General features: G+C 38.2%; 5 protein-coding genes and 1 long non-coding RNA gene across 21 annotated transcripts in view; 4 read left to right on the forward strand and 2 right to left on the reverse strand.

Annotated features, from left to right (window-relative positions):
- The window catches only part of LOC107823393 (potassium transporter 6), a 12,613-nt gene extending 5,796 nt beyond the window's left edge, over window positions 1-6,817 (forward strand). The window contains 10 exon segments of the mRNA XM_075240199.1: window positions 3,320-3,545; window positions 3,633-3,875; window positions 4,004-4,027; window positions 4,030-4,056; window positions 4,164-4,214; window positions 4,356-4,613; window positions 4,741-4,793; window positions 4,870-4,993; window positions 5,086-5,340; window positions 5,524-6,817. Coding sequence (XP_075096300.1) covers window positions 3,320-3,545; window positions 3,633-3,875; window positions 4,004-4,027; window positions 4,030-4,056; window positions 4,164-4,214; window positions 4,356-4,613; window positions 4,741-4,793; window positions 4,870-4,993; window positions 5,086-5,340; window positions 5,524-6,593 — 2,331 coding nt within the window. The 3' untranslated portion in view covers window positions 6,594-6,817.
- Window positions 6,818-26,279: 19,462 nt separating this feature from the next.
- On the forward strand, window positions 26,280-39,416 carry LOC107794937 (uncharacterized). Of its 5 annotated transcripts, none has more exons than XM_075240539.1 (8): window positions 26,280-27,068; window positions 28,154-28,192; window positions 28,286-28,356; window positions 30,017-31,423; window positions 37,926-37,999; window positions 38,089-38,178; window positions 38,267-38,359; window positions 38,531-38,776. In XM_075240539.1, exons 1-8 carry the CDS (start codon window positions 26,653-26,655, stop codon window positions 38,561-38,563), a joined length of 2,223 nt encoding a protein of 740 aa, XP_075096640.1. In that variant the 5' UTR covers window positions 26,280-26,652; the 3' UTR covers window positions 38,564-38,776. The 5 variants fall into 5 exon arrangements, 4 of the variants coding, with proteins under 4 accessions (XP_075096640.1, XP_075096638.1, XP_075096639.1 ...); XM_075240537.1 differs by having other exon boundaries at window positions 26,286-27,068; window positions 38,484-39,416; XM_075240538.1 differs by having other exon boundaries at window positions 26,286-27,068; window positions 37,935-37,999; window positions 38,484-39,416.
- Window positions 39,417-50,046: 10,630 nt separating this feature from the next.
- LOC142174411 (CASP-like protein 1F1) lies at window positions 50,047-53,195 on the reverse strand. Its single transcript, XM_075240200.1, has 4 exons — window positions 52,986-53,195; window positions 50,765-50,816; window positions 50,585-50,643; window positions 50,047-50,268 (listed from the first exon to the last, which is right to left on the reverse strand). Exons 1-4 carry the CDS (start codon window positions 53,193-53,195, stop codon window positions 50,047-50,049), a joined length of 543 nt encoding a protein of 180 aa, XP_075096301.1.
- Window positions 53,196-86,837: 33,642 nt separating this feature from the next.
- Window positions 86,838-92,307, reverse strand: LOC107794935 (transcription factor GTE10). Of its 11 annotated transcripts, none has more exons than XM_075239917.1 (11): window positions 92,082-92,277; window positions 90,021-91,982; window positions 89,862-89,910; window positions 89,587-89,742; window positions 88,685-88,758; window positions 88,520-88,580; window positions 88,299-88,373; window positions 88,102-88,217; window positions 87,943-88,009; window positions 87,733-87,863; window positions 86,838-87,650 (listed from the first exon to the last, which is right to left on the reverse strand). In XM_075239917.1, the coding sequence occupies exons 2-11, from the start codon at window positions 91,278-91,280 to the stop codon at window positions 87,354-87,356; spliced, it is 2,286 nt and encodes a 761-aa protein (XP_075096018.1). In that variant the 5' UTR covers window positions 91,281-91,982; window positions 92,082-92,277; the 3' UTR covers window positions 86,838-87,353. The 11 variants fall into 11 exon arrangements, with proteins under 11 accessions (XP_075096018.1, XP_016472979.2, XP_075096024.1 ...); XM_016617493.2 differs by having other exon boundaries at window positions 88,520-88,583; XM_075239923.1 differs by having other exon boundaries at window positions 89,587-89,727; window positions 92,082-92,261.
- A 16,609-nt stretch (window positions 92,308-108,916) lies between these two features.
- Window positions 108,917-120,397, forward strand: LOC142174820 (uncharacterized). Of its 2 annotated transcripts, none has more exons than XR_012703896.1 (2): window positions 108,917-109,675; window positions 109,913-112,670. XR_012703896.1 is itself a non-coding variant. In XM_075241120.1 (2 exons), exon 2 carries the CDS (start codon window positions 113,991-113,993, stop codon window positions 114,762-114,764), a length of 774 nt encoding a protein of 257 aa, XP_075097221.1. In that variant the 5' UTR covers window positions 108,930-109,675; window positions 113,871-113,990; the 3' UTR covers window positions 114,765-120,397. The 2 variants fall into 2 exon arrangements, 1 of the variants encoding a protein (XP_075097221.1); XM_075241120.1 differs by lacking the exon at window positions 109,913-112,670 and adding an exon at window positions 113,871-120,397 and having other exon boundaries at window positions 108,930-109,675.
- Window positions 120,398-120,667: 270 nt separating this feature from the next.
- Window positions 120,668-140,241, forward strand: LOC142174741 (uncharacterized). Its single transcript, XR_012703788.1, has 3 exons — window positions 120,668-121,750; window positions 132,062-132,138; window positions 140,140-140,241. It is a non-coding gene; the product is annotated as an uncharacterized LOC142174741 (long non-coding RNA).
- The last annotated feature ends 3,938 nt before the right edge of the window (window positions 140,242-144,179 follow it).

A 144,179-nucleotide genomic window follows, 5' to 3' on the forward strand; every position in this document is an offset into this window, starting at 1 on the left:
TTGTTCAAGTCATGGGATCAGACATGAAAAGACAGTTCCTGGAACCCCACAGCACAATGGCGTAGCCGAGAGGATGAACCGCACCATTGTGGAGAAGGTGAGAAGCATGCTCAGAATGGCTAAACTGCCTAAGTCATTCTGGGGTGAAGCAGTTCAGACATCCTGTTACCTGATCAATAGGAGTCCATCAGTTCCGTTGGCGTTTGAAATCCCAGAGAGAGTCTGGACCAACAAGGAGGTGTCCTACTCGCATCTGAAGGTGTTCGGTTGCAGAGCTTTTGCACATGTACCAAAAGAGCAGAGAACAAAGCTGGATGATAAATCTATTCCCTGCATATTTATCGGATATGGAGATGAAGAGTTCGGGTACAGACTGTGGGATCTTGTAAAGAAGAAGGTCATCAGAAGTAGAGATGTAGTCTTCCGAGAAAGTGAAGTTGGAACTGCTGCTGATATGTCAGAAAAGGCGAAGAATGGTATAATTCCTAACTTTGTTACTATTCCTTCTACTTCTAACAATCCCACAAGTGCAGAAAGTACGACCGACGAGGTTGCCGAGCAGGGGGAGCAACCTGGTGAGGTTATTGAGCAGGGGGAGCAACTTGATGAAGGTGTCGAGGAAGTGGAGCACCCCACTCAGGGAGAAGAACAACCTCAACCTCTGAGGAGATCAGAGAGGCCAAGGGTAGAGTCACGCAGGTACCCTTCCACAGAGTATGTCCTCATCAGTGATGAGGGGGAGCCAGAAAGTCTTAAGGAGGTGTTGTCCCATCCAGAAAAGAACCAGTGGATGAAAGCTATGCAAGAAGAGATGGAATCTCTCCAGAAAAATGGCACATACAAGCTGGTTGAACTTCCAAAGGGTAAAAGACCACTCAAATGCAAATGGGTCTTTAAACTCAAGAAAGATGGAGATGGCAAGCTGGTCAGATACAAAGCTCGATTGGTGGTTAAAGGCTTCGAACAGAAGAAAGGTATTGATTTTGACGAAATTTTCTCCCCCGTTGTTAAAATGACTTCTATTCGAACAATTTTGAGCTTAGCAGCTAGCCTAGATCTTGAAGTGGAGCAGTTGGATGTGAAAACTGCATTTCTTTATGGAGATTTGGAAGAGGAGATTTATATGGAGCAACCAGAAGGATTTGAAGTAGCTGGAAAGAAACACATGGTGTGCAAATTGAATAAGAGTCTTTATGGATTGAAGCAGGCACCAAGGCAGTGGTACATGAAGTTTGATTCATTCATGAAAAGTCAAACATACCTAAAGACCTATTCTGATCCATGTGTATACTTCAAAAGATTTTCTGAGAATAACTTTATTATATTGTTGTTGTATGTGGATGACATGTTAATTGTAGGAAAAGACAAGGGGTTGATAGCAAAGTTGAAAGGAGATCTGTCCAAGTCATTTGATATGAAGGACTTGGGCCCAGCACAACAAATTCTAGGGATGAAGATAGTTCGAGAGAGAACAAGTAGAAAGTTGTGGCTATCTTAGGAGAAGTACATTGAACGTGTACTAGAACGCTTCAACATGAAGAATGCTAAGCCAGTCAGCACACCTCTTGCTGGTCATCTAAAGTTGAGTAAGAAGATGTGTCCTACAACAGTGGAGGAGAAAGGGAACATGGCTAAAGTTCCTTATGCTTCAGCAGTCGGAAGCTTGATGTATGCAATGGTATGTACTAGACCTGATATTGCTCACGCAGTTGGTGTTGTCAGCAGGTTTCTTGAAAATCCTGGAAAGGAACATTGGGAAGCAGTCAAGTGGATACTCAGGTACCTGAGAGGTACCACGGGAGATTGTTTGTGCTTTGGAGGATCTGATCCAATCTTGAAGGGCTATACAGATGCTGATATGGCAGGTGATATTGACAACAGAAAATCTACTACTGGATATTTATTTACATTTTCAGGGGGAGCTATATCATGGCAGTCTAAGTTGCAGAAGTGCGTTGCACTTTCAACAACTGAAGCAGAGTACATTGCCGCTACAGAAACTGGCAAGGAGATGATATGGCTCAAGCGATTCCTTCAAGAGCTTGGATTGCATCAGAAGGAGTATGTCGTCTATTGTGACAGTCAAAGTGCAATAGACCTTAGCAAGAACTCTATGTACCATGCAAGGACCAAACACATTGATGTGAGATATCATTGGATTCGAGAAATGGTAGATGATGAATCTCTAAAAGTCTTGAAGATTTCTACAAGTGAGAATCCCGCAGATATGCTGACCAAGGTGGTACCAAGGAACAAGTTCGAGCTATGCAAAGAACTTGTCGGCATGCACTCAAACTAGAAGACAGTGCTACCTCCTCTAGATGAATGAGACTGGAGGGGAGATTGATGATGTCCATCTCATTGAAGAAGTATTAGGCATGTGCCTAATAAGAGTTTTCTTTGGTTTGGTAGCCAACCTTGTTGACTTGGTTTGGTTGGTAGCCAACCTTGTTGAATTAGTTTGGTTTGGTAGCCAACCTTGTTGAATTTCTTTGGTTTGGTAGCCAACTTTGTTGAATTGTGAAAAGTGTGTGTAAATTGTCAAATATTGTAGGCTTTAGAGGGTGAAGCTTTGGCTATAAAAGGAGAGCTTCAACTCTCATTTCTACACACCAACAAAGAGAGAAAGAAAGAGTAAGGTTTCACAGACAAGGTATAAGAAAATAGTCTGTGAGGAAAATAGAGAGTGAGCGATATTGTAGTGAGGTGGGAATATCAAAAGAGGGTTATTTCTTTTGAGTGTTGTAGTGGTCTTTGGAGTATTTACCTCCGACCTACAAAGTTGTAAAATTCCTTACTATAGTGATATTAGTTGCTCCTCTCGGGGTCGTGGTTTTTTTCCCTTATTCAGAAGGGTTTTCCACGTAAAAATTTTGGTGTCATTGTTACTCTTTTATTCTTGTTAATTACCGTATCTCGGTGCTACATTATTATTCCGCTTTATTACCGTGAATATTATTTTGGTAAGGGGTTTATTCCCAACAGCTTTTAACAAGTAAGAAAAATGATTGAGGTGTTCTGTGACTTTTCATTTGATCTGTAAAATTCTTGAGACCCATCAACAACTGAAGTTTTGAATAAGAACAAGGGAAGATCGAGTAGTTCTTCCTTTAGTAGACAGGAGGGGCACAAAAAGATTCAAAAAAAAAACGAGAAGGGAGTTTGGTTTTAGGTGATTATGGTTAATTGCACCATTTTGCAGGTTCAGTTGTTGAAATTCATTATTGAATGTTAAATTCACCATATATTAAGAGTTGATATGGGTTCAGCAGCACTATGCTAATTGAAGAACTCATTAATGTGATTGTTGAATTTGTAGAAAGAGACATGGAGGCATACGATTCTGCTATCATTTCAAACCCTCGGAGTAGTGTATGGTCGCTTAAGTACCACCCCCTTGTATGCATTTGGATCTATTCATCCTCACAACGTCAAATCTGATCAGCAGATATATGAACTCTTCTCCTTTGCTTTTTGGACTTTAACAATCATTCCCTTGTTGAAATATGCCTTTATAGTATTGAAGGCTGATGATGGTGGAGAAGGTAATGCAAAATCTTCGGCTGCGATTAATTCGCTCAACTCAAATCGAATAGTTAGTTATATCTCTGAAAGCTAATTGATACTTGCAGGTGGTACATTCGCGTTGTATTCCCTACTTTGTAGGCATGCCAAGGTAGGGCTGCTTCCAAGTGATAAAAGTGCTACTGAGATTATGCATCACGAGGAAGGAACTGCTTCTAAGATGAAAGTGGACTCAAGGGCTAGAAGGGTAATTGAAAAACACAAAAGCAGCCATTACTTGCTGTTGTTTTTGGCTTTGCTTGGTTCTTGTATGATAATCTGTGATGGAGTTTTTACGCCTGCTATTTCAGGTTAGGTATAACACTATCGTCTTCATTTACTTGAGAGTGGTTGGGTTGGTTTGCAGATGACCTCCTAATTTAACATGATGAGACACAAGCTTGCCTAACTGTGTTTTTCTTTTCTGTTGTTATTTTAGTTTTATCGGCAACATCAACTCTCAGAGTTCATTATCAAAATTGGTATATCAGTGTAAGAATTGGATTATAGTCAGCATAAAGACTTTATGTTTGCTTTTATGATTTTTAATCAATATTCAGGGCTTAGGACTGAAAACTTTTTTATGGCAATCTAATCAGTTAACTCTTCAGAGAACACAAGAGACTCGGTTGACAAGTATTTAATGAAATGTAAGTGTGGTTACTTTTAAGCTTCCATGTTAAATAGGAAGTTCCAAGTGTTAAATGTTGAATATTGTCTATTTTGTTTTATACTAAGGCTGGTATGTCCTTTTATGACACTGCATCCAATATCTTGAAATGTCATTTCAGATTTACCAGTTCCTGCAGCATGTGCCATCTTGGTTTCCCTTTTCATGTTGCAACGGTATGGGACCAACAGAATCAGCTTCATCTTTGCTCCAATTGTCATTATATGGCTCATGTTTATCAGTGGCATGGGTCTGTACAATATCATCTGCTGTCCCAAAATCCTTAGTGCGATATCTCCAACATACATGTTTAGGTTTGTTAAGAAAATAGACATCACAAGTTGGAAACTTCTAAGCAGCATTGTCTTATGCATAGCGGGTTAGTTATATCCACAGACTACTGTATTTCGCTTGCATTGGATGTCCAAGCTTTTCCAATCATTTCCGTGGTTACCTAACTCCAAGAAATAAAAGTCTATTGATATATAAGTCCTGCTATTCTTCAGGTTCAGAGGCAATGTTTGCCGATTTAGGTCATTTTTCAAAGAGATCCATCAAGGTAAGTATGAAATTCTTACATCACAGTTGTTGCATGACAGAGGAGATAAAGTTTTCACACGATGCCTTGTTCGCAGGTCACTTTTGTCTTTTTGATATATCCAGCCCTTGTTTTGTGTTATGCTGGTCAAGCAGCTTTCGTTTCCCACCACTTAGGAACTTCAGATGATGTTGCTCATCTTAGTGAATCTCTGCCTTCTAGTAAGTTTGATTAACTGTTTTCTAGCTGTCATGGCAATGCCTTTATGCTGTTACAAATGTCTAATCCTCAATTTTATGCATGGAAATCTCAGTTGGCCTTCAGCATATCTTCACCGTTCTGTCCCTTTTTGCTTCCCTCGTGGGTAGCCAAGCAACCATTACGGCAAGTTTTTCCATCATAAACCAGTGCCAAGCACTTGGTTGTTTCCCCAGAGTAAAAGTCATCCACACATCAGATAAGATACATGGACAGGTTTATATTCCTGATTCAAACTGGATACTCATGGTCCTTAGCCTGGCAATCTTGATTGGTTTCCGTGACATATCCGCTCTAGGCAATGCTACAGGTATGCCTTCATACAATGATCTCAATTCTATTCTCATTTCTGAAGTAAACATGTAGCAAAGGTAATTAATTACATGACTGCTACAGCAATTTCGCTTTGTTAAGAATGGGGGCTTCTGTGCAAAGTAGAGATTTATGCACTCGTCATAATCTTTCATGATATTTTTTATTAATTTTCTCTCAGGTCTAGCCATTATTTGTGGAATGCTAGTGACAACTTGCCTTATGTCACTTGTAATAGCACTACAGTGGGAGAAGACTCTGTTTCTGTCTGCATTCTTTTTGTTATTCTTCGGTTCCATTGAGGCCGTATACCTTTCCTCATGTTTCTTGAACTTTTTCAAGGGAGCTTGGTGCCTTCTTGTTTTATCATCAATTTTCATGATAATCATGATCTCTTGGCACTATGGTACTGTAAAAAAGTATAAATTTGACGTAGAGAACAAGGTGGCGGTCGATTGGCTGACAGACCTTAGCCCTGGCCTTGGAGTTTCTAGAGTGCCAGGCATTGGGTTCATTTATACCGATATTGTAGCAGGAATCCCTGCTTTCTTCTCCCACTTCATTACCAACCTTCCTGCATTTCATGAGGTGCTGATCTTTGTGTCCTTCAAGTCTGTGCCAGTGCCACATGTTTCCCAAAATGGACGATATCTCATTGGCAGGATCGGCCATAAGGAATATAAAATCTATCGTTGCATTGTTCGATATGGATATTGTGACAATGTAAGGGATACTGATGATTTCGAGGATCAGATTATTAGCTCAATAGGCGAATTCATTGCCCGAGAGGATGGAGATCATGAAACATTCACTTCACCAGAGGGCAGGATGATCCTTTTGGGAAGCCAAGTAACTGAAGGGAATGTACTGATTGCAGTGCCTGCAGGATCTGAACACTGTGAAACTGCTGTATCTGTGGCAGATATTGAAACTCAAAGAAGCCCATTGCTCGATCCATCACCAGCAGCCAGTGCGAAAAAGAAGAAAGTTCGATTCATGTTGCCTCCAAGTAGTCCTAAAATGAATCCATCGCTAAGGAAAGAACTCCAAGAACTTGTTGATGCCAGGGAAAGTGGCACTGCTTATTTCATTGGCCAATCACATTTAACAGTTCGCAAGGGCTCGAATTATATGAAACAATTTCTTGTCATGGCGTATGTATTTCTGGACAAGAACTGCCGAGAGCATCCAGTTGCATTGAATATCCCTCATGCTGCTCTTTTGGAGGTTGGCATGGTGTATACAATATGATTTGCAATTCATAAAATACCCAATTGTATAACAAGAAAGTTCAACTTGATGATTGAATCTCATATGAAATTAGGCGAAAAATATCATTTGGTAGGCAACTAAACGTTAATAACGATAGGTAAACAAACGTTGCAGGTACAGGTATTGCTGAGGGGCTTGTTACTGATCTTCCAACTTTTGAGGTGGCTTCTAATATTATCACCTTAAACAACTTATCATTACTCCATTTTTATTTTGTTTTAGGCTTATGTAAGACCAACTTGGCAGCCTACTGTGGGGATCCTTATGTAGTAATATAACCTATACTGGGCATCAAACACTGTGGGATATTTTCCAATTTTCCTATGTTTAGTTGGCTTAAATGTTTTGGAAAACATTGTTCTTATGAACTCATTTTTCTCATTTCCTCCTTATCAAAAGAAGAGAAATTTTTCCAAAACTCTTTCTCAACCTTCCCCACCCTCACCAATCCACCACACCCCCTCTCTTCAAAAAAGGCTTTTTTTTTTTTTATAAATTTCAGTTTTTCCGTTACCACCCACCCTACTACCCATCCACCCCACCCCCACGCCCAACCCCCTCGCGCAAAAAAAAAAATTATTTACCTTTTTTTTGTAATTTCAAATTTCTGTTTTTTCGTTTTTCTGCATCACTCACCCCCCTCACCTCCCCCCCACACTCCACACAATACCTTAATTTTTTTTTTTTGCAATTTCAAATTTCTATTTTTTCGTTTTTCTGCATCACTCACCCCCTCACCTCCCCCCCACACTCCACACCAAAAAAAAACTTTTTTTTTGCAATTTCAAATTTTTTTTTTTGCACCCCCCCCCCCGACCCTCCCCTCCCCGCCTCCAGAAAAAATATTATTTAATTATATTTTTCAGTTTTTATTTTTTTATTTATCGGTTTAAAGGTTCAAAAATTTACAAGTTCCAAAGTTATGAGTTCGGAGGTTTATGTGTTTGGAAGTTTACGGGTTCAAAATTTCAAGGTTTCGAAAGTTTATGAAATTTGTGGGTTCAGAAGGTTGTTGGTTTGAAAGTTTATAGCCTCATATTTGTTATATCTAAATTATTTATGAATACTCTTGAGAAGTCATTTTCCTTAATTTGCATACCAAACATCGGAAAATGAATAAGATTACTACTTGTTTTCCAAGAAAACATTTTCTTGGAAAACATTTTCCGTTATACCAAACGCACCTTGTATTCCTTACTTCATAGTATGTTCATGTGCCGTTTATTCCTTCCCTTAATTTCTTAACTAATTTATTTATTTATTTATTGGTTTCCTACTAATTCAAATGAAGAAGGATTTAATAAACTGAATTCTTAACCAATTTTATAATCCTAAATTTTATTAACTTCTACATAATTCAAACAAACAAAGTAGAATTTCGTTCATAATTGGCTTTATAGGATTAACTTTCCTTATAGTTTGCGATTATGCTTCCCTATCCGCTTGTTTTATTAATTTATAATAATTATTTTAAACTATTTATCACTAATGCAAAAGAATTACAGTTTGACCAATTTGACCTCTCTAATATTACCCTCTTTTTCTTAATTAATATTAGCAATTTTGTTTTTTTAAGAAAATCCTTACAAAAAAGTTATTCTTAATGCCATAGGCTAAAATGTAACATAAGAAGAAAACATAAAACTAAAACCAATTTTCATCCAATGGCTTAACACAACGGATTGTATCCTTGATAACCAGAATTATTTCTATCTTTTGAAGCATGTATTAGGGAAACAGTTACTGAGGGAGAAACTGAGGTTGTTGGAGCTTAGACTTGTTCTTTCTGGATATCCCTAATGTTGTTCGAATATGGTGTTGCTCTTCTAGATTTAGCATTATTTTAGTTGAGGTGTCCACACATATCAAGATGTGACCTAGGACAATATTTGATGAGTTTCTTTGGTTACTCGTGTTGTCATAAACTATACTATGTCTTTTCATCAAGCAGTTAAAATCTCTCCGCTAATTTTTCCCTTTTCCACATTTAACTTGATGACTGGTACCACCATTATTTCTATCTTTTGAAGCATGTATTAGACCCTGGGCGTAATACTCGGGTTATATTTGCAACGTCCGCAGTGTCCTTGTTTATAAGGCATAGTTGGGCGTGATCAGTGGCCAATGCATCGGACTATCTAATCAAGCTTTCTATTTTCCCGAGTGGGCGTCACGACTATGGACCCTGATACTGGGTATCTAAAGTGGGAACTGAGAGGTGCAGGCTATGGTTCTCCAAGTTCTGTACCTGAGAGCCAATTGGGAATGAACCAGCTAACTATTTTATTTCAACAATTGAATGAGTAACTCAAATAATGTATTTGATCAGCAAAATTCTTCTATAACAGTAATAGTTCAGCTACAAAGATACAAGGTAAAAGAAGAAAAATAATAAAGTATATTACATTTCTATTTCAATTTAGTGAAGACTAACATTTCGCTAATTAACCATTCTTCAAAACAAAAATAGAACACATAAGCTACAAGGATAATAAAAATACATACCTTAGTACCCTGTGTTCTAGTGACAAGAGTTTTGCCAACATTTTTTATGTCAAATACTGAAGGTGCTTTAACGTCATACCAATCCTTCTTAGCGAACGGATCCGCCCTACCAAAAAAAAATTAAAAAAACCCACATTACTATAAAGAAATTAGCAGAATGCAAATAACAAAAGAAAATAATAATAATAATAATACGTACGCCTTCTTTTTTCCTCCCTTCTTTCCCTTGGAAATCCTCTTGTTTTTGCTGCAAAAAAAATGGGACAATATTTAAATTATAAATAAATAAAAAACTTCAATCAGAACGAAGCCATGCTCGTTAGAAAGAGTTCGGTGAGTGACAAATACCCGACAGCCATGTTAGAGGCTACTTTGTTGTGCCGCAGAGTAACCCTTAAAATTTTATTTTGTGTCTTATACACCTAACATTAATTGTATGAGGCAACCCAAAAGTGTGAGATTGAGTCCACAAATTTGTGAGATAAAATGGAGCAAGTTGTATGAAACATAAAATACTACTTCTAACCTAGTTTAAAAAGAATTAACGAATCCCTGAGGGTTACTTAGGGCATCTCCAACTTTTACCCCATTTTTGGTCGACAACTTACTCCAACCATTCCCCTATTTTTTTCCCAAACTTTTTTATATTCTTCTCTCTCTTCTATATTATATTATTATCTTTCATTTCAATATCATTTGTTAATTTCCATTAAACAAATTCCATCTTTTATTTTTATTAATTTATAATTTCCATAATTAAAACAATTCTACAATAAAATTAACTTATAATTAATAAATGCACGAAAATTTATTTATCAAAATTATACATCAAAGTTAAGATATAATATTAATATTATAAAGATATTACATAAATATAATTAGGTATATATAAAGAGATAAATTAAAAGATTAAATAATAAAATAAAAAAAAATTGATGAATAGTAACGGGGGAGATGAATAGTGTACCCCATATTTGAGGGAACACTATTCATCCCCCATTTTGGGAACAAAAATGGGGGAGGGTTGGAGCTAAATTCCCCAAAAAATTTCCCCCATTATGGGGGAGGGGGCAAGGTTGGAGATGCCTTATAACCATGATAAGAGAACATAATCTGCCACTGTTTTTCTACGTAATTACCAAAAATGCCTTTGGTCCTAACTTTTCTCTTCTTTTTCTTTGGTTCTGTTTTCGATTTGAGAAATTGGAAGCTCTTAATTGTTTTTATAGCACTAAGGAGTCATTTGGTTTCAAGTTTAAAAGGGTGTTTGGATTGGCTTAAAGTCAAATCAGTTTAAAAGCATTTTTGAGCTTGTTTCAGCTTTGGCTAATATCAAAACAGCTTTTAATCCAAGTATTTTTAAGCCAAAACAACTTAAAACAAACCATAAGTATTTGGCTTAAAAAGCACTTGAAATTTTACATTTACCTTATTACCCTTATAATTTTATTATTATCTCTAAACTGTCCTTCCCTCCCGATTTTCTTTCTTCCTCCTGTCAAATGTCAACTATGTAGATTCCATTCTTTTGCTTTTTCTTCTTCCAGTCAAGAGAGAAGAGAGTTTATATATACAGTATTAAAAGTATTTTCATTACCATCGAGCTATAATCGATGGGCAGGCCCCTATTGGGCAACCTCTGATCAGATGGTAAGTTATATACCGAGCCTACTGTGGCCGAGCGCCTATGAGCGAGCCCAGTTGGTCGAGATACAGAGCCTAGTATGGCCGAGCGCCTATGAGCGAGCCCAGTTGGTTGAGCGGTTTTATATATATATATATACCGAGCCTTATAAAGTCGGACAGCTATTGTACTTATTATATTAAGAGAATAGAGTCAGTATCAGCAAGTAAGCATATCTTCAGATTATCTTTGACCCCCGAGCTGTTTTCAGTTATTATATCATCAATTTAGTTTCAGCTTTCAATAAATTGTCTTACATACTCGGTACATTATTTCGTACTGACGTCCCTTTTGGGGGCGCTGCATTTCATGCGTGCAAGTTCAGACAAATAGACAGGTAGACTTCCTCAGTAGGCGTTTGCCCGAGTTCATATTTATCGGTAAGCTCCCCATCCTTCGGAGTTGTTGGGTCTAGAAGTTTTGTGTACATATGTAGATATGATATGGGTAGGTCGGGACCCTGTTTCGATCATAGTATATCCATCAGTAGAGGCTTGTAGACATATCCTATCGGTTAGTGCAGTATGTTGGGCTTGTAGGCCCTGTACATATATTTTGTTGGCTTGTCAGTTGTAGTACTTATGACAGCCTTGTCGACCCAGCTTTATGTTGATGCATAAGTCTCTATTCAGTTTTATATTTTGCATCGTACATTATCTTGTAATGTGGCCAGTGGCCAAAGTTTGACAATACATGTTTAGAGTCTTGTAGTCGCAAGTGGTACGCAAGGGTAGGTAGGCACTGGGTTCCGATCTCGCCCCCAGGCTCGGGGTGTGACAAAAGTGGTATTAGAGCAGTTCTGTCCTAGGGAGTCTACAAACCGTGTCTAGTAGGGTCTTGTTTATAGATGTGTGGTGCACCACATTATATAAGCAAGGGACTACAGAACATTTAGAAGTTGGTTACCCTTTTTTCAAATCTAAATCGTGTTGTAGCACTAAGTTATAAGAAATTTTAGTTAAACTTACGTGTTGACGTTTGCATGCATAGATGACGGTAACTAGGAAGACTACGGCTAGCCTGAGGAGAGAAACAGTAGTAGGTGAGGGGACTAGCAAGGTACCCCCAGCAGATAGGGCCCAATCGGAGTCGTAGGGAGAGACCCCTACCAGCAATTATTGACTTCGCCACCACCTGAGGAGATTCCTAGGGAGACCGCACATCTAGTTTCCCCCTTCCATCAGATCAGGACTTGAGGAGTACGGTGCATTTGTTGGCGCAGTTGGTAGCTACCTAGAAGCAAGCTAGGGCATCCGCTAGAGCATGACCTTCTGAGGGATCTGGGAGTTCAAGGGTCCGAGAGTTTATTGCTTTGAATCCCCCAAAGTTCACGGGGACAGATCAAAGGGATGACCCGCAGGATTTCATAGATCAGCTTCATAGGATCTTTCGGGTTATGCATGCCATGGAGAAAGAGGCAGTTGAGTTAGTTATTTTTCGACTCCGAGATATAGCCATCCTTTGGTATGAGGGATAGGAAAGGTCAAGGGGACGTAATCCACCTCTTGCTATTTAGGAGATTTTTCAGATGTCTTCCTTGACCAGTACTTACCGTGAGAGATCCAACAGGCCCGACTCGATCAGTTTCTAGCCCTCAAGCAGGGCAATATAAGTGTTCGAGAATATAGTCTCCGTTTTGAATCATTGGCCAGATATGCACCATCCATAGTTGCTACTATACGGGATAGAATCCATAGGTTTATATTAGGTTTGGCCCCAGAGTTGACCGAGACATGTGCTACCACTGCATTGCAGGATAGTATGGATATCTCCCGGATTCAAGCATTTTCCCAGAATATAGAAAGGGCTAGGCGTCAGCAGTAGGGTGCGAAGAGGACTAAGTCAGGGGTAGCGTAAGAGGATGAGATTTATCAGGTCTCACAAGCAGTCTCAGGGTAGTTACAGGCCCAATACTTCGAACGGCCACCTAGACCTCCGCCACCTCAGCTACAGGGTTACAGGTATGACCGCTATACTCAGTTAGGACCAGGTGAAAGCTCCCAAGCATCAGGTTTGCAACGACAGAGAGGTTCGGGGCAGACATGGCCATTCCCACCGCGGTGCACCATCTATGGTAGAGGACACTTGGGCCAATGCCGAGCCGGTTCCAATGCTTGTTATACATGTGGACGTCCAAGGCATATGATGCGAGATTTCCCAAATAGAGATTTTGGGGCTATGGCGCAACCAGCGAATTTAGCAACAAGATCAGCTATGTACGTGCATCCTTTAGGGTGCGAGTCTCAATCTTAGGATGGTAGAGGTCGAGGCAGAGGTAAAGGGTCCAGTTTAAGTGGTAACCAGAATCGTATTTATACACTAGCAAGTCGACAGGACCAAGAGTTCTCACCAGACGTTGTGATAGGTATGTTGACCATTTGTTCTCACGATGTTTATTCCTTGATAGACCCAGGATCTACTTTATCATGTATTACCCCATTTGTCGCGAGGAAATTTGGTATAGTACCTGAAATACTAAGTGATCCTTTTGCGGTATCTATACCGATCGAAGAATCGATTATTGCTAAATGCGTTTAACGAGGTTGTACAGTATCAGCTTGTGGTCGTCAGACCTCAGCCAACCTAGTTGAGCTAGAGATGTTGGATTTTGATGCTATCATGGGCATGGACTGGTTGGCAGCTTGCTATGCCACAGTTGATTGTCGAGCAAAGATAGCCAGATTTCATTTTCCGGGTGAGCCAGTCCTTGAATGGGTAGGTAATACAGTGACACCCAGAGGTAGGTTTATTTCCTATCTAAAAGCTAGAAAAATGATCGCAAAAGGGTGCATTTATCATATTTGTGAGTTAAAGATACAGATGCTGAGATACTGACACTTTAGTCTATTCCAGTAGTAAGGGAGTACGCAGATATATTTCTAGATTAACTTCCAGGTATTCCTCTAGAGCGAGAGATTGATTTCGGCATCGATTTACTTCCAGGAATGCAACCAATATCCATTCCCCCGTATAGAATGGCACCCGCCGAATTGAAGGAGTTGAAGGAGCAGTTAAAAGATTTACTGGAGAAAGGTTTCATCAGACCCATTGCCTCACCTTGGGGTGCACCGGTACTGTTTGTACAGAAGAAAGATGGCTCGCTGAGGATGTGTATCGATTATAGGCAACTGAACAAGGCAACTATTAAGAATAAGTATCCACTTCCAAGGATAGACGACTTGTTTGATCAGTTGCAGGGAGCTAGATGCTTTTCAAAAATAGATTTGAGGTCGAGGTACCACCAGGTCAGAGTTCGGGAGGAAGATATTCCCAAGACAATCTTTAGAACCCGATATGACCACTTCGAGTTCCTTGTCATTTCCTTAGGGTTGACGAATGCACCTGCCATATTTATAGACTTGATGAATAACCTATTCCGGCCATATTTAGATCTGTTCGTGATAGTCTTTATTGATGATATTCTGGTTTATTCACGTTCAGAGGATGAGCGTGTGGACCATCTGCGAGCGGTACTCCAAACCCTCTATGATAACAAATTATATGCTAAGTTTTCTAAGTGTGAGTTTTGATTAAAGTCTGTAGCATTCTTGGGGCATATTGTATCCGAAGGAGGTATAAAGGTAGACACTCAGAAGATTGAGGCTGTGAAATCCTGGCCTAGACCTACCACTCCGATAGAGATTCGTAGCTTTCTAGGCTTAGCAGGATATATCGGAGGTTCGTAGAGGGTTTTTCTTCTCTTTCAGCACCATTAACAAAGCTGACGCAGAAAACGACTAAGTTTTTGTGGACAGAGGCCTGTGACCAGAGTTTCCAAGAGCTTAAGAATAGGTTGACCTCAGCACCAGTTCTAGCACTTCTAGAGGGTCCAGAGGGTTATGCCATGTATTGTGATACCTCAGGTGTCGGGTTAGGATGTGTCCTGATACAACACGGGAAAGTATATGCGTATGCTTCAAGGCAGTTAAGGAAGCATGAGCGGAATTATCCGACACACGACCTCAAATTGGCTGCGGTTGTCCATGAACTTAAGATATGGTGGCATTATTTATATGGTGTTCATGTGGATATATTCACAGATCATAAAAGTCTGCAATATATCTTCAAGCAAAAAAAGTTGAATTTGCGACAGAGGCGATGTCTTGAGTTATTGAAAGATTACGATGTTAACATTCTCTACTATCCAGGGAAAGCTAATATTGTAGCAGATGCCTTAAGTCACTGATCTATGGGTAGCTTAGCATATGTAGAAGCAAAAAAAAAGACAATTAACCAGAGAGATTCATCAATTGGCTTGTTTGGGGGTTCGTATAGTAGACTCGGGCAATGGAGGAGTCGTACTCCAAAATACCGCAAAATCATCTTTCATAACTGAAGTAAAGGAGATGTAGTACGAGGACCCAGAGTTGGTCGAGTTGAGAGAGCGAGTTACGCAAAAGAAAGTCATTGTTAGAACTCAAATGAGATGGTGTTCTCAGATACAAGGGTCGTTTGTGTGTTCCAGATGTAGCAGGGCTACGAGACAGGATTATGTCAGAGGCACATTATTCGTGGTACTCCGTTCACCCTGGGTCGATGAAGATATATCATAACATTAAGGAGGTGTATTGGTGGAACGATATGAAGGAGAACATTTCTGAGTATGTCGCTCAGTGTCCTAGTTGCAGCAGGTGAAGATAGAGCACCAGAAGCTCGGAGGCCTAATGCAGACTATGAAGATCCCGACATAGAAATGGGAGGTGATAAACATGGACTTTATCACGGGTTTAGCTCATTCCTATCTTAAGTTTGATTCCATATAGGTGATAGTCGATAGGCTCACAAAACCAGCTCATTTCCTACCGGTCAGATCTACATATACATCAGAAGATTATACAAAGTTATATATTAAAGAGATAATGCGACTATACGGAGTGCAAATATCTATTATATATGACCGTGAGGCCCAGTTTATAGCACATTTTTGGAGGTCATTTCAGAAAGGTCTAGGGACTCAGGTGAATCTCAGCACAACTTTTCATCCACAAATTGATGGACAAGCCGAGTGCACAATTCAGACGCTCGAGGATATGTTACAATCATATGTACTGGATTTTAAAAGAAGTTGGGATGAACATCTACCTCTTATCGAGTTTGCATACAGTTACCACTCCAGTATCCAGATAGCTCTATACGAGGCTTTGTATGGGCGTAAGTGCAGATCTCCTATAGGGCGGTTTGAGGTTGGAGAATCTGGGTTACATGGGCCAGACCTGGTTCAATAGGCCATAGAAAAAGTAAAGCTCATCCGGGAGCGATTGTTGATAGCTCAGAGTCGTCAGAAGTTATATTCTGATGTGCGGAAACGAGATTTAGAGTTCAGGGTTAATGACTGGGTATTCTTAAAGGTGCCACATATGAAAGGTGTGATGTGGTTTGGCAAGAAAGGCAAGCTTAGCCCACTGTATATTGGGCCTTATAGGATCATTCGTAGAGTGGGCCAATAGCTTATGAGTTAGAATTGCCCTCGAAATTAGAGTCTGTTCATTCGGGTTTTCACGTATCTATGTTACAAAAGTGTATTGGTGATCCTACCAGAGTGGTGCCCACGAATGATGTACAGATTACAGAGGACTTGTCATACGAGAAAATTCCGGTTGTCATCCTAGACGGACAAATCCGCAAGCTACGTAATAAGGAGATAGCATCCGTGAAGGTTTTATGGAGAAGTAAGAAGGTGGAAGAGATGTCGTGGGAAGCAAAGGAAGAAATGAAGTCTAAATACCCCCACCTATTTCAAACTAGAGATATGGCTCGAGATTTAGTAGATACCTCAACACAACTCTATTCAGGCCAGTAGATCATCAGGTAAGCTCTCATTTTGACTCTTAGAATTTATGATAAACAGTTGTGTGAAATTGTTGCTATTTATAGACAGTGGCCATGTGTGGTATGTATAGTACGTTTTCTGGATGCGTACATGTTGGTTTTAGTCTAGTGTTCAAAAGAGACCCCGGCAAAAATTATTCCAAAAGTATCTAAAAGTAAACAGTCGAGGAAGAATGTTTCTGGGGGGAGAGAGGATGTTACAGCTCGCATTTTTCGTACGATAAGATTTCATTTTTAGTTAATTAATGTAGACTCAGGGATGAGATTACCTTGATGTTAGCATATTTATGCTATTATTACCAAGCAATAAGTAAGTGCTGTGAAGGAAAGGGTACACGAATTAAAGAAAATGAGTTTTATTGAAGGTTGTCAAATTGGGATAAACTACGGGTCGAGTAATAATACCCAACACTTATAGACTAGTACCACGCAAGGTACCATATGACCACGGTAGTATGATGTATAAAGTATATTTAAAATAAGTAGAATTTTAAGTAATTTGGGATAATTTTTAATTATGCGGGTAATTATTTAATTACCGGATAACCGAACATTACCTAATAAGCGGATAAAGATTAAATATCTCACCCCCATCCCCACGTGGTAGCTAGCCATGTTATAAAGGAATGACTAAGTCATTCCTTGCTAAGTTGTCATCAAATTACAAATCTTTCATTTCCAAGAAAGCCTAACCAAAAGTCTTTCAACCAAACTAGACCAAAACGTTAATTCCTTCAACCCCTCATTCTCAAAACACCACTCCAAACATCAGATGTTACCTCATTCTCAAAACATCACTCCAATATCAGATGTTATGCATCATGTAGCGTGATTATCATAAATCAGCATTAATCTTCAACAGTCGAACAAAGATTTTTAGTATTTTAGCAACGGAGAAATTTTGCAGTTCTAAAGAAGTACGGTGTAACTTTTTTCAAGAACAGCATACGAATCTTTCTTTACTCCAGGTATGTTAAGGCTAAGTTCTTCCTTCATTTTGCATGATCTTATCATTACACAAGTTTGATAACGAGGCATAATGAAAAATTCATATCCCGAAAATTACGTATATTTTGCTAGTCTCGCAAATTGCGTATATTTTCCTAGTTTTGTAAGTTACAATATTCTCCTTACCGGAACTTCATATTTAATTATGTATTTTCTTCTTCCAGTCAAGAGAGAAGAGAGTCTATATATACAATATTAAATTATTTTCATTACTATCAAGCTATAATCGTTGGGCAGGTCCCTATTGGGCAACCTCTGATCATATGGTAAATTATACACCGAGCCTATTGTGGCCGAGCGCCTATGAGCGAGCCCAGTTAGTCGAGATATAGAGCCTAGTATGGCCGAGCGCCTATGAGCAAGCCTACTACGGCAGAGCAGTTATATATATATATATATATATATATATATATATATATATATATATATATATATATATATACCGAGCCTTATAAGGCCGGACAACTATTGTACTTATTATATTGAGAGAATAGAGTCAGTATCAGCAGGTGAGCATATCTTCAAATTAGACCCCCCAATTGTTTTCACTTATTATATTATCAGTTCAATTTCAGCTTTCAGTAAATTGCCTTACATACTCGGTATATTATTTCGTACTAATGTCCTTTTTTGGGGGCGTTGCATTTCATGCGTGCAGGTTCAGACAAACAGACAGGTAGACTTCCTCAGTAGGCGTTTGCCCGAGTTCATCTTTATCAGTAAGCTCCCCGTCCTTCGGAGTTGCCGGGTCTAGATGTTTTGTGTACATATGTAGATATGATATGGGTAGGTCGGGGCCATGTTCCGATCACAGTACATCCATCAGTAGAGGCTTGTAGACATATCCTGTCGGTTAGTGCAGTATGTTGGGCTTGTAGGCCTTATACGTATATTTTGGCTTGTCAGTTGTAGTACTTATGACAGCCTTGCCGACCTAGCTTTATGTTGACATTTAGTCAGTATTAGTCTCTATTCAGTTTTATATTTTGCATCGCACATTATCTTGTAATGTGGCTCGTGACCAAAGTATGACAATACATGTTCAGAGTCTCGTAGTCACAAGTGGTACACAAGTGTAGGTAGGCACTGGGTGCCGGTCTCACCCCCAGGCTCGGGGTGTGACAAATACACACTAAATAGGCATAGTCGATTGAGAGCTCTTCAATCAACCACTATAATAACATAGTTGAACAAATAGAGAAAATACTACAGCAAATCTATATTAACGTAACAGGAAAATCATCCTTCAATAGGTTCCATCAAAACCCAAGATAACAATTGAGATATTCATAACAGTATGCATAACTACAATACTAGAATTCATAACCAACAATGAAAATAGGAAGAAGGAAGTGAAAAACTCGTAGAAGAATTCTCCGTCTTGCTATTGTGTTCTTGCCTCCTAAGGCCGAATCTCCGGTCTCCACGACGGCTCTGTGCTCTTCCTAGGTCTAAAGTTCTCCCAAAAGTGACGTTTTAGGTCTATTTATATGTGTAGGAAAATACCTAAACGTGTAGGCCAAGTCCTAGTCATACAAGGAGACGAAATAAGTCTTCAAAATTCAGAATGTGCACGCCCCAGGCATGGCGTCGCCAACCTAAAACCAGCCTCAGCCTGGCCTCGCCAGGCTAAAGCCTGGTTCAGCCTAGCCTTTGGCTCGCATCACCAGGCTAATGCTTGGTTGAGCTGGTCTTTGTCTGGCCTCTCTTTTTTACTGTTCTCGAGCACACTTTTAACGTTTAAGTATTCCTTTTCTCTACTTTCATATCTAATTCACCTACACATAAAATAGACTCCATTACGTGCAAATAAAGTGTAATTTATCATTAAAGCATGTAAAATGTAAAGCACATAATGCACGAAACTATGGAATTATAGCCACACATCACAACCCCTCACACTTCCGCTTCTACGGAAGAACCTCGTGCATACGGATGCGCATCTGTGCCCAGGCTTCCGCACTGGAGAACCCAGGCATGTGCTTGCCACTTCCGCTTCTGCGATGAGCCATGTGCACTTGCTCGTCCGCACCTGCGGCCTAACCCACTGCAGGTGCGAAGACACCAGAACAACAACAACTTCAGCCAAAACAACCAAGTCCAAAAATGATCTAATTCTCACTGAGACCCCATCCGAACATGCCAACAAGTTTCAAAACACATAGCAAACCTACTCGAGGCCACAAATCACATCAAACAACATCGATTCTACGAATCACAACCCAAATCAAACCTATCGAAACTATGAACATCCGACTTTCAAAACTAACACCGAGTCATACCAAAACAACTCCGATTGTCCTCAAAAGTTTGCACACAAGTCATAAATGACACAACGGACCTACTTCCAATCTAGGAATCCCAAACTGACCTCGATTACACCAAAGTCTACTCCAAACAAAAATTAAAGAACACGAAAACCTTCAATGAACTAACTTTCAACATTAAACGCTGAAATGCTCCAGGTCATCTGAAACTCGATCCGAACATACACCCAAGTCCAAAATCATTATACGAACCTATTGGAACCGTCAAATCCCAGTTCCGAGGCCGTTTACTAAAAATATTGACTTAAGTCAAACTTGGCCATCTTAGGCCACTATTAAGGAAACAAGTGTTCCGATTTCAACCCGAACTCTTTCAAACCCAAGTCAACCATCCCCTCAAGTCATAAAACAATAAAGGCACATACGAGGAGTTTTAATTAGGGGAATGAAGATCTAGAAGTCAAAATGATCGATCAGGTCGTTACATACAATTAGATAAGCAAGAAACAAAATAGAAATAAACTATTAATTTGTGGGATAATATAAAAATATAAGACTTATAATTATAATTATGATGAGAAAAGTCTTGTATATACACATCAATAATATCACAATAAAAAATAATTTTAAAGGAAGAAATATAAATAAATAAAAGAATTTCAAGCAATAGCGTAAAAATATTTACTAATTAAATTTCTCAGGTAGGAAATTTTAGTTAATAAGAGAACTCATAATTTCATATTGAAAAATACAAAAATATAAAGATACTATTAGAATATTATACATAAGATAATCATATTATATATATAACACAAATTAGTAATTATTAATATTGGGAGGTTTTTTTATAAAAATAATAAAAGGCTCATATAATGAATTTAAAATTATAATTTACTAAATAAATATTACATTATTTAAATTTTTAGTAAAATACAAATGAGAAAACTAATCAAATATTACAGTAGAAAAGAATGTACAAAAAGAGGGGATAAAGATAATTTTATGATATTTATATTTTGAATTAATTAAAAAACAAAATAAAAATAAACAACACTCAAAAAATTATTGATAGATTTAGACCATTGAAGAATTTTGAATAGTATAATATAAGTTTTAAAAAAATAAAAAAAAATTCAGAGTAAGAAAATATATATCTATGTTATTTTAAAAGAGAAGTAGTATGAAAATATTACGCCAATTGACAAGTTAATAAAAAGTCACGTTAGTAAATGTATAGTACTAAGTACTTGCTAATTTGATAAAGAATAAATAAATATCAAACAATTATTTGATTACTATATGAAATGTATTCTTTGATTTTGTATAGATTTTGTTATAATTATGTATATTATATTAAATATAAAATAACAACTTTATTAAAATAATATAATATATTAGATCATAATTTTATAAAATTAATATTTTATCAAATTATTCGCGCATCGTACCAGTTCATTACTATAATGCTTTGTATCCTTTGATTTTGTATAGATTTTATTATATTTATGTATACTACATTAAATAATAAAATAGTATAACTATTATTTATTAAATAATATAATATATTAGATCATAATTTTATAAAATTAATATTTTATCAAATTATTCGCGCATCGTACCAGTTCAAAATGCTGTATTTTGGGCCAAGCCCGGGCCTAAATGGACCAAACGGGCCGGGATTAACGGGCCTGGGCTTGGCGGGCCTGGGCTCTGGCGGTCCCGGGCTTCGTGGGCTCTACGGGTGGAACCATCCCGTGACGGGCCTAAGCCCATATGGTCCTGGGCTAAACGGGCCGGGCTCGTGGGCTTAGCAGGCCTAACTGGCTTTTTTATTTTCGGACTTTTTTTTTTAATTTTTTTTGTTTAAGGCAATTTCTTGTAAACCGTATCATGGCTATATAAAAAATATATATGTAATATATATGTAGAAATTTAATTATTAAAGTACTCGACGAAAAAGTAAAATAACAAAACAATAGTAAAACTAAATTGCCATGCATAATAAATTAATAAGAAAGTACAACATGAAGCATAAATACGTCTAATAATTTTAAAATAACACAAATTGTTGAAATATCTTAAAGACGAATTTGCGGATAAATACCATCAACACAATACGTTATATGCCTCCTTAAAATGCCTGTGGTACACCCTGAACGAAAATTTAAGACTCTTCCACAGTTCTTGCATTTTAATATTTGGCCTTCTTCATTTTCTTCAAGCAGTTCATAGTGCGAAACAAATAAGCGCACTCTTTCCGAACGAGGCATGATGTAACTTGAAAATTAAGATTGAGACTTGAAGTCTTGAAAATTGGAGATTGAGAGAAATTTAGATTGAGAAATGAGTATTGAGTATTGAAATGAAGAAGAGGGAGGGGGGTATTTATAGTGTCAGAGAAGGTTAGTTTTGTAAATTAAAAAAAATGGCTATTTGTGCAATATGGCCGTTGGTGGTCATTGGGGGTGGGGCCCTCATTTTGAATTTTGAAAAATCTTGTTTTGTAGTATATATAGTATACTAGTATAGTATACTATATATAGTATGTTATGTATATATATTTCCAAATATAATTTCTTATAATGTTTTGTAGTATATATATATATAGAGAGAGATGCAGTATATATTGTATGTTATGTATATATATTACCTTATATATTTTTGTAGTATATATTTTATGTTATGTATATATATTATAGCTTATAAATAATTGCAAGTTAAAGACAAAAAAATATTGCAAAAAGATATTCAAGGGCATGTATTATAATTTTTATTACCAAAAATGGCATATCTTTCTTAGTCTTCCTCCCCCCAATGGAATGAGCACAACAAGGTACTAATACCACCATTAAAAGGGGAAAAAAACTAAAAGAAGATATGCCAAAGTACAAGTTACACCATAATCTACATTGTATCTCTAACAAATTTTATATATCCTTCAAGGTTCGGAGGCGGTTGCGTTGGTGGTGGTGGAAAAGAAGCTTGTTCATCACCACTTCCGGGCGAAGCAGCATCCTCGCAAGTTCCGCCATCATTTCTTCATAAGTTTCATCCATCGCCGGTTGTGATTCCGCAATTCCAAAGTTTCTTCTTTCCGAGCGGATCCAATCTCTGAACAGTACAGATTTTTCCAAGCTCTCCCTCATTGACGCTCTATGATCACCTATTTGAAGTCTTGCTTGACTGAAAGCGCTCTCTGATGCAACAGTTGAAGCTTGAATAGATAAAATATCCCGAGTCATCCTTGCAAGAACCGGAAAATATTTTTCCCTTGCCTTCCACCATTCCAAAAGATCAAAAGTGCCGTCTGGATTTTCCTTTTCAAGTCCCTGCGACAAATAAACTTGAAGCTCATTTAGATGTGAAGTTTCATCATAATTATCACCTTGAGAACCCCTGAACTCCGTCCAAGATTTAAGTGCTTTTAAGCCCGCAGCTCTTTTAGACGATTGTGAACTAGACGAAGTAGGGGTTGGAACATTTGGCCTAGCATGCTCTAAGGCAAGTTGATAATCATTATAAATTGTTTGAGCATTAATTTTAATTGAGGCTTTTGCATCTGCAAGTGTAGCAAATTCCTCATTTGAAAGATCTAAAGCCTTATAAATATTTGAGTACCAAAAATGAGGACCTCCTAATTTCATTGTAGGATTTAACATTGCAGCAACACTATAAATAGGAAGGATAGGGAAAAAAATATTTTTTAAACTTTTCTTTCATTGCATTTATAGCAAGTTGATAAATTTCCCCACCCTCCGAAAATTCAACAAACAAATCACATAGTGCTGCAATATAAATTAAACAGTTTGAAATAGTAGGATAATATTGCCCAGAAAATGCATTTGTAGCAATTTAAAAATGTTCTAAAAAATCTATAAGAATTTTAACATTCGTCCAATCTTGAGTAGTAGGCATTTCATCATCATCCTCACCACCTACCCGAGCATTAAACGTTGCATTAATTGAGTTTCTACATTCATATGCAACTACTAAACTTTCGTACATATAATTCCATCTAGTCGGGCAAGATTTAGGAACCTTTCTTTCTCTAAGTCCATATTCATCACATTTTTTAAAATATTCTCTTAGTCTACTTCTACGGTTTGAATAAAAAAGACAATTAAGAGTCATTCTAACCTTTTCAATTTCTAAATTTAAAATTCGCATACCATCACCGACAATTAAATGATAAATATGACAAATACATCTAACATGGAATATATTTCTAAATGCGGGATTTAGTGTTGTTGTAAGTATGCCTATAGCACTAGTGTTACTAAAAGCATTATCCATAGAAATTGACATTATTTTATCTCTAAAACAAAAATATCTACAAATATTTGCAACAGTGTTAGCTATAAACTTACCTGTGTGACATGAATTAATTATTCTATACGCAATAATGCGTTTTTGCATTGTCCACTCCTCATCTATCCAATGACTTGTAACAGTTAGATAATCACAATCATTCCCACTTCTACCAATAACAGTAGTAATAGAAATCCGATTACTTATATGAGTAAATAAATACCGCAAATATTGTTCATATTCATGTTTATATTTATAAATATCGCTCTTAACTGTTGCGCGAGACCAACCTTTATAAGTAGGATTAAAAACTCTTCTAATATAATGCACCAATTGGGATTAGAGGGAAAATAATAAGGTAAGCATATAACGGTAACCATCTTTGCTAATTCTTCACGATCTCTATTTGGATCGTAATATAAAATACCTCCGGTCACAGTGTTAATTCCTGGTTGAACTAGATTTGAACCTGTACTAGGGTTAACATCAGAATCTACATGTGTTCCCTCTAGCTGCGCTTTCATTTGTAAATATCTAGCTTTATCTCTAGGGTGTGTTTTTATGTGCCTAGTCAAACTACCCGTGCCGCTACGGTCTCCAGTATATTTATGCGCCAGTAATTTCCCACATGTTTTACACTTAGCCTTATTTTGTTCTCTTACTTGAGTAAAAAAATTCCAAACTAATGATGTTTCTAGGCGTTTAGAAGGTTGTCTATTAAAACTAGGGGTTTCTACAGATGGGTCGGACGGTACATCAGTTGGGTTATTAATAGGACTAGTAGGTGTATCATCTAAATCCGGTTGAGTTTCATCTTCATCCTCATTTTACTCATCATTTTCAAAGATAGTTTCATTAGGATAAAGAGCATTCATAGTTTCATCATCTAAATTTTGACCTGGTGCAACATTATGGCAAAATTGACTATCGAAAATTGAAAACAGGGGTTATCACTATCAAGAATAATAGGAGCAGCAGGACGTCTACCAGGTCTGGGTCGGGGAGCCGGGGGAAGGGTAGTAGGTTGGCCACTACTTTCACCAATTTTTGCTTTACCCTTACCACCAAAAATATTTTTCAAAGAAAATGCCATATTAATTATAATTATACTAAATAAAACTAACAAAACTATAATATTAAAACTTAAGAGTTGGAACGCGTTTACCGAATTGCCGAACAACTTCTTGAAAATTGAAAATCGTTGAAGACTTGAATACTTGAATACTTCAATTCACCAACTTCACAATTTTTCACGAAATTTCAACAATAAAATAAGCAATTATAGTAGAGAGATTGAGAGAGATTGATGAATTGGTGAGTAAAAATGAAAGAATGAGAGGGTATTTATAGTTGAGAATTGGAAAAAAGTGTAATTATATAAAGTTTGGGGGTCAAATGACTATTTTCTACACATCCAAACAGTCAAAATTGCAGCCCAAACGGCTACTTTTTAAATTTTGACCGTTGGAATTTTTTTAATCTTTTTTTTTTAAAATAAAAACTAGCCGTTAGGCCCGGTCCAGGCCCGCCAGCCGGTCCCGGGCTCGTGTGCTTTCTAGGAAGAACCGGCCCGCCACGGGCTTTAAAGACCGTTAAGATCGGTCCACCAGGCCCGTTAGACCCGTTAGGACTGCGGGCCCGGTCCGGTCCGGTCCGGTTCAGGCCCGGCCCACAGTGCACCATTAAGTTCAATACTAGTACTAGCATTAATAATAACAAGGTGCTTGTTCGTAGAATCCAAGATCCTACCTCCGTTAAAAACTAAAAACAGATAAAAATGTTACTAGTACTCAAAAGGAAATAGGACAAGAAAACCTACGCTGACCGGCCCTCCGAATCACTTATATACGTGTCAATTACATCCCACTTCAGCGGTTTAGTAGTCATGATCTTTATCAAAGGACACGTGTCATGATATTCTCGTTCTCCAGAATACTGAACCAACCAACCAGAAACAAATCAAATCGCAGCATATCAAAACGTTTAGTTAGATGACACGTGGCTGTATTATGAACCGGTGATTCACCATTGCGTGACACACCGTCTCTATTCTAATTCTTTCAACCTTTTAATTTCTCCACACCAAGACTGTTTCCAATTTATTTGCAGAGAGCGAAAAAAAGCCAAGAAAACTTACGCATTCCTTCAGTCCAATTCCTAAAGTTTTATCATATAATCAAACCTTATCTGATAACTCTTAACGTTGGATAAACCACAATTTCTCTTTCCTAGAAAGCTGAACTTTTTGATTTTTTTGGGGTGCAACGACGAATATCCCATTATATGATCCGCTTGATAATCTACGAAGCGTACTACTGCAAGAATTAAACCCAATTCTGGAGCAAATATCAATACAAACACAAAGCCAAATTTGCATCTCCATCTTCAGAAAAATTGATCAGAGCTGAAATTATTATAACCTGTAGCAAAAGAAGCAATGGCGGTTGAGGTAGGGAAGGCGAACGAAGCCACGGTAATGCTGACTTCAGGGGCAAGCGGGAGAGTGAGTGCACTGTTCTCATTGCGCATGTTGAGGAGTTTATGGCTGCTGCTCAATGCATTCTTGCTTCTATTTCTGCTGCCATTTCGTGGGCGGAGGCGAATGGCGCAAGTGAAGGAGGCTGAAAAGGTTAAGGTGGTGGAAAGGAAGGGGACTTTCTTGCGAGTGCCAGCAAAAATGGTGCCGCGGAAGAGCCTGGTGGATCAGGAAGTGGCGGCGAGGAGAGCGTTGGCGATAAGGCGAGTGCTTCAGGATGATGATAAGGATACGGTGAGGGAATTTTCATGTTTTGGTAAGTCAATAGGAGACACCATGTTCACCCAGTCATGGACGCCACTTACCACCAAAGTCAGGTATCTGATTAATTAATTAATTACTACTACAGCTTTCCAAATGATCAAGCAATCTTTTCCTTTGACTAATAATTAGTCCAAGTTACCTCATCTATCTAATTTTTTGTGGGAAGTCTTAGGATGTTTGATATATTTTGTTTTACGTTTCCATTTTTTGCCCATTAATGCAATGAACCTTCTAATGTAGCCAATGAGTTCAATTTCTGTGTTTGGGCAGTATTCAAAAGAACTTTTATACTATGAGGTCGCCTAAAAGACAATATAACTATAGGAAATTCTCTATAATATGTGAAACTACTAAGTTGAAAAATAAGACATGTAATTGCTATAACACTTACGGGTTATATTACAACAGTATATCATTGTATATTAGTTAGCTAAATCTGTAGCGAATACCTTGTTGTGATGTTTAAGAGGGTGTAGACATTTCATTTGAGGGTTGACTTGTGTTTTTGTACTTGTTTTTGGCTTATGGATAGGATGCTACTGGCTACTGCAATAGAAAACTAATTCATAAGGAAAAGTAATTACCGAGTATTTCAAGAAAGTATTGGCAAAAATACTACTGCATTACCTTATTCAATTGCTGTGACAACTTATTTTCTGTTTGGATGGACTAGAATTTTTAGTTTTATTTACATTATGTGGGGTAATTATGTTGTAGTAAATAATTTGAGCTAGCAAATAATTTAGCAGCCGACGTCGATATTTCCTCCTTTTAGTAAGTTTGAGATGGCATGTTCTTTTATTGGCGCTTCTTCTTGTATATCCCTCATCAGATTAGTAGGTGAGTCCTCACTGCAACAACCGAAGTGAGGTGGAGAAGAATGTATTCTCGACCCACTGTCACTTCAAGATTTGAAAGCCTGTTAGGACTAGCTGCAAAGTTACCTTTCATGACCCAGTGCAATTCCCATCACCATCAATAAGTTCTTTAAGAGTTTTTATCTATGTCAAATACATAAAAATATTAGACTGTATGAAAGCAGTTTGTTATTTATTATTTCGCAGATTTGTACAAGTCCTGTATCAAACTTTTCTACCGAAGAAACAGTAGAGTTAACAATATTGTTTACCTTGTGTAGGGGATTGGTTTTCATATTGCATGGCCTGAATGAACACAGGTTTATATACTAGCCTTTGAAGAACTCTTGTGGTTTCCACTTTGATTTTTCTGTTCATCATCTTAGAGACACCCGACATTCTTTCTGCTACAGTGGCAGGTATAATGACTTTGCCAAGAAGCTGAATGCAAGTGGCCTTAAAGTTTATGGAATGGATTGGATTGGTAAGTTCTGCCTAAGTGCAATTAGATTACTAGCATACCCTGGCTTGGAAGTGCTTCCTCCTCCTCCCCCCCCCCCCCCTTTTCTTTTACTCTTTTTTCCTTTATGGTAATTCATTGATTCTGGTATCTTGCCTCTGTTTATTTTTCCATGTTTATGAATGGATTCTAATCTAATAGGTACTCTTGATATGTGTTCCAATCTCAGTTATATTCTCTTTCTGTTCTCCTTTTTCTTTCATTCTGGATAGTTCTCAATGAGCCTTATTGTTAATTAGGCCACTTGTATGTGTATATCTAACTTCCTCTTTTTCGTCTTTGTGTTACACCTTGTGTATTCGGTGTTATCATGCTGTAAATGGGCTAATTCGATAGGAAGATAATTTCTATGAAATATTTAATTGATGTGATAGTTATACATTAAGATTGGAAGTCATTTGAGTTGTGATTAAAAATTCGACAAAGATCGCGCGCAAGTTACGGGTTTAAATTTTACTGGAATTTGGATAAAATGTTGATGAGCGTTTCTCTCAATATACTGGGAGTTATGGTGTGTTCTACCTACCGAATCGAAGGTCTATGAGTCTAGTTTCCAAAGCAACAAACCGTTCATTAATACGACTTCGGAGTAGAGAGATATTAACATTTTCGTACAGGGGTGCACACTGTTACGGGAACAGTGTGCCTAGTCGGGTTTAGTCAAAATTTCCTTATTTAAGTCAATTTTTAAAACAGAACCCCTGCGTTTTATCCTCTCCAAAACAGAACCAAAAACCTAGGGATTTTCTCTCAAACTTCTCCCATCCATCTAGCCAAGCATAACAACAATTTAGTCATCCTCAAGATGGAGAACACCATGGTAGCTTCGGAATCGTGAATTCTTCGGTGTTTCACTTTTCATAGCAAGACTCCGCCTTGAAGTAATTTCGAATTTTGAGTAATTCTGGTCACGTAAGGTATGATTTAACTTCTCTTTGATCTTTGTAAACTTCTACCATAAGAATTCTTAAGAAATAGTTGAAACCTCTATAGAAATATTCTTGATTTTTCTTAAGAAACCTCTATTAATATGGCTTGATTGTTGGGGCTGTTCTATATGGTTTTATTGTGTTGTTTTGATCTGTGAAGACATGGATGGAATTCTGTTGATGAGGAGATGTAGTAAAGAAAAATTTGGTGGTGTGTTGGGGGGAAATTAATCTACAAAAGAGTCTACAAATTCATGGCCACAAGTTGTTCGCGTAAATGTCTAAATGAAGAATTATTTAAGCTATGAGCTTGAATTTGATTTTGAATGGTTTGTATTATGTAGGAAATCATTCCTAAGGCTTTTGAGGTCTTGGAAACAGTATATAACCCCATCAACAAGGTTATTATATTTCAGATCATATCTCATGGTTGGTTCGCTCGGGCCTTCGGGCATCGGGTGCCAGCCACACCTCCCAAGGTTGGGGTGTGACAAACTTGGTATCAGAGCAGGTCAGTCCTAGGGAGTCTACAAGCCGTGTCTAGTAGAGTTTTGTTTATGGTGTGTTGTGCACCACACTTATAAACATGAGGCTATTGGGCATTTAGGATTATTACTTTCTTCTTGATCTAGATCGTGCGATAGAGCCTAATCATAAGTGTTCATTCCTAATTCTCTTTTTGTTTACCTTCTCAGTGATGCATAACACTAGGAGACGACAAGTGGCTATGAAATTTATTCAGAGGTTGGATGAGGAGGCGGGAGAGGGCACAAGTCAGGTGCCACCTGCTAATGTAGATCAACATGAGCCACAGAATGAGGTTGATTCTCAGGCTTCCGGGGCAGTACCCCCACCACCCCCGGAAGGTCGTAGAGGAGCTAACATACCTCCAGGCCCTCTCCCAGTTGTTCCTGATCAGGACCTAGACATGCGGAGTGCTGTACAATTGCTGACTCGAATAGTGGCCTCCCAGGCCCAACACCAGACCTTCGGTATTGCTGATAGGTCCGTGAGTGCGAGAGTTCGAGACTTTATCAACTTGGATCCTCCAGTATTTACAGGGGTTGATCATAATGCTGACCCACAGGATTTTCTGGATCTTATGCAACGGACCTTACAAATTATACATGCCACGGATGTTGAGTCAGTGGAGTTTACTTCTTATAGACTACGTGATGTTGCTGTGACATGGTATGAGACTTGGAAGCAAACTCGGGGGCCTAATGTGCCACCAGTGACATGGAAGGAGTTCTCTGAGGCATTTTTACAGCAATATTTGCCAATCGAGCTTCGAAGAGCCCGACGAGATAGGTTCTTACACTTAGAACAGGGTAATATGAGCGTTCGGGAATATAGCATGCAGTTCAACTCTTTGGCTAGGTATGCTCCTAAGATTGTTGCTGATATGAGTGATCGGGTACACCAGTTTGTTAGTGGTTTGGGGGCACACTTGATAAATGAGTGCACTACAGCTTCTCTAAATCAAGGAATGGATATTGCCCGTATTCAAGCATATGCACAGGGTCTAGAGGATCGCAAGAGGCAACAACGAGCCAATCGAGAGCATGATAGAGGGCAACAGAAGAGGGCGCGGTTCGCAGGTAACATAGGAGAGTTTCGAGGTGGATTTAGGCCACAGTTTCCCCGGCGCCAGTCTTATCCGGCAGCTAGTGCACCGCCACAGTTTCAGGGACAGCGCCAGGATCGGACCACTTATTCTGGTCCAGGTCAGAGTTCACGGACCCCAGGTCCACAGTTTAGAGGCGAGTTCAGTCAGATGAGGCCTCAGTTTCTTAGATGTGATCGATGTGGCCGAAATCATTTTGGACCATGTCGCCAGGGTTCTGATGCATGTTATACATGTGGACAGCCAGGTCATATTATGAGACATTGTCCGATGACAGGTGGAGGGGGTATGGCTCAGCCGACGGCATCTGTAGGGGCTTCTTCTTCCTCGGTACGTCCTCCTAGACAGAGTATGCAGACATCAGCTGGCAGGGGTAGGGGAAGATTTGGAGCTTCTGGTTCAGGAGGTCAGCAGAATCGCATATATGCTTTATCGAGTCGTCAGGATTTAGAGTCATCTCCGGACGTGGTTACAGGTATACTATCCGTCTTTTCTATCGATATGTATGCCTTGATAGATCCTGGTTCTACATTGTCGTATATCTCCCCCTTAGTTGCTAGTAAATGGGATAGAGAGCCTGAATTGTTGCAAAAGTCCTTTGAGGTATCTACGCCAATGGGTGAGTCTGTTGTAGTTAGACGGGTATATCGAAGTTGTGACGTGAAGATTCATGACCGCCATACGTTAGCTGATTTGCATGAGCTAGAAATGGTTGATTTTGATATCATTATGGGTATGGATTGGTTGGCTTCTTGTTATGCCAATGTAGATTGCTCGACAAAGATTGTTCGTTTTAATTTTCCAAGTGAGCCTATTATTGAATGGAAAGGTGATGCTGCAGCGCCTAAGGGAAAGTTTATTTCTTACCTTAAAGCTCGAAGGATGATTTTGAAAGGGTACATCTATCATTTGGTACGAGTGCATGATATGGAGGTGAAATCTCCAACCCTTCAATCGGTTCCCGTCGTGAATGAATTTCCTGATGTATTTCCTGATGAACTTCCTGGTCTTCCTCCAGAAAGAGAAATCGACTTTGCTATTGATATGCTTCCAGATACTCAACCAATATCTATTCCTCCATACAGAATGGCTCCTGCTGAGTTAAAAGAATTGAAAGCCCAGTTGAAGGATCTTCTAAATAAGGGCTTTATCAGGCCCAGCACATCTCCCTGGGGTGCACCAGTATTGTTTGTTCGTAAGAAGGATGGTTCGTTAAGAATGTGTATTGACTATCGCCAGCTCAACAAAGTGACTATCAAAAACAAGTACCCTTTACCCAGAATTGATGATTTGTTTGATCAGTTGCAAGGTGCCAAATATTTCTCAAAGATTGACCTTCGATCCGGCTATCACCAATTGCGAGTTAAGGAGAGAGATATTCCGAAAACGGCTTTCCGGACTAGATATGGCCATTATGAATTTCTTGTGATGTCTTTCGGTCTTACTAATGCGCCAGCAGCTTTTATGGATTTAATGAATCGGGTTTTCAAGCCATTTCTAGATATATTTGTAATTGTTTTCATTGATGATATTCTGGTATATTCTCAATCAGAAGCAGAACATGAGGATCATTTGCGTGTGGTGTTGCAGACTTTGAAAAATCAGAAATTATATGCTAAATTCTCCAAATGTGAATTTTGGTTGAATTCAGTGGTTTTCCTTGGGCATATCGTTTCCGATAAAGGTATTAAGGTAGATGGTCAGAAAATTGAAGCAGTACAAAACTGGCCTAGACCCACAACTCCTACGGAAGTTCGTAGTTTCTTGGGCTTAGCTGGTTACTATCGGAGATTTGTTGAGAACTTCTCTTCTATTGCTGCTCCCATGACAAAATTGACACACAAAGCCGTTAAGTTCCAATGGTCTGATGCATGTGAAATGAGCTTTTATGAGTTGAAGAAACGCTTAACATCAGCACCTGTTCTAGCACTTCCTGAAGGATCTGAAGGTTATGTGGTATATTGTGATGCATCCAGGGTTGGATTGGGATGTGTTCTAATGCAGCATGGAAAAGTTATTGCATATGCTTCAAGGCAGTTGCGGAAGCACGAATACAATTATCCGACTCACGATATTGAGTTAGCAGCCGTTATATTTGCCTTGAAAATATGGCGTCATTATCTTTATGGTGTTCATGTGGATATCTATACAGATCACAAAAGTTTACAATATATATTTAAGCAGAAAGACTTGAACTTGAGACAAAGAAGATGGCTTGAATTGCTGAAGGACTATGATGTGGATATTTTGTACCATCCGGGCAAAGCGAATGTGGTAGCTGATGCATTGAGTCGCAAATCCATGGGCAGCTTGAAGCATGTAAAAGCTGGGAAATTAGAAATGACTAAAGAGATATATCAATTGGCTAACCTGAGTGTACGACTACATGATACAGGTGACCAGGGTGTAGTAGTCCAAAATATTGCGGGGTCATCACTGGTAGCTGAGGTAGAAATGCGTCAATTTGAGGATCCGGAGTTAGTCAAAATTAAAGAGAGTATCCCTTTTCAGAAGAAGCAGTTGTTCGAGCAATCTGATAATGGAATTCTAAAATATAAAGGTCGATAGTGTGTACCTAATGTTGGGGAGCTTCGTAAGCAAATTATGACAGAGATGCACCAGTCTCGGTACTCAGTTCATCCTGGTTCAACCAAAATGTATCACGATCTTCGTCAGCTATACTGGTGGAACGGCATGAAGAAAGATATAGCCACATTTGTGGCTCAGTGTCCTAACTGCCAGCAGGTTAAAGCTGAACACCAGAAACCTGGAGGGCTACTTCAAAATATTGAGATTCCAGCTTGGAAATGGGAATCGATTAATATGGATTTCATTACAGGATTGCCCAATTCTCGCCGTAAGTTCAATTCTATTTGGGTCATTGTGGATAGGCTGACGAAATCAGCTCACTTTCTCCCAGTTAGGACCACCTATTCAGCTGAAGACTATGCGAGCCTGTATATCAAGGAAATAGTTCGGCTACATGGAGTTCCGTTTTCTATTATATCTGACAGAGGTGCCCAATTTACAGCTAATTTCTGGAGGTCTTTTCAAGAAGGTTTGGGTACTCTTGTTAACCTTAGTACAACATTTCATCCGCAGACCGACGGACAAGCCGAACGCACTATTCAGACACTCGAAGATATGTTGCGAGCTTGTGTCTTAGACTTCAAGGGAAGTTGGGAAGATCATTTACCGCTTATTGAGTTTGCCTACAATAACAGTTATCATGCAGGTATTCAGATGGCACCTTATGAGGCACTATATGGGAGGAAATGCAGATCTCCTATTGGCTGGTTTGATGTTGGCGAGACAAAGTTGCTAGGACCTGAATTGGTACAACAAGTTGTAGAAAAGGTAAAGTTGATCCAGGAAAGGTTGCGTACAGCTCAAAGTCGACAGAAATCATATTCAGATAACCGACGTCGAGACTTGGAATTTGCTGTGGGAGACTGGGTATTCTTGAAAGTGTCGCCTATGAAGGGTGTAATGAGATTTGGTAAGAAAGGAAAACTCAGCCCTAGATATGTTGGGCCATATCAGATTGTTCAGAGAATTGGGCGAGTAGCCTACAAACTTGACCTGCCACCAGAATTAGAAGCAATCCATCCGGTATTTCACATTTCCATGCTTCGGAAATTCTTAGGTGATCCTTCTTGCATCAGCCCTATCGAGGATATTGAAGTTTCTGAGAACTTGTCATATGAAGAAATACCTGTTGCCATTCTTGACCGTCAAATCCGTAAGCTACGGACTAAAGAGGTAGCCTCAGTAAAAGTACTTTGGAGGAGCAATAATGTAGAGGAAATGACATGGGAGGCCGAGGAGGACATGAAGTCCAGATACCCCCATTTATTTGAGTCTTCAGGCGATATGCTTGAGACAAATATGGCAGGTGTTGCACATATATCAGCCAGTGACAGTTGAGGTAATTAAGTTATGGCTAACCTTCTTATTATCATTATTGTATAAGTAAATGGTCGTGTGAGGCCAAGTTGATGTTATTATTATGATGTGTAGCCTTGTGTGGCCTTAGATATGTATGTTTGGGTTGATGACAGGTTTTGGATATTTCTATTTATAGGGGAAACTCTGGCGAAATTTTTTTTTTAGAAAAAAAAAATTCGGAAGTTAGGTTAACCGTTAACATTCGAGGACGAATGTTCTTAAGGAGGAGAGAATGTTACACCTTGTGTATTCGGTGTTATCATGCTGTAAATGGGCTAATTCGATAGGAAGATAATTTCTATGAAATATTTAATTGATGTGATAGTTATACATTAAGATTGGAAGTCATTTGAGTTGTGATTAAAAATTCGACAAAGATCGCGCGCAAGTTACGGGTTTAAATTTTACTGGAATTTGGATAAAATGTTGATGAGCGTTTCTCTCAATATACTGGGAGTTATGGTGTGTTCTACCTACCGAATCGAAGGTCTATGAGTCTAGTTTCCAAAGCAACAAACCGTTCATTAATACGACTTCGGAGTAGAGAGATATTAACATTTTCGTACAGGGGTGCACACTGTTACGGGAACAGTGTGCCTAGTCGGGTTTAGTCAAAATTTCCTTATTTAAGTCAATTTTTAAAACAGAACCCCTGCGTTTTATCCTCTCCAAAACAGAACCAAAAAGCTAGGGATTTTCTCTCAAACTTCTCCCATCCATCTAGCCAAGCATAACAACAATTTAGTCATCCTCAAGATGGAGAACACCATGGTAGCTTCGGAATCGTGAATTCTTCGGTGTTTCACTTTTCATAGCAAGACTCCGCCTTGAAGTAATTTCGAATTTTGAGTAATTCTGGTCACGTAAGGTATGATTTAACTTCTCTTTGATCTTTGTAAACTTCTACCATAAGAATTCTTAAGAAATAGTTGAAACCTCTATAGAAATATTCTTGATTTTTCTTAAGAAACCTCTATTAATATGGCTTGATTGTTGGGGCTGTTCTATATGGTTTTATTGTGTTGTTTTGATCTGTGAAGACATGGATGGAATTCTGTTGATGAGGAGATGTAGTAAAGAAAAATTTGGTGGTGTGTTGGGGGGAAATTAATCTACAAAAGAGTCTACAAATTCATGGCCACAAGTTGTTCGCGTAAATGTCTAAATGAAGAATTATTTAAGCTATGAGCTTGAATTTGATTTTGAATGGTTTGTATTATGTAGGAAATCATTCCTAAGGCTTTTGAGGTCTTGGAAACAGTATATAACCCCATCGACAAGGTTATTATATTTCAGATCATATCTCATGGTTGGTTCGCTCGGGCCTTCGGGCATCGGGTGCCAGCCACACCTCCCAAGGTTGGGGTGTGACACTTTGTCCCTTGAGACAGATTGTGTATAATGTTAGTTTCCATCATTACCTGAAACTTACACATGTTTTTCGGTCTACGTCATTCAAGTCTGAGTCTGAATGGCTCTTCTATTCTTTAAGATTTTGTCATTTGTAATCGTGTAGACTCTAACAAGCTACTCTTGCTAAGGTTTCTGATGTTCATTTTTAAGTTAGTTCTCCTTTTGTACTTCTACTAGATTACCTTGAACCGTATTTTATACTTCATCTAGAAAGCTACATTCTTCATCTATTTGTTGACTCTGTTCTAATCTAATTCTCTCTAATCTGATGAAACTCATTGATACGAGATCTTTAGTTGCTTTCTCTATTATCCATGATTTTAGCTGTACGTTTTACATCCATGGTTGAAAAGAAAGGAGAAGGGATAGGAGAGTATTATGCGGTGTACTCATCCGCATAGAAAGAGAGAGTGGTAGATGGAGTGAAGTTTAAATAAGGAGCCTACCTGTCATCCCTATGTAAAACCTATGATAATCTCAAGCATCATTCATCAGTAATCTGGCTATGAACTCTTGGGTAGATGTTTCAGTTAGGACTATCAACATGTAAAGATAGAAATCTCATAATTGGATTCTCTTTGGGGTCATTCAGGTTCTAGTTATTGTATCATTGTCCTTGATACTGTTATGTCAGGATGTCATCCGAGTGCGATTTATTAAATAACAAACTAGTTTACACATGGTTTCTACCTCTCTTCTTGGAAAAATCTAACTTTGGGAGGCTATCTAGCAATAGTAATAGTAGACCAGAACAGCCCCCTTTCTCAGTTCTGCAATTCTGATATTCATTTGTTATATCAATCTTAGAAGGGGAAATGAAAACTAATTGTTTAGTTGCTGTTATTATGGTCTAGCACAACTATGCACCTACATTTGCATGTTGCAGGAGTTGAATATTTCCCAACCAGGATTCCAGTTGTGAGAAAATTTAACAGGGGAAGCTCCTTCTTATAGTAAGCCTATTGACCTGAACTTTTTGCATCTGCCTTTGTGCATGAAAGAATGACAGACGGAGGAAGTGGATTTCAGAAAACGCTGAACCTAAGCCATTAAATTGAATGAAAGTTCCCAAACTTTTTGTTTATGAATTAATAAACGCACAGTTCAAGTCCCAGTACTGTAATATGCTTCAATATTGTATTTGATCGTTTTGCTGCTGTCAGTCTGCAGTCATATTATGTGCTACCTCTATGCAGTCAGATCGTCTGATCAAGGCCCAAGCTTGCTTGCACATCAATGAGGTTTTAGCCTAGGTGAATGGCTTACCTTAGTTATCACACGTAAGCTAAACTGATGTTGGCGTAAGCATAGATAATGACAATGCAAAGCTAAACACGTTGACTATTTGGCTCCGTACATAATAAGTTTCTTTTTGCCATACATACCCCACATAATCTTTGCCTTTTTCTTTTCTTTGCTTCAACTTTTGGTTTCTTCTTGATTTTTCAATGTGGGTTTTTTGGCACCTTTAGATAGCGTATTTGAACTTTGCTATGTCTCTTTCTTTTATGAACAATTGTCATATTGGTTGATTTATTTGAGTAGTGAATAATAGTTCTATTCAGTTTTGGTTCTTTTTGAATATTTTGAGATTTCACCTTTTAAAGTTTATAAAGTTTGTGCAGGACACGGCGGAAGCGATGGGTTGCATGCATACGTTCCTTCACTTGATGATGCTGTTAGTGACATGGTATGACAAGTTGATTCATAATGTGGTTAAGCGAGAGACAATTTTGAGGTAGAAGTGGTACTTACCGATTTTTCTTCGATTTGGTGCAGAAGCAGTTTCTCTCAAAAATTTTAGCTGAAAATAGAGGACTTAAATGTTTTTGCTTTGGACATTCCACTGGTGCAGCCATCGTCCTTAAGGTAATGTTGTGTTATAGGATTGTTTACTGTTTTATAACTGTAACTTTGTAGCGAAGACTGTGTTTGACTTCCCTTTATTGCCATGCAGGCATCACTTGATCCGAAAGTGAGAGCAAGGATATGTGGTGTTGTACTGACTTCACCTGCTGTGGGAGTACAACCAGCTCATCCAATTTTCACTGTAAGTGTTCGTTTTAAGTCAATTTCTGCGGATGTACCTCCATTTTCCACTAAGCAAGACATAATGTGGAGGTTAATATTTTGCCTCGAGCCTTACTATTTTAGAAGACATGTTTTTTATATAGGCACTTGCTCCAGTTGTCTCTTTTCTGATGCCAAGGTTTCAATTCAGTGCGGCAAACAAGGAGGGTGTGACAGTATCTAGGGATCCAAAGGTTTTATTGGCCAAATACTCAGATCCATTAGTATTCACTGGAGCCATTAGGGTGAGAACTGGTTACGAGATCCTCCGGATCACTGCCAACTTGCAACAGAACTTGAGCAGCTTCACAATCCCATTCCTGGTTCTCCATGGCACAGATGATGCAGTAACCGATCCAGAAGCCTCTAAGAAGCTCTATGCAGAGGCTCTTTCCACTGACAAAAATATCAAGCTGTACGATGGGTTACTGCATGACCTGCTCTTTGAACCTGAGAGAGAAGAAATTATGAAGGAGATAATCGTATGGTTGAGTCAGAGGTTATGAGCTTGTTGATGACTCGAGCAGTGACTCGTCCAGAAGAAAGGGGGATATTAAGTCCATTGAGGGCCTTGCGTTAGAGAGCAGACTTTGAACTGAGCATAATAAATTTCAGCTCGTTAAACTTGGCGAAGTTTGCACTTTTAGGTGTTATGTTATATAATATATGGGTCATTTGGCAAAGCATTAGCTATCCGTCGATGTCCCAATTGGTGTTTGTGATTTGTCAATTCCCTCTCCTCGGTTGAGGGAAGTTTATTCTGTGAGAGCTTTGAAGTGACTCTTCCTCCTCGCCATGATGCTTGGCAATGTTCTTTGAAGATGAAAGATTCCTTGTCTAACGCATATAAAATCCTAGCTTGCGACAGAATTTTATCTTTTGGGTATGTGAGGGAAATGTTTTCGTGAAATTCACAATTGCCTTGTTAGCAGTAGAACGTATGGATTTTGTCTCAAATGTGTACATACATATTACTCTGACAACATGTATAACAATAACGTAAGATTAAATTGTAGGACAAGATCAACGATTGTGTATCTATTAGTGTAGTGGAAGAATTATTGATCTCAGCATTAAAATAGTACACTCCGATTGGTAGGGAACGAAATTTGATTCACGAACTAAATGTCTTTCAATGTGTGTTTATGGGAGAAAAAGACAGAATTTTTTTCTCAGTTAATAGAGAAGAAGAGAGCAAGTTTCCTTTAATGGAGAAGTTAACCTTTAGTGAGTTTCACCCGACATCTTATACACATTTTGTTCAGAGGGTTGAAGCTGTGGTAACTTTCCGGTAACTACTCTATCTTATTTTTTCTTCAAGACCTAAAATCTAACTTCTCCTACTTCTTACATGGCGGGGTAGACCCAAATTAGTATCAAGTTAATAATATATAATTCATAGTGATAAATAGCTTGTGCCATCTGCCAGCATCAAGAACTATAATATTTTTAAACCCATTAAGATTGTACAAAAGCTTCGTATAAAAATTCAACTACATGCGGAAAGGATTCACCATTGATGTGAGGATTTATTACTCGCAATACATTAGAAAGTTTGCATTGCATAATTGCTTATCTGGACCCTCATCCTCGAAAGAGATGAATTCAAGTTCAATATATAACATTGTACTCATAATTATACTCTGATATTTTCATGGTAAATGCAATGGTCGACCTGTGAATACTAGTTGAATTATTAATTTTAGTTTTTTTTTTCTTTTTACTCGAATCTATCTGTTCCAAATCATTTATTCTTCTAGACATGTATTGTACCGTCAAATCGCTCATGACTATTAGTGACATGATAAAGTAGAAACATAGATTGGTACTTCAAGAGATAGTTAAAGGTCAAAGGATATATCAATAAGATACCAATGTAACTTTTTGGGGTCTCATACAATGAAGAATTTAGCACACGTGATATGAAACACGTGCTACGTGGTTTCATCTTGATCTGGCCTGTGTGTCTCATTCTCAAATATAAAGCACCGTATAGATCTTAGTCTAGATATCTCTAAGTGTCTAATTCGAGTTTTTCATTCAAATAATCCTTGAAAATAACTTTTTGAAAAACTCACATTTGGCTTACAAAATAAGTCATAAGAATGTGAAATCCATTAGTCTGAGCACTACTCAAGGCCGGTTATTTTATCCAAAGATATACATGTCCTTGCAGTAATACAAGTTTTAATATGTCTCATCTCTGCATGTTCCTCTATGTCATAGGCGATTGCCCGTATAAGATAGTTGATGTCCTACCTTTTTCGAATCTTTCACAAGCCTAAAGCATAACATGTTTCTCAAACTTATTTTTAGATATTGATTTTGTAAGAGGATCAGTCATCATATTTGCTTAGATATGTATTGTAATTTTATTACTTCACTTACCATGATGTCTCTCACGAAGTTATACTTGATAGCAATGTGTTAGGTCTTATCGTAATATTTAGGTTCCTTTGCATATGTAATAGCAGCCTGACTATCACAATCTAAAATCATGGAACATGAAAATTATTTGCAATATCAAAATGCTCAAAGAATAGTTTTTAGTCAAACAACTTCGTGTAAGCAGATGCACAAGCTATAAATTCAGTTTTCATAGTTGAAAGGGCAGTGCAAGATTGTTTTATGGTTTTCCATGGAATAACACCCGTTATAAAGCAAGAAAGTATAACCAGAGCTGGATTTTTCTTATTCCAGTCATCAACCCAAACAACATTTATATACCTTCTCAAGAGTAAATTACTTTCACTATAACATAGAGAATAATCTGCAATTTTCTTCAAATATCTGTAACGATCCGACCAGTCATTTTGAGATTTAGCATTCTATTATGTGGTTTGAGACTTTGAGTAACTTCATAATATGTATTACGACTTGCGTGTATGATTTAGTTTCGGTTTTCGAGCGGTTTCAGATTGATTTGGAATAATGATTCTCGTTTTAGAAGCTTTACGTTGGAAGAGTTGACCAATGTTTGACTTTTGGGTAAACGGACTCGGAATTAGGTTTTCCAATAGGTTCACATGATGATTTTGTACTTGTACGTATGTCCAGATTTAGTTTCGGAGTTTCCTATAAGAATTCAACACTATTTATCGAAAGTTTGCTATTTGAAGAACTTAAGAGTTTATAAGTTTGATTAAGAGTTGACTTTGATGTTATTGGATTCCAATTGGTGTTCCGAGACTTTGGATAGATCTATATAGTTGAATTGAACTTGTGTGTAATGTTTGAAAGTGATCCGAAGTGTTTAAGTGTGATTCCGACACTCTTTTGAAAGAATGAAGATTTAACAACTTAAGAGAAATTTTATTCGGTTTGAACCTTGATTCTATGTTGTGATGTTGCAGTGGGTGTTTTGACGCTTTGGATTAGTTTGTATGATGTATTTGTACTTGTTGGTATGATTATATAGGGTCCTTGAGGTCTCGGGTGTATTTTGAAACATTGGTTGAGAAACTAGTTAAGTTAGGATTTGAAGTTTGATCATGTTCAATATCGGATCAAGATCACCTCTTTTTAGTGTTTTGAGTGAGCGAGCAGGTTCGTAGCGTGATTTATGATTGAAATGCATATATGGTTTGTGTCCGGTCCGAATGAGTTTTGGGTGCTAAAACGAAGATGGTTTTTTTTGGTGTAAATAATTACGAAAATACCATTGAAATTTTCATATATTTTTTAAAAATTTTAAAACATCATATCTCCCTCATTTTAAGGCCAGATTGGGTGATTCAAGAGGCTATCTTGGGCGTAATATCGCAAGGATCGTGTTGATCTAATTAAACGTGAGTTTTGGGATCATCTGGGACCTGAATCGAGCTGGGACAACTGTTGCATTTTTTTTTTCTTGTTTTGGAATTTAGTTAATTTTTCTCACAAGGTTTTGGAGCTCAGTTTTGGGAAATGTTGGAGGGAATTTTTATCTAGAAATATTGGTTCTAATCAATTTTTAACTATATTTCATGAATATACCTTAGAGTTTAATATCAAATTTTTGAGAATCAAAGAGGAAAATTGGGAAATTTTATCAAGTTTTGTGATGTTTGGTTAAAATCAATATTTTTGCATGTAATTTACCTTGCATAATACCTCGATCTTGATAATTTTTGTGTGAATATTTGTGACTCAAGCTTAATAATATTATTTATATGTGTAGGAGTCAGTTGGAAGTGATTTGGAAAGTTTTCATGTAAAGTGAAGTAAAAACGGAAATATGTGGAGGAAGTATAAGTTTGGTGCCCAAGTTCCGGACAGCGAACCGAGGTTTACTTCGCGAGATTGGGACTGAAGCAGAAGAAACCAGAAAAGCCCCGGACAGTGAAGCGAGGGTCACTTCGCTAGATCGGGACTGGAGCAGAAAATATCAGCTTCTCCCATCTGAATTAGGAGAAGCCCAATTCGCCCCAACAAATCCTTGCCGCTATAAATATATCAAGAAAACGTGCTTTTAAGGGGGGGGGGGGAACATACTTTGGACCAAGGGAGAGCACAGAGCCACCATGGAGGTCGGAATTCATCAGATTCCATCTTTCTTCTATCAAACTTAGTAATCTTTATTTTTTTTGGTGATTTATTATTTTGCTACCATGTCTATGTGGAGCTAAACTTCACATTCTAGGGTTGTTGTTGTCATGAATATTGAAGTTTATTAATTACATTACCGTTAATTCGAGTTATCATCTTTGGTTGTTTCTCTAATTCTATGCATAATTTCTTAATTGTTTGGCCAGCAGTTGAGTTCTATTTACTATCTATGCTATTCTTGGGAAAGTCGTGTTTAGATTAGAGTAGAATTAAAGAGAGCTTGTTTCTGGACCCGTGGTTCAGAAAAAAATTTCGCGGTTAGGATAGGAATATACCTAACAGTCTGGCTTAGTTGGATACCGTATTGTATTTGTTCATGATAGATTCAATACCATAGGAATATAGGATTGATATATTGTGGATAGGCGAGTACTATTGTGGCTATTCATATAAACGATCCAGTCAATTAGCAACCATTGATAATCTGGATTAACAAGTATGGTTACTGAACTTAATAGGATTGATAAACCAACCACCTGGAATATTCATCTCCTCTGAGTAAAATCCAAAACACATATTTGCATCCTTGATAAATTAGCAAGTTACTTGTTCAATCTCTGCAAAAGTAGTTTAGTAGATAAACACCATTTTTGATTATCTTGGACCGTAAATTGATTTTAGTTTGCTTAGTTAACAATTAATCTAAGTCTCTGTGTGTTCTATATTCGACTTTTGGGTAACTTTATTACTTGACGGCCACGTATACTTGCGTGTACTTGGGGAACCAACAAGTTTTTGGCATCGTTCCCGAGGACTTAGTTATTGGTTGTTTATCTAAGTTAAGCTTTAATTGATTTTTGTTCAAGTTTTTAATTTTCTTATTTAGTTAGTATTATAATTTCTTTTACATGGCATCTTGGAATGAAAATTATTTGAATGATGACATATTGATCTACTCCCGTAGTATGGAGGAGCACGAGCACTATTTAAGAGTTGTGTTCAAACCTTGCAGGAACAGAAGCTATATGCTAAGTTTTCTAAGTGCGAGTTTTGGTTAGATTCTGTGGCATTCTTGGAACATATTGCATCAAGTGAGGGTATTAAGGTAGATCCTATGAAGATCGAGCCAGTCCAGAGTTGGCCTCGTCCTGCCACATCGACCAAGATTAGGAGCTTCTTGGGGTTAGCAGGTTATTATCGTCGGTTTATGAATGGCTTCTCATCTATTGAGGCACCTTTGACTAGATTGACCCAGAAGGGTGCTCCGTTCAGATGGTCCACCCGATCATTGCGAGGCGAGCTTTCAGAAAATCAAGACTGCATTGACTACATCACTGGTGGTAGTGTTTCCCTCCGGTTCAGGGATGTATACTGTGTATTGTGACGCTTCATGCATTGGCCTGAGTTGTGTATTAATGCAGGATCTGCGAGTTATTGCATATGCTTCACGTCAGCTAAATTCCCACGAGAAGAATAACCTTGTACATGATTTGGAGTTGGCCACGATAGTTCATGCTCTCAGGATCTGGATGCATTATCTTTATGAGGTGTCCTGTGAGGTTTACACCGATCATCATAGCTTGCAACATGTTTTTAAGTAGATGGATCTTAATTTGACGTAACATAGATGGCTTGAGCTACTGAAGGACTATGATATTACCATCCTTTATCATTTGGGGAAGGCAAATGTTGTTGCGGATGGCTTAAGCATAAAGGCCGATAGTATGGGTGGTTTGGAATTCATTTTGGCAAAGGAGAGGCCATTGGCTTTGGACATTCGGTCCTTGTCTAACAGACTTGTGAGGTTGGATATTTCAGAGCCCAGTTGAGTTCATACATATGTTTGGGCTTAGTCTTTATTATTTGAGCAGATCAAGGCTCGTCTGTACGATTATCTGCACTTGATGATTCTTAAACAGACGATACTACAGGGTGGTGTCAAGGAGGTTACTATCGGTGAGGATGGCATTCTGCGACTTTAGGGGTGCCTATGTTAATGTTGATGGCTTGAGGGAGAATATTCTAGAGGAGGCATACACTTCTTGTTATTCTATTCATCTAGGTGATACAAAGATGTATCGCGACCTGAGGCACTATTATTGGTGGAGGCGGATGAAGAAGGACATAGTTGAGTATGTAGCGAGATGTCTAAATTTCTAGCAGGTTAAGTAAGAGCACCACATGCCAGGTGGCCTATTTCAGTAGATAGTTATAACAGAGTGGAAATGGGACTATGGATTTCATAGTTAGGTTGCCATGGACGTTGAAGAAGTTTGATGTCGTTTGGTTCATTATCGACAGACTAACCAAGTTGACACACATTATTCCAGTTGTGACTACGTACTCTTCAGAGAGATTGGCCCAGATTTACATTCAGGAGACTGTCCAGTTGCATGGTTTGCCTGTATCCATCATTTCAAATAGAGGCCCTCAATTCACTTTGTATTTCTGGAGAGCACTACAGAGCGGGTTGGGCACTCGGGTAGAGCTCAACACATCCTTTCATCTGCAGGCCGACGGGTATGATGTAAGGCCTCGTAAATTTTACCTAAAATTCAAAATTTCGTAGTGCCGAGGTAGACTTATATGTTAATGATTGTAGAGATTCTTCGCGGCTCGCAAGCTCGCCATGGTACAGACTTTTTGGGTTGAACAATACGATGGAGAGTTGAAGAAAACTTTTGGCAGAAAAAGGCATTTCTGCGGTCCACTATGCGGCAGAAGAATAGCTTTGTAGTCCGCAGAATGGCTGTAGAGTGATGCAGAAAACTTGGCAAAATTTGGATGACATTTTACGGTGCATTATACGACTGCAAAATCATTTCGCGGGTCGTACACTAATTGCAGAACTAGCATGGAAGAATTATGGAGGGAAGTTCTGCGGTGCATTATGCGAGAAAATAGGTCTGCGGGCTGCAGAATGGACACATACCCAGACAGAGGTACCCAATTCTCGAGGGACATTTCGCAGACCGTAGAAACATTATGCGATCACATATGTGACCGTATATTTGTTTCGGAGCCTTATTTTTCTGGTTTTATAAACCGGACCCCATTCTTATAAAACAATATTATGGGTCATTCTAGAAAGTTCAAACTTATATTTTGAGAGTGAGGAAATGCTCTAGAGTATGAGAGAGTTCCTCAACTAATTATTCCTCAATTCTTGCTCAAATCTTGGAAGGTTAACAAAGAAAACTCACTAGGTCTTCATCCTAGAGGTAAGATTCTGCACCCTAAGCCTCAATTTCGAAATTTAACTAAAATAGGTAATTAATAAGGCAATTCTTGGGTTTGGGAGTTGTTCATTTTGCATGCATGTGCTATCAAGGGTTATAGGAAGATTGTTGAGCTAAAAATGGTAGATTTTGGGTTGTGAGATGATAGAATCCACCATAGGAGGACCTTGAAACCTTAATGCAGTCCTAGTGTTTGATAAAATGCTCAAAAGAGCTGTAACCATCATCATCTTCCTAATTTTTGGTTCAATTTGTTATATTTCTAAAATAGATCGAAGTTGCTAAGATTTCTGGAACATTTTAGAGTTTAAGGAAACTCAAGTGAGGTATGTTGGCTAAACTCTTCTCATACAATTGAACCCCACATTACTCTTGTAAGTTTTGAGTTGGTCATCATAAATCGATTATTCCGAATAAGTTTTGTGACAAAGATATATGTTAAATACGTGTTTCAAATGCTCTTATAATGTTATGCTTCTAATGGAGGATGTGTTCAAAGTATGAATTTCGTATCCACATGTGATAACTCCAAGTCTTATTTCAAATGAAAGTTATTATGCCAAATTGTGTAGACATTGTGATTGGGATTATACCTCCACCCGCATATATTGGGGTAAGGTGGAAGGGCCACTTTGTGTAGGGTTTTGGTATTGTTGTTACACCTCCACACGCATATATTGGGGTGAGGCGGTAGGGCCAGTTTGTGTAAGTTTTGGTACTGTGGTTACACCTTCACCCGCATACATTGGGGTGAGGCGGCAGGGCTGCTTGAGTAGAGTTTGTGTTATTGTGATCGCACCTCCACCGCATACATTGGGGTTAGGGGGCTCTTTGTGTAAAGATGGATTCAGAGGATCTCAACTTAAGATTTATAAATGTTATTGAAAGCTCTTGATAAATCTGCTTTGGCTTTAACGACTATCTATTCTATTCTATTGTCACCTTGATTCATCATATTCATGTTGTATTTCCAAGTCCTTGATTAGGTGTTTGGTTTTCATACTAGTACTATTCGACATATACTAACGTTCCTTTTTCGGGGGCACTGCATCTTTAATAGATGCAGGTAGTTCCACAGTGGAAGGTATTGACCAGTGATAACTGTATTCATTCTTCCCAGCTAACTTGGTGAGCCCACTTTCATTCTGAGGTCGTACATCGTTTGTCCTGTGTGTATTATTACGTTTTAAGATATAGCCAGAGCCTTGTTGCCAACACTATCATTGTACACTTTTGTATCTATTAGAGGCTCTATAGATATAGTGTGAGTTGTGTATTAGCATGGGAAGGTTAAACTAAAGATGTCGTAATTGTATCACATGCTTCTACTGTTAAGCTATGGTTGTGAAATGTATTGTTTTGGGGACTTATAAATGATGCAACTAATGGTATCGAAGTAGAGTGGTTCACATGACTATCTCATTGTCTAATTAATGAAATGTATCCATTCTTTATTTATGGGTAATTTGGGTAAAAGGAAATCTAGCAGGCTTGCTCGACCAGGTTATCTCGGTTCAGCGTCGGTCGCGCTTCCTGAGGTTGGGGCATGAAATAGTCGGAGCGGACAGTTCAAATTCTAGAGGATATGCTCAAAGCGTGTGTGATTAAGTTCAGAGGACAGTGGGATCGATTCTTGCCCTTGATCGAGGTTTCTTATAATAACAATTATCAGTCCACCATCGAGATGGCTCCATTTGAGGCTTTATATGGTCGGCAATGTCGTTCGCCCATCAGATAGTTTGAGCCTGGCGATGCTAGGTTATATGGAACTGATTTAGTAAAGGATGCCTTGGAGAAGGTAAAGTTGATTCAGAAGCGACTTTGCACAACAAAGTCTATACAGAAGAGTTACCAGGATTAGAAGGCGCGTGATTTATCATTTATGGTGGGCAAGAAGGTTCTCTTGAATGTCTTGCCAATGAAGGGTATCATGAGGTTCGGAAAGAAGGGCAAGCTGAGTCCGAGGTTTATTGGCCCATTTGAGGTGTTGAGGCGAGTTGGGGAGGTTGCTTATGAGCTTGCTTTGCCTCCTAGTCTATCGGGAGTTCATACGGTCTTCCATGTGTCTATGCTCTGAAAGTACCATGCCGACATGTCGCATGTGTTAGCTTATATCACTCTTCAACTAGATGAGAGTTTGGGTTATGAGGAAGACCCAGTTTTTATAGTTGACTGGCAGGTTCGCTAGTTGAGGACTAAGAAGATTTCTACGGTAAAGGTCAAGTATAGGGGTCAACCAGTATATGAAGAAACTTGGGAGACCAAAGAGGACATACATAGCAGATATCCACACTTATTCAGCACTCCGGGTATGAGTCTAGACCTATTCGAGGACGCACATTTATTTAAGAGGTGGAGAAACTAACGACCCGATCGATAATTTTACTTTATAGATTCATGTTCCCCTAATTAAGACTCCCCGTATATGCTTTTACTATTTTATGACTTGCGGGGATGGTTGAGTTGGGTTTGGAAGGGTTCAGGTTGAAATCGGAACACTTAGTTCCTTAATAGTAGCCTAAGATGGCCAAGTTTGACTTGAGTCAACACTTTGAGTAAAGATTTCGGAATCAAAATTTTATGGTTCCAATAGGTTTGTATGGTAATTTTGGACATGATCGTATGTTCGGATCGCTTTTCCGGTGAACCGGGAGCGTTTCCGCGCTTAATGTTGAAAGTTGGCGCATTGAAGGTTTTCAAGTTTTTTAAATTTGGTTGGAGGTAGACTTTAGTGTTATCGAGGTTCGTTCGGCATTCTGAGCCTGAAAATAGATCTGTATGGTGATTTCTAACTTGTACGCAAAATTTGGCGTCATTCCGAATTGTCTAAGTATGATTCGGCGCGTTCGGAGCTAGTTGAAGAAGTTTGAAGTTCATAAGTTGATCAATTTAGTATTAGAGTGCGATTCTTAGTTTCGATGTTATTTTATGTGTTCCGAAGGTTCGAGCAGGTCTGATTATGTTTATTGACTTGTAGGTACAACTGGAGGGGGTCCCGGATGGCTCGGGTGAGTTTTGGACCACTCGGAGTTAAGTTCAAATTTCTGCTATATGCTGTTCTGGTTTCCTTCACGGGTGCCATTTGGCAAGCAACCCCTGCCCTCACTCAAGTATTAGATGGCATACCTCACTCAAAATAAAATTTCTCTATCTTCTCTAAGATTACATGAAATAAATTAGAAAAAGAGAAAGTGGCCTTTTTCTTGACCCAAACTAAGTGATTGCAGTAGTTGAATCGTGTGGAGCAAAAATGGAGGGCTAATACTTTCTTTTTTGTTTTTTATGGAACGGAATGGAACCCACTCCGGAGGAAAAGAACACCATTGAATTTCGAAAAGTATTTTCTCAAAGGGGTTTCCCTTGATGAAGTTATTTTTCGCCAAAAATTTTCCTTATTCTTTAACCTTTTAGGGTAGGAAAATAATACTCTTCTTATTTTTTGAATGGCAAAACAAACTCCTTTTAACCTTGAAGTCAACCAAAAAACTAAAAAAACTCTTACCGAAATTTACAAAATATCATTTACTATCATTACAGAATAGGAATCTCCAAGAGATAATTAATAGGATGACTTGTTGTTCTACTCTTTATACAAAAGGATTTAAAAAAAAAAGAGTTTACAAGAGAGTAGAGAGCATTATTTGAAAGAATCCAATAAATTAACAAACCCAAATTTACATAGGCATAGCAGAACAAGATAATAATAAGTAACTTCTCTTAATAACGCAGTAATTACAAGCAATTTATGATTCTACCAAAATTAGAACTTTTGCTGGTTTTGTTTGATGTACTGATAATATTTTTTTTTAGAGTAGTAGCTGTAGTCTGCATAATTTCTTTTACTTAGTGATATATTGATGCAAAATGAATTCTTTTAGAATATATTGCTCCTAATTGTTTTTCAAACTTGAATATGTCTAGATCGATTTGCAGAGATGATAGTAAGGCAGAGGTAGAAGAAAACGCCCAAGTAGGAGAGCATGACACTATCTGCAACTCTCTGACAGAATTTGGAAACATGATCACAAATGGGCATCCACCCAGCCTGCCTCACTCCATATTTCCCCACAAATCCAATTGATGTTGCTGCTGCACATCCAGCCAGCAATAATACCATCATCATCTGTACACAGAAAAAATGTTATACGCTGCTTCAAAATGCATGGTTTCAACAACACTACATATATCGCATTGGTCGAGGAACTTAAAAATAGGATAATCCATAACATATGTTACATACATGTACATGCAGGACCTAGAGTCAAGTGAGTTCAAAAAGACTATAATTTTATTATGTCTATAACAATAACTATGTGTCAATCCCAACTTAATTAAGGCTGGCTTAATTACTTGCTATGATTGATGTGTGATTTTTAGTATGCGTATACATTTGCATACATATAATATTGTTCGAAGTGAAAGCAATGGGTTTAGTTAACCTTATGAAATCCACCTTGAAAAAGAAAAATGTTTACATAAGCTGGAACGGATGGAGTAACTGATTGAAAACCCGTCATGATCAATAAAGAGACAAATGTGTACATACCAAATCATGAATGAACATGTAAAAGAAGTATTATGGGTCAAGAACTTTATGGCCAAGGATGGAAGCGACACACAGGGAGAGAACAGAGAAGCAGCATCCAATGATATTTCCATAGGCAAAAAAACCTGCGAGAGGCAAAAAGTGCAAAATCACAAAGAACTATTAGGAACTTTAAGAGGAAAAAAAAAATACTATAAGCAAAATTCTTTAGTACTCCTATCTGTTTTACTTCAAACTTGGAGGATAGCTTATGTTAGCATTTATCTGAATGTCAAACACACTAACAGTAGTATGTTTGCTGGTAAGAATGGTCCACGTGGCAGCCAGTGTGAATATAATGCCCAATATTCTAAGCAAAATCTGTGCTCCCAAAAAATATTTGTGAGATTTCTGGGGTTGGTTATACGTAGCATCAGGGGCGTACGCAGAATTTTTTGTAAGCGGTATCGAAATTTAGAGAGGCGTACAAATGAAGAGATTACTTTAATAAAATCATACTTTAGAAAAACACAATTCAAATATAGTAGTACAGTTCTCCCCCACGAACTTTTATTTTTATAAAATGTATTCATAATAGACTCAGTACAAATATTACCCAAAAAAAAACTATATAAAGCAACAAACATTTCAATAGCTCATTATCCATTCGAATCCATAGGACGCTGCTTCTTTCAATAAATTTCCAGAAGAAAACTAAAATATTAAGAAAAAAGTTGTTTTCATCGTGGAGAGTCGAACGCCTGACCACAAGCAGAAACTGGATTACTTCACCAACGGGCCAACATAGTTGTTAACGTCAAGTTGTGCCATTTATTATATTTAGACCATATTTCCTTTTGCAGATTATTTACATATATATTAATAAATAAAACTCTCCGGCCAAGCGGTGTCAAGGTGCCTCCGCCCCTGCGTAGCATTGGTTCCAAAGCACTCCATCTTAAGATGTTCTTGAGTCAGTTCGTCAAGAAAAAATAAGTGTAAAGAAGAAATGAAATGAGGGAGAGTGGGCGTTGATAATGGTATTTACAGGGCGTGGAGGCGAAACCAAATTTTTTACTAAGGAGTATAAAAATAAGAAATAAAAAAATATACAAAAATGTTAATAGGATTCAGTTTATAGTATATAAATAAATAAATAAATAAATAAAATATTACCTAACATTGTCTTTATTTTATGGAGAAGAGGTGTCAATTTAGGTGGCTCTATCACTAAGGGGAGGTCATTGCTGGGATGGGGCAAACTATCTGGAATTTAAACACATCACTTATAACAGATCGACAAATGAGAGGGTATTACATATCGATATGCAACAAAATTTGACAACTAGGGTTGGGACCTATAATTATCTCTTGAATACAACAGGAACCCACTTAGAGGAAAAGTATAACTCTAAACAAGTCATTTCCGCTATATTTGCAGTTTATTTCTAGTTACAACGTTGTTTCCCTTTTTATGTGAGTAATCATAGAATCTTTATCCTTTCTTGCAATTAATGGTTGCATGTGAGCTTTCTTTATATTACTTTTAACGGCCTTGGAGTAACACTAAAATTATCTTTGTATAGGTCACAAATTCGAATTGTGTAAGCAGTCATTAATACTTGCATTACCAATTTTTTTTATTGCATCAAAGAGCCCCTTTACCTAACATGACACTGTGTTGGTAGTGTGTTAAGATCAGAACAATCGTTACTATTAGCGGGATTAGGAGAGAGATTAATTTACTTTTAGTATTATTTTAATTTATGTATATGAGTTTCGGGTCCCTCTTTTAATTGTGGTATTATTTATCAGACTAACAACATAAAAAAACGAGAAGAAAATATTACCGAAAAATTATATTTTTTGGTTACTATGATTTTTGTGCGAGTTAGTGAAAGTTCTATATTTTTATATAAAAACATATAGTTATAATCATAGTTATATAGCCATTTGTGAAATTTACCCATATGATTTATCTTTGTTCTTCTCTTGACTATGAACCTTTTTTTAACTTGTAAAGTAATGTACTCTAACATTTTAATTTTTAAAATTATTTAACTTTAACATAGTTAAATGACAATTAATGCTTTTATTCGTTTAGTAAACATGCCCCAAAAAATACCCGATGAAGGAAAAAAATTGGTATTTGATTCCTCTCGAGGGCGCCTTTTTTCTTTTTCCATTTCTTTGTGTGACCTGCCTGATTTTGACTTTTTACATTTTTTTTTTGATAAGTAGGGATCTATTATATTATACTAATAATTATAAGGAGTAGCTACATTGTCAAAATCGCCCAACGGGGCATTACCTACTTGGCTATTACATAATATTGAAAAGTCATGAAGGACATTTTTGTTTCCAAGGGATGCAAGTTTAGTGCATGCATCTTTCCTAATATTCTTCACTAGATAGGTAGTAGCTTCATAATCAGTTGCTATGACGGCGGTTACAAAAGATGGTGGATAGTGCATAGTTCTGAGATCCCTGCCATTGTTCACACGAAGAGCATCCTTAGGCCTCATTTGTTTTCACTTAATGGAGGTCTGACTTTTAATCATTCAGATCTCAGATATTAAGTGCGTTTGTTTTTAAAGTCTGAATATTAATTATTCAGATCTTAATCTATAATGACCCGACCAGTCATTTTGAGCAATACTTCGCTCGGTTGTTTGACGACATGAGTAGCTCCATAGGAAGTATTATGACTTATGTGAATCGTCGGTTTTGGTTTTCAGGTTATTCGGAATTGATTTGGAAGAATGATTCTCACCTAGAAGTTTTAAATTTGAAAGGTTTGACCAAGTTTTGACATTTTAGAATTTGACCTCGGATTGGATTTCTGATGGTTCTGTTAGCTCCGTTGGGTAATTTTGGACTTAGAAGTGACTCGTGATTATAATTTGGAGGTCCGTAATAGAGTTTGGCTTGAAATAGCGAACGTTGGAATTTTGGAAAGTTTGATTAGGAGTGAACTTTTTGATATCAAAGTCGGATTTCGATTACGTAAGTCGGAGCAGGTCCATAATGTCAAATGTGACTTGCGTGCAAAAATTAAGGTCAATCGTACATGGTTTGGTAAGTTTCGGTATCGGTTGTGGAAGTTTGAAGTTTCAAGTTCATTGATTTCGAATTGAGGTGTGATTCGTCTTTTCGATGTTGTTATGTGTCTTTTGAGGCCTCAAGTAGGTCTGTGTTATGATATGAGACTTTTTGGTATGTTCAAACAGGGTCCCGAGGGGCTCGGGTGAGTTTCAAATAGATTTGAATTGTGTTGCGCTCGTTTTTTATGTTTCAACGTCGTTTTTCAAGCACAAATGGTACTACATTAAGCAAATGAGCTCCGATTTCTATTTTTATAGAAGCATTAGATCCATATCATAATTACGGAGCTACAAAAAAAGAATCGTCGAATTTAGACATTGTATGAGGATTTTTTGGTCATTTTACTAAGAATTAGGTTGCCAGATTTTTCAGATTAATTACGAAATTACCATTGAATTTGTATTTAAAAATCTGTACTATTTTCAAACATTAAAACCAACATATCTCCTTCAATATAAGGTCAAATGCAGTGATTCAAGAGCCTAACTTGACTAAAATTTCATAAGGAATCCATTGGAGGCATTAAAAGTGAGTTTTAATATTATTTGGCATGAGAATCGAGGTAGAATAACTGGCAGAAAAATATATAAAATAAGAGTTTGTCCATTTGGTCATACTTTGAGTTGAGGAGCTCGGATTTGGGCGATTTTGGAGGCGATTTTCGCCATATGTATTGGGGTAAGTGTTCTTTACTCGGTTTTGGTTATATTTCATGAATCCATCTTCATTTTTGGCATTTGATTAATGTTTTTAAAGTGAAATTTGGGGGGTTTTTGCCAAAAGTTTCATAAAGTAAATTTTTAAGTTTTGAACATCGATTCGGAGTCGGAATTGGATGAAACTAGTATGGTTGGACTCATAATTGAATGAGTTGTCAGATTGTGAGTTTACCGGGTTTCGAGATGCGGGCCCGAGTTGGGCTTTTTGGCCGATTTTGGGCTTTTGATTAAAGATTCGACTTTTTTTTAATTGGGATTGCTTGCTTTAGCATAGTTTGATGTATTTGAGTTATTTTTGGTTAGTTTCGAACCGTTCGGAGGTCGGAACGCGCGAGATGGCATTGTTGGAGAATCGTTTGGCTTGCTCGGTATTAGAATTGGCTTGTTTGAGGTAAGTAATGATTGTAAATCTAGTCCTGAGGGTATCAAACCCTGGATTTCACATTACTTTGCTATTTTGAGGTGACACACATACTAGGTGATGGGCGTGTGGGCATGCACTGTTGGGGATTATGACTTGGTCCGTCCCATAGCAACTATAAAGTTGCGTATTTGACTTAAATTATATGATACTTATGTGTTTTAGAAAGAATTTCCTATAAATTGGGCTGAATGCCATATTTGGGCCTTGTGCCAGAGTTGTTTGGACCCTTAGGGTTTTTTTCTTATTATCCTCTCACTGTTTTTGATTTAAGATCTATACTCAGTCATGACGTGCTTACTGATTTCATAACTCAGTCTTTATTGCTCTGTTTTGATACATGAAATGATATTTTTGGGCTGAGCACCCTGTTTTACTGATAGCCCAAGTGGCTTGAGAGGTTTCTGACTGAGTGAGGCCGAGGGCCTATGTTGTAAGGATATTATGGGATCGGGCTGCACGCCGCAGTATGTTGTTATTGATTCATGATTTTTGTGAGGCCGTGAGCCTGATTGATTTATGCCACTAGGTGACTTGTTATGAGGCCGAGGGCCTGATTGATTTATGCCACGAGGTGGCTTGTTATAGTGCTTGGGCTGTAGGAGCCCCTCAAGAGTCTGTTCCTCCCCAGTGAGCGCGGGTACCCTGAGTGAGTGATATGATGTTTTGCCTGAGGGGTTGTTCTTGATTCATATTGTGCCCGAGGGGCTGTTTATGAGCAATTGTGAGGTAATGCCCGAGGGGCTGTATATGAGTGACTGTGAGGTTTAACCAAAAGGCTGTTTATGATTCGTGTTTGCCCGAGGGAGCTTTTCACGAGTGATGTTCGCCGAGGGGCTATTCTTGATTTATGTTGCCCGAGGGGGTGTATACGAGTAAGTTTTGCCTGAGGGGCTGTTTATGTTTTTATCATTTTTACTCATTGTTTCATCACTTCGTTGAAAACTGTTGAAAGATGTTTTAAATGGTTTTATTGAAACTAGATTTAAATGAGCTGAATTGATTCAAAACCCAAATTTTAAAAGCTTGCTGTATTTTACTGATATTTCATGATATGAACTGTATATGATTTATTGCTCGTCACTACTGCTCAGTCTTTATTTATTTTTATTACTTACTAAGTTAGCGTACTCACATTACTCCGTGCACCTTGTGTGCAGATTTAGGTATTTCTGAACCCGGTAGCGGGTGTTGATTACTTAGTGGCCGGTTCATCGGAGTTAGTAAGGTAGATGCCTAGCGATCACAACCCTGCTTTTCTCCATCCTTATCCTCCCTTAGTTGTATTCAGTTATTTCCAGGCTATGTTAGTCTTGATGTTGTCAGACGGTTGTAGTAGATGCTCATGACTAGTGATACCCCAATGTCGGACTTTCTTCCCGCTTTGTTGATTTGATTTAAACTCCTTATGCAGGTTCTTTGTTAAATAGCTTTCGTTTTGTCTTAAAATAAAAATATTGATTGGTTTTGGTAGTGTGTTTGCTTGCCTAGTACCACATTAGGCGCCATCACGATAGGGTTAGTTTTGGGTCGTGACAAGTTGGTATGAGATCCTAGGTTACATAGGTCTCACGAGTCATAAGCAGGTTTAGTAGAGTCTCGCGGATCGATACAGAGATGTTTGTACTTATCTTCGAGAGGCTGCAGAACCTTTAAGAAATCCCACACTCTTGAATTCTTATCGTGTGACATTGATTCAGCTTGAAATGTAACTCTTGGAATTCCTTCCACGTATTCGTATGCGCGCATGAACGCTCGGTATCAGTTGTGCATCGACGACTTATGATTCCCTAAACGAGAGGCGAGATGTGATTTTTGTGTGATGATGTTGGGCCAGTTTGGATGATTTGGGGCCGGGATTTGCCTGTAGCTTGCACTGAGGTGTTGATTGTATGAGCGCATGCTTTTGGATTTATATGTTTGGTAGTGTCCCTATTAGTGGAAGTGATGGCTGGATGGCTATGTGATGAGTATGATATGACTGCGATATGTGTTCATATGATTTGGATGTGACGAGGAGGGTCTGCTTGAGGGTAGAAAAAACTATTTGGTGCTTGATTTCCATCTTGATTTGATGTATAGCCCCGAGTTATGGGTATGCTGAAGGATCTTTTTATGTTGTTTAGTTAGGGAATGAAGTAGATTTCATATCGTGATATGAGTTCAGACTCAGGAAGATTAAGTGATTGCATGATATTTATGACGGTGGAAGGGTATAAAGAGATGTTAGTTTGAGATGAAGTAGGTGGGTTATCTCCTACGGGGTGTCCTGAGGGCGTGTGATCTCTATGTTGTTTTGTAGCAAGTCTTCCTTTACCATTGAATTATATGTGCTGCAGATTGAGTTTGGATCGCGTATGAGAGTTGTCTTGACTGTTACGAGGGTGAATGCGAGATTTGCAGATGATTTGAAGTACTAGATGGTTTGTGATGCACAAGTTTATGAAGGATTTAGTTCAATCTCACTATGGTATTATGGAAGTAATAGAGTATGGGCATTGTGAGTTTTTGTGTGTTTTGATCTATGGCTCTGAGTCAAGTGGGGGAGTTTGCTATTGATAAGTTGGTTGCATGGCTAAGTGTCGTATTAGTTTTAGTTTGAGGTATACTGGTGAATCAGTTATGACTTGTAGAGGTTGAGATCAAGGATGACTCGAGTAAAGGGAATTTCTGGATACGAGTTGTATTAGGTTTTATGAGTATATGAGAATCATGGAATGATTTGAGTTGTTATTAGTGAAGGATGTAATGTGCGTGGAGCAGAAATTTATCTGGTTGCATTAAGGTCGGGTTACATCCTTGGGTGTTGGAGTGCTAATGGGGCTCGGGTCTATCGGCCCATTTGATTAGTTTAATTGAGATTTGAGCAGAGTGGATAACTCTCGAGAACGGTTCTAATGAATTCAAGATTTATATATGGCAATTGATAATTTTTGCGGGTTCGTATGTGGATAGAAGCTAAGATTTACATTGGATGGTGTCGAGGCTCGCAGTATTTCTATATCGTTGTAGATTCTACATTTCAGTATCAGGAAAGTAAGATGAACAACATGAAATTCATAGAAGGTCTCTTCGGAGTAGGTATTTCGATTATGGTACTTTTGGGGTGCTTAATCGAGCATTCAGTGGCTTATGATCCTTAGGGCAGCGTGGTTTATATTAGGGTCTCGTGTGGTGAGTCTAGGTTGAGAATTGAGGTATTATGGCGAGAAGAAGTATCAATGTGAATGCAATTCAGAAGGAACTCAGATAGATAGGACAACTTGGTAGTAGGTTGGATCGGCATGCTAATGGGTATGATTAGTTCTTTGGGTGTTTATGAGGTAATGAGTTTCTATAGGTGTTTTGTGGCAATGCTCTTCAGTTTTGGTGACCTGCGTAGCTTGGTTGGGTTAGAAGGATTCAGTCCCGAAGGTTGGGTTTTGAGCAAATGGATTCAGAGAGTTCTTGATGGTTTCTACCACAGTTAGAGAGGTATATCTTCCACTGGTGTGAGGAGCATGTGATGTATAGTGATCTTCTACTAAATGGGGTCAAATGGAAAGTTCTTGGTTAGTTGAGTACGTAGTTGCTTGTGACTCATAGTGGATTATGAAGTTCTTATATTTATCATGGGATGACATGGTATATGCGGTATGTTGTGTAGGGTTGGGATTTGCATGTGTAAGGTCACAGTTCAATTCTTAAAGGAAGGTCATAAATTCTTAGGCAGCATGGACAGTTTCTGATGACTAGGTAAATGATATTACTAACTAGTATGGCTTGATGAGAGCATACATTTCAGAAAGGGTGATGTGTGGGAGTTATGGATACTTCATTGGTATTGAGACACTCTCTTGTTTGATCGACTTCTGGAGTTCAAATTTTGCTTTGTGGCACAGAAAAATTTTAGAAGTATTCCTCGTGGGGTGACTTTGTAATTGGAGAAGTGTGGGCATTCAGGCGGTGAAGTTGAGATCAGAGATGGTGATTCATATGTTCTATGGATTTAGAGACTAGGAGTTCTTGTGAGTAGATTGTTTTGTGGTTGTGGACCGTAAAAAGTAGCAAAGCTTAGTCAGAGGTTAGTATGTGTTATGATTCAATAATTGTAGACTTTTGGAGGGTTATTTATCTATTGTGGGGGACCAGAGCTGATTTGGGGTTCATTGGTAGGCCCAACAAGAAGGTGTGTTCTGTACCGGGTCAGATTTGTTGACTCCAAACTGCTATTGTTGAAGGATGTGCCATTCGATTGTTGCTGAGCTTATTCGTGGTCTGGAGTGATCTATGAGCTACTCTTCTATGTTACAATGGGTTATGATTTGTTGGTTATATGTACATATGGTGCGGTTCTATTGGGGTCTTAGCGGAATTTGAGCGGAAAGAGTATTGGGTATTGCTTGGCGGATGGCATATTAGTTATGCTCTTTCGAGTTTCGTGTGGTGTTATGTTATTTGCTTCTCCGTGGTTATGGTAATGCACTTTGAGTACTTGATGTCGTTGCGTGTGGTTATTGATTTTGAGCAAGGTGGCTTGAGGTATATGCCATGGATTAGTATTTGGATGGGGCACACATTGTAGCGAAATTATGTTGAGGTATGAACCTTTGTGTTAGATTCATGTGATGGTCCTACAGGGTGTGATGGATTTTTAGTATTTTGTTGTGGCAGTACTTGTTAAGCTTGCCGGACAGCCCTCTCATTTGAGTTATTTTTTTCATGATTTGAGTACATTTGGGATATTGCTATTGGGTGTACGAGTTGCACAGGTTATGGCTTTGGATTGTATTAATGTGTCATTTCATTAGAGTGGTAGTGTTGGATGAGATCAGGTCATTGGACCTAGAATTAATACTATCAGAATTGGTTATAGCACGGTTGGAAGGATAATATCGGAAGTTGACTTAGAAATCTGCTATAGTTCCTGCCGGAGAAGAGGGAGCTCCATGACTTGTTGATCTAATGAATGGTTATGGGTTTCTACGTGTTTATTTCATCATTGGCAGTATATGAAAGTATTAGAACGAGGCTTTGTTTGTTAAGAGGTGTATTACCGGTATTGGGTTATTTTGAGCAGCTACTGTAATTAGGAGTTATCGCCATGAGTGTTTGAGTTATATGGTATATCATGTGATTACATCTTGGGTTACGGATATGATTTGATACAACTTGTTTGGACTTATATAGTGTGTAGATGTGAGGTTCTCATCTTATAGAAAATTCCAGATGTTGGAAATTGGGCCCTAAAGACTTATGGACTAGGTTGGATTAAGAAATTTCAGTCATGTTGCATTATCAGACCTATATGGGATAGGGTGACGTGGGATCAACTTGAGGTATGTGCATAGTGAGATTATACAGCGAGTTGATGGCTTTTGGACAACTCTGGGCACGTTCGAGGACGAACGTATGTTTAATTGGGGGAGGATGTAACGACCGACCTGACCGACCATTTTGAGCCATTGTACTTTGCTCAGTTGTTTGAGGGCATGAGTAGCTCCATAGAAAGTATTATGACTTATGTGAATCGTTGGTTTTGGTTTTCAGGTTATTCGAAATTGATTTAGAAGAATGATTCTCAGCTTTAAATTTTAAAGGTTTGAACAAGTTTTGACTTTTTAGAATTTGACCTCGGATTGGATTTTTGATGGTTCTGTTAGCTCCGTTGGGTGATTTTGGACTTAGAAGCGCGTCCGAATTGTAATTTGGAGGTCCGTAGTAGACTTTGGCTTGAAATAGCGAAAGTTGAATTTTTGGAAAGTTTGATCAGGAGTGGACCTTTTGATATCAGGGTCGGATTCCGATTACAGAAGTTGGAGCAGGTCCATAATGTCAAATGTGACTTGCGTACAAAGTTTGAGGTCAATCGGACATGATTTGATAGGTTTAGCCATTGATTGTGGAAGTTTGAAGTTTCAAGTTCATTGATTTCAAATTGAGGTGTGATTCGTCATTTCGATGTTGTCATGTGTGTTTTGAGGCCTCAAGTCTGTGTTATGATATGAGACTTTTTGGTATGTTCAAACAGGGTCCCGAGGGGTTCGGGTGAGTTTCGAATAGATCTGGATTGTGTTGCGCTCGTTTTTTATGTTTCGACGTTGTTTTTCAAGCACAAATGGTACTACATTAAGCAAATGAGCTCCTATTTCTATTTTAATTGAAGTATTAGATCCATATCATAATTATGGAGCCATAGAAAAAAGAATCGTCACATTTGGACATCGTATGAGGATTTTATGGTCATTTTACTAAGAATTGGGTTGCCATATTTTTCAGATTAATTACAAAATTGTCACTGAATTCGTATTTAAAAATCTGCACTATTTTCAAATGTTGAAACCAACATATCTCCTTCAATATAAGGTCAAATGCAGTGATTGAAGAGACTAACTTGACTAAAATTTTACAAGAAATCTATTGGAGGCATCAAAAGCGAGTTTTGGGATCATTTGGTACGAGAATCGAGGCAAAATAACTGGCAAAAAAATATATAAAATAATAGTTTGTTCATTGGTCATATTTTGAGTTGGAGAACTCGGATTTGGGCGATTTTGGAGGCGATTTTCACCATATGTATTGGAGTAAGTGTTCTTTACTCGATTTTTGGTTATATATATTGAATCCATTTTCGTTTTTGGTATTTGATTGATGATTTCAAAGTAAATTTGGGGGGTTTTTGCCTAAAGTTTCATAAAGTGAATTTTTAAGTTTTGAACATCGTTTCGGAGTCGGAATTGGATGAAATTAGTATGGTTGGACTCATAATTGAATGGGTTGTCAGATTTTGTGAGTTTTGTTGGGTTCTGAGATGCGGGCTCGGGTTGGGCTTTTTGGCCGATTTTGGGCTTTTGATTAAAGATTCGACCTTTTTCAATTGGGATTGGTTGCTTTAGCATTGTTTGATATATTTGAGTTATTTTTGGTTATTTTCGAGCCGTTCGAAGGTCGGAACACATGAGATGGCATTTTTGGAGCATCGCTTGGCTTACTCGGTATTGGGATTGGCTTGTTTGAGGGAAGTAATGATTGTAAATCTAGTCTTGAGGGTATCAAACCGCAGATTTCACATTGCTTTACTATTTTAAGGTGACACACATACTAGGTGACGGGCGTGTGGGCGTGCACCATTGGGGATAGTTACTTGGTCCGTCCCGTAGCAACTATAAAGTTGCATATTTGACTTAAATTATATGATACTTATGTGTTTTAGAAAGAATTTCCTATAAATTGGGTTGAATTCCATATTTGGGCCTTGTTCCAGAGCTGTTTGGACCCTTAAAGGCTTTTTCTTATTATCCTCTCACTATTTTTGATTTAAGATCTATTTTCAGTCATGTTGTGTTTACTGATTTCATAACTTAGTCTTTATTACTCCGTTTTGATACATAAAATGATATTTTTGGGTTGAGCACCCTATTTTACTGATAACCGGAGTGGCTTGAGAGGTTTCTGACTGAGTGAGGCCGAGGGCCTATGTTGTGAGGATATTATGGGATCGGGCTGCACGCCACAACATGTTGTTATTGATTCATGATTTTTGTGAGGCCGCAGGCCTGATTGATTTATGCCACGAGGTGACTTGTTATAGCGCTTGGGCTGTAGGAGCCCCTCCAGAGTTTGTACCTCCCAAGTGAGCATGGGTACCCTTAGAGTGATATGATATTTTATCCGGGGGGCTGTTCTTGATTCATATTGTGCTCGGGGGATTGTTTATGAGAGATTGTGAGGTAATGCCCTAGGGACTGTATTTGAGTGACTGTGAGGTTTGCCCGAGGGGCTGATTTTGATTCATGTTTGCCCGAGGGAGCTGTTCACGAGTGATGTTCGTCGATGGGCTGTATACGAATAAGTTTTGCCTGATGGCCTATTTATGTTTTCATCATTTTTACTCACTGTTTCATCACTTCATTGAAAACTGTTGAAAGATGTTTTAAATGGTTTTACTGAAACTGGATTTAAATGATCTGAATTGATTCAAAACCTTGATTTTAAAAGCATGCTGTATTTTACTTAAATTTCATGATATGAACTGTATATGTTTTATTTCTCGTCACTACTGATCAGTATCTATTTACTTTTATTACTTACTGAGTTGGCACTGACATTACTCCATAAACCTTGTGTGCAGATCCAGGTATTTCTTAACCCGGTAGCGGGTGTTGATTACTTAGTGGCCGGTCCATTGGAGTTAGTAAGGTAGCTGCCTGGCGATCGCAGCCCTACTTTTCTCCCTCCTTATCCTCCCTTAGTTGTATTCAGTTATTTCCAAGCTATGTTAGTCTTGATATTGTCGGACGGTTGTAGTAGATGCTCATGACTAGTGACACCCCGATGTCGGGCTTTCTTTCCGCACTGTTATTTTGATTTAAACTCCTTATGCAGGTTCTTTGTTAAATAGTTTTAGTTTTGTCTTAAAAATAAAAACATTGATTGGTTTTGGTAGTGTGTCGGCTTACTTAGTACGACGTTAGGCGCCATCATGACAAGGTTAGTTTTGGGTCGTCACATAATCATTAAGTGTGTTTTTTTACTTCACAACTACTTAATGAGTCTGAATAGGTCTGTATGATTAAGATCTATAACAGAGACTTAATTTCATTCAGATGCTATTGCATATTCATTAATAACTGCCACCACCACCTACCATTATCAACTACTACCATGCCACCACATCCACCACCACCATACTCAACCATCCCTACGCCACCACCTCCACCACTACCACGCCACCATCATCCTCAATCATAGCCACCACAATTATCGACCATTACCACCCACTATCACCATCACTCCGACCACTATCATTCTCACCCACAATTAACACTCATCCACCTCAACTACCACAACTGACCACCCCATCACCATGAACAGCCACAGCCGGCACTGCCCATCATTATAACCGACCACCACCTACCCACCACCATCCTTGGTCACAACTACTACCACCACCCGCCATTATTAACTATCATCACCTACTACCACCATCTTTAATCATAATCGCCACCAATACCAATCACTACTAGCTACTAGCATAAACCATCATCATCAACAAAAATACCACCAACCACCGCCTCTAGTCATCATTCACCCGTTAGCCATCACCACCAATAACTATCATATTTTTTAAAAAAAACTATATATTTTATTGATAGAAAATTAGATTAGTTAGTATTTCATTTGAATTTTATGTTTATTAATTTTCAAATAATGATAAATTTTACATTCAGATGTTAAAAATCAAACAGTCTTAATTATTTAATATTCAGATCTTAATACACATCTTGATATATTCAGATGTGTATTCAGATTTAGATGTCTTAATCTTAATACACATCTTGATATTTAGATGTATATTCAGATTCAGACGTCTTAATCTTAATAAAAAATAAATGAGGCCTTAGCCAACTTGTGTGATGGTTTGTTGGCCTCTCTGAAGTTGTGCTCAACTCTTTGAACTTTCACCTGGTACATCAATAACCTAGAGTCATGAATAATATTATTAAGCAGCATGTAACCATGTTGTAGACATAGAATGACGTCTATGGAGTCTGTCTCCACATCAATGTTAGTAAAACATTATTCCCTTTCTAGTTGCAGGCCTTTCTTTAATGCCATAAGTTCTGCATGTAGGGAGGATAAACCATATGAAAATCCCTAGAACCCAACACCCATATGCCATTGATATCTCTAAATAAACCACCAAAGCCACATGTGGATGTTTCATTATTGAGGAGCCCTCTATATTAAGCTTAATATGGTTAGCAGCAGGTTTGATCCATTTAACAGAAATAGGGATGTTTGTTTGATGCATAGATTCCTTTTCAGTAAGAAGTTTGTATTCAACCGCTAACTTGTAAGAATAGTGCATATAGGCTTGTTCATAGTGTTATTATAGAGGTTGTTATTCCTGTTTGTCCAAATGAACCATATAGTAAAGGGAAACATATCATGTCAATCTATGTGGCCCTTTCCTAGAGGACAACTTAGGTCACGAATATTGATCAACCATGGTTTGTTGAGTTATAACCACTAATATTGATGCCTAACTAAAGCCAAAAATCTTTAACCGCTGAGCAATGCATAAAGATATGGGTAATGTTTTCCTTATCGTACTTGCAAAAGGAGCAATTAGGATCAATGTTGATTCCAATGTGGTTTAAGTAGGTTCTAGTTGGTAGTTTGTTGTGGAGGCATTTCCATAAAAGGAACTTTATTTTGTTTGGACATTTTAGGTCCCAAACCCAATTAAAATCTTGAGTTATATTGGGGTGGGTGTCTAGAAGATTATGGCAAGACTTACTATAAAAAAGACCATTTATGTTTAGTGACCATATTGGAATGTCACAATTGTAGTTGTTAGGAGTGGTGGCTTTAATCTTGTTTAATAATGGAGCATGGATTTGTAAAGATATTTTGGACAAGTCCCACTGGTTGTTAATCCATAAATCCTTAATAGTGAGTAAATTTTCATTCTGACCTAGAGGACCATAGATACATTGACGTAACAGAGGAGTTTGGTGGATCCAACAATTGTCCCAGGCATTTAGAGAAGAGAATTTGTAGGGGATCCAAGTAATGCCTTTACTACAAATCTCCTATCCCTTGATAATGCTATTCCAGATAAAGGAGACATTTTTATTGTTATTTCTATTACCATGGAGTTCGTGCATAATATTAACCCAAGATGAGTGAGCATTTTCTAGGAGTCTCCATAAAAGATTGGCTAGGTTAACCAAATTCTTATTTCTAGCAGTACGGATCCCTAAACCACCCTCTTTTGTTCTGCATGGTGATAATGTCCCATTTTATTAGGTGGAGTTTTTTAGAGGTAGAACTTGTGCCACATAAGAAGTTATACTGAATTTTATCTATAATTTTAAGAGTCTTTGAGGGCAGTAGGGGATATTACATAATGTAATTTGGGAGTGAATTTAGGTACGAAGTCACTAAAGTACACCTACCTGCCATAGTAAGACAATTTGATTTTCATACAGCTAGTCTAGTTAGCATGTTATTAATAACAAATTGAAAATCAGATGCTTTAGGTTTGGAATTTGTAATTGAAAAGCCTAGGTATTTACCAAAGTTGTGACAAATATTCATTTTAAAGACATTAGAAATGTTGTTGCAAACATTTTTGGGCAATGTTTGGACACAACAATTTTGGATTTGGCTCTATTGATGGATTGACCAGACAGAGAGAAAAAAAGGTCAAGACAATGTTTCATATTATGAATGCTTTTATTATTGATTTTGGCCATTAAGGTAAGGTCATCAACGAAAAATAAGTGCGATAACTGGTAATTATTTTTACCTATGGTTATGGGATCCCAGCGTCTCATGTCAACATTATGGCTGATGAGAGTGGATAACATCTCCATACATAGTATAAATAGGTATGGGGACATAGGATTCCCTTGTCTGATACCTCTAGATGGAACAAAATTGTCGGTTCTGGAGCCATTGACAAGGATTGCATTCCTAGATGAGGAAATACAATTCATAATGACCTTCGTAATATTAGAGGGGAAATTAAAGAAGCAAAAGGTTCTGTAGATTAAGGACCATTCAAGGCAGTCAAAAGCCTTTGCTAGGTCAATTTTTAAGAGCATATTATGATTTTTCCCATGATATTTGTTTATTTTGAGCAAGAGTTCCTGAATGATTATAGCATTGTCACATGCCTTCCCATTCATAATGAAACTAGATTGGAAAGGGCTAATGAGGTTGTTTAGGAAAGGTTTTAATCGATTAGAAATAATCTTAGTAATGATTTTGTAAACAGTGTTACAAAGGCCAATTGGCCTAAAGTTTTTTAAATTGTTTGCATTTGGTATCTTTGGAATGAGGCAAAGAAGGGTGTCACTAATACCATCTGGAATTTTCCCACTAGTGAAGGCATCTTTGCAAAGGTTGATCATAGAGTTTTCAATTATGCTCCAATAATTTTGGAAGAAGAAGGGGTGAAACCCATCTGGTCCTGGAGCTTTGTAAGGTTTAAAGGAGAAGCAAGCTTGAATAATTTCACCATTTGTGAGTGAATTATCTAGAGAGGATAAGTCTGTTTTGTTGAAACTTTTTGGATCATGCTTTATAGCATTCCAGTCACTAATGGTATGTGAGGTTGTGAACATGTTACTAAAATATTCTCTAGTGTGATTAAGTATGTCCCTTGGATCATCTATCCAATAATTATTCTTATCCTTAAAGAAAATAATTTTATTTTTTCTTCTCCTATTGATGGCCATAATGTGGTAGAATTTCGTATTGGCATCTCCATCGTGGAACAGTTGGATTTTAGAGTGGAGCTTCCAGTAGTCCTCCTCAATTTTTAGGATGTTATTAAAATCAACTCTTTGTGTGGATTCTAAATTTTGAAGAAAGGGACTAGAATAATAAGAGGTGGAATTTTGAATACCTTTAAGCCTTGCTAAAATTCTATTTTTCTTTCGTTTGAGATCATCGAAGGTACCGTTTTTCCAATTACTGACTAGGAATTTAATAGAAGATGAAGTCGTTACAAATTGGTTACTAGACCAAGCAGTAGCAATGTGGGTGCTTGCACCAAAAGGGTTCAAGACGAAAAGGCTTTGGAAAGTTGTTGTGCTGTTTAGGAATAATATTTATAAGCAGTCAATTATTGTCACGACCCGAGTTCGCCCTCCGTGAACTGTCATGACGGCACCTAGTCTCTACGACTAGGTAAGCCTAACAAATAGCGAAAAAATAAAAAAAACTACTATAACTTACTTGACCTTGGGTATAAGGGCAGTAGATTCACATGTTCAAATAATAGATTTAATAATAATATTCTAATTACGGAACGAACTGATAAAGTATTTGGTAATGACCAATGGATCCAAATCTTTCCTAATGCTACTATAACTCACCTCCCAAAAACTCACTCAGACCATAATTGTAACAACCCGGCCGGTCGTTTTAAGAATTAATGCCCCGATCCCCTGTTAACTGCATTCCCCGTATTTGTTTCTGCTATTGTGAGTTGCCAGGAAGGTTTATTTGGAGTTTCGGAGAATTTTGGGACACTTAGTCTCTAAATGAGATTTTAAGTCTTAGAATTTGGACCATAGTCGGATCAGTGCGAAGATGACCTCGGAATAGAATTTTGTTGGTTCCGTTAGCTCTGTTGGGTGATTTCGAGCTTAGGGGCATGTTCGGATTGTATTTTGGAGGTCCGTAGCTTATTTAAGCTTGAAATGCTGAAAGTTGAATTTTTGAAGTTTCTGGTTCGATAGTGAGATTTTGATATAAGGGTCGGAATGGAATTCCGGAAGTTGGAGTAGCTTTGTAGTGTAGAATGTGACGTGTGTGCAAAATTTCAGGTCATTCGGATGAGGTTTGATAGACTATTTGATTGAAAGCGTAATTTGAGAGTTTTTAGAGTTTGTAGGCATGAATTCATGGTTAATTCGATGTTTCGATGTTGTTTTAGGTGTTTTGAGGATTGGTATAAGTTTGGATAGTGGTATATGACTTTGTTCGTGCTTTTGGTTGAGGTCCCGGGGGCCTCGGGATGATTTCGGATGGTTAACGGGGAGTTTGGGAGATTGTTGGAGCAGCTTCAGCTGCTGATCCTACTATCATAACCGCATTTGAGGTTAAGGAGCCGCAGGTGCGATTCCGCAGAAGCGAGATCCAGCCGCAGATGCGGCCAAGGGTGAAGGCGGTAGAAGCCGCAGATGCGGAGGCTGTGTCGCACCTGCGAGCCCGCAGATGCAGAGCCTGGGGCGCAGGTGCAGATATGGAGGATTAATGAAAAACCGCAAAAGCGGTTGATTATGTGCAAGAGCGGTCCCGCAGGCGCGGGCATTGAACCACATATGCGGTATTGCTGGGCAGAACATATAAATAGATGCCTTCGCGAATTTGAGTTATTTTTCATCATTTTTCAAACGGGAAGAAGCTTTGGGGAGAATTTTCAAGGGGGATTTTTAGAGAGGATTCATTGAGGTAAGGTCCCTGGTTTCTAAGCTCATTATTATGGTGATTTTATCATTGTAAGCATGAAATTTGAAGGAAAATTAGTGGTAAATTGGGGGTTAGGGCTTGGTTAATTAGAGAGTTTTGAGTGGTGATTTGAAGGACCATTTAAGGTCCGATTTTGGTACTTTTAGTATGACTGAACTCGTGAGAGTATGACGATTCTGAAAATGTAAATTTTACCCGATTATGAGATGTGGGCCCGGGGGCATTTTGGTTATTTTTTCTAATTTCGCGTATTAGCTTAGAATTAATTAGTGGAATCAGTCACTTGAAGTTATATTTACATTATGCAATTAATTTGAATAGATTTGGACCATTTGGAGTCGAGTACTCATGGCAAGAGCGTGGTTCCGGGTTGACTTTGAGCCGGTTCGAGGTAAGTGGCTTGCCTAACCCTGTGTGGGGGAACTCCCCTTAGGATTTGGTATTGTTGATATTTGAAATGCCTTGTACGTGAGGTGACGAGTGCGTACTTGTGCAATTGTTGAAAATCCTATTTTCATTAAGTAACTTTAATTGTGTTTCCTTTCCTGTTTATACTACTTGCAATTTAAGCCTACTGTTAGCTCAGGGAAGTATGTCTAATTGACTTAATAGTTTTACTTATTCAAACTGCCTTATTTGGATTATGTGCAACATGGTAGGTTAGGAATACCTATTTTACCTTGGTATGAAATTTGAATTGAATTGTGTATTCTTCGTGTTGTTGCTATGTGTTTACTTTGAGACTACGGGATGGTATCCCGGGAGATCCCCTGGCATGTTTACTTTGGGACTACGGATCGGTATTCCGGGAGACCCCCCCTGCACATTTATATTGGAACTATGGGACTGCCCCCGGTAGATTCCCCCAATACTAAGTATTTACATTTGGGACTACGGATCGGTATTCCGGGATATCCCCGCGCACTATGAGTTGGACTACGGGATGGCACCCAGGAGATCCACTAGATATTTATATTTGGGACTACAGGACGGTATCCTGGGAGATCCCCGGTTGTTATCTCTATGTTAAGTTGTATTCCTTTCTGTGATTAATTTGTCTCAGTTGTAGTTGTTATTGTTCTATCTATCCTGTGTTACTTCTTACTGTTGCACTTAATTATACTGTCTTATTCTATACTGTTATACCTTGTTTTCATTTAAACTCAGTAGGGCCCTGGCCTTCCTTGTCACTACTCGACCGAGGTTAGGCTTGACACTTACTGAGTACCGATGTGGTGTACTCATGCCCTTTATGCACTTGTTTTTCATGTGCAAATTCAGGTACTTCGACTCAGCCCTACTACCCTTGAGGCGAGGTGATTCTCCAGAGACTTCGAGGTATATCTACTGCATCCGTAGACCGAGGAGTCCCTTTCCATTCTCTCTCATAGTATTAGCCCTTATGTATTTACTTTTGTTTAGACATTCTGGAGTTAGACACTTGTAGTTATTCAATAGCTTGTGATTTCATGAGATTTTGGATTTTGAGAAATGTAGTTTCAGCTTGAGAGTTGTAATGTATATGCCGAGCGGCATCTTAAACGCATCATTTTGATTTTTTCTACAGTTTTGGCTAGTTTATTTCTGTTAGGCCACACTGCTTGAGACAAGAATGCAATTTCATGTGTCTCTTCTTAATGAGTTTGGTTTCTCTAATATGATTGAAGTACATGCGGATGGACAAGCTGGTGGTATGATTGTTCTATGGGACAATGCCAAGGTATTGTACACAACTTTGTCTGTAGAAATCAAGAGATCCATGCAACAATTGAGGTACGTCCTATTAAACTCAAATGGTTATTCTCTTCAATTTATGCTAGTACTAATGTAACTACTAGATATGAAATGTGGAATAATATTAGAATTATTTCTAATAATTACAATGGTGCTTGAATTGTGGGAGGGGACTTTAACGACGTCTTTAAAGCAAATGAAAAATTAGGAGGAAGGTCACTGAATCGTAGGCGTACAAGTAAGTTATGGTCCAATCTGGGGCTGCCATGTTCTCTTGGGGATGATTTGTTAATTTTTATCCACTTATTAGTTAACCGGGTAATGTTTCGTTACCCAGTAATAAATCTATTACTCGCATAATTTAAAAATTACCACAAATTACTTAAAATTCTATTTATTTTCAAAATACTTCATATGTACTTTATGTATTATACTACCGTGGTCATATGGTACCTTGCATGGTACTAGTTTATAATTATCAGGTATTATTACTTGATCCGTATTTTATCCCAAATTGACCATTTTCAACGAAACTCATTTTCTCTAATTCGTGCATCTTTTATCCTTCATGACACTTATTTATTGCTTGTTATAAATAGCGTAAATACATTAACATCAAGATGATCTCACCCCCGAGTCTACGTCAATTAACTGGAAACAAAATTTTAACGTACGAAAAATGCGAGATGTAACATCCCGATCCCACCATATCAATATCATTTACTCAGCAAGTACAAAAATTACACAATTCAAATCACATAACTCTCCACAAGGCTCAACTTCAAACCAAAGTGTTTAGGAAAATTATACACTATGATACTTTACACAAGTAATAGTACTCAGCGAGACCAATCCAAAATATGCCTTGAAAGTACCAATAACTAGCTCAAACAATAATAGGAGACAATGAAGCTACGAAAGAACTAATACTTCCAACAAAAGGGACATTGTTTAACAAGTAGTAATTAGGCATGGAATTACATGTAAGGCATGTAACAATTAAGGCAGGAAAAGACAGTATAAGAAGAACGGGAAGAAAACAGGCAAAACAGACAAATTAGCGGTGCATAGGTACTCGTCACCTCATCTATACACCGCTCACATGGATTTCATATAGCAAATAAGTCAAGGATTCCTAATCACTCGAGTCAAAGTTAGACACAACACTTACCTCGCTCCGCAGGCCACTCAATGCTCAATTACCGCTTTTCCTCTAGTATCCACCTCCAAACCACTCGTATCTAGCCACAATTAACTCAATATCATCAATTATTGCTAAAGGAATCAACTACAATGCATAAATTTAGATTTCTCAAACATTCCCCCAAAAAGTCAAAAAACGACCCCGGGCCCGCTTGGTTAAAACTCGAAGTTCGAACAAAAATCCATTCACCCTCAAGGCCGAATATGTAATTAGTTTTGAAATCCGACCCCAATTTGAGGTTTAAAACCCATTTTCCCAAAAATCCCTAACTCTATCCAAACCTCCAATTTCTTCCATGGAAATCCTAGATTTTAGGGTGGAAATTCATGAAATGTGCTGGGAAATTGAAAGAAATTGGTCTTGGAAGAATCGCCTCTACGGTTCTAGGATTTGAAAATTTGAAGAATGAACGAAAAATCCAGTCTAACTTCATTTTTACACAGTTGTAGATGTCGCATTTGCGACCTGAGCTCGCAAATGCGAGAAAAGCTTCGCAAATGCGAACTCCTCGCATTTATGCTGCTTTCGCAAATGCGAACTATTGTTCGCAAATGCGACCTGAGGTGATCGCACTTGCGATCCTGATTTTTGCAAATGCAAAGTCCACCCCCAGCCCAATTGCTCGGAATTGTGATGAATTCTTCGCAAATGCGAAGTCTGCAGACTTGAAGCATGCCATCAAAAATTTCTAAGTTCAAAACACTCCGTAGCCTATCTGAAACTCACCCGAGCCCTCGGGGCTCCAATCCAAACATGCACACAAGTCTTAAAACATCATATGAACTTGTTCGCATGATTAAATCGCCAAAATAACACCTAGAACTACGAATTTAGCACCAAATCAAATGAAATTCTCAAGAACACTTCAAAATTTCTATTTTCTCAACTGGACGTCCGAATCATGTCAAATCAACTCCGTTTCTCAGCAAATTTCACAGACAAGACTTAAATATCATAATAAACCTATACTGGGCTCCGGAACAAAAATACGAATCTGGTACCAATGAGATCAAACATTAATCAAATTCTTAAAACCATTTAATTTTCAGGCTTTCAATTTTCATCAAAAATTCATTTCCCGAGCTAGGAACCTCGAAATTCGATTCTGGGCATACGCCCAGGTCCTATATTTCCATACGGACCCACTAGGACTGTCAAAACATGAGTCCGGGTCTATTTACTCAAAACATTGACCAAAGTCAACTAAATCAACTTTTAAAGGCAAAAATTATTATTTTCATCAACTTTCAACATAAAGGTTTTTCAGAAGCACGCCCGGACTGTGCACGTAAATCGACGAGGTTAAAAATGAGATTTTTAAAGGCCTTGGAACAAAGAATCGAGTTCTAAAACATACATCACATTATCCACCTCTAAAACAATCATTCGTCCTCGAACGAACATAGAAAAGTACCTGAGCTTGTGTAAAGGTGGGGATATCTGCTCCGCATATAGGACTCGGACTCCCAGGTAACTGCCTCAATAGGATGACCTCTCCTCTGCACTCGAACTGAAGGGTAACTCTTCGGCATCAACTAACAAACCTATCAGTCTAGAATAGCTACTGGTTCCTCCTCATAGGTCAAATCCTTGTCCAACTGGATAGTGCTGAAGTCTAACACGTGGGATGGATCGTCGTAATACTTCCGAAGCATGGATACATGAAACACCAGATGGACTACTAATAAACCAGGTGGCAACGCAAGTCTGTAGGCCACCTCTCCCACTCGCTCAAGGATCTCAAAAGGCCTGATATACCTTGGGCCCAACTTGCCCTCTTTTCCAAACCTCATTACACCCTTCATGGGTGATACCCGAAGCAACACTCCCTCTCCAACCATAAATGCCACATCACGAACCCTACAGTCGGCATAACTCTTCTGCCTTGACTGAGCTGTGCAAAGTCTATCCTAAATGATCTTATCCAAGGCATATGTACTAAATATGTACCCAATCTCAAACCATCCAACAGTCAATCGACACCGTCTACCATATAATGCCTCCTAGGGGGCCAATTGAATGCTCGACTGATAGTTGTTATTGTAAGCAAACTCCGCTAGCGGCAAGAACCGATCTCATGATCCTCTAAAGTCTATAACACATGCGTCGAGTATATCCTCCAAGATTTGAATAGTATGCTCGGACTGTCCGTCCATCTGAGGATGAAATATTGTGCTCAACTCAACCCGCATGCCCAACTCACGCGGAACTACCCTCCAGAAGTGCGAATTAAACTGCGTACCTCAATCATAAATGATAGGCAAGGGCACACCGTGAAGACGAATGATCTTACGGAAATCAATCTCTGCCAACCGCTCTGAAGAATAGGTAACTGCCATAGGAATGAAATACGCTAACTAGGTCAGTCTATCCATAATAACCCAAACTGCATCAAACATTCTCTAAGTCCGCGGGAGTCCAACAACGAAATCCTTAGTGACACGTTCCCATTTCCATTCAAGAATCTCTATCTTCTAAAGCAAACCACCAGGTTTCTGATGCTCGTACTTTACTTGTTGACAATTTAGACACCGAGCTACATATGCAACAATATCCTTCTTCATCCTCCTCTACCAATAATGCTGCTACAAGTCCTGATACATCTTGGCAGCGCCTGGATAAATAGAATACTGGGAACTGTGAGCCTCCTCTAGAATCAACTCACGAAGCCTATCCACATTAGGCACACAAACACGACTCTGCATCCTTAAAACTCCATCATTTCCAACCGTAACCTGCTTGGCATCACCGTACCGCACTGTGTCCCTAAGGAAAAGCAAATAAGGGTCATCATACTGCCGCTCCTTGATGCTCTCAAACAAAGAAGACTGAGCCACTGTGCAAACTAAAACACGATTGGGCTCAAAAACATCTAACCTCACGAACTAATTGGCTAAGGCCTTAATATCTAATGCAAGCGGTCTCTCACCGACTGGAATGTACACAAGGCTGCCCATACTAGCTAACTTCCTACTCAAAGCATCGGCCACCACATTGGCCTTCCCGAGATGGTACAAGATGGCGATATCATAGTCTTTCAATAGCTCCAACCACCTCCCCTACCTCAAATTGAGCTCCTTTTACCTGAACAAATATTGCAAACTCTTATGATCCGTGAACACCTCACATGACACGGTGTCTGAAGAACGAATAGATATACTCTGCTAATATAATGTGACCCAAGAAAGCAACTAAACTCAAGCAAAACTCGCATTTCGAAAACTTAGCATATAACTGGTTGTCTCTCAGGGTCTGAAGAACGATCTGAAGATGCTACTTACGCTCCTCTCGACTATGGGAATAGATCAGGATATCATCAATAAAAACAATCACAAAGGAATCTAGATAGGTCTTTAACACCCGGTTCATAAAATCCATGAATGCTGCTGGGGCATTTGTCAGCCCGAATGACATTACTAGAAACTCATAATGCCCATACCGCGTCCAGAAAGCTGTCTTAGGGACATCGGATGTCCTAATCCTCAATTGATGGTAGCCAAACCTCAAATCTATCTTCAAAAACACCTTGGAACCCTGAAGCTGATCAAATAAGTCATCAATCCTTGGCAATGTATACTTGTTCTTGATGGTGACTTTGTTCAACTGTCGATAATCTATGCACATCCTCATTGATCCATCCTTCTTATTTACAAACAACACGGGCGCACCCCAAGGCGAGACACTAGGTCTAATAAAGCCCTTATCAAGCAAATCTTGCAACTGCTCCTTCAACTATGGCGGGGCCATACGATATGGCGGAATAGAAATGGGTTGAGTGCCGCGAACCAAATCAATACAGAAGTCAATATCTCTATCGGGTGGCATCCCCGGTAGGTCTACAGGAAATACCTCTGGAAACTCACGAACAACTGGCACCGAATCTATGGAAGGAACCTCCGCACTAGAGTCGCGGACATAAGACAAATAAGCTAGATACCCCTTCTCGACCATATGTCGAGCCTTCATATAAGAGATAACCCTGCTGGTAGAATGACTAGGGGTCCCCCTCCACTCTAATCGAGGCAACCCTAGCAAGGCTAAGGTCACTGTGTTGGCGTGACAATCCAATATGGCATGATAAGGTGATAGCCAATCCATCCCCAAAATGATATCAAAATCGACCATATCGAGAAGTAGGAGATCTACACTAGTCTAAAGACCCCCAATAATCTACAACAATAGAATCCTCCATAGGTGTGGACACATATATAGGAGCACTTAGGGAATCATGGGGGATAACCAAATATGAAGCAAAGTAAGATGACACATAGGAGTAGGTAGATCCTGGATCAAATAGAACTGAAGCATCTCTACTACAAACTGAAACAGTACCTGTGATAATAACGTTAGATGACTCAGCTTCAGACCTAGCTGGGAAAGCATAACATCAGGGTTGGGCCCCATCATTCTGAACCATATCTCTAGGATGACCTCCTGCTTGCTAGCCTCTACCTCTAGCGGCCTGGCCTCTACCTCTAATGGCCTGACCTCTACCTCTAGCTCCCTGACCCCTACCTCTAGCTCTCTGACCCCTACCTCTAGCTGGCTAAGCGGGCAGTAGCCTACCCGGTGCCAGAATCATGGCACGAGAACTCTACTGATGTGGCGGAATGCCCAATAATCTCGGACAGGTCCTCCTGATATGCCCACAGCCACCACACTCGAAACGTCCATCCTGATAATGTGGCCATGGAAACTGAGACTGACCTAAACGGGCCGGCTGACCACGGTAATAACTCTGAATAGGAGGTGTACTAATAGGAGCTGGTGGTGCACTATAGGCTAGCTTATCCGAATAATGCATGTGAGGACCACGACCACCTAAAGCACCATAGGATGCCTGGAGTGTTAAATGAACCGGCCTGGGAGGATGGCCTCTACCAAAAGTACCTCGACCTCCAGATGATGCCCCACTAAATCCACTGGAGTGACGCGGCCACTTGTCGGACCCTTGACCACTCCCCTGAGCTAAAACCATCTCAACTCGCCTGGCAACATTGGTTGCATCCTGGAAAGAAATCTCACTTCCCCATGTTTTGTAACACCTCATGACAACTGTCCAGATAGTCCTGGGGATCCTCTGATGATGTACCGCCATAGTTAACTAGGAAAATCTTGGTAAACCTATCCAATCTCCATAGAGCCTCAGAAGACATAGTTGATCCAACACCGGTCTGTGCTGCAACACCCGGTGAAACTACCCCAATGGGCTGAGCTACTGGAGTCTGAAACGGAGGAACCATCTGCTCCGGAGTGTGAGTAGCGGGAGTCTGTACTCCTCCCCCAGCCCAAGAGATGGTTGGTGCCATAGGAAATGTGCTAGTTTGAGCAACACTCTCCATAAGGCCCATTAGATTGACCAAAGCATCCTCAAGTACCTGGGTAGCAATGAACTCTTCTGGAAGATGAGCTGGCCCTGCTGGAACGGTCTGGGCTGGAGCTTCCTCTTCAAACTCTACCTGAGGATCCGCCGCTGGTGTTGCTGCTCGAGCTCTAGGCTGAGCCCTGCCCCTACCTCAACCTCTGGCACGGCCTCGGCCTCGGCCTATGTCTCTCATAGGAGTTGCCACTAGGGGCTCTGACTGCTACTCAGCTGAAGAAGCGGTACGTGTTCTCGCCATCTGCGAAAGAACAAGAGTAGGGAATTCAATCAGCATTGAGAGAACAAAATCGCACGACAGAGAAGAATAGAAGTGAAATTATTCCTAAAATCGGTAGCCTATAGGGATAAGCACAAATGTCTCTGCACCGATCCCTCAGACTCTACTAAGCTTGTTAGTGAATTGTGAGACCTAGGAAACCTAGTGCTCTGATACCAACTTGTCACAACCTGGAATCCCCACCATCGGGACTGTGATGGCGCCTAACATCACACTTTCTAGGCAAGCCAACGTTAGAGTTTTTATTATCCAAATCCTTTACGTTTCAGTGATTAGCAATAAACAAGCTAAAACAAGTAGAAATAAATGCCGAAGTAAGTAAATAGCCTCTTTGTTTATATACTATTACTGTTACTACCTAGAATCTGGTGTCACAATCAACGAAGATTCTACGATTTTACTACAAGTATTTGTCTGGAAGAAAAATATGATTGTTTACAAAATAAGGAAAACAACAAAGTTTGAGGTATATAAGGGAACTCCAGGGCCTGCGGACGCCAACAGAACTACCTCGGATCTCCAAACAAGTGAATCCTACAACCAACCTCTTGATCAACATTAACCTGCTCCAAAATTTGCACAGGAAGTGCAAAGTGCAGTATTAGTACAACTGACCCCATGTACTGGTAAGTTCTGATCCTAAACTCGACTAGGTAGTGACGAGGCTACGGTAGGGCATTCACAATATAACCTGCATACAATGTATAATAATAGCAGAAAAAAGAACATGACAAAAATAAAGCAGTAACTTGCAAGGAATGAATACAGTTCTCGAAACGTATCATCAGTGCTCAGCTATAACCAATCCTTAAGTACAGTTTAACACTACCATTCAGCTAACACAGTCAAGGGAAACCATAAGCATAAAGATTGTTGCGGCGTGGAACCCGATCCCACCATATCACAATAACCACAATCACAATTCACCCTTATTTCACCACAATCCACCCTTATTACACCTATTGCGGCGTGCAATGCGATCCCACCGTATCATAATAATCACAATCACAGTTCGCCCTTATCTCACCATAATCTACCCTTATTACACCTGTTACGGTGCGCAACCTGATCCCACCATATCAATATCATTTACTCAACAAATACAAAAATTACACAATTCAAATCACATAACTCTCCACAAGTCTCAACTTCAAACCAAAGCATTTAGAAAGATTATACACTATGAGACTTTACACAAGTAATACTACTCAGCAAGACCAATCCATAACATGCCTTGAAAGTACCAATAACTAGCTCAAGCAATAATAGGAGACAACGAAGCTACGAAAGAACTAATACTTCTAACAAAAAGTACAATGCTTAACAAGTAGCAATTAGGCATGGAATTACAAGTAAGGCATGTAGCAGTTAAGGCAGGAAAAGACAATATAAGAAGAACGGAAAGAAAACAGGAAAAACAAACAAATTGGCAATGCATAGATACTCGTCACCTCACCTATACACCGCTCACATAGATTTCATATAGCAAATAAGTCAAGGATTCCTAATACCTCGAGTCAAAGCTAGACACAACACTTACCTCGCTCCTCGAGCCACTCAATGCTCAATTACTGCTTTTCCTCTAGTATCCGCCTCCAAACCACTCGTATCTAGCTACAATTAACTCGATATCATCAATTATTGCTAAAGGAATCAACTACAATGCATAAATTTAGATTTCTCAAACTTTCCCCCTAAAAGTCAAAACCGACCCTAGGCCCGCTTGGTCAAAACTTGAGGTTCGGACCAAATCCATTCACCCATTCACCCCCGAGCCCGAATAAGTAATTAGTTTTGAAATACGACCCCAATGAGGTCTAAATCTTATTTTCCCAAAAATTCTTAATTCTACCCAAGCCCCCAATTTCTACCATGGAAATCCTAGATTTTAGGTTGGAAATTCATGAAATGTGATGGGAAATTGAAAGAAAGTGGGTTAGGATCACTTACCAAAGTCTTGGGAAAGAATTGGTCTTGGAAGAATCAACTCTAGGGTTCTAGGATTTGAAAATTTTAATCATGAATGAAAAATCCCGTCTAACTTCATTTTTAGACAGCGGCAGATGTCGCATTTGCGACCTGAGCTTCGCAAATGCAAGAAAAGCTTTGCAAATGCGAACTCCTCGCATTTTTGCTGCCTTCGCAAATGCGAACTATTGTTTGCAAATACGACCTGAGGTGATCGCAATTGCGATCCTGATCTTCGCAAATGCGAAGTCCACCCCCAGCCCAATTGCTCGCAATTGCGATGAATTCTTTGCAAATGCGAGGCTCGCATTTGCGAGCCAGACCTCGCAAATGCGAAGTCTGCAGACCTGAAGCACACCGGCAAAAATATCTAAGTTTAAAACACTCTGTAGCCTATTCGAAACTCACCCGAGCCCTCGAGGCTCCAAACCAAACATGCACACAAATCTTAAAATATCATATGAACTTGCTCGCGTGATCAAATCACCAAAATAAGACCTAGAACTACGAATTTAGCACCAAATCAAATGACTTTCTCAAGAACACTTCAAAAAAATTTATTTTCTCAACCGGACGTCCGAATCACGTCAAATCAACTCCGTTCCTCACCAAATTTCATAGACAAGTCTTAAATATCATAATGAACTTGTACTGGACTCCAGAACCAAAAAATGGACCTGATACCAATGAGATCAAACATTAATCAAATTCTTAAAACCATTTAATTTTTAGACTTTCAATTTTCATCAAAATTTCATTTTTCGAGCTAGGGACCTCGAAATTCGATTTCGGGCATACACCTAGGTCCCATATTTTGATACAGACCCACCAGGACTGTCAAAACACGAGTGTGGATCTGTTTATACAAAACGTGGACCGAAGTCAACTAAATCAACTTTTAAAGGTAAAAATTATTATTTTCATCAACTTTTAACATAAAAGTTTTCCGGAAGCACGCCCAGACTGTGCACACAAATCTAGAAGGGTAAAAATGAGATTTTTAAAGGCATCAGAAGACAAAATCAAGTTCTAAAACATAAGATGACCTTTTGGGCCATCACATAGTAGGTCCTTCGAGATAACTTCCTTCCATGTGATTTAAGTCTATCCCATCTCCTTTTTGCACCTTCCCCCAACTATGGTTCTACACTGTAACGATTAGGCCAGTCGTTTTGTGTATTGTAGCCCATTTCCCTATTTATTACCTTATCTATATTTATTTGTGTTTACGTGACTTACCGGGGTGGTTGGATTGGTTTCGGGGTATTTTCGGAGTGAATTAAGACACTTAGTCCCAAGGTTGAAAGCTTAAGTTGGAAGAGTTGACTGGAGTTTGACTTTTGTGTAGATGATCCCGAAATGATATTTTGAATATTCTAATAGCTTGGTGATTTTGGACTTAGGCGTATATCCGGATGTTGATTTGGAGGTCTGTAGGTTGACCTGGTGCTTTTTGGCGAAAGTTAGAAAGTTGAAGATTTAGAAGGTTGAGAGGTTTGGTCGGGAGTTGACTTTATTGATACTGGGTTCCAATTTTGGTCTCGGGAGTTGGAATAGGTCCGTTGTATAATTTGTGACTTTCTTTCAAAGCTTGAGGTCATTTGGATTTGATTTGATATAGTTCGACGTGTGTTTTAGAAGTTTGAAGTTCATTACTTTCATTAGGCTTGAATTGATATGCGATTCGTGGTTTTGGTGTTGTTTGATGAGATTTGAGGCTATGAGTAAGTTCGTATCGCGTATTAGGACTGGTTTGTATGTTCGGACAGGGTCTTGGGAGCTTCGGGTGTGTTTCGGATAGGTTATAGACCATTTCTCTAAGTTTTGGATTAATAATATATGATGTCTGGTTTCCTCCTTCGTGATCGCGAAGAGTAAGCCATGATCGCGTCGAGTGTTCTAGATGGAAGGCGAAATGTACATCATGTATACGAAGAGGTGACGCATTCACAAAGCTTACCATGGCAGTGGTCTTCGTGAACATGAGAGGAAGAGGACGATCACATTCGCATATAAGAGTGAGTTCAGCTGAGGTGTCAGACAGTAAGCCTTCACGATCACGATGTTGTTTCCGTGTTTGCGTAGTTTTAGAGCGTGTTGTGCTTCGCGTTCATGACTCTGAGCTCATTCACGTAGGGTCTTTTGAGGAGCTAGAAGTTTGTTCTTCGCGATCGTGAGGGTGTGTCCGTGATCACGAAAGGCAAATATCTGGGCAGAATGTTTAAAACTCTCTTTCGAGGATTTGGTTATTATATCACATTTTGAGTTAGAGAGCTCGATTTTAAATGATTTTAGAGGAGATTTTCGCAATTTGCTTCAGTATAAGATCATTTTACTCGTATTTGTCCATTTTCTATGATTTCGTCTTTGATTTATCATTTATTTGATGATTTGAAGTGGAGGAATTGAGGATTTTGTGAAAACTTTTATAAAATGAAATTTGAGGATTTGAAGGTTGATTTGAGGTCAAAATTTAATGATTTTGGTATTGTTCGACTTGTAATTGAATGAGTATTCAGAATTTATGAGTTTTGTTGGGTTTCGGTATACGAGTTTGGGGTTGACTTTTTAATATTTATAAAGATCGAAGCTTTATTGTTTGAAGTTGTTTCCTACGCCATTATTTGATGATATTAAGTTGTTTGTGACTAGATTTGAGTCGTTCGGAGGCTGATTCAAGTGGGAAGGGATTTTGGAGTATGTATTTGCACATTTTGAGGTAAGTAACATATCTAAACTTAGATTTAAGGGTATTTAACCCTGGGAACCATGTTATTTGTTATGTGTTGGGGTGACACACATGCTAGGTGACGGGTGTGTGGGCGTGCACCGGGGTAATCATGATCCGAGTTGACTTTTAGATTATTACCGGACTTGTTTTGCTATCATATCTTGTTATATCCGTGTTCTCCCTACTAGTTGATTATCTGAACTGTGATTCATGTTAGAGATCATATTTATGCTATGTGCTTATTTGATTGAGGCCTAATGAGACTATTTCTATTGTTTTGAGCTAATGAATTCAACCATAAATTACATAATGAGTCATGATTCTTCGTATGCCTATCATGTCTCAATCTCTGTTCATTATTCATTGTTATATCACACGTTGTTGTTGTTTCCCATATGCGGTGTTATTGGGGCTGAGTGATATGAGATTGTGAGCCCTTGACATTTGAGAGGTTGATGACTGAGGTGGGCCTTAGAGTCGTATTGAGAGTGTATTGTGGATCGGGCTGCACACCGCAATATGTCATATTACCTTTATTATTATTTGGATCGAGCTGCACGCCGCACCAGGCCTTATTGGCTTTTGATTAGCGCTTGAGCAAGATCCGTCCCTCCGAAGTCTAACATACCAACAGTGAGCGTATGGCCAGTGATATACATATACGTGCTTTAGTGAGGGGCATTGATGCAAGGCACCCATACAGTGCTGAGTGATTGTGTGTGTGTGATGAAGTGAGCTTTCGAGACATGCACCCGAGTGAACTGAGAGTGGGAGTATATGAGGATACCACTGTAAAATCGTTCATTTGACATGAATATTTGATATGTGGACATAGAGATGTATCATTCCTTATGCTAGCTAATAACTGAATTGGTCTCATCAATGTTGGACTTTACTTGTTATACTTGAAAGCATGTCTAAATTCCTGTAACGTGAATGAGTTGATTATGATAATTTCTTTGAGCTACTCATTGTTACTGTCATCATTATTCTGCGTTGTCATTAGTATTGATTTCTAACTGTCTTCTTCTAAGCTCGTCACTACTTTTAGCCCAAGATTAGTTCTGTTACATATTGAGTACATGGAGTCGGTTGTACTCATACTACACTCTGCACGACTAGTTGGAATTTGTATCGTGACAGATAATCGAAGTGTTATCTATCTCACCGAACACTCCATATTTTATTCTAAGACAAAACATATAAATAGAAAGTATCATTGGCTAAGAATGACTATTAAAAAGAAATTATTTGGGATTAAGAAGATACACACTGATGATAATCCTTAAGATATACTGACGAAAGCGGTGGTTGTAGATAAGCATGAGTTTCGCAAAAAATTGGCAGCATGAAGCCTGTAAATAGTTCCTCTACTTGAAGACATATTTGGCCCCTTATCTAGAGGAAGAGTTTGTTAGGCCTATGCTCATGTTGCCTAGCCAAAGACTAATCTTATTCTTTTTTAGTTTTCATTCCTATTTGGAATTTGATTCTATTTTTATTCCTATTTGGAGTTGGTTTTGGCTTTAAAAGAAAGCACCACTTATTATTTATAAATAGCGCAACCTCGGAGAATTGTTCTATGAACGTTGGTATTAGTCTTTGAAATACTTTAGCACATAAGAGTGGTTCTTTTAGAGAGCTTCTATCAAGAGAGGAGAGAGAAGAAAAAGTGTTCGTTTTGCTGCTGATTTTATTCCGACCAGCCAATTTCCAATTATGTTTTTCAATTCGTGCATCGTTGGATTGAGCTTAAAATTTGATAGAATGTTACTATCATCTTGATCTTTGATTTGGACGGTGAAGTATCAGATTTGGAGGCATGTAGCATCCGAATTCGAGCTCTAAAAGGCAGCTTCATTTTAATGATTTTTCCTCTTTCTTTAATTAATTTGTTGTTGCTCTTGTTGCGCCGTGTTTGAAATTTGTTGTGCAGCTAATTTGGAGAATTTTTATAACCCTCTCATTATTATAGATAGAGTTTTTGGGATCTTTGTGTTCCCGTAGTTTTTAGTTTTTACTTTCAATTTGAAGGGTTTTCTACGTTAAAATGTGATGTTTTTTATCTTCTCTATTTTTAGTCAAGTTGCCTCTTCCTCGATGTATAAGTGGTATCAGAGCGAGATTCAAGAAGTTTCATCTAGGCGGATTTAGTTCTAACCACAGCCTATTTTACGGTAATCATGATTTTTGTCTTAGAAATTTGATCGTACTGCTACTCATGTTGAGACAACTTTCTGGTGAAAATTTGGAGACGCGACTGCTGAAGATTGTGTGTAAAAGATGGATCAAATTTATTTTGTCAGAAAAATTCAGGCCTAGGGGGAAAATTATTAGGTGTTTGTCCTGATTTTCTTTACCATATTTGGTTTTCCTATTCCTTGAAGGAAGAGCAACATATTTAACATTATTGATTTTATCTTTTACAAAAAGAAAAATATAATTCTTTTATATTTGGCTAGTCTTTCTTCTTGGAGGAAAAACTTTAACTTCTATAAATTAAGGATCATTCCTTCTCATTCAGTAACATCCACAGTGTAGTCTTTAAGGGGTTTGAGAGTCTTATTTAGGGAGATAATTTATGAGACAAGTGTTAGCCTGCCACTTTTGTGTGTGCCTCTTTGTGAGGTTGATCTCTCGATATTTTGTATTCTATTTATGATAAATTGCTCATTTCTGTCGTGGATGTAGGCCAATTGACCGAACCACGTTAAATGTTTGTGTCTTTTTTGATATATTTCTCTCTTGTTGTCTGATTCACCATCGTTTAAGAATTATTTTACTAGCTTCTGCATGACACTTGATTATTTCGATCCTACTATTGTTAATCTTAAGATTCTATGTATATCAATTTGATTAGTGGAGATCTCACCATATGATGGTCAATTCCTAGTTAAAGCAACAAGATGAATTTTGAGAAATTTCAAATTAAAGATAACTGTGGATTGACTTCTTGAAAAATAACACCAGGTATGTGTGTGAAAGAGCCATCACAACCACACAAAAAAGAGTCATCATAGAGAGAGTCAATTGTCCGGTCTTGTGTCACATGTAATTTATTTCATTCGATAATGTAAGAAGGAATCCACTTGGTAATTTGAACAGTGAGAAAACGACTAAGTTTTAAGTATCATTTTCTCTGCGATAACGTGTCAAAAATCATTTTAGAATATTTAATTGAAATTTAGAATTTTTGTGGGAGCACAATGCCTGCTCATGTTGTTAGGAAATAAACTAATCAGCTAGGCCTATAAAATATCCTTTTTTATACAATGATCTTTTGATTTCTATTATAATACCTCTTTCAGTTTTTTTATCTATAATAACTAAAATATAATTTTTAATATAATATTTATATAATTTTTTTAAAAAGATTACTCATTTAGATAGAATACACGAATATACGTGCAACGCGCGTACTCTAAATCTAGTCTACCAAATATATTTGGCTAATTTAAGTACTAATTAAAGTGTGTAATGGCTACTATACAAATAAAGGGAGCTATCACAATATTATGCATACGATAATATTATGGGTGCATGATATATTTAGATGTCCAAATCTACCAAATACTTTTGGCAAGCACTAACATAGTGTTTTGCTTCTGACTGGATTTCATCAATCAAATTACATTCTATCCAAAGTAAATCAGACGTTGTTACTTGTTCTAATAATTCACGTAATTAATAGATCGTATATTATTGTGATGGACTATTATTTTGTTCAGCGACTTAAAGTCAACAAGAATGAGATTAAAATTACCTGAGACACACTTTTCGTTTCTTTCTTCCCTTTATTGTTGACGGTTGAGAGTTGCTGAACTTATTAATGGCCATATTTGTTGCTAAATAAATCCTTTCAAAATGGCAATGAAAATGACAGGTGTTGTAATCCAAAAATAGTGGAAGTTAATTCAACAAGCACTAACATAGTGTTGTGCTATTTATATACATCTCTAAAAATGAGATCTAAGCATGTGCAACTAACACTTCCAGTACAAGTCAAAAAATAATTAAAGATGGGACTAGTCTCCTCTCTTTTACATTTTTATGATATATATGAAGTCAAAGAAGGAGCTAGAGTTGAACTCTCATGTACAATAATGCTTATCAGAAAAGAAGCCACGAGTATATATATTAACTATCATGAGGAAATGCTGATTCAGAAGCTCAAACTTATTCTCCCTTGATGTTCTACTCGCATCCAGTGTTTTATATTAAATATACTTAACCATGTTTTAGTGATAAATGTGTACATGAAAAACTCATGTTTTGTATTTATTGATTTGTTGCAAACACCAAATTTTGCGGGCACATACATACTGATACTATATATAATTGATTCATCTGAATCAAGAAGTTGTTAGAATCCATTTTTGGACCGGTTCATTTTTTTTTTCAGGGACCGGTTCTTTCATACTGCATAAATTGTCTACTACATATACTTTGGGTTGATAGGTACATATATTTCCATTACACCATAAAAGAAATATTCAAGCAATATATCAAAATCATAAGGTAGGTAACTTACAAATAGAAGCCTCTAGAGTTGCATAGTCATCCCTTATAATGAATGAAGAATCCAGCTCCTTATTTTCTGCACAACTATGGCTTCAGCTTGGCAGAGCATTTATCGCAATCAAATCAACAAGTACGAGTGAAAACTTTTATAACTTAAAACAAATTTATACCCATTTGTTTACTCAATACACAAAATCACAGCCCTAAAAACGGGAAAAAGGGAAAAAATAAGCAAAAGGAGCTTTATGAGTGCCTTGGCAGAAGTCAGGATGATTAAAGCTTAAGCTTCTACCAGACAATTATCCTTTGTACTAAATTAAATGAAGCAGCAACCTAAATCTAGATTCGTCAACCCCACCAAAACTGTTTGCAACCCAGCATCTGCATTCCCAGATACTTTGGCTGGACTGCGCCTAACTTATCTTGATTCCTATTTTTACACAAGCTAGAGAAACAACGAGAACAGAAAGGTATAGTGAACTGGACTTTTTTGGCAAATAACGTCTTCTGCAGCAACATTGAATGGAAAAGCATCAAAACTTCAAATCAACATCATGAGGAACAGGCGAAGCATTGCCTGTCAAAGCATGCAAGCATTCAGAATGAAATCACCCGTTATAACTTCTTGATCAGCTCAAGTTTTAAAATCTCAATCAATCTCTCCTTTCTCCGGATCTTTTGATATGTCCTCAGGACAATTTGATAAATCTGGAATACTATGTGATTCATTTTCTTCTTCATCCTCATCATCTCCCTTCATATACAATCCAAGTTGCTCCAATGGGTTACTACTTGCCTTGAATTTGAAACTACCAAGACCATTTTGAGAGTGATCAGGGCTTGTCTCTTCAGTGAACCTCTCTAATTGTTCATCTGGAGCAGCTCTAAACAATTCCAGATCTTCCATAAACTGACTGTTCTCATTGATTTCAACTGTCTTTTCCATCTATTGGAAAAAATACAATTACAAGTTGCACAAGTAGGAGATGATCAAAACTAATCTGACCCCAGCTAGGATATGTCATTACCTTCAGCAGAGCCTGGCGTGCAGCTTCTCTTTCAAGTTCTCGTTTCTTTTTGGCTTCTGCAGCAGCTTCTGCTTCAGCTTTTCTTCGGGCCTCACCTGCGGCCTTAGCTTCTGCTTGTAAGCGGGCTTTCTCTGCATAAGTAGACAGAAATAAACAGGAAGTTCCTGCAAATGTTATTGTGAAATCCGTACAAACTAAAAATAATCAGACCTTCTCGCCTTCGCCTTTCAAGCTCCTCTTTCCCAAGCTTCAGCTTTTCAGGGTCCCACACTTCACCCTAAAATATGGTAAGAAGAAATGTCAGTGCCAAACAAAGTTCCATACAGATAAAATTCCAACAAGGGTGACACCAACAATTGTTAGCCCTACCTTCTCAAGGGTTTTCTCTTGCGCTTTTAATATGGTATCTGCAAAACAACTCCTCAACGACGCTGCACGGTAAAGTTTCTCAGGGGAGACTTGCCTCTCAGGTGGAGCACTCTCCCCTAAAAGATACAGCACACGGTGTGAGATGATGCCGCATAACTAACTAGCACACATTTTCTTCATCAATTACTATTGCTTACCCTCATGATGATCATTGGGTTCACCTAAAATAGACTTTGGTTGTGAATTCCGCTCTGTAAAGCCATCCAAGGAATCTGTCGAACATGAATGCAAAAACAATGTCACACTTGTATTGAGCAAAAAGATTTGGTAAAATCTCCCACTTCCCAGAGAGAACCAAAATGTGCAGCTACAAGAAACAACAGGAAATCAAATCTTGTGGATTCTACAGATTGACAACCTCTACACTGTCGTTGATCGAGCTCTTTCTGTTCAAAGCTCAGCCCAGAACTCACTGTCACCTGCTGAGGAACAGAATCAATTAGCAAGGGAGAAAATAAGTCAGACATGATAATGAGCCGCAAAAGAACCCATAAAATAAGGCAACAAATCCCATCTGTCACACCTTTGGGTTGGTTAAGGGAATTGAACCATTAGCACCATCAGATTCACCACTAGAAGAGCTCCCGGAGTCTGTATCTAAGAAGACAAGCATCCAACAATCTGAGTGAGAAGTAGAAAAAATACTGCCTCAAGTTCACTGTACACACTTCACTTAATCACAGACTGTTTAACAGGCAATGCACTCCTAATTGAGTAAAGCATATTAACTCCAGCTCAAGAGCAAATATAAACCTACAATTATTCCTTGAACCCAAATGTAAGCAAATATGTGTGTGTGTGTGTGTGTGAGAGAGAGAGAGAGAGAGAGAGAGAGAGGAGAGGGGGGTCATGTGTCAATTCGTCAGAGGTACTGGCAGATTTGATAGAAGGGAGACACAAAACTTTTTTCTTTTCTCCATTGTTCTTTTCCTCTCTTTTCTTTTCCTTTTTATTTTGGTGACACCAACAGGATTCTTTCGCACTGCCGTTAAAAACGTAGTTAGATATAGGAAATTGGCCAATACTTTTACATTTATACAAATGGGAAACAACAGGCAACTCATGTGTTATACAGTAAAATCCATCATCAAGCCTATCAGAGATACTGGAGAAGGGAGATTATCTTCACAGGCAGAACGAGTTGCAAAATGATCCACCATCTTGTAAAAATACAGCAACCCTCTCAAAACGAACCAAACACCAATCCACCCAACACTGCGAAGTTCTATTTGAAGAACAAGAAAATTGATTTTCATCAAGTATATCACATGCAAAGAGTTCCCACATGAAATTGCAATAAACCAAAAAAAAAAAAAAGGGCCAAGGATGAAAAAGAAAAAGCAGTCTTTGTGTCTAACGAGATAAAATTTGTAATCAACATAAATAAAGCCACAAGTTATGCAATAATTTCTTAATAGCACAAACCACTAGATGAAGAGCCTGAATCACTTCTAGAACTACTTGAGCTGCTGCATTTATTGTCTCTACGAACAAGGTCCTTTTCAATCTCCATGGGTGTGAAACTTGAGACAGGTGGATCATTTCCTCCAATATCGACTTCCTCATCTGCTGGATCATTGTCTATAAATAAAATTTAAACATACATAGAAGACAGAGAGAATCGGAAACTCTATTAATCACCATATATCAGCTTGACAGCTCTACTTCTTATCTTCAAGCATGTACAAATGAGAAATCACCTTTGCATAGCTGCATGGATGAATTGCTAAAACCAGACTCATTCTGAAGCTGCAGCATATAAAAAATAATATGATAACTTTAATATGCACATAAAGGCATCTTGTAAAGTAATATAAAGAATGAAGTAAGATATTCTGCAATCACATTATCCTATTCACCTCCATCTCACAAGGTTCAGCTTTTGCCTGACTTTTCTGTTTATCCAGTAGATACTCATCCAAGAGCTGCCGTAACTTGTACAGTGTATCATTAGTGAGAGCATCAATATCAATCTCGATCTCATCTTCACTAACTTGACTTCCATGAAGGCTGCTCTCTTTTAGGAAATCAATTATCTTTTCAGGTAATTCAGCCAGCAATGCCTCCAGCTCCATACTGAGTTTATGCTTCTCAAAATCGCTCATGACTTGCTTTACCGGTTCTGATCTACCCTTGTTTTCAAATGGAGAAATTTTCTTCTTCTTATAAGGTGGTACTACTAAAGGAGCTTCACTTTCAGTTTCTAAAATAACACTCGACTTTGAAGGTAAAGGTTCTTCTTCTGCTACAGGAATATTCTTCTCTATCTGTTTCCATCTAACCTCGAAAAATTTGCTAAGTGTTTGAGCCATAATATGAACGTCGTTTCCTGGTGGATTGTATGTCATCGCATTCTTAAAGGTGAGCCTCACATCTGCAGAAAATTCCAAAGGACTTAAATATTCCCCTGACATCAACTTCGATTTTACGGTCCCCAAATCCATTGGATGCTTAATAACAGTGAAATAGTCTGGGATTTTTAGTTTTACCACATCAACTGGCGCATTGAAGACCCAACCATATTGGTGTGACATCATCCGGTTTAGCAGTGTCTCGCATTGTTTCATAAACATCACTATGCTAGTGTTTGAGACAGCCTGTTTCACTGGCTCAGGCCGCCGAGCCCCTAATCCTTTTGTTCGAGGTCCATTTCTTCCTTGAGCAGTCTTTTTCTTTCCGCGAGGTACTTTTGCTTCTTTCATAAAACTCTGAGATACCTCCGCCCCTGGCCTCCTCAGCCCATCACTGCAACTATGTATATCACTAACAGGTGAAAGAACCCCAAAATTTGAGCTAAAAGAAGCAATTTTCTTCTGCAGTATTCTAACATGTTCAAGTTCATTCCTCAACCTTATTTTCAAATCTTTTCTATCGGAGCATGACATCTTGGACAACGACAAGACTTGAGTAGGTACACCAAATTGATCGTAATCATCAGCACTCAAATTAATGCATCTCTTCTTCGGTGCACAAGAATCATCTGAAGCTGTCATTTCAGTTTCAACTCGTCCTGAGCTACCAAAACCCTCGGATTCTGCCATTGTTCCAACAGCATGACGATAATCCGGCACAAACCCAGACACATAACCTCTTGAAACTTTACGTGACTTTCCCATCATTTCACCCGAACCCTTATTAAAACACTTGTTCAATTCCCTCTGCCCAGTGAACTGTACGGGAACAGTAAGTACTATGTGATAAATAAACTCCTAAAGTATGCACATGCCAACCAAGTTTAATCCGTCTCAATAATTAGAAATGAAGCAAAGATGGCACGGTCCTGATTAATTGTTTTGAAGTGATAGGCTTTCGCCTACTAATGGGTATAGATACGCCATCTTGGATCCAAAGACATCAATATCAATACCCCCAGACGACTTTCACAATTTCCACAATGTCGGGATAAACTAATTCGTTATGGTTCTCAGTAGACAAATGGGCAAATTCAATTTCACCGAACAGCAATAATTTTGTCCTTCGTCCAATAGTTAATATTAAGATTTTCCACGTAACAGTAAATTCATCATAGAAACATCTCTTCCCTGTAACCCAATAGGGAGACTCTCATTTATTCCCTATTACGATTTTAACGCATTTGGGGTAATAAATAAAGCATATATAGATTCACATAAACCCTAATTGATATTGGAGACACAAAATTGGAGCTTCAAAATCCAATAGAAAAGTTAGTATGAAGCTGAGATAGAAAATTGATGAAGCTTCTAGAAGAACCCAATATTGAAACCTGGATATCAAAATAGAGCAGGTAGCCCAATCAATCACACCAAACCCTTGAAGAAAACCCTCGTTTGGCTTTCGCTCTTCGCCGCGAAGGGAGAGAGAGAGAGAGAGAGAGAGAGAGAAAATGAGATTGCTGAATTATATACAAAGAACCAAATTTGTAAAGAGAGACAACTTACGAGATTGTTTTTTGCAATTTTAGCCCGCCGCGCTATTAGCTTTTCTTAACCGATATAGTTTTCCTCGTGTTAGTTTTTCCGACGGCTGTTGTTATCTCTCTTTCACACCATCAGATACTGATCCGGCGGCGGCGCTTCTTGTTCTTCCTTTTTCTTTGTTCTTTTTTCCTTTTTTACGATAGTCGATAAATAATAACACGAAATATCTTTTACGGGAGATTGAGATATTAAAGTCATCAATTACTATAATATTTGTATTTCTAAATACCTAATGTATGTTCATATTTTTTAAATTAACGTTTTATGTCGTATTAATAGTAACTAAATTTATATATAAGTTATAGTTATTAGTATTATGAGTATTATACTGGAAAATAAAAACCAAATACATACTAGTAACACAGATTGTATTAGTAATGCAATGTTTTTATATCGTAACTAAGCAACTGCCTTTCTTAGGCTTTCTGAGCATTAAGTCTACGCGTTCCTACATAGGCTCCCTGGACTCCGGTTCCATTCAATTGCAAAGGTAATACATCACGGGATGTGGGGTAGGTGTTGGAATATACTACTCCCTCCGCTTCAATTTATGTGAATCTATTTGACTGGGCACGAAATTTAAGAAAAAATGAAACTTTTGAAATTGCTAGTCCTAAACAAATCAAAAGGGCCTCAGAATATTTGTGTGGTTATAAAAGCTTCTCATTAAAGATAGAAATATAAGTTTAAGCAAAATTGTTACCAAATTTAGAAATGAGTCATTCTTTTTGGAACGGACCAAAAAGGAAATAGGTTTACATAAACTGGAACAGGAGGAGTATTAACTATGGGTTTGGTTTAGATATAGTATTTATTATGGAATAATTGTTTATTCAATTTTAATAAAGTTTTAAATAAATCATATATTAGTCTGTGTCATTTGCTTATATAGTAGATGATCTAGTGTATAGAGTTTAGCTTATACACAGAAGATTAAATCATCGGTTCTTATAAGTATAAAGTTTGAGTTCACAATCTAATGATGGAATTGGACAAACTATCATGGATGATTGTAGCACAAGATTAAATATAATTTATCTTGATTATGAGAATGGTTTAATTCCAACTTCTTGTGCTAGTACATTTTGTATGTATTGAACGAACCAAGTAGAGATAAGTATTTTATACTGACTTAATAAAATAAACTCTCTAGCCATTAAATGTACTTATACTCTTAATCTTGATATAATTATTATTAGATGTGTACATTATTATTGTTTTGATTTATTAAAAGACGAGATTCTTTCGTGGGTCAATATGCCTGATAAATTGGATAATAATAATAATAATAATAATAATAATAATAATAATAATAATAATAATAATAATAATAATAATAATAATAATAATAATAATAATAATAATAATAGTAATGTACATTGGCGAAGTAATAGTTAGTTGATGGAATCCATGTCTCGGTTTAGAGATTGATGATACACCTTTATGAAAGCTTATAAGGTTTCATGTGTAAACCGGGCAGATGAATTTTGTATCCGACACATGAAATAAGTTAAGCGAAAGTCTAAAGGAAATAATCAATAAATTAAATCTTCAGTAATTTAATTTAATTGATTAATATCTGAATCTTAACATGAGGAGTTAAATAAGATTTAATGGATGAATTTCGAAATTGAATAAAGGAGTGCAATTACGAATTTTTAGTGGAATAATTCGTAATTAATTATGGTGGATATTCATTTCAAAAATTAGAAATTAATTTCATAATTGGAAGCCTTATTAATTAAATTTGGTGTTCTCTGGTGTGCCTAAATAATAGGAAATAAAGGAATCCTTTATCTGGTGGAAAAGAAAACCCAACAGGTTTTGGAAAAAAAGTTTTAACGCTTAAAACTTGTGCTATAAATAGATAAGGTTTTCCACCTAGAAGAAGAAGAAGAAGTTGGTGGCCGAAATTTTCAGCCAAGTTTTCCTAGAAATTTCGCCCACACGAAATTACTATTTTTGGATATTATTTGGGTAACACAGTAGAAGACCGTGGAACATTCGGAGATCATGATCGTGGGGGTGGTGGAGATTTCAACGAGACGATGTGAAATTGAAGGCTCACGTGACTGAAGAGTTGTGTTCACGCTTCAAGAGGTAACTCGTGAAATCCCATTTACACTAGTTGTCTAGATTACATGTGATTTTGATACTGGGATTGCTTCCGCTGCATATAATAATCTTTCAATTGGTATTAGAGTCCACTCACATCTAATTATATAACTATGTTTTTCATGAAACAAGAATACCGTGTTTATGTGCGTTTTTGAATTACATGTATATGTTGTTTTCTGAAAGATTGCACTGCTGTTTTGTGAATTAACTGTGCAAAATTTTTGGATTATTCTTGTAATCGTGAGATATCTATTTTTTTTATTGATATTTTATTGAGATGATTTGGATTTTTTGGGTAAACCCTACAAAAAAACGCAAAACGTTATTTTGATCGAATTGCCGGTATTTTCGGAGGTCATGAACTTGGCGGACTCCGATTGAGCTGAAATTTGGTGGGTTCATCGGAAATGACGTGGTGAGAAAAACTCACTGATTTAGCAATGAATCAAGGTGTTTTTCGGTGTTTTGAGGTCGTTTGGACTGTGTTTTGGAAGTTTTTCTATTTTTTGGAAATTATTTCTTAATAATTTTAATTTGTTTTTAATTCAATGGTGGTGGGGGTGAATCCCCATGGTCTCCATGATTAAATACTGATGATATAATGAGTTTACACATTGGCTATTAGTAAATAGACATGTTGTATTAAATTCAATGTAGGATTTTATTGACTAGGTCTTACGAGGTATACTTGATATAATTATTTTGTAAGAAAGTGAAATCACATGTTTGATATCATGGATGACTAATGATTGGTGCATTTGGCATATTTGTGCATAAAAATTTCTCAAGATTTAGTTTATGTTTTTATGCCCTACGTGTTTACTAGTCTTGGATTTTCGATGAAAAATTTTGTTCTCTGGTTGGAGGTTGTAATTAAGTGAAATATGACAGTATTTTGTACGAGTTTTATATTATTGGCATGACTTTTAAGCTGTGGTCCATAATCTGCATGTATCTTCACTCGTAAATTGAAAATTTTGTGAGTAATAAATAGTTACTACTAAAGTTGTTTATTTATTTGAACTCATGAAAAATTCTTAATGAATTTGTACATGTGAAATTATGTTTATTCATGGATTGAGGATTATGATTAATAAGTAGGATCCACAAAATGGTCTATTTATTTGAGTCATTAAAATATGCTTAATGTACCATGTGAAAATTATTCTTGATAAATCTACATTAGTGGTGGAGGTTCTTAACTAGAAAAAGAGTTTTATCTTTGGGTACTAGTGAGATCAACTCCACCCATGAGCAGAGATATTGGGATTTTCGCCAAATGGAAGAAAATATAATATCTTAGATTATTCTTGTGTATTTAATAAAAGGATAGTTTATTGCAAAAGGAGATATCATGTATCCTAAAAATAGGAAGAACATAATATATGCCTTGAGCTCATAGTATAATTATAAGGAGAATGGAAATCAATATCATATTTATTTTGATTCATGAAACTACTTAAAACGGTTATTCTCCGAATTTGGTTACAGGTTGGTTGAAACGACCGACCAGTCGTTTGAGAGTTATATCCCCGTTCCCCCGTCCTATTTTTATGTGTTCTTCAGCTGTATTTTGACTTACCGGGTTAGTTAGTTCGGATCCGGAGTGATTTTGGAGTAAGTTGAGACACTTAGTTTCTTTTGTGAAGGCTTAAGTTAGGAAATTTGACCTGATGTTGACTTATATGTAAACGACCTCGAATTTGAATTTCAGTGGTTCCGTTAGCTCCGTTAGGTGATTTTGGACTTAGGAGCGCGTCCGGAATACGATTGGAGGTCCGTGGTAGAATTAGGCAAGAATTGGCGAAAGTTGGAAATTTGGCTATTTTAGCCGGCTGCGAGAATTTTGATATCAGGGTCGGAATGGAATTCCAAAAGTTGAAGTAGGTTCATGGTGTCATTTGTGACTTGTGTGCAAAATTTGGAGTCATTCGGACGTGATTTGGTAGGTTTCGGCATCATTTGTGAAATTTGAAAGTTTAGAAGTTCTTAGGCTTGAATCCGAGGGTAATTTGGTGCCTTGATGTTGTTTTGATTAATTCGAAGGCTCGACTAAGTTTGTATGATGTTATAGGACATGTTGATTTGTTTGGTCGAGGTTCCGAGGGCTTCGGGTTGATTCCGGGTGGTTACCGAAACAAAATTGAAATTTGAAGGATTTCTGAAGTGGTGTGGTTATGGTGTTTTCGCACCTCCGGTGGGGGGCCAGCAGGTGCGGACCGCAGAAGAGAAAAGAGGCTCGCAGATGCAGGTAGGAGTGGTTTGGACTGGAAGTGCATGTGCGAGATTTGAAGCGCACATGCGAGATCGCAGATGCAGTATTGGAGCGCATATGCAGAAAGACGCATGAGGATTGATGATCGCAGAAGCGGACAAGGCCCGCAGGTGCGATATTTTGACGACAGTTGCGTATTTTGAGTGAGTAAGTGGAATCCGTACCTACAATGGATTTTCCGTAGGCGTGGCATCTCAGAAGCATGTATTTTGCCGTAGATGCAATTTTGTTGGGCAGAACCTATAAATTAAAGACTTTGCGAATTTTGCTCATTTCCACCATTTTTTGAAGACGGGTTTTGGAAATTTTGGAGGGAGATTCAAGGGGTTTTCAGTGAGGTAAGTTGCTTGAGCTCTAGTACTCCTATATATGGTGTTTTCCCGATGTTTAATCAATTAATTAGTGGAAATTAGGGGTAAAAATGAGGGGTTAGGGCTTGGGATTTTGTAGAGTTAATTTGAGGACTTGAGGGCCCAAATGGAGTTAAATTTTGATAATTTTTATATGTATGGACTCGTGAGTGAATGGGCTTTCTAGTTTTGTGACTTTTATCAGATTTCAAGACGTGGATCCGGGGACCGGTTTTGAGCGGATTTTAGAATTTGTGTTCAATTAAGTAATTTTTCTTGTGGAATTGGTTCCTTGGCCTATATTGATTGTATTGTATTGCTTTTGGCTAGATTCGGGACGTTTGGAGGTTGATTCGAGAGGCAATGGCGTCGCGGAGTAAGATTTTGGCTTGGTTTGAGCTAAGTAAGGCTTCCAAACTTGATTCTGAGGGTTTGAAACCCAGAACTATGTGTTATGTGATTAGTATTGAGGTGAAGCACATGCCAAGTGACAGGCGTGCGAGCGTGCACTGTGAGAATTGTGGTTTGGCTCATTCCATGGCACCGTTTAGTGACTTTTTCTTGCTAATATTCGTGTTTCCATCATGTGATTAAGTAAATGAGCTGTAAATCATGCTAGATATCATGTTACGGATTTACACCGATACTGTTGGGATCGGAGTGGTCGTTTCTTGCTGTCATCTCACTAGTTTCATTGATATTATGTAATCAGTCTTATTCATGCATTTCATATCATGTCTTAGTCTCAATTGTTATTTATTGGCCCATCATATCATTGTTCCGGGCTAGTCTTCATGGCATTCTGAGCTTGTGTGTGAGACTAGAGAGTGATGACTGAGTAAGGCCGAGAGCCTGATTATGAGTGACAGTTATGGGATCGGGCTGCACGTTGCAGCGGTTGTGTTGATGACTATGATAGCGCTTGGTCTGTACGAGCCCCTCCGGAGTCTATAACGCACACCAAATGAGTGCAGTTGATATTATTGAGGGATGGATCTTCCCTGAACATAGATCTTGTCCGAAGCATTTATACCTGGAGATGAATCTTCTCTACAGTGCTGGAATGGCCTTCCTCGGTACTGAGTGACTGTTGTCAGTGATTGTATATATTCCGGGATAGATCTTTCTTGGGCCGGATGGCCATATACAGTACCGAGTGGTTGAGCAATTGAGAGTGGAGGTACATAGTGCATTTTCATACATTCTGTGCATTGGCACGTAGAGATTAGCTGAGCTTTATACCTCACATTGTCCATATTTGTATTTATTTTACTGCTGTTGATACCCAATTTTTTCCTATAATATTTTAAATTGCATATATACCTTCAAAACTATGCATTAGCATCAATGGATATTTTTTCATAATTTTTATATTTTAAAATTAATTTATTCTAGTATTTTATTAATATAAATAATTATAAAACTGCATCACAAATGATTTTAAAATATTTCTTTATTTAATATTACTATTTATGGTCCTATTAAGTCCAAATTATTTCACAAATAGCCAAATTATCACCTTTTGGTTATAATTACAATAACTTTGCAATTATAGCCCATGCATATAATTTTTGCGTTATTTTATCAGAAATTAGTCCATTATATTTCAAAATACTGAAAAGTATTTTTTTAAAACATTTCTACGCATGAAAATCATTTTTATAATTAGTTAATTATTTTACAAATTAATTTTCAATTGTTTTGGGTATTTAATAAACAACCCTTTTATTTTCAATTTTAGCCTAAATAACCAGCCCAACACCTCTTTATAAATTAGCCCAAAACCGTAGGCCCAAATCATTTACCTGCCCGACCCAATGCTTAGCCAATCTGGGCCGTTGATATTTTTGATCAACGGTCCAAGATTTTCCTACCATAATTAAACTAACCAAACCCCCTAACCCTAATCACTTACTCCCTTCCCCCACCGTCACGCTTCCCCTTCTCTCTCAAACGCTCTCTAGCGGAGCCCTAATTTCCCCACCGTCGCCGGCATATACTGCTATTCCATGGTATTTCTTCATCACCTCAAGCCTCTACCGACCTCCTATTTGCTATGGCTTATCCGTATCCTATATTCTTCAGGAGATTTTAAGGGACCTAGGCAGGTCTTTTATGCACCTTTGGATTTCTTGCCTGTTTCAGGATTGTGACGACCCGGCCAGTCGTCTCATGAGTTACCACTCCGTTCTCCCCATTTCTGCTTCTTTATGCTTTATTATCCGTGTTATGTGGTATCGGGTTGGTCGGATCGAATCCAGAATGATTTTGGGTAAAGTTTGAGATACTTAGTCTCTTTTGAGGAAGCTTAAGTTGGAAAAGTCAACCAGATATTGACTTATGTGTTAGAGGGCTCATATGTGAGTTTCGATGGTTTGGTTAGCTTCAGGAGGTGATTTGTGACTTAGGAGCGTGATCGGAATGTGTTTCGGAGGTTCGGAGTAGATTTAGGCTTGAATTGGCGAAGTTGATATTTCAGCGATTTCCGGTTGGTAGGCAAGATTTTGATATAGGGGTTGGAATGGAATTTCGAGAGTTGCAGTAGTTCCTTTGTGTCATTTGGGATGTGTGTGCAAAATTTTAGGTCATTCAAACGTCGTTTGGTTGGGTTTTTTATCAAAAGCGTAATTCGGAAGATTTTTGAAAGTTTGGCTTGAATCCGATGTGTTTAGGGTGATTTGATGTTATTTGAGGTGTTTTGATGATTGGAACAAGTTTGAGTAAGGTATTAGGATATGTTTGTACTTTTGGTTGAGGTCCCGGGGGCCTAGGGGTGATTTCGGAAGGTTAACGGGAAGTTTGGATTGTTGTTGCAGCTGCTGAATTGCTGCTTCTGGTATTTTCGCACCTGCGGATTGCGGACCACAGGTGCGGTGCCGTATATGCGAGAGAGTGGCCGCAGAAGAGACCAGGGGTATGTTGACTGAGACCGCAGAAACAACTAGGAGAACCGCATCTGCGATGTCGCAGATGCGGGCGAGGAACCACAGATGCGGATGGCTGGGAACTTAAGTGATTCTGCAGAAGCAGACGTTGAACCGCAACTGCGGTACCGCAAAAGTGGGTATGGGACCGCAGATGCAAAAAGGTCTGGCAGAAGGTATAAATTGTCTTCTTCGCGAAATTTTGCTAAGTTTATCATTTTTGAAGACATGAAAGAGGCTAAGGCATAGGATTTCAAGAGGAATCAAAGGATATTAGTTGGATAAGTCCCCTAAGCTTAATTACTTGGGTTTAAGATTATTTTTCCATTGTTTAATCATGGTTTTAGTAGAGATTAAGGAGAAAAAATTGGGGATTAGGGCTTGAGTTTAAGAGGCCTTTAAATGGGGATTTGAGGGGCCATTTGGACTCGGATTTCAGTGTTCTTGATATGTATAGACTCATAGAAGGATAAGGATTCCGTTGATATGAAAATTATTGAATTTCAAGGCATGGGCCCAGGGTTCGGGTTTTTGTAATTTCGGGATTTGTATAGTATTTTGATTATTTTCGCTTGGGCTTTGTTCCCTTAGACTATTTTAATGTCCTCATTTTGATTTTGGATATATTTGACGTGTGTGGAGGCCAATTCGAGGGGAAAAGGCATCGCGAGATAGAGATTTGACCGGTTCGAGGTGAGTAATGATTGTAAATGATGTTCTGAGGGTTTGAAACCCCGGATTTTCACATCGTAGTGCTATATTGAGGTGAAGTCATATTTACTCAGTTTTAAGACTTAAATGATATTAGGACTGAGAAACACTGCTTTATTATTGCCCGAGGGGCTTGTGAGAATTTTTGACTGAGTAAGGCCGAGGGCCTATGTTATGAGGAAACATTTGATACTAATTATGAGGTCGAGGGACTGAGATATGTATGCCACGAGGTGGCTTGATTGATATGAGATTGTGGGCCTAGTGATGACTCCACGAGGTGGCTTGATATTGCGCTTGGGTCGTAAGGGGCCCCTCCAGGAGTCTGTACACCCCCTAGTGAGCTCGGGTACCCATTGTGATGTGAGATTGAGCCCGAGGGGCTGGTATTGTTCTGAGATGTTGCCCGAGGGGCAGATTTGTTGAGACTGTGCCCGAGGGGCGAACTTCTATTTGTTTACTTTACCTTAACTGCCTATCAATTACCTATTTACTTGTTGAAAAAGGATTGTTACTTAACTTTTCACTGGTTTACTGATTTTAAATGGTTTTACTGCTTCATTATAGAATACCTTGTGCCTTACGTATTTTCTTACTTTCAGTCGTTATTTACATTTGTTACTCATTGAGTTGGAGTACTCACTTTACTCCCTGCACCCTGTGTGCAGATTCAGGCGTAGCTGATTCCGCTCCCAAGTGCTGATCCCTCCAGCTTCAGGCGGACATTCGGAGTTCACGAGGTAGTTGTTGGCATCAGCAGCCCAATGTCTCTACTCCTTTATCACTTCTATCTCTTTTCAGACAGTTGTACTAGTTTGTTGACTTAGCGGATTTGTATTATGACTTATAGATGCTCATGACTAGTGACACCCCGATTAGGGCTGTGTATGGGTGTTCTTCCACGTATTTATGTTATCATTGTTATTTTGGATTTATTTTATCATGTTTAGACCGTTTTCTTAAATACTTAACTGTTAATAATTGGAAAATGAGAAGTGTCGATTGGCCTTGTCTTCATAAGAGGTGCCATCACGACCGGGTCCGGGTTAGGGTCGTGACAAGGCTATTTGCTCGACCTTGAGCAAGAATGTTTGTTACAAATTCGTGGTTTTCTAAGCTTATGTTCTCGTCTCTGCTGTACTTTCTAAAAACCCTAATTTTTATCTCCGATCTGTATAGATATGAGACGAATCGAACATATCTCACATGTTTTCCTTGAAAGTTTTTTGGTTTTCAACTGATTTCTCGTTTTTCCTAAACTAGGGTTTACCCTAAGTCGTCTTCTCAAAAGGTTTTCTGATTTTTGAATGCTTAATCGTTTGTTCTTAAGTGTTCTTGACTGATTTATGCTAATGTTGCATAAGCCCTAGTTGATTTATATTAAAACTCTAACTGTCTGATGTTTTTCTTCGATTCTGAGTTTTTCAAAGTTACTAGTCGTATTGGTTCATTCTGCATTCTGATTTACACGCTTTTCCTTAGTCAAATTCCTTGATTTGTGATTTTTATCCTAATTAATCTCTATTAGGATTTTTTGAATTATTTTTCGTCTAATTTCTTTGTGTTCCTAAAGTTTTACTTAGCCTATTTTGTTTATGGAAATTGATATATTCTTTCCAGAATTGTTGGTGATTTGCTCTGTTAAAAATTCATGTTCATGATTCTTGATTATTTCCTTGTTTACGACTTTAGTTAGTCTTCTTGCCTTATTTAATTGCCTGTAGTATCTACTGATTCCTTGCACGATTATTTCCTTAATTAGATTCCTAATCATTCACTCTTTGCCTAAGTCTAATGTAAATTTCTTTCCTTAAATATTTCCTGTCCTTACCGTTGGTTAATTACCCTTAATTAAGGGAAGATTATGCTGATTTTTTGTGTAATTGATTCTGTGATCTTCCCTTGATTAACTGAAGTTGGTACTGTTACCTTATTTGCCATACTCTTGAACTACTATATAAACTCCTCTATTTTACTTCTTAATACACGAACATTACTTCAAAAAACACACACACTTACAGTCAAAACTCTCCTTTCATTCTCTGCTACTTGTGATAATCACTAATCTAACAGGTTGTAAGTCTAGGCTAGATATTGAACTGCACTTGCTTTACTTTCTATGCTCTCTTCCATAACTGGTATGTCTCTAATTAGATTTTGAAACCTAAACTCTATGTGTTTCATTACTGCACTATTTCATTGACCATGAATTCAACCTGTTTTCCTGTTTACTTCTTTGCTTAGTATGTTTAAGTTTTGTCCTGTTCAATGTATGATTAGCATGTCTACACTTCACCTAGTTATCTGATACTTAACCTGCATGTTTGTGAATATCTGTTTAAGCCCTTAACTATGTGATCATGTTGGTTATTTGATGTATGTGATTGACCCTGCTTGTATACTTAATCCTGTTTATGACATGTCCTACTTTCTACATTTCATTTGTGATCTATGTCTTAACTGTTTACTGTCGATAACTAACCTGCTAAGTCTCTAAGACCCCAAGTGTTTTATGCAGTTGTTGTCTGTATGTTTCCTCTATACCCTGTCCATGTATACCCAATGTGACTCCTATATGTTCCCAACCCCCTGTCATCCATGTGTGACATTGGTTTGTTGGATGTTTGTGTACCCTATGACTGATTGACTATGTGCTTGCTCTCTTCAGAACTAATTTCAAAAAATATGTTCTTACTGTTCTCTTAAATGGTTTTCACTCTTAGCCTTCTCTTACAACTAATTTCTATCTCAAAATCTTTTACTCCTAAAGTTATCTCTACACTATTTTTTCCCACTAAGTCTTTCAAAACTATGTCAAGCTCTCTCACTTTAATATTAGGTCAATAGGTTCTGCCCCTCCAGTGTGTGTACTGCCTAGGAATCCCATGAGATTCCTTCGAACTCTGGCACACTAGGGCTGACCATTCCATACTGCACATAATCAGTCCCTATTTTGAGAAAAGTCTTGGTGTGAGCACTGCCCGGGATCTTTGAGGTCCTTAGGGAACTCTGACACACCTGGACACAAATTGGCTATGAGATTTCTGGGCATTTGAGACTACCATTGAAGGCCTAGTACTCCTGGGATTATTTTGGGCCTACATCAGGCTCCCGATAGTCTAGTTTATATTTCATTCATGTAATTATGCAATCCTAGTCTGTAATAATTCTTTGTAAACAGATATTGGGGCAAATAGTGAAAAAGGAGGGTAGCTATATGATTCTGTGGGATAAAACTGGGTAGAAATCATGTTTTCTAGGCTTTGTTATACGATGACTCACTGTAGAAATCATGTTTCTAGGCTTTGATATACGATGACTTGCTGTAGAAATCATGTTTCTAGGTTGTTCTACATGTTGACCTGCTGTAGAAAGCATGTTTAGATCTGTGTGATGCACTAGATATCATGTTTAGGGTTGCTATGTTTATTTGCATTTAAACCATGCTAAATATGTGCATTAGACATCCTGTTTTAGGATATTTACGTTTACTGCTTTGCATACTAGAAGCATGTGGTAGATCCCTACTCTATTTCTGATTCTATATAATTCATAATCACTTAGAAATCTTGCCACTAGGTCATTAAAACTGCTTAATAAACAACCTTCTCTATGTGCATTAGAGATCATGTTTTTAGGACTACACGTGCATTTGCTTCATGTCGCTCAAATAAAACAGGTTAAAACAGTTTCGCACATAGGTATCATGTTCCAGCAGCGATCTGTATAAAATCACCTATTCACTTAGACCAGCATGCCTATAGGTTGAAACAACTTCAAATTGTTTAAAAGTCCCCTATAACTATGGTTGCATATATCCCCACGCCTAGGCAAGCCTTAGGCAGTTAAATAACTGTGAAATTAGGTTTTGTTTATGTGTGAAATTATCCAGGTTTAACAGACTATAAAATCAATAGGCAAGCTCTAAGGGTTCTGCCACTTTGATTTAATTGCTGCATATTCTATATCTATGATGTTCATCTAGATATCATGTTCCTAGGCTTCTATGAATTTCTTCAAAATCAGTTGTTTGAGAAGTGCTATGTATCTGTTTACGTGTGGAGGCAAACATGAGCCCCTTAATTGTTTCCCTATTTGACAGTCCTATGTGTTCTTTGTTGTCGCATAGATTTTATCTTTTAAATACCTTAGGAGTGTCTAGAACTGCCTAAGCATAGAGGTCCTAAATGCCTCTGGGCCCACAAGGAAGGGACGGGTAAAAGCACATTTAGAGTTCATTAATTAAACTCGCATATATAACTACTAGGGGGAGGGGTAATGGGTAGTAAAAGGATATGATGACCTGCACGTTAATGGCACGTGTAGCCCCTCTAGTTTAAGAGGATTATCGGGCATTGCACACGTTGATCCTATAGGCTAATCAACTTAGGACTTACCTTTTCCCCAAATCACATATGTGCACTCAGACCTCCTAATCTTCCTTGGTTTATGTATGCTCGGACTGTTCAAACCTCCTTAATTTATGCTTATCTTTCTTGATTGTATATGTATTTAAACTGTGTAAACTACCTTTATTTGCAAACATATGCTGAGACCGCTTACTTGTTAAATGACTAATTCACATAGTTTAAGTTCAGACAGGACCCACCATTGTGGACCGCGAGGGGTGCCTAACACCTTCCCCTCAAGGTTATTTCGAGCCCTTACCCTAATCTCTGGTAATGCGAACTGGTTACATGAGTTAATTTCTCTAGTTGCCCTAACGCACATTAATCTGTTAGGTGGCGACTCTTCAAACACCCAATTCCCAAAAGGAAATGAGTTGTTCCCTCATGAATGTCGAAACCCGGACTCCACGAAGGAAAAAGGGGACGCGATAACTGCTTGAGCTGAATACTTGAATTGAAAACATGCCTACTTTTTTGCACAGTTTATTCCTATTTATCTGTTGAGGTTAGGTTCGTCACTACCTATCAGTCAATAGTTTGGACTTGTTACTTACTGATTTGGTGTACTCATGTTACCCTTACACCTTGTGTGCAGATCCAAGTATCTCTGGCCACGGTAGCAGTTGTTGATTTACTCAGTAGCGGATCATCGAAGATAGCGAGGTAGCTTCCTGGCGATCGCAGTCCTGCTTTTCTCCTTCTTTATCTTCCCTTTAGTATATTTTGGTTATTCTCACACTATGTTAGTCTTGATACTTTCAGAATAGTTTGTAATAGTTGCTCATGACTTAGTGACACCCCGATGTCGAGCTATTTATTTCCGCATTGGTTTTCGAGTTGAATTCTTTAATTAAATTTCAGTATGAAAAGGCTTTTATCTATCTTTTACTGAAATATCGAATTGTTTTGGGAGTGTATTGGCTTGCCTAGTTTCATGATAGGTGCCATCACGACCGAGTTTAGTTTTGGGTCATGACAAATTGGTATCAAAGCCTAGGTTACATAGGTCTCACGAGTCATGAGCGGGTTTAATAGAGTCTTGCGGAATGGTACAGAGACGTCTGTATTTATCTTCAAGAGGCTACATAACCCTTAGGGAACTTCACATTCTTGAATTCTTATCGTGTGAATCTATTAATACTGGTAACTAAACTTCTGTTATTTTATTCTCTCACAGATGGTGAGGATACATGCTACCGGCTAGGATGGACTGCCAATAGTACCACCAGTTGAGGCTGTGAGGGGCCGAGGTCGCGGTCGAGGCCATGGTAGGGGCAGGGGTATAGCCCCCACAGCAGCTAGGGCAGCACCTGGAGATCTACCAGTTGCCCCAGTTCATGATCATGTCCCAGTTGTGGATGCACCAACGGGACCAGCTCAGGCACTGGTTATGCCTATTATCATCCTAGGTATTCAGGAGACGTTAGCTCAGATTCTGACCGTGTGCTCTAGTCTTTCTCAGGCGGTCTCAGTTACTACTACAACAACTACTTCTCAAGCCGGGAGAGGCACTCAGACTCCCGCCGCCCGTACACCCGAGCAGGTTGTTCCGGGACTGTAGACACCGAGGGCACCACCAGCCCAGCAGGTTGCACCTGCTCAAGACTATGTGGTTCCAGTCATGCTCGATTATGAGCAACGTATATTGGAGAGGTTTGGTAGACTTCAGCCTCCAACTTTCAGTGGTGCAGAGGGCGAGGATGCCTAGAATTTCTTGGATAAGTTTCATAGGATTCTCTGTAAAGCGAGTATTTTGGAGACCAGTGGGGTCTCGTTCACTACCTTTCAGTTCTTTGGAGCTGCCTTTACTTGGTGGGAGGCTTATGAGAGGCGTAGGCCTGTTGGTGCAGAACCCATCACCTAGTAGTAGTTCTTCATTCTCTTTCTGGAGAAATATGTGCTGTAGTCCCGCAGAGAGGAGCTGCGCAGACAGTTTGAGCAGTTGCGTCAGGATGATATGACTGTGATGCAGTATAAGATAAGGTTTTTTTGGTTAGCCCGCTATGCTATTTGGTTGGTTCCTACAGATAGGGAGAGGATTAGGAGGTTCGTGGAAGGCCTCGCATATCAGCTAATGATTCTTATGACCAGAGAGAGGGTATTTGATGCTTCTTTTGAGGAGGTTGTTGACATTTCTCGAGAGATAGAGTCGGTTTACCGTCAGGAGCGAGTTGAGAGGGAGGCCAAAAGGCCTCGGGGATAAGGTGGATTCAGTGGTGCTCCTTATGGGGGTCAGTTCCAGCATGGCAGAGGCCGTCCATTCAGACATGCTCAGTAAGCTCGCCCAATACATCGTGATGCATCATCGGGCCATGGTTCTCATAGTTCTCATCAGGGCCACTCATCTCTCAGTGCCCTTCCATCTCAGAGTTCGACTCATGCACCATCAGCTCAGGGTTGATCTATGCCTAGTTCTTCTAGTGGGTATCTCGGTTCTCGGGGCTGCCTTTAGTCCCTACCGCCATTTGCCGGGAGAGGTTGCTTTGAATGTGGAGATTTTGGTCATATAAAGAGATTTTGTCCCCGCTTTGCGGGAGGTTCATCCCAGTAGAGGAGTCAGCCTTCAGCTTCAGCACCAGTTACTTCCCCACCCGCCCAGCCAGCTCAGGGTGGAGGTCAGTTAGCTAGGGGTCGCCCTAGAGGGGGAGGCCGATCAGGTGGCGATCTGGATCGTTTAAATGCACTCCCTGCCAGACCGGATGCTATTGCTTTAGATACTGTGATCACATGTATTATCTCAGTTTGTCATAGGAATGCATCTATATTATTTGATTCTGGTTCCACTTTTTCATATGTGTCGTCATATTTTGCTCATTATTTAGATACGCCCCGCGAGTCTCTTGTTTTATCTGTTCATGTATCTACTCATATGGGAAATACTATTGTTATGGACCGTGTATATCGGTCTTGTGTGGTGACTATTGCGGTTTGGAGACCCAAGTAGACCTTTTATTGCTTAGTATGGTTAATTTTGATGTGATATTGGGCATGGATTGGTTGTCTCTGTGTCATACTATTCTGGACTGTCACGCTAAGACGGTGATATTGGCTATGCCGGGGGTGCCACAGATTGAGTGGCGAGGTTCGTCGGATTATGTTCCTAGTAGAGTGTGTTCATACTTGAAGGCCTAGCGAATAGTTGGTGTAGACATGTGATTTTTGACCCTCCCCAATATTTTTATATTTTAGCATGTAAATATTTAATTTAGGCCTAATATAGGTATTTCAACTCATTTTGACTCTTTTACTTTATTTTATTACAAGAAAAATAAAAATTACAAAAATATTTTAGTTTATGTATTTTCATAAAAAAAAATTTAAAAAAAATAATACAAAAATAGTACCTTATTTTTATCTTTATATAATTTCAAAAACACAAAAATAGTTTCATGTTTAGTTTAATTAATTAGGATTAGCTTTGACATTTATTTTAAATCATAAAATATAAAAAATATATTGCATCTGCATTTAGGATTTTATTTTACATTTTTAGATTAATTAGTACATTAATTTGTTTGACAAAAAAATCATAAAAAAGTCATGTTGCATTTTACTCTTTGATTTTCGAATTTTGATAATTATTATAATTAAGTTAATTTGGTAGAATGATTTAGGTTTCTGTTACTTTGTTGTGAGTTATTTGGACATGTTTCAATTGTTATTTTTTTTTATTTTGCATTAATTAGTCCAAGAAATTATGAGAGTTTCATTAGGAATTCAATTATTTCAGGATAGTTTATTATGAGTTGTTACCTTTTTAATGGCTTAGGTTCATTCAATAGTTGTTAGATATACTCTTCAGCTTTGAATTTTCCTGATCTTCAATCCATTTGAAGATATTAGCTTATTTGTTTGATGTGTATAATTAGGAATTTAAGGTTAGTTTGGGGAATTACTCAATAAAGGGAATATTACCTAACTATAAGAAGCTTCTAAAGTGATGGGGTTCAAAATGCACTATTGAATAATTAAAAGAAATTGAATTGGGTGGGATCAAATAAAAAATTGTTGAAGGGGCATGTATGAATCAAAGGAACATTTTCTACTGCCTATTTAGACTAAGAAGAATAGGGACAGAAAAACAAGGAAAAAATCAGAGGCTCCTTTCTTGAACACAAAAAAGAGTAGCGCCGCATTTCACAAAGAAAGGAACCCTTCCTTGTCATCCCTTTCTTCAACGGAGAACACCAAAAAAGGGATATCTGGTGAACGAACACCTAGGGAAAAGGTGAGGAAACGGAGGAAAAGAAATGAAAAAGAAAACGGGAACAAAGAGAGAACGAAAATACATTCTGCTTCTGCATTTCAAGCTCGATAAAAAACTAAAAAATCAGCCATTGAAAGAATCCCTTAAGCTCCATAGCTCTTCGACCCATAATTCCCTTCTTTTGTCCATTTTTATCCATTAAAATACACCTTCTTTTGCTTTGAAATAGTAGCTAAAAATGTGCTCAATTTCATCCTAAAACACTCTTGAAGCACCTTTGAAATACCAGCCGCAAACCCTTCCCTAAAGCAGCCCCAAACAACCCCGATTCCAACTAAAAAATAGCCCCCAAAACCCAGCGAAAATCTGCTCGAAAAACAGTCCAAAAATCAGCCTCCACACTCCAAACACCGAGAACATAGCACAGGTTATCAACGAGTTCGAGTCGAGGCGGTTCGAGGTCGTCGATTCCAGTTCAAATTCTGATCGATAAGCTCATCGGAGAACTTTCAGAGCTCTATTTCGTGTTGTACACATTGGGGAACATATTCCATAATAAAGGTTCAATTTTAATTCATTTCTTTATTTGGTAATTTACGTTGTGTTTCAATACTTTCAAATTCATTGTCGTTGCTAGTTTTGGTAATTTTGTCACATGCTTTATGAATTGATTTCTTTGTTGCCATTTGTGCCGTCTCCTTCTCTATTGATTCAGTGATTGTATTTCCAAGGATAGTTGGTTTATTAATGGTTCATGAGAGTTTGAGCTGATTGTATGTTTGGGTTCAATGGAACTAGGTGTAACAAAGGGCGCGGGCAGAACAAGTTCATTTGCTAGGCCCAATGCTTCAATCAGTAGATTAAGAGATGGCCCAACTTCCCTTATCCAAAAATGATAATTTTTTTTTGGATTAACAATATAGTTAGGGTGATGATTGTGATAAACATAGGTCATGGTTTGCATGTTACTGACTCTGCTATTTATTTCTAACTTTTGGTAGATTTCTTCCACATGGAATAAATGGAAACCGCTAATTAACAATATGAATATTTTTTTTTGCAGTTGTTTTAAAATTTAATTTTCTTTTCTTTTAATGATTTGGGTTTGAGGATAAATTTCAAGTTGAATATTTTTATTCGTAGCTTTCTGTTCAAACATTCTTAGATTGAACTAATAGTCTGAATGGGATTTGATTTCTATTTATATCTATTTTTGGCTAATATCCACTATCTTTTCATTAAAATAAAAAAAATAAAGGAATTTTTATTGTTTTTATTTTCAAGTCTATGTTTATCTTGATCAAATTTCTATATGTCATCGCACAAAGTTTCGTCACCTTGTAGATACGATCGAAATATTTTTGTCCCAAAGTATGTGTATAATTAATAGCTTTATATTGAATTTCAAGATAGTCTTAAGTACGAACAACCATATATTGCTTTAATTGAGTACCAAATCCTTTTAAAATAATTATAGGCCCTCACTTAATTAAAATCCCAAAACTCATGGCCCTCACTTAATTAATTTTAACTCTTTAAAAATCGAGGTGTGCCATTTGTTGAATTTTCCATGGCCCTCGCAAACTTGAAAGTGCGTAGTTGCTTTATGCGCGCTATTTAAATTAATTTCCTTAAACTTGGGTGTGCATTTAAAGTGACCCAACTCCAATTCTCAACAACGTTAAATAAAATGTGTCATGGATCGCGGGTGCATTTCATGTGGCGTGGTTCAAGGCGTGTTTTAAATAACATTGAATCTTCCTAAAAAATAATTAAAAGAGATTTAGTAAGTTAAAATGTATCATAGGCTAAAACATGTATTAAAATCATATAATAGGCCAATTATAATAGTTTAAGCGACCGTGCTAGAACCACGGAATCCGGGAATGCCTAACACCTTCTCCCGGGTTAACAGAATTCGTTACTCAGAATTTCTAGTTCGCAGATTTCAAAAGGAAAGTCGAAATTTCCTCGATTTGGGATTTAAAATAAACCGGTGACTTAGAACACCAATTGAAATATTCCAAGTGGCGACTCTGATAAATAATTAATCTCATTTCGAATAATGTCACTTAAAGTGAAAAAACTCCCTTGTACCCTTCCGGGTGGTAAAAAAGGAGATGTGACAACTCTGGCGACTCCGCTGGGGAGAAAAACCCAAAACTTTTGGTTCAGGATTTAGAATTCGAGCTTAGATGAATTGTTATATTTGGCTTTGTTTATTATCTGATTTTATTACATGTTTGGGCCTAATGTGCAAAATGTTTCTTTTTACCGCTTTGATATTATTTGAACTATATATATAAACTACTACGAAACCCCTCTCTTCTCTCTCCCGAGGAGTGCACACTGTTCGTGACTTCTTTCTGTTAGTGTCATATCCCAAATAGAACGAGGTTCGGACAAGTTGCAAAGCTGGATGATCTTTTGATTACTGGTACGCAGCCCCCCCTCGGCTCGAGTTGTCCGCTCAGGTAAGCCAGGTCTAGAACAATACACCCAGGTTTTAAACCTAGAATAACTCAGCCTCATGCCGGATCCCTAGTAGGAGCGCTTATCTGCATCATGTGCATTTGACTTTGGGGACTCAACACAAGGTTTGGGTCCGTCTAGGACAGGTGTACCCAAAAATTAAAGACCATCCTAATGCATCCTAATGTGCTACATGTTGCAATCTTCAAGGGTAAAAGGGTCATTTGGTGGACCAACAATAGTTGAGGGCAAATGAAAAAAAGAGGGTGAAGTGTGAAAATAAAGCAAGTGGAGCCCAGTTATGTTTTTGTTACATTTTTATTAAGAAAAAGACAAAAAAAAAGCTTGAAAAATTCAAAAAAAGATTTTACACTTTTTCATCATTTTTCGAAAATCAAAGAAAAAAAGAGGAAAAAAGAAAATCCAAAAAGAGTTTTCATGTTTCATCATTTTTCAAGAAAAAACAAAAAAATGTTTTCTCTAAATTAGTCGTTTCTTTTTAATTCTCGACCGTATCCAATCTGCCCGAACTACGCATACCTGATTCTCGTCTTTCGGGGTGTGATACGTAGGCAACCCACATAGGGTCCGGTCTTTCCTAGTAAATCTTAGGTTCTTGGCTTTGCGGGGTCTTAGCCAAATTTTGCATTGCTAGCCACCTTTTGGCTAAATAAGTCATTTTGCAAAAATAGCCTCAATCATGTCTTGCATGTGTCCAGTAGGAAGTGTTATTGTCTCATATAGTATTGGTTTAAAGTTTTCTCATACAGGTGTGGTTTATTTACCGTAGTTTGAGCGTGACAGATCCCAGGACTATCTAGTCAGGATCATTTGTTGAGGAATGGATTAAAAAGAGTTTTTCTTTTCTTTTATTTATTTTTGAGTTTGTTTTTCTTTTATGTCATCTTTTACCTTTTAGCTTTGTACAGTAATGTCGAGCCTTTTAGGTGATATTAGAGTTTATCATAGTCTAGTTAAGTTTGCTAAGTCTTTTGTTACTGTATTTCTTATTTTGTATTTGGAAATGTGTTACAAGGAAAAAATCCGGAAAAAAAGAAGAAAAGAGAAATTTTGCGTTTTTATATTTCTGTTGGAAGTTTTCTTTAGAATACTCATTCTAGGAATTTAAAAAAAATCATTTGACGTGGTTTTTCCTTTAGGCAATTAATATCTAGAACTTAAAATAAAAATTTGTTTTATATTTCCTTTAGTATATCATGACTAAAAATTCAAAGAAAAAAAGAATTTACTGTAAGGTATTAATATCAAAAATCCAAAAAAACAAAAGATTTTCTTTTGATGTTCTTCTTTGGGAAATCAATGAAAATGAAAAAAAAAATTCTTTTCTTTTTTCTAGAAATTTAGGACATTGTACATAGAAGAAATAACATACCTTATTTGCTGTTTATCTTTAAAATTTCTCCTTTAGGTAATTAAAAAATTGAAACCTAAAAATATTTTTTTTTGTTTTTTATCTTTTTCATTTCTCATTTTGAAATCTTTCTTCAAGGATATCAAATGAAAATTCAAAATATTTTTCTTTGGTTTATTGTTTAGATTTCCTTCCTAAGAAAAAGAATCAAAAAATATTTTTCTCTTGTAGGTTTTTTTTCCTTAATAATTTTTCATAGAGTGTTTGTTTCAAAAGAAGAGAAAAGGTACAAAAATATATGCTCGTTAAGTTTGAGTTTAGGATATGTTATAAGACATTGAGTCTAGAAGATTAAAAAAAGAAGAAGTGAGATTTGCTTCTTTTATTTCTCTTTTCTCATCAGAGTAGTCATTAAGATAAAAAGAAAAGAAAAAAAAGAGAATGTCAGTTTGTCTCCTTTATTCCTGATCTTCCAAAACTACGCAAAGATCTGATTCATGCGGCGTCATGATACGTAGGCAACCTACATAGGGTTCGATCGAATCATTTTTTTATTTATTAAAAGGAAAAAAGAAAAAAGAAAAAAAAAGAAAAACAAAAGAGAGGAAAAAGGAAAAAAAAGAGGGGTGAAATGAGAGAAAGAAAAGAGTGATAATTAGAAAAAATGATCAAGCAAGCGCTAGAAAAGCAAAGAAAAGAGAGGTTGAAATGAACAAATTGGGATGATGCCAATTGACCTTTGTACTCTCGAAGTCATTTTAGAATCGATAATTGTGGCTAGGTGCATTGCACATAAAGTGAGATTATCTTATGTTAAATGCCCTAGTGCTAACGTGGTGGATTCATTTTGTTATAATCATAGCAGAAGTGTGGTTGGTTTTTGGTTTTTAAAGTGGTAACTCCTCTCTACAGCATAAAGTCCAAAGGAAATCGCAAACAACAACAAAACTGTTGGTTGATGCCGGGGCCCGAAAGCAGTTGATCGAACAGGACAATGGGTTGGTTGAAGAGGTAAAGATGTTGAGATAACACATGGTGGACATGTATCAGGCTTGGATGACTGGGAAGGCACTACCCACGCCACCACCTAGCTTCCTAGATGCCGCCCTTACCCAAGCTCCGGACACAATGCCAGATGATCCTCCATACTCTCCAGATCCACCCGCTTATCTCCAAGCTCATGATGCCCAATATTACCCCTCAGAGGTTGCCCACAAGGTTCCCTACTCATACAAACAGGGCCCGCGGGATGAGCCTCATGTTAAAAATGAAAGGTTCACAAGAAGAGAAGGAAAAGATGGGATATCCAGGAGGCTGAAAGGCATAGAACAGTCCTTAAAGAACAAGCAAGGAATGGGAGACCAGGGTAGCATAACTTACAAAGAACTGTCTGTGTCCCCTGACGTTCGCCTGCCTGCAGAGTTTAAAGTGCCAAACTTTAACTTGTATGATGGGTGTGGAGATCCGGTAGCCCACCTGAAGGTTTATTGCAGTGAAATGAGAGGTGTTGGAGAGAAAGATGACTTGATGATGGCGTATTTCAGTGAGAGACTAACTGGGGCAGCTTTGGACTGGCATGCTCGTCAAGATGTTGACAAGTGGCCTATATTGGGTGACATGGCTCAAGATTTTGTTCGATACTTTCAATACAAATCAGATGTTACCCCAAACCGCTCCTCCCTATCTAAAATGGAAAAGAAGCCGGAGGAAAGCTTTAGAGAGTTTGGGCTCAGATGGAGGGAGCAGGTTGCTCGAGTCAATACGATTGGTGAAGAAGAAATGGTTGAGCTTTTCCTAAAAGCCTAGGGGCCCACCTACTTCAGTCATTTGATCCCGGCCTTGGGAAAGTCTTTCAATGATGTGTTAAAAATGGGGGAGCTAGTAGACGAGGGAATCAAGTCAGGCAAAATCATGAGTTGTTCGAAAGATATTCAGAACATCCCAGTAAGCTTGGGTGGAAGAAAGAGAAACGGAAAAGATGATCCGATGGGCTTTCCCGATCAACACTTCTAGCCTCGACATCATCCCCGTGGATATCCTTGTGCACCAGATGATCCTCCCCAATGCCACTTCTCTCCACAAAACTCCCAAAGTTGTACATCACTTTCCCAGTACCCAGCTCCACAAAATGCCTATCTACCCCCACGAGCCTACCAAAAACTCCCTGAATTAGGTTTTTGGCCCAATCAAGCATTTAAGAATGAGAGGTTACGGAAGAAGAAAACCTTCACTCCATTGGGAGAGTCATATGCCAGTCTGTTCCAGAGGCTAAGGAAATTAGACATGTTGAAGCTGACCCAGATAGAAATGCCAAACCCTCTTCCAAAGAAGTTTGATTTTTCTCAAATGTGCGCATATTGCTCAGATGCCCCGGGGCATGACATAGAGAAGTATTGGAAGCTGAAGATTGCGATTCAGAAGCTTATTGATGCAGGCGACATTGTCGTGCAAAGTCTAGATGCAGTAGACATTAGCCAAAGTCCATCACCTGTGCATAATGAGACACATATGGTGGATATGATTTGTTTTGAAAAGGAATATGAGAATTCTTCTGAGGTCCTCGGTGGTCCACATGCTGCGAAACTTTCAACGCTATCAGAGGTTGATCCTAAGAATGAGCAGGCAAAGGGAACCCAAAAGCAATTTGTTAAGAACAATGTGATAGAGATTTGTGAAGGTCTTAGTATTGTTGATGCAGAATTCAGTGACTAAGATACCGTGCTTGATAATTGGAAAGACGCTCCATTTCTTGGTCAACCGAATAGGAGCTTTGGTGGTTTAGATTGTTGTCATTTCTGTTGTCCGGGTTATTTTAGGGTTGTAATCCGGATATTGTCTTGTGATTCAAACCCTTCTATCCTTTTATTTTGTCTAGTTCCTTTGGTCGTAGTATCTCATTTAGTGTTATCTAGGTTTGTTTTAGGGTTGTACCCTAGTTTATTTTGTTTGTTTGTTGTTCAAACCCTTTCACCGTTTGTCTAATGCAATTCTCTGTTTTCTGCTATTTCTAGTCATTTTTGTTTAGTTCTCTTCTCCTCATACAGTTCTTTTCACGCTGGTTCTAGTGACATGACATGCACACATAATTCTCAGCTTGAACTTTAAAAGTCAGTTTAGTCAGGAAATACTTTTGAAGATGATAGGGACACTTGAGGGATACAAGAATAGATTTGGACATTTTGAGATCATGAAGCCCGAACCATGTGAAACTGGGGCAGATAGAACATAAAAATATACTATTGAAATGCATCATGCTGCATTGGGTGAAGATAACAACGAGTTTGCCCCAAATTTGTAGGGGGTCATTCGTGGTAATGAAAGTGAGAGTGTTGTCCAATGGTGCTTTGTATGTAACAAATGTAGAAGACGAATGTGTGGATATGGTTATCAAATCTAGCACAATCAAAAGATGTTACGAATGCTTTCCTTGGTTTGTTTAATTGTGTTGTTTGTACTTGGCATGTTTTGGAGATTGGAATGATGAAGGCATTTTGTTCTTCTATCTAAACACTTTATCCTTCGTTACCTTTTTGAGCCTTATTTATTTTCTTTCATACCCCTCTTCGGAATCAGTAGTAAAGATCATAAATGCAAGCGTGAAAGATAAGTAAAGGAAAAAGAAGAAGAAAAAAAAGGAAGATAAAGAAAGAGAAAAAGAAAAAACAACAAAATAACAAAAAGAGAAAAAGAAAGAAAAGAAAAAGAAGAGAAAGAGGAAGAAAAAGGAAAGAAAAATCACAACAACAAAGTAATTTCTATGGCATGAACTACTTTCGACCCGATTCCTTTTAAGGATACATAGGCAGCCTCATGGTTCGGTCCCATCAAAATAAAATCCAAAAATCCCCAAGCAAGAAACTGGGGCAGAAGTTGTGGTTGTTTTAAGAAATCTAATTCCGAAAGTTGTAATTTTGAACCCATGTTGAATTGTTTTGAGCCTTTGATACCGTTTATTTCTAACCCTATCCAAAAGCCCACGTTACGGTCCAAAGAAAGACCTTCTGATCAGTCTTCGAGGGATGCCAAGTCGAGCAAGTATAGGCGATTCATATCAAGGGCGATACTTTGATCCAAACTAGAAAAATAAAAAATGAGAGAGTCATATTGGTGAAAACCTTCACGGGCACCTTGAGGCGACTGTAAGTTGAGAGAAAGAACAAAATGAGAGAGGCTTGATGGTGAAAACACTTCGGGCACTACAAGTCGAATAAGGATTGTGAATCAGATTGGATAATCAGAGCATTGAAGCCTAGTTTCACGGTTTAAAGGTACAACAAGAGTTGAAAATCAGACTTGCTTGATAGAATAGGCCACAGGTGCTTGTCATGGTCATTAGAGTTGGTATCCACATCTGATAGGTTTCCACTTTGTAGTTTTCTTGTTAGGAATCATCTCTTCCCTTTGTCTTTTACTCTGTGCCTTTTGTCTAGGTTACTTCCTCTCTTTGAGTATGTGCGGTTGAAACAAGTGAGAAATGACTTTAAAATTTGCCACCAGCTTTCCAATTGCACAAAACGGGGTCTGGCTAACACATCAAAATGTCATAAGTCAGGAAAAAACAACAAGCGCATTGAGGTGGTAACAATCAACATGCTTTGGGATCCTTGTGAAATACAAAGGTTTTGTACATATCGATTCATTAACAATGCAACAAGATGGAGGGTGTTAGGCAAACGGATCAAAGGTATTTTCGGTGAAACACGAAGGTTTGGTACATATCAATCCATGAACAATGCAACAAGATGGAGGGTGCTTTGGTGAACGAATCAAAAGTATTTTCCATGATAAGATTGACGAAAAGGGTGGTAAATCAGTGATAAGCAAGATCTTCCAAGCAGAAGTCAAAGTTATCATGGCAAGCGATAGAGCAATAGACCTCAAGGCCAAGGCCGGTGTTTTAAGTCAGGAAAGAATAGAATGTGCACTGAGTGGATGACAATTAACGTGCTTTGGGATTTATGGGAAACATAAAGGTTCAGTAAACAAGCAAGGTTTTCGAGTGGGAATCAAAGTGATCATGGGAAGTGAATGAGCAATCGCTCTTAAAATTCAAGGCCACAAACCAACCACCATATTTTTAAACTGACAAGATTTTCTTTGATTGAAATAGGGGAAGAAAATTTCATTCGTTTCGGAGAACCCTCCATAAGGAAAGGCAAAGTACCAGACAGGTTTTACCGTAAATTCTCAGGATCCTCCTGAAAAATGGGACCTAGTTTAAAATTCAAAACAGTCATGATAGTAAAATCTAGCATAAATGTATCCCAAGGAATATAAAATGGTTTTAAAGTTCGCATGCTGGAAATATGATTCAATTAGCAGTTTTCAGGATCCTCCTGAATAATGGGGCCTAGCTTTAAGATTGTTGTTAGATAAGAAGATGTAGAGGAAAAAATACCTTTATAAGATATAACTTAGGTTTAAAATTGTCGTTTAATTAAGAGTTATCAGGACTCTCCTAAATAATGGGACCCAACTTTAAGATTTCCATTAAATAACAAGATTTAGCGTAAGTTCTGTTATAGGGTAATATAATTCAGCCGTAAAGAAATGTCACTCTTAGGATAAAACTTGACTTTTGATTTTCAGGACCCTCCTGGATAATGGGGAATAGTTTAAGACCCTCTTAGATAACAAGATTTAGCGGAAGTCACACCTTTAGAAAATATAACTTAGATTTAAAATTGTCGTAGTTAAGAGTTGTGAGGACCCCCTTGGATAATGGGACCTAGCTTTCAAATTCTTAGTAATATTGGTAATATGATTCAGTTTAACACTCACATATGCGCCCAACTACCAAACTGGGGCAGAAAAATTTCTTTGTTTTGTCTATTTTTGTTGAAATCAGGGACCCGCTTGGAGAACAGGGAGAAGCAGTTCAAGTTCAGCAATTTGGCGCTCACCTGGAGAGCAAGGGAATACAATTCAAGTTTCAGCAATCAGGCGCCCACTTGGAGAGCAAGGAAATACAATTCAAGTTTCAGTAGTCAGACACCCACCTGGAGAGCAAGGGAATACAATTCAAGTTTCAGCAATCAGGCGCCTACCTAGAGAGCAAGGGAATACAATTCAAGTTTCAGCAATCAGGCGCCCACCTAGAGAGCAAGGGAGTACAGTTCGAGTTTCAGCTTTCAAGTTCTTATTGATATTTGGTAACATGATTCAGTTTACACTCACATATGTGCCCAGCTACCAAACCGGGGCAGAAATTTTTCTTTGTTTTTGTCTATTTTGTTGAAATCAGGCGCCCACCTGGAAAGCAAGGGTATACATTTAATTTCAGCAATCAGGCGCCCACCTGGAGAGTAAGGGAATACATTCAAATTCAGCAATCAGGCACCCACCTGGAGAGCAAGGGAATACAATTCAAGTTCAGCAGTCAGGCGCCCACCTGGAGAGCACGGGAATACATTCAAGTTCAGTAGTCAGGAGCCCACCTGGAGAGCACGTGAATATAATTCAAGTTCAGCAGTCAGGCATCCATCTGGAGAAAGGGAAAACATCTCAGATTACAATTCAAGTCAGCAACAAAAGAAGCTCGCGGCAAGAATGCGAGTCAACAATCCGAGGTGATCAATAGAAGTTAGTCACAATAAAGAAAAAAAGAGAGGAGAAAGGCAAGAAGTTAATCCAAATGTAGAAGTTGATGAAAGATGTGGGTTGCCCAAGACATGGTTGAGGTCACAAGCACTACATGTCCGGTCTTGATCCGAAAATCTGAAGAAGAACGAACTAGTATCTGCAACTAGCAAGCTTCAAGGTTCAAATCCAAAGTCTGCATGAAGAACCATTCAAGACTCAAGATCAAACTTCAGAGGACTTATAGATAGGAATCTTGTAACTCATAGTTGACAAACTTAGTTAATCTTTTTCATTTTTTGATTTTGATGTAATAACAGGACCGCGGACCTGAACCTCGACGGAACGGCACCTCGATCGGCTCTCCACCTCGGTATACTCCATCATCTCACTCATCTCTGAACTACACGTGGCCTGATTCCTTTATAGCCAAGGATATGTAGGCAGCTCAAATACCAGGGCTCGGTCACATTCCCCTTTTCTCTTAGTTTTAGTCCCTCCAAATAAGGGTCGGGTCAAAAAACCTGTCTAGTCATTCTTTGTCAGAAAACTCTTCGCGTTCCAGTCAAAGAGGGGCAGCTGTAGACATGTGATTTTTGACCCTCCCCATATTTTTATATTTTAGCATGTAAATATTTAATTTAGGCCTAATATAGGTATTTCAACTCATTTTGACTCTTTTACTTTATTTTATTACAAGAAAAATAAAAATTACAAAAAATATTTTAGTTTATGTATTTTTCATAAAAAAAAATTTTAAAAAAAATAATACAAAAAATAGTACCTTATTTTTATCTTTATATAATTTTGAAAACATAAAAATAATTTCATGTTTAGTTTAATTAATTGGGATTAGCTTTGGCATTTATTTCAAATCATAAAAATAAAAAAAAAATATATTGCATCTACATTTAGGATTTTATTTTACATTTTTAGATAAATTAGTATATTAATTTGTTTGACAAAAAAAATCATAAAAAAAGTCATGTTGCATTTTACTCTTTGATTTTCGAATTGTGATAATTATTATAATTAAGTTAATTTGGTAGAATGATTTAGGTTTCAGTTACTTTGTTGTGAGTTATTTGGACATGTTTTAATTGTTATTTTTTTATTTTTCATTAATTAGTCCAAGAAATTATGAGAGTTTCAATAGGAATTCCCTTATTTCAGGATAGTTTATTATGAGTTGTTACCTTTTTAATGGCTTAGGTTCATTCAATAGTTGTTAGATATACTCTTCAGCTTTGAATTTTCCTGATCTTCAATCCATTTGAAGATATTAGCTTATTTGTTTGATGTGTATAATTAGGAATTTAAGGTTAGTTTGGGGAATTGCTCAATAAAGAGAATATTACCCAACTCTAAGAAGCTTTTAAAGTGATGGGGTTCAAAATGCACTATTGAATAATTAAAAGAAATTGAATTGGGTGGGATCAAATAAAAAATTGTTGAAGTGGCATTTATGAATCAAAGGGACATTTTCTACTGCCTATTTAGACTAAGAAGAATAGGGACAGAAAAACAAGGAAAAAATCAGAGGCTCCTTTCTTGAACACAAAAAAGAGTAGCGCCGCATTTCACAAAGAAAGGACCCCTTCCCTGTCATCCCTTTCTTCAACGGAGAACATACCAAAAAAGGGAGATTTGGTGAACGAACACCTAGGAAAAAGGTGAGGAAACGAAGGAAAAGAAATGAAAAAGAAAACGGGAACAAAGAGAGAACGAAAATACATTCTGCTTCAGCATTTCAAGCTCGATAAAAAACTAAAAAATCAGCCATTGAAAGAATCCCTTAAGCTCCATAGCTCTTCGACCCATAATTCCCTTCTTTTGTCCATTTTTATCCATTAAAATACACCTTCTTTTGCTTTGAAATAGTAGCTAAAAATGTGCTCAATTTCAGCCTAAAACACTCTTGAAGCACCTTTGAAACACCAGCCGCAAACCCTTCCCTAAAGCAGCCCCAAACAACCCCGATTGCAGCTAAAAAGCAGGCCCCAAAATCCAGCGAAAATCTGCTCGAAAAACAGTCCAAAAATCAGCCTCCATCCTCCAAACACCGAGAACATAGCACAAGTTATCAACGAGTTTGAGTCGAGGCAGTTCGTGGTCGTCGATTCCAGTTCAAATTCTGATCGATAAGCTTATAGGAGAACTTTCGGAGCTCTGTTTCGTGCTGTACACATTGGGAAATATATTCCATAATAAAGGTTCAATTTTAATTCATTTCTTTATTTGGTAATTTACGTTGTGTTTCAATACTTTCAAATTCATTGCCGTTGCTAGTTTTGGTAATCTTGTCACATGCTTTATGAATTGATTTCTTTGTTGCCATTTGTGTCGTCTCCTTCTCTATTGATTCAGTGATTGTATTTCCAAGGATAGTTGGTTTATTAATGGTTCATGAGCTGATTGTATATTTGGGTTAAATGGAACTAGGTATAACAAAGGTCGTGGGCAGAACAAGTTCATTTGCTAGGCCCAATGGTTCAATCAGTAGATTAAGAGATGGCCCAACTTCCCTTATCCAAAAATGATAATTTTTTTTTTGGATTAACAATATAGTTAGGGTGATGATTGTGATAAACATAGGTCATGGTTTGCATGTTACTGACTATGTTATTTATTTCTAACTTTTGGTAGATTTATTCCACATGGAATAAATGGAAACCGCTAATTAACAATGTGAATATTTTTTTTACAGTTGTTTTAAAATTCAAATTTCTTTTCTTTTAATGATTTGGGTTTGAGGATAAATTTCAAGTTGAATATTTTTTATTCATAGCTTTCTGTTCAAACATTCTTAGATTGAATTAATAGTCTGAATGTGATTTGATTTCTATTTATATCGACTTTTGACTAATATCCACTATCTTTTCATTAAAATAAAAAAATAAAGGAATTTTTATTGTTTTTATTTTCAAGTCTATGTTTATCTTGATCAAATATCTATATGTCATCGCACAAAGTTTTGTCACATTGTAGATACGATCGAAATATTTTTGTCCCAAAGTATGTGTATAATTAATAGCTTTATATTGAATTTCAAGATAGTCTTAAGTACGAACAACCATATATTGCTTTACTTGAGTACCAAATCCTTTTAAAATAATTTGAGGCGTGCCATGCCATATAAAATCCCAAAACTCATGGCCCTTTAATTAATTTTAACTCTTTAAAAATCGAGGTATACCATTAGTTGAATTTTCCATGGCCCTCGCAAACTTGAAAGTGCGTAGTTGCTTTAGGCGCACTATTTAAATTAATTTCCTTAAACTCGGGTGTGCATTTCATGTGACCCAACTCCAATTCTCAACAACGTTAAATAAAATGTGTCGTGGATCGCGGGTGCATTTCATGTGGCGTGGTTCAAGGCATGTTTTAAATAACATTAAATCTTCCTAAAAAATAATTAAAAGCGATTTAATAAGTTAAAATGTACCATAGGCTAAAACATGTATTAAAATCAGATAATAGGCTAATTATAATAGTTTAAGCGACCGTGCTAGAACCACGGAACCCGAGAATGCCTAAGACCTTCTCCCGGGTTAACAAAATTCCTTGCTCAGAATTTCTGGTTCGTAGATTTCAAAAGGAAAGTCGAAATTTCCTCGATTTGGGATTTAAAATAAACCGGTGACTTGGAACACCAATTGAAATATTCCAAGTGGCAACTCTGATAAATAATTAATCTCATTTCGAATAATGTCACTTAAAGTGAAAAAACTCCCTTGTACCCTTCCGGGTGGTAAAAAAGGAGATGTGACAGTTGGGAAGGGTTGTCTTTCTTATTTGGCCTTTGTGAGGGATGTCACTGCAGAGACTCCTACTACTGATTCAGTTCTAGTGGTGAGAGATTTTTTGGATATGTTTCATGTAGACCTGCCAGGCATGCCGCCGGACAGGGGTATTGACTTCGGTATTGATTTGGTGCTGGGCACTCAACCCATTTTTATTCCACCGTATCGTATGGCACCAGCAGAGTTAAAGGAATTGAAGGAGCAGCTTTAGGAACTCCTTGATACGGGATTTATTCGGCCTAGTGTGTCACCTTGGGGTGACCTGTTCTATTTATGAATAAGAAAGATGGCACTATGAGAATGTGTATTGATTACAGGTAGTTGAACAAAGTCACAATCAAGAACAAATATCCTTTTCCTCGTATTGATGATTTCTTAGACCAGCTTCAGCGAGCGAGGGTGTTCTCCAAAAATGATCTCAGGTCAGGGTATCACCAGTTGAAGATTAGGGACTCGGACATTCTTAAGACAGCTTTCAGGACCCGATATGGTCATTGTTGAAAGTACAAGAGGGGGTGAATTGTTTATTTTTAAACTTAATTGCTATCAGTTGACTAGTTTTCCAATTAGTCGACTAGATGTAATAACTTGATAACAGTAAAGACAGAATTTCAGATGCAAAAATTAAATGCAGTAATTAAAGACACAAGAATTTTTATACTGGTTCGAGTTCAATATGAATCCTAGTCCAGTCCCCTTGGGTTGCAAAGGAGTTCTCTTTCAGTGAATGAGTTTCTTCGAGTACACAGAGAATGGTGTGATCTACACCGATAGCTCAGTTCCTATATCACTCTTTTCTTTTGATACAATGCCTCACCAATGTTGTTTTCTCTTTCTTCTCTAACTTGTTATACAACAGCTCTAGTAGAGCTACAATGTTTGTTTGAAGTAGAACAAAGAGAAGGTATTTGATTCGATCAAAGTATATTTGCTAAGGTGTGTATACAAGTTTAAATACTTTGATAGAAGCTTGAATTCTTGAGAGATTTTCCAACCCAAGATATTTGATCCTTGGAAAGAGATTGATTCTTTCCAAGAATAAGTTTATTCCGCAACGGCTCTAACTGACGAGAGGCTTTAAATATTTCCCTTGTGCGCGGTCCTAGAATCTTGATCCTTTCAGATTTAGATACTTGATTGATTATTTTGCAAGATCTTCAATATACCTGATCGATTTAATTCCTTCAGTTTAGCCTTAATTGATTCCGTCAGTATCAACACTTCCTTTAATCATGTCTACTTTCCTTGATTGCCTCTGATTGATTCCTTCAATCTTGTATGCCAATCCATGCGTTCCTTGATCTTTACTGATTGATTTCTTCAATCTTGAATGTTATCCATGAATTCCTATACAAAAAGCAAATATATTATTTTCATCATTAAAATTAGATCTAACAATCTCCCCGTTTTTAATGTTGACAAAATAATATTTATGTATAAACAACAATTGACTTCCCTGTATTTTACTCCCCCTCAATAAGATTAGTTGACTTTGTCTGGTGCTGGTTTGTTTGAGGCACATGTAGTCGACTGCTTCAGGTTCTACGACTCCCCCTCAAGGAGTACCAATGCGACTTACCCTTAGTCGACTTATTATGTACCTGCACAATACATATATCTTTTCTCCCCCTTTTTGACATCAGCAAAGAGGGGCTAAAAAACACACGACATGCAAAAACAGGATTCATAGCAGGATGTACTAGTAGAGTTATAACTTATAACATAACAAAAGAAAAAATATTATCCACCGACTGATATTTCAGTCTAAAAACAACACAACAAAAAAAAACATTATCTTAAACTTCCACATTACCGATGCAAAAAATAGGTAAGAGTATTGAAGATAGCCTCCTTCAGTCGATCAAAGCTGGCATTGGCTGAGACACTCATTCCATCAAGCCTGTCATGAACCTCCTTGAATGCCTTGACAACGTTTCCCCTAACTTTGAGAACTGCAACCCTTATCTTGAGACATCAGACCCTGTTTCTTTAGAGATAGCATAAATGGTGCCAACAGTGGACTGAGTGGCAATGAGAAGATCTTTGATTTCAAAGAGCTAATTGTCAATGGCACTAAGATTCTCAGCAAGGTCAGGATCACTATGGCTAGGATGGGAAGTACAAGGTTTGGGTTTTGAGTCTGTTTGAGTAGGCTTGACATCTCCTTCTTGTTTTTTGACCCATGAGCCCTTCACAGACACATACCCCATAATTGCAAAAGCTTTGGAGTTGTAACATTTTGAAATAGAGGTAAAATGATATGCAGATATGGAAATATTGCGGGCTTCCAGAATGTGAGTAATAGCCATACCATAGGGAAGACTAGTGGGATCTTCTAAACTCTCAATCATAAAATTGATGACCTAGGAGGACAGTTTGATTTTGAGTTTGGTCACAAGGCAATAGACCAGAAAAGTGTCTCTTAGAGAGAAGGTGGAGAAAGAGCCAGTACGGGGAAGCAGAGTGGTTGCAACAATGTGGGCCAGAACACGAGTTTCGAAACTAACATCACTAGGGCCTAACTGGTTTGGGAGAGATTCAGATGGACACTCAGCATACATCTCTTAGCTTGATCAAAGGAAATTTCAAAATCATCGGGCCAAGAATTTTTAAAAAAGCATGGGGAAACTAGAACACTTACACTGAAAAATTGATTCAAACATGGCACAATCAAGAACAATACGCTTTCCTAATACTAAGGACTCCAACTTATCAGACTTACTAGAGCGAAGATTAGCATAAAACATTCTCACTAGCGGTTCATAGACTTTAGGCGAAGGAACAGAAAAGAACTTTGACCACCCTTGATAAACGAAAAGATCTTTGACCTTACAATTTAGGGCTCCCATGTCAACAAGGTCGACTACCCTCCCATGAGCAATAGGATTGTCTTTTAAGGCAATAAAGAAGTCCCTATTTGGAGAATCCCAGAAATTGAGTTTTGACTCTAGAGAACTGGAAAGATCTATTTTTGATTTCTTTAGAGTGAAGGAAACAGGGGGTTCTTCCATGGGTCTTTTTCCCCAGGATTTTTCTCCTAAGGGTTTAGAATGATCAGAGAAGTCCACCTGAGAAGAGGCAAACCCCTCAGAATGATCGGACCCTAGGTTTACCTGTTCAGGGGGCTGAGAAGGGGTTTTTGACCTGGAGCGAGTGCTCTTCCTAGTGGATGTAGAGGGATTTTTGGGCCATTGAAGAAGTTTTTGGTTAGGCAAGTTTTCGGAGAAGTGTTTTTAGGCGATAGCGATGATAGAGATTGAAAAGAAAGTTCAACATTAAAAAAGGAGGGTTTCTGATGGTTGAGTAAAGAGAAGGAAAATGCGTCAGTATCAGATGCGATGATTGGCTTTCCTTCTTTGAACTCTGCGATTAATGTGAAAAGAGAGGAAAAGGGAGGGAAATCAGAGGCATAATTAATGAGTAAGAAAAGATATAGAACATTTGACATATAAAATAAAATAATGGCACATAGAACCTAATATTAACTATTAATGCAAATAATGCTAAGTAATTCTCTTAGTGAACAAAATCTTTCTTCTAATAAAGTCTTGGTAAAAATATCCACTAATTGATCAGTTGTTCCAACAAAAGATATTTCTATATTTCCCTTAAGGACATGGTCTCTAATGAAGTGATGTTTGATGTCTATATGCTTTGCCCTAGAATGATGTACAAGATTTTTAGAGAGACATATAGCACTAGAATTATCACAAAAAATTGGTATATGTTTAAAAGAAAGTTCATAGTCACCAAGTTGATGAGACATCCACAATAATTGTGCACAGCATAGTCCCCACTTGTGGGATTATACTGGGTCGTTGTTGTTGTTGTTGTTGTTGTTGTTGTTGTTGTATTGTCCAATAATGATGTATTCAGCTTCAGTATTAAATAGTGCAATTGATGCTTGTGTTTTACAATTCTAGGAAATCAATGCTTTACCAAATAATTGACATGTTCCACTTGTGCTTTTTCTGTATTCCTTATCACCTGCAAGATTAGCATATGAAATCCCTTCTAATTTAAACATGTTAGAGCAAGGATACCATAGTCCATGAGAGACAATTCCAATAAGATATCGAATAATTCTTTTTACTACCGTCAGATGTGATTCCTTAGGAGCTGACTGAAATCCGACACATTTACAAACACTAAACATAATATCCGATCGACTAACAATTAGATAAAGAAGTTAGACAATCATTCCACGATACTTAGTTTTATCAATAGGGATTCCCTGTTCATCTTCGTCGAGGCTCGTTAAAGGACTCATTGGTGTGCCACTAGCTTTTGCATTACTCATGCTGAATATTTGAATCAATTCCTTTGTGTATTTGGTCTGACATATGAACGTTCCTTCTTCAGATTGTTGGATTTGAAGTCTAAAGAAGAATGTTAACTCTCCCATCATGCTCATATCGAACTCACTTTGCATAAGATTTGAAAATTCCTTGCACATAAGAGGATTAGCACTACCAAATATAATATCATTAACATAAATCTAAATAATAAGATTACCTTCCGATGATCTTTTAATAAATAAATTAGTGTCTACTTTACCTTTTGTAAAACCATAATCAATACGAAATGAACTTAGCCTTTCATACCATGATCATGGAGCTTGCTTCAGTCCATACAACGCTTTCGTTAGATTATATACATGATAAGGAAACTTTGAATCTACAAACCCAGGAGGTTGTTTCACGTATACTTATTTTTCAATAAAACCATTCAAGAAGGCACATTTGACGTCCATTTGAAATAGCCTGAATCCCTTAAAAGATGCATATGCCAGAAGGATTCGTATAGACTTCGGTCGTGCTACTGGAGCAAATGTTTCGTCACAGTCGATTCCTTCCTGTTGTGAATATACTTGACCAACTAATCTGGCTTTGTTTCTTACAACTTTTCCATCCTCATTCAATTTATTTCTGAAAACCTACTTTGTTCCAATTACAGGAATGTTTTCAGGTTTGGGTATCAATTTCCATACTTGATTTTTGTCAAATTGATCTAACTCTTCCTGCATCGTTGCATCCAACTTGAGGTCTTTTAGAGCTTCCTCTATCTTCTTTGGCTCGATCTAAGAGATTAGTGCTATATTTGCTTTCTTTTTGAGAGCTCCCCTGGTTTTCATTCCTTCGTTTCGATCCCCTATGATGAATTTTTAGGATATTCAAGTTCACTTCTCCATTCATTTGGATGAACTGTATGAGTAGTTGACTCCTTCAGATGTTCTGGTGGATTATTACTGGTTTCATTAGTTGACTTTATCACAACATCAGATCCATCAATCAACTTTTAAGATTTGCTTGTCTCCTGAATTGCTTGAGCTTGATCTTCATCACCTGCAGTAATTCCTTTCTCGGTCGAGGAGTTATTTTCATCAAATATAATATGTGCAGATTCTTCCACACATAATGTGCATTTATTATAGACTCTAAAGGATCTACTATTTAATGAATAGCCCAGGAAAACACCTTCATCACTTCTTGGATCGAATTTTCCAAGATTGTCCTTACCGTTATTGTGAATGAAACACTTACTTCCAAAGGGATGAAAATAACTGATATTAGGATGTTTACCTCTCCATAGTTCATAAGGAGTTTTCTTTAAAATGGGCTTTATGAGACATCGGTTGAGAATGTGACATGTTGTACTTACTCCTTCTGCCCAGAAACGATTTGGCAGTGAATGATCTAGTAACATAGTTCTTGCCATATTTTGTAGGGTTCTATTTTTCCTTTCAACGACTCCATTCTGTTGGGGTGATCATGGTGCAGAGAAGTATGAATATATCCTTGAACATTACAGAAGTCTTCAAATGCTCTGCTTTCAAGTTCTGCTCCATGATCACTCTGGATTGTTGTAATCAGATACCCCTTTTCTCTTTCAACCTTCTTATAGAAGATCTCAAAATATTTCAACGCTTCATCTTTATGAGATAAGAAAAATCACCCAGGTGAAACGTGAGTAATCATCAACAATAACAAAAGCATATTATTTTCCTCCATACTAGAATTTTAGTAGGTCCAAATAAATCCACGTGAAGCAGTTGCAAAGGTTTAGAAGTAGATACAATATCTTTATTTTTGAAACAGTTTCTAGTTTGTTTTCTTATTTGACAAGCGTCACAAATATGATTTATAGAAAAATTCAATTTGGGTAAACCAAAAACTAACTCATGCTTAGACAATTTTTCTATCAAATGCATGCTTGCATGACCAAGTTTCCTATGCCATAACCAGGGATCATCATATATGGATGTTAAACATATATGACCATCAATATTTTCAAAACCGTCAAGAATATAAACATTTCCATACCTTTTACCTTGGAGGATTATTTTACCTGTATCATCTTGAAAAACACAGCCTGTTTTCTTAAAATTTACCTCATACCCTAAGTCGCATAGCTGACTTATACTCAGAAGATTGTAGTTAAGTCCATCAACGAGATAAAACCTAAGTAATATCACAGTTGTTATTGAAGGGAATTGTTCCAGTACCGATTATTTTTCCTTTTGAGTCATCGACAAACTTAACGCTTCCTACATCTATTTTTGTAACTTCCTTGAACAGGTTTTTATCACCTGTCATATGACTGGAACACGCACTGTCTAAGTACTATTTTCCTTTGCGGCTTCTCCCGTGGTGTTCCTGCAAAACATAATGATTACTTTCTTTTAGGTACTCAAGCTTGCTTGGATTCTGGTTGGTTAGTACTACTAGGTTCAGAATTATTTTTGGGTTTCCAAATCCATCTTGAAATATTTGACTTATGAAAATTACAAAAAAGAATATTTATGTCAACTTTTATTGCAGTAGTGACACGTAACTACAGACTCATTTTAGGTTTTTCATTAGTGTTAGTAATAGTGGACTCTGTTCTGGCTGGTCCTTCTCCAGTTGACTTATAAGTCGCCTAGTTTGACCTGATAGAACTATGACTGGTGGATTTGTGCATGCCATTGGGTTTCATTTGCAATTCCTCAAACTCTTCTTGAAGTACTTCTTTTTCTATTTCACATACTTCATGTTTGAGCTTCTAGTTTTTTACTTCTTTATTGAGTCTCTTCAGTTCATTCATCATTTTTTGAGACTCTTTCAAAGTAAGATCAAGAATATCATGCAACTCATTGCATATTTCACAGTTATAATACCTTACCTCGCTTGTTTCACCTCGTGCCATGAAACAGTTCTCATTGTTATCTTTGCATTCGTCGTCTGAAGTGTCCTCGTTTGTCCAACATCTTGAAGATTTGTTCATATCGTTTTCCAAAATTGTCATGAAGTAAAGATTTGCTATCTCTTCGTGTTCTGAACTATCTTCATCACTCCAGCTTCCAAATGATTTGTTCTTGTTGAAGCCTCTGGAGATTTTCCTTTTCAGATCTGGGCACTCATATTGAATGTGTCTAAATTTTCCACACTCATAACATTTCGCATCATTCTTATCTTGTTCGTTATATTTCCTGGATCGCTTAGGTGGAATCCTTCCTCTCCTCATATTCCTGAATCTTCTCATTAAACCATCCATGTTTCTTGACATCATAGCAATCTCTTCTTGAAGAGCTTCAGGATCATCATCAATATCATTTTCAGCTATTTTAGTTGTGGCCTTGAATGCGACTGTTTTCTTCTTGGTTGGTTTTCTTAAGATGTGTCTTTTCAAAAGCTATGAGTTCTCCTCAAAGATAAATTATTCAGATCCTGAGATTCAAGTGTGACTACCTTGGTCTGCCAAGTAGTTTGTAGGCTTCTAAGAATCTTTCTAACCTGATCACCACTTGAATATGGTTTGCCAAAAGCTTTCAGATCGCTAATGATTTTTGCTGAATCTAGAAAACATCTCTTCAATAGATTCTCCTTATTTCATTTGAAAGAGTTCATAATCATGAACCAACATATTGATTTGTTTCCTTTACTTTGTTGGTTCCTTCATATGTAACCTCAAGCTTGTCCCACATCTCTTTGGCTATGTCACAACTGGAGATTTTCTTACATTCTTCACCACTTATAGCATTATAGAGCAAGTTTCTCGCCTTATTGTTGACTTGTACAACCGCCATTTTCTCATCTATATGAATCTATATCTTCAGGATCAGCAAGTGGTTGAGCGGCAGCCGGCAGAGGATAGCTCTCCTTTTTGATAACTCTCCAAACTTTTAAAATCATACGCCTTTGCATATATTTCCGTAAGCACTTTTCAGTGGGAGAAATGTGGTCCATTGAAGTATGGTGGCCTTACTTGCGAAGTTCCTTCTTGGAAGAGTGCTCCTATGATAACTTGATTTGCCATGATCTTTTCTCACAAGCTGTTAAGCAAAAGAAAAATGTGAGCCTTGCTCTGATGTCAATTGAAAGTACAAGGGGAAGGGGTGAATTGTTTATTATTAAACTTAATTGCTATCAGTTGACTAGTTTTCCAATTAGTCGACTAGATGTAATAACTTAATAACAGTAAAGACAAAATTTAAGATGCAGAAATTAAATGCAAGAATTAAAGATACCAGAATTTTTATACTAGTTCAGATTCAATGTGAATCCTAGTCCAGTCCCCTTGGGTTGCAAGGGAATTCTCTTTAAGTGAATGAGTTTCTTCGAGTACACAGAGAATGGTGTGATCTACACCGATAGCTCAGTTCCTATATCATTATTTTCTTTTGATACAATGTCTTACTAGTGTTGTTCTCTATTTCTTCTCTAACTTGTTATACAACAGGTCTAGTAGAGCTACAATGTTTGTTTGCAGTAGAACAAAGAGAGGGTATTTGGTTCGATCAAAGTATATTTGCTAAGGTATGTATACAAGTTTAAATACTTTGATAGAGGCTTTAATTCTAGAGAGATTTTCCAACCCAAGAGATTTGATCCTTGGAAAGAGATTGATTCTTTCCAAGAATAAGGTTATTCCGCAACGACTCTAACTGACGAGAGGCTTTAAATATTTCCCTTGTGCGCGATCCTGGAATCTTGATCCTTCTAAATTTAGATACTTGATTGATTATTTTGCAAGATCTTCGATATACTTGATTGATTTGATTCCTTCAGTTTAGCCTTAATTGATTCCGTTAGTATCAGCGCTTCCTTTAATCAGGTCTGCTTTCCTTGATTGCCTCTAATTGATTCCTTCAATCTTGTATGCCAATTCATGCATTCCTTGATCTTTGCTGATTGATTTCTTCAATCTTGAATGCTATCCATAAATTCTTATACAAAGAGCAAATATATTATTTTCATCATTAAAATAAGATCTAACAATTATGAGTTCCGTGTGATATCTTTTGGGCTGACCAATGCCCCATTATCGTTCATGCATTTGATAAACAATGTGTTTCAGCCTTATCTCAACTCGTTTGTTATTGTATTAATTGATGATATCCTGGTGTACTCTCATAGCCAGGAGGAGCACGCCGAGCATTTGAGAGTGTTATTGCAACAGTTGAGGGAGGAGAGGCTTTATGCAAAGTTCTCCAAGTTTGAGTTTTGGCTCAGTTCAGTGGCGTTCTTAGGGCACGTGGTGTCCAGTAAGGGTATTCAGGTTGATATAAAGAAGATAGAGGCGGTCCAAAGTTGGCCCAGACCGTCCTCAGCCACAGAGATTCATAGATTTCTTGGTTTGGTGGGTTATTACCATCAGTTCGTTCAGGGATTTTCATCTATTGCATCACCCTTGACCAAATTGACCCAAAAGGGTGCTCCTCTCAGGTGGTCGGATGAGTGTGAGGCGAGCATTTAGAAGCTCAAGACCGCCTTGACCACACCTCTAGTATTAGTTCTAGCATCAACTTTAGGTTCTTATACAGTATATTGTAAGGCTTCTCGAGTTGGCATTGTGTGTGTTTTGATGTAGGAGGGTAGAGTGATTGCTTATGCTTCTCGTTAGTTGAAGCCCCATGAGAAGAACTACCCTGTTCATGATTTGGAGTTGGCTGCCATTATTCACGTGTTGAATATTTGGAGGCACTATCTCTATGGTGTGTCTTGTGAGGTGTTTACTGATTATCGTAGCCTACAGCACTTGTTCAAATAGAAAGATCTCAATTTGAGGCAGCGGAGATGGTTGGAGCTGCTAAAGGACTATGATATTACTATTTTGTACCATCCGAGAAAGGCCAATGTAGTGGCCGATGCCTTGAGTAGAAAGGCAGTGAGTATGGGTAGTCTTGCATTCCTTCCTATTGGCGAGAGACCTCTTGTAGTTAATGTTTAGGCCTTGGCCAATCGGTTTGTGAGATTGGAAATTTTGGAGCCCAGTCAAGCCCTAGCTTGTGTGGTTTCTCGTTCTTTCTTGTTTGATCATATCAGAGAGCGCCGATATGATGACCCTCATTTGCTTGTCCTTAAGGATAATGTTCTGCATGATGATACCAGAGATGTGACTATTAGTGATGATGGGATATTGAGGATGCAGGGTCGGATATGTGTGCCCAATGTAGATGGGCTTCGGGAGTTGATTCTTGAGGTGGCCCATAGTTTGTGGTATTCCATCTATCCGGGTGCCATGAAGATGTATCATGATTTGAGATAGCATTATTGGTAGAGGAGAATGAAGAAAGATATAGTTGGATTCGGAGCTAGGTGTCTCAATTGTCAGCAGGTAAAATATGAGTATCAGAGACGGGGTGGCTTGCTTTAGCAGATAGAGATTTCAGAGTGGAAGTGGAAGCGGATCACCATGGATTTCGTAGTTGGACTCCCACGGATTTTAAGGAAGTTCGATGCTGTTTGGGTGATTGTGGATTGGCTGACCAAGTCCGCGCATTTCATTCTTGTGAGTACTACCTATTCTTCAGAGCGGTTGGCTGAGATTTATATCCGAGAGATTGTTTGCCTGTATGGTGTCCTAGTTTCCATCATTTCAGATAGAGGCACGCAGTTTACATTGCAGTTTTGAAGGGCCGTTCAGCGAGACTTGGGCAACCAGGTTGAGTTGAGCACGACATTTCATCCTCACACGGACGGGTAGTCTGAGCGCACTATTTAGATATTGGAGGACATGTTGCACACTATTTAGATATTGGAGGACATGCTGCGCGCTTGTGTCATTGATTTTGGGGGTTCATGGGACCAGTTTCTATCGCTCGCTGAGTTTACTTACAACAACAATTATCAATCGAGTATTCAGATGGCTCCGTATCAGGCTTTATATGTAAGACAATATAGATCTCCAGTAGGTTGGTTTGAGCCAGGAGAGGCTAGGCTTTTGGGTACAGACTTGGTACAGAATGCTTTGGACAAGGTGAAATTAATTTCGGAGCAGCTTCATACAACACAGTCAAGACAAAAGAGTTATGCTAACAGAAAGGTTCATGATGTGTCTTATATGGTTGGGGAGAAGGTTCTACTGAAGGTTTCACCCATGGAGGATTTTATGAGATTTGGGAAGAAGGGCAAGCTGAGCCCTCGGTCCATTGGGCCTTTTGAGGTGCTTCGGAGGATTGGGGAGGTGGCTTATGAGCTTGCTTTGCCACCTAGCTTGTCGGGTGTGCATCTAATATTTCATGTTTCTATGATCCGGAAGTATATCGATGATCCGTCTCATGTCTTGGATTTCAGCACAGTTCAGTTAGATGGTGATTTGACTTATGATGTGGAGCCAGTGGCTATTTTGGATCAGCAGGTTCGAAAGTTGAGATCAAAGGACATAGCTTCAGTGAAAGTATAGTGGAGAGGTTAGACCATGGAGGTGGCTACTTGGGAGACCGAGCGAGAGATGCGGAGCAGATATCCACACCTATTTGAGTCTTTGTTTCAGACTTATTCGAGGATGAATGTTTGTTTAAAAGGGAGAGGATGTAACAACCCGGCCAGTCGTTTCGAACCATTTCCTACTTCTTATGTGTTCTTCATCTCTATTTTGACTTACTGGGTTAGTTGGTTTGGGTTAGGAGTGGTTTTGGAGTAAGTTGAGACACTTAGTCTCTTTTGTGAACGCTTAAGTTGGGAAAGTTGACTGGATATTTACTTATATTTAAACAACCTCAATTTTGAAATGGTTCTGTTAGCTCCGTTAAGTGATTTTGGACTTAGGAGAGCGTCCAGAATGTAATTTGGAGGTCTGTGGTAGAATAAGGCATGAATTGACGAAGGTTGGAATTTTGGCAATTTTAACCGGTGCGGAAATTTTGATATCGGGGTCGGAATGGAATTCCATAAGTTGGAGTAGGTTCGTGCTGTCATTTGTGACTTTAGTACAAAATTTGGGGTTCTTTCAGACGTGATTTGGTAGGTTTCGACGTCGTTTGTGAAATTTGAAAGTTTAGAAGTTATTAGGCTTGAATCTAAAGGTAATTTGGTGTCTTGATGTTGTTTTGAGTGATTCGAAGGCTCGACTAAGTTTGTATGATGTTATGGGACATGTTGATATGCTTGGTTGAGATCCTGAGGGCCTCGGGTTGATTCCGGGTGGTTACCAGAACAAGATTGAAGTTTGAAGGATTTCTAAAGTGGTCTGGTTCTGGTGTTTTCGCACCGGCGGTGGGGAGCCTGCAGGTGCGGACCGCAGAAGAGAAGAGAGGCTTGCAGATATGGGAAGGAGTGGTTTGGACTGGAAGCACAGGTGCAAGATTTAGAGCGCACCTGCGAGATCGCAAATGCGGTATTGGAGCGCAGATGCGGAAAAACGCGTGAGGATGGATGATTGCATAAGCAGGCAAGGCCCGCAGGTGCGATATTTTGACTGCAGATGGAGATTTTGAGGGATTAAGTGCAATCCGCACTTGCGATGGATTTTCCACAGGTGCGGCGTCGTAGAAGCATGTATTTTGCCGCAGATGCGGTTTTGCTAGGCAGAACTTATAAATTGAAGACTTCGCAAATTTTGCTCATTTCCACCATTTTTTGAAGACGGGTTTTAGAGCTTTTGGAGTGATTTTGAAGGGAGATTCAATGGGGTTTTAGTGAGTTAAGTTGCTTGATCTTTTGTACTTCTATCTATCATGTTTTGCGGTTGTTTAATCAATTAATTAGTGGAAATTAGGGGTGAAAATGAGGGGTTAGGGCTTGGGATTTTGGAAAGTTGATTTGAGGATTTGAGGGCCCAAATGGAGTCGGATTTTGATAAACTTTGTATATATATACTCGTGAGTGAATGAAATTTCTAGTTTTGTAACTTTTGTCGGATTCCAAGATGTGGGTCCGGGGGCCAGGTTTGAGTGGATTTTGGAATTTATGTTCAATTAAGTAATTTTCTTGTGGAATTTGTTCCTTAGCCTATATTGATTACATTGTATTGCTTTTGGCTAGATTCGAGATGTTTGGAGGCTGATTCGAGAGGCTAGAGCATTGTGGAGTAGGATATTGGTTTGGTTTGAGGTCAGTAACGCTTTCAAACATAGTTCTAAGGGTTCGAAACCTCGAACTATGTGTTATGTGATTAGTATTGAGGTGACACACATGCCAAGTGACAGGCGTGTGGGCGTGCACCATGAGAATTGTGGCCAGGCTCATTCCATGACACCGTTTAATGACTCTTTCTTGCTGATATCCGTGTTTCCATCATGTGATTAAGTAAATAAGCTATAAATCATGCTAGATATCATGTTAGTGCTTTACTCCGATACTGTTGGGACCTGAATGGTCCTTACTTGTTGTCATCTTACTAGTTTCATTGATATTCTATACTTAGTCAAATGCAGGCATTTCATATCATGTCTCAATTGTTATTTATTGGCCCATCATATCATTGTTCTGGGCTAGTTTTCATGGTATTGTGAGCCTGTGTGTGAGACTGGAGAGTGATAACTGAGTGAGGCCGAGAGCTTGATTATGAGTGACAATTATGGGATCAGGCTGCATGCCGCAGTGTTATGTTGATGATTATGATAGCGCTTGGGCTGTAGGAGCCCCTCCAGAAACTGCAACACACCCATAGTGAGCGCAATTGATATTATTGAGGGATAGATCTTCCCTGGACATGGATCTTGTCCGAAGCATTTATACTTGTATATGGATCTTCTTTACAGGGATGGAATGGCCTTCCTCGGTACTGAGTGACTATTGTCAGTGATTGTATATATTCCGGGATGGATCTTCCCTGGGTCGGATGGCCATATACAGTACCGAGTGGTTGAGCACTTGAGAGTGGAGGTACATGGTGCATTTTCATACATTCTATGTATTGACACGTAGAGATTAGCTGAGCTTTATACCTCACATTGTCCATATTTGTATTTACTTTACTGCTTGAGCTGAATACTTGAATTGAAAGCATGCCTACTTTTCTACACAGTTTATTCATGTTTACCTATTGAAGTTAGGTTCATCACTACCTATCAGTCCATAGTTTGGACTTGTTACTTATTGAGTTGGTGTACTCACGTTACCCCTGCACCTTATGTGCAGATCCAGGTATCTCTTGCTACGGTAGCGGTTTGTGACGACCCAGCCAGTCATCTCATGAGTTACCGCTCCATTTCCCCTATTTCTGCTTCTTATTACTTTGTCTATCGGTTCTATCTATGATCGGGTTGGTTGGCTCGGGTTCGGAAAGGATTTGGTAAGGCTGGAGACACTTAGTCTCTTTTGAGGAAGCTTAAGTTAAAAAAGTTAACTGGATGTTGACTTATGTGTTAGAGGGTTCGTATGGGAGTTCCAATGGTTCGGATAGCTTCGGGAGGTAATTTGGGGCTTAGGAGCATGATCAGAATGAGTTTTGGAGGTCCGGAGTAGATTTAGGCTTGAATTGGCGAAATTGGATTTTTGGCGATTTCCGGTTGATAGGTAAGATTTTGATATAGGGGTCAGAATGGAATTCCGAGAGTTTCAGTAGTTTCGTGGTATCATTTGGGATGTGTGTGAAAAATTTAAGGTCATTCGGACGTGGTTTGGTTGGGTTTTTGATCAAAAGCGAAATTCGGAAGATTTTGGGAACTTAGGCTTGAATCCGGAGTGTTTTGGTTGATTCGATGTTGTTTGAGGTGTTTTGAAGATTGGTATAAGTTGGGATAAGGTTATGGGATATTTTTTGCGTTTGGTTGAGGTCCCGGGGGCCTCGGGGTGATTTCGGATGGTTGACGGAGAGTTTGGGAGTTTGGAGGAGCTGCAGATTTTTGCTGCTTCTGTTGTTTCCGTACCTGCGGATTGGGGACCGCAGGTGCAACGCCGCAAATGCGGAAGATAGGTCACAGAAGAGGAAAATGCCTAGAAAGGCAGGAACCGCAGATGCGGTTGTGGGACCTCACATGCGAAGGCACAAGTGCGGAATGTTCATCGCAGATGCGAAAAATTGGGGCTTAAGTGAGGCCCGCAGATGCGGTTGTCTTGACCGCAGAAGCGGGAATTGGGCCGTAGATGTGAAATCCCTGAGCCAGAAGGTATAAATTATTTCATTCGCGATTTTTGAGCTATTTCACCATTTCTAAGTCGGCCTTGGATCTTTTTGGACGATTTTGAAGAAGGATTTCAAGGGAACTTCATTGAGGTAAGGATTTTGGACCTAAAACTCGTTCCTATAGTATTATTTCACGGATTAGAGCTATTATTAATGGAATTTAAAGGTTAAAATTGGGGAAACTAGGGCTTTGTATTGGAGACCTAGACTTGAGGATTTGATATACTATTTGTGGTCGGATTTTAGTACTTTTGATATGTATGAACTCGTGGGGAGATAAGAAATCTATTGGTGTGAATTTTATCGAATTTCGAGATGTTGGCCCAGGGGTCGGGTTTTGGTAATTTTGGGATTTGTGTTGTAAATTGATTATTTTCATTTGGGCTTCGTTCCTTTAGTATATTTTGACGTCATGATTCTGATTTTGGATAGATTCGACGTGAATGGAGGCCGATTCGAGGAGCAAAGGCGTCGTGGACTAGAGTTTGCACCGGTTTGAGGTGAGTAATAATTGTAAATGGTGTCCTAAAGGTATGAAACCCCGGATTGCACATCGTTGTGCTATGTTGAGGTGACTCACACACTTGATGGCGAGCGCGGGGTCGTGCACTATTGGGGATTGTGACTTAGTCCGTCCCGAATGACTATTTTACCACGTATTTGATTGAAATCTATTTGCTATCATCATGCTTTGGGCTAAATGCCATATTTGGGCCTCGTGCCAACTATTTGAACCCTTATGGGATTTTTATTAATATTTGCTCATTGTTTTGATTTTATACTTAAACTCAGTCATGCTATATTCCACTATTTTCATAACTCAGCCATGTTTACTCTGTTTTAACACTTAAATAATCTTTTAAATGATATTTTGGGACTGAGAATCATGTTTTACTATTGCCCGAGTGGCTTGTGAGGATTTTTGACTGAGTAAGGCCGAGGGCCTATATTGTAAGGAAACACTGATTATGATTTTGAGGCCGAGGGCCTGAGATATGTACGCCACGAGATGACTTGTTGATATAAGGCCGAGAGCCTAGTGATGATGCCACGAGATGGCTTGATATTGCGCTTGGGCCGTAAGGGGCCCCTCCAGGAGTTTGCACACCCCCAGTGAGCGCGGGTACCCATTGTGATGTGAGATGTAGCCCGAGGGGCTGGTATTGTTCTGAGATATTGCCCGAGGGGCGGAGTTGTTGACATCGTGCCCGAGGGGAGAACCCTTATGTGTTTATCTTTCTTGTTTGTCTGTCATTACCTATTTAATTGTTGAAAAGGTATTTCATGAAGTTTAAACCGAATTTAAATGACTTTATATATCTTTACTGATTCACTATTTTTAATGGTTTTAGTGCTTCATTATAGCATGTTTTGTGCCTTACGTGATTTTCTGCTTTCAGTCTTTATTTACACTTGTTACTCACTGAGTTGGAGTACTCACTTTACTCCCTGCACCCCATGTGCAGATTCAGGCGTTGCTGATCCTGCCAGTGCGAGTTGAGGGCTCCCGACAGACATTCGGAGTTCACGAGGTAGCTGTTTGGCGTCCGCAGTCCCGTGTTTCTCCCTCTTTGTCATTTCTATATCTTTTCAGACATTTGTAGTGTAATAGTTTAGTAGGCATTTCAGGCTTGTAGCATATTGTTAGATGCTCATGACTAGTGACACCTTGGTACCGGGCTATGTTGGGTTTATCTTCCGCAACTGTACTGTTGACTTTTCACTTTTGGATTAATTATCATGTTTTAGACTTAAATTCGTATTGTTTGATTGCTTAAAACTGAAATGGGAAGTGTCGATTGGCCTTGTCTTCACGAGAGGCGCCATCACGACAAGGTTCGGGTTTAGAGTCGTGACATGTTGGTGTTGATACCCAATTTTCCCTGCATATTTTATATATGCAAAATACTTTCAAAAATAACATATATATGCATATATAAATATGTCCAAGTGTTTTAGTATTTTCCTAATTTTTAAATCAATTTATTGCCCTATTTTAACAGTACAAAAACCAATAATTGTTCCTCAAATTATCATTTTGGTGCTTAATGTATTTTATTCTCATATTTATACCAAAACATAGCTAAGGTAATTTTTGCACATTTTTACAAATTTATTTAGTATTTTTAAGGCTAAATTGCATATAATTACAATTTTAGCCTATTTTAAGATTTAATTGCATTTTATACTTATAAAATTGGTTCCAGTATTTTTAATTTTTATATATTATTAATTAAGTTAGTACCTTTAATTTATTTTCAAAAATCATTTTACTATTTTTTATAAAATAAAAGGGAGAAAGTGGTTATTTAAATTCTAGCCCTATTTCATTTCAATTATAGCCTGAATCAACCCCCCAATTAACCCAATTTCAAATCCCAAACTGACCAGCCCAATTTCAATTTAACCCGCCCTTGACCCAACTAATCTAACCCGCCCGGCCTCCCCTTTTGACCCATGCCATTGATCATTTTGATCAACGGCCACAATCATTCCTTTCCTTTTTTAATTCACAAATACCCAACCTTAAAATCATTTTCCCCTAACCCGCTGTCACACCTCCTTTTGCGCGCCCGCCCCCGAAGGGTTAAATGCGCGGGTGGAGTTTTTCCAATTTAAGTGACAATATTCGAAATGAGATTATTTATTTAATTCAGAGTCGCCACTTGGGAAAGGTTTGGCTTTTGGTGTCCCAAGTCACCGGTTTATCTTGAATCCCAAATCGAGGAGATTTTCGACTTTTCCAAATGAAGTCTGCGAACCAGAAATTCTAAGTAAGGAATTCTGTTGACCCGAGGGAAGGTGTTAGGCACCCTCGAATCCCGTGGTTCTAGCACGGTCGCCTAAATTGTTATAATGGCTAAATATCTGATTTAAATACATGTTGTGACTTATGTGCTTTTATTAAGTTTAAACCGCTTTTATTATTATCATTTATTTTATAGAATTGCAACGTCGTGAAAATGCATCTCGAACCACGTCACAATCAATGCACCCGTAGTTGTTAACACATTTTGACTCCGTTGAGACTTGAATTTGGGTCACATCAATGTGCACCCGATTTTTTAAGAATATAATTTACTTAGAGTCGCGCCTAGAGAATCTAAACGCGTTATTATCTTTGGGGAAGACAGTGGAATTCACTAAACAGTCCGTCCCAAATTCTAAGTATTTATCATGATCAATTATTGAGGGCCCCGCAATTTGCATTTTTATTCGGCGAGGCTCGTCTCATTATTTTAGAAGGGTACCCTATAGTGACTACATTTCTACTACGTTTATCTTTAAAGGGAAGGATGATGCCGAACTTTGCTTGTTTGAACAAATACAGACTGAATCCTTATTATATTTGCCGAACCTAAACTTGTTTGATTACCTGGTTGATTGTTCATGAGGTGAGGGTTACCTCATGCTTTGTCTTCATCGAGTGAATACGCTTATTGATTCGCTAAGTGAGATTGCCAACAAACTAACAACATATATTGAGTTATGTTTAACGACCTCCAAGTTCTATTTTAACACTCTAACCTATTTGAAATTGATAAACGAAATCGGCTGTTTATTAGGGAAATTACTACTAATTGAACTCAAAATGACTATTAGTTTTTCTCAACAATCATCACATCATTTCGAAACAAAGAATCTATACCGAAACCCAATATCGAACCTGCATTGGAACAAATAAACTGACAGGAGAACTGGCATTCATAGCCAGACTCTTAATGTGACTGCATGAGAGTTTGTTTGGGATACATTTATCCCAGAACTAATACCACAGATTTGTCAATTCAGTGATCTAAGCAAAAATACATACAAGTGCTTGCCATGACTCTATGTTATAGAGTCATAACTAAGCCAAACAAAGCGTTATACTGAACTGAATGTATACTAAATCAAACATGCTGTCTATGTCATACTATCATTACTATTGAACAGTGCTATCTAACAGTCCATCTCAAACAGAATGTATGCTAGTTTATACGAAGTATTTGCAGTTTGCAGTAAAAATACAATCCCAACTAACATTCGACCTATTTTTAAACCCAATGTTATAACATGAACAACTGTTCGTTTCTTTATTTATGCTTCAACTTCAAACTTTCAACAATACAAGGTTTCAGAGGTTGTGTACCTGGAACTATTTGACAATTGAAGAAAAGGGGAGTCAGCAGAGTATAATGACAACAAAATGCAGCAACAATCACAGCACTATCAGTAGCAGCAGGGCAGAATAGCAGCAGGCAAAGCAATACAGCAAGAAACAGGCTCGAGTGCAGAAATGCAACTATGGCCAATAGAAAGCAATAGCCAAATAACAGCAACACCCAGTGGAGTAGAATCAGAACTCCAGACAGACCAAACCAGTAGTAAACCAATGAAAACACTCGACTAATAGACACAACTGGAATTTCAAAGAATCAGAATTGATTTGAACAAGTTGAACAACTGAAACCCAATAATAATAGGAGGAAAAAGTTTCTGATTGTTGGTTGTATCCCTTCTATCCCTTAATCTCTCTCTATCTATGTGTATCTATTTTGTATGTATTTCAGCTCTCCTTTCCAAACTCCTCACAGTGTGTTTTTCTTTTACAACCCTCAAGGTTCAGTCCTCTTTCTGTATCTCCTCCCTTTTATAAGCCTCAATCCTACTCTTTTTAACAGCCTCTTTTTAATATCACAGTACCCCTCCCATGTGCCCTTTTCCTTTTCAATTCCAACTTTTAGCTAATTAAGTATTAAACCCCATTCACATTCCCTGGCAGATTTAACTTTTCCATTTTATTAACTAAAAGCAAGTATGGGCAGTAGAATATATCTGACAGCATATGCTGTCAAACAATTTTTAAAATCAAAAGCCTTCTTATGCAGAAAAACAGGCTGTGCACAAGGCACATGAGGTGCACCAATGCACATGCTGTGCACGAGTGCACATGCCTTCCAATTCAGAATTTAAACTCAAACAATCCTTTTTACATTACTGATCAATTCAAACAAGCTATAAGTAAACAAAAACTGGTTCTTAATTGACTCAACAAATGCTTAGCAGAAGTAAATCGATTTGTTATTGTTCGGACAGTTGAAACTAATTGACGACACATGTCGACTTGACTATATTAGCATTAACATACACAATCATAACAAAAAATCTGACATTTAACAGTATCGACCCATAATTCGAATTATACTGACTGAGTAAAGTGGTACTCGAGGAACCAATTGCTCAGTCAACATTTGAAGCTCAATTATTGTACAACAAATACATATGTCTTATCAGAATAGGAGGGGGGGATTTTAGACAAACAAACAGAGGTTCAGGCAAAACGGTTGAAGCACAGTTGATAGAAGTCAAGGACAGAAAGCGAACAGACCCTTACAACAATCAAACGAACCAAAACAAACTAAGAAAAGAAAGAAACTCACCTTAAACCGCAAAAGGTCAAAACCTTAATTCGGACTTGGTCAGGCCTTTCTTAAGGCTGAACGGACTTTAAACGAAGTGTTTC

The sequence above is a fragment of the Nicotiana tabacum genome, chromosome 20 (genome assembly GCF_000715075.1).
Source record: "Nicotiana tabacum cultivar K326 chromosome 20, ASM71507v2, whole genome shotgun sequence".
Taxonomy (NCBI): domain Eukaryota; kingdom Viridiplantae; phylum Streptophyta; class Magnoliopsida; order Solanales; family Solanaceae; genus Nicotiana; species Nicotiana tabacum.

Excerpts from the sequence above, each read along its gene's own strand:
- LOC107794937 (XM_075240537.1), top strand. The coding sequence starts at position 26,653 with ATGGCGGTTGAGGTAGGGAAGGCGAACGAAGCCACGGTAATGCTGACT. Across the intron at positions 31,424-37,925 it reads ATCTCCGGACGTGGTTACAG|TTTGTGCAGGACACGGCGGA; the intron begins GTATACTATCCG and ends AAGTTTATAAAG. Across the intron at positions 38,360-38,483 it reads CAGCTCATCCAATTTTCACT|GCACTTGCTCCAGTTGTCTC; the intron begins GTAAGTGTTCGT and ends TTTTTTATATAG.
- LOC142174411 (XM_075240200.1), bottom strand. The coding sequence starts at position 53,195 with ATGAGGCCTAAGGATGCTCTTCGTGTGAACAATGGCAGGGATCTCAGA. Across the intron at positions 50,817-52,985 it reads CAATATTATGTAATAGCCAA|GTTTTTTTGCCTATGGAAAT; the intron begins GTAGGTAATGCC and ends TGCCTCTCGCAG. Across the intron at positions 50,269-50,584 it reads TTCAAGGTGGATTTCATAAG|ATGATGATGGTATTATTGCT; the intron begins GTTAACTAAACC and ends TTCTGTGTACAG.
- LOC107794935 (XM_016617493.2), bottom strand. The coding sequence starts at position 91,280 with ATGATGGGAAAGTCACGTAAAGTTTCAAGAGGTTATGTGTCTGGGTTT. Across the intron at positions 89,911-90,020 it reads CTGAACCTTGTGAGATGGAG|CTTCAGAATGAGTCTGGTTT; the intron begins GTGAATAGGATA and ends TATATGCTGCAG. Across the intron at positions 87,864-87,942 it reads TGAAAGGCGAAGGCGAGAAG|AGAAAGCCCGCTTACAAGCA; the intron begins GTCTGATTATTT and ends CTACTTATGCAG.
- LOC142174820 (XM_075241120.1), top strand. The coding sequence starts at position 113,991 with ATGGTGGACATGTATCAGGCTTGGATGACTGGGAAGGCACTACCCACG.